This window comes from Tetrao urogallus, assembly GCF_951394365.1.
Source record: "Tetrao urogallus genome assembly, chromosome: 7".
Lineage (NCBI taxonomy): Eukaryota > Metazoa > Chordata > Aves > Galliformes > Phasianidae > Tetrao > Tetrao urogallus.
Window position 1 is genome coordinate 5,616,630 of NC_136820.1, and position 117,776 is coordinate 5,734,405.

The 117,776-nt window shown below is 42.6% G+C and overlaps 1 protein-coding gene across 1 annotated transcript; it reads left to right on the forward strand.

Annotated features, from left to right (window-relative positions):
- Positions 1 to 26,850: 26,850 nt before the first annotated feature.
- Positions 26,851 to 87,558, forward strand: SEPTIN7 (septin 7; the record flags this gene model as incomplete). The annotated part of the gene is made up of 14 exons (XM_079538472.1): positions 26,851 to 26,979; positions 30,724 to 30,826; positions 62,846 to 62,952; positions 68,706 to 68,806; positions 69,388 to 69,522; positions 72,212 to 72,329; positions 74,104 to 74,196; positions 75,397 to 75,493; positions 77,039 to 77,090; positions 77,980 to 78,105; positions 82,309 to 82,329; positions 84,845 to 84,980; positions 86,859 to 86,998; positions 87,519 to 87,558. The coding sequence occupies 14 exons, from the start codon at positions 26,851 to 26,853 to the stop codon at positions 87,556 to 87,558; spliced, it is 1,398 nt and encodes a 465-aa protein (XP_079394598.1).
- Between the last annotated feature and the right edge of the window lie 30,218 nt (positions 87,559 to 117,776).

Genomic DNA, 117,776 nt, shown 5'->3' on the forward strand with positions numbered 1-117,776 from the left:
AAAGTAGGCAGAGGTGAGCCAACGGGCAGGAACCCTAACTCAGAGCAGGGCTACAGGAGCGGTGGTTGGCCAGGGCAAACGGAGCAGTGGCAACGGGGGGAAAAAACAGGTAAAGAAAGAGACAAAGTCTCAGGCAGGACATCTGATACAACACAGTCAAAACAAACTCCTTTCTTCCTTTCAAGAATATTGCTGGCAGCGAGGGCACTGAACATTGTGGCATCAGACTTTACTGTCTGTTCTTTTATCTGTTCCCCAAGGTACTTTTCAATTGACAACATTACAATCTATGAGTACTTCACAGACATCAATAATTGTTTGTAAATCTCTGAGGTGTTTTTTTGCATACACTAAAAACGCAGCCCCCATTGCCTTCAGTTATAGCTCTGAGCACCTGCCTCTGTTTCAAGTCAGGAATCGTGTTGATGCCCAAGGATATGAGGAGCACCCAGGTACCATCACACAAATTCTGTCTTATGAGCAAGGAGTTCTGGAGCAGCAGGACTGAGTCCAAGGTAGCATTCACACTCCAGGAGCAGTTTATTTGCACCGCTGCTCCGCTGCTCCACCTTCTCCTCACCCTCAGTTGTAAGTCCAGTACTTCGTATTTAGCCAGCCCTCACCTCTGCTCCTTAAACTTCCCACACATTCCTAATCTCTCACAGCAAATCCTTGGCCCTAGAAAATCCAAGATAAGTGCGCTGCAGACATCAGATGCAAACACAGACACAGCTTGTTGCCTGAACCATTGCTGTTATCCTCTCCCTGGATCAGCATCACTGCCTGTGGCCTCTTTCCCTTCCTCCTGTGCCACCTCAGAGGGGTTCAGCCCCAGGCCCTGAAGAGTTGAGATCTAAGTGTGAAGCACAGCCTGCCACAGAGCAGCGTAACAACCATACCAAAGAATAAAAGAATCTTGCATTTGGACTAGATGCGCTCGAGGCAGCAAATCGCCAAGGAGGTTAACAGCTAACATTTTAAAGGTTTCTGCTGAACATGTGTGAGCTGCAAGCTTTGAAAGGCCTGTCTTAGCTAACCCTGGCTGGATTTGCTCAAGGATCATAAAAGATGATGCTCTTTCAGAAAGCTCACTTCCTCCTCCACACCTCCTGATACCGAATGTCAAATACTCATTCCAGAAACCTTTGACCTGAGTGAAATGCATTTCACTTTTTTCCTGTATCTGAAAAGCATCATCACCTATACATGCGTGTGTTTGTGATGTGGCAAGTGCAGCTGTCACCTCTGAACAGCCCAGTTCCAGAAGCTGAGCTGTGAAAAAGCTACAACTGGCTGGAAACGGGACTTTATGATGAGATGTGTAGACAACTTTAATAGCAGTTGGAGCTAACAACCTCACCTGCAATCACTGATCAGGTTTGGAGAAATCCATGCAATAATAATAATAATAATAATAATAATAATAATAATGCTGTGGTGAAGCCTACAGGCCTTTGTTTTATTCTCCCCATTGGAAGTGTGGCAGATACAGCCAGAGAGCACTGTAATCTGGGAACCAGGTATTTGGGAGAGAAATTACAGCCACACCAGCACCTAGCTTTCATCCGGATTTTTTCATTTTCTGTCTTTGATCTCTTTAGCTGGCTAATTACAAAGCCTGAATCAGCAGCTTGCCCAACTAGGGCAACGACTCCATCTGTAGCTGTGACCCTTGGAAAGACCTCCCAGTGTGCTCAGGTTGGTAAGAAGCGAGCCCCTCACAAGCCTTGTTCGTTTAGCTAACCATATAAATGTGTGCTGTGTTCTACTACACTGCTCTTTCTGCATTTCCTATTTAAAGATGAATTAAGGGGGGGGAGGGAAGTCTATAAACCTTGACATCACATTTTGCAAAGGAAGCAAATGCACTCCTCCCTAGACTCAAAATGAATGGCCTTTTAAGGTGACTGCTGAATTAAATTCCTGAATGATGAAATCAACGTGCACGAAAAAGTTCTTATTTCCGAAAAAGAAAAAAACTGCAGGGAAAAAAAGAAAGAAAAGGAAAAAAAGAGCTCAGTAGTGTGATTGCTGGCTTGAGAGCTGAATAGGAGCTGTTTACAGTGACTCAATAAAGATACTTTACTCAGCTTTGGTAGTAATGCAGCTTCACAAGCTGAAGGGAAATGGGGATATACATATTCTGAGCCCGCTAAGCTTCTCTAACGTAAGACATGTGCATTTAGCTGAAGTCCTGAAATACCTCACTGAGAGGAAGGATGATGGAAACCCCAAGCACATCTTTCTGTTTATCACGCGTTACATATTTCTGACATACCTTATGCAGTAGTGTATGCAGCTGACATCAGTCTTTAGATATATAACATGCCTGTAAGGTATGCAGCTAAACTCCAATTCTGTGAAGACCTAAAATACCCTTAAGACAGTAAAAATAATCTCATTAGAGGTATGGAGCATGTCTGGACATTCTCAGAACAGAGGCGCTGCTACAGCACAGCCTATTGCTCTCAGAGCAGGCAGTCACAGCGTATGAAGCCATCATGAAACACAGAAATGTAACAGTCTGCCAGCTATCTTGAAAAAAAGAACCAAAGGGAATTCCATGAAAGCTGTAAATTCCCTATAGCTCAGGAAGTCACTAATGATTAGGTTGATTAACAATGCCTAAGCATTTTTCTATCATTTTCCATAGGATATTGCAGACAGACAGGAGCACAATAGACATGAAATCTAGTTCCAATTTCTTCTTCTCCTCGTGATTCTTGCTCCAGTGTGACTCCAAAACCCGAATTTCCACCAGACTTTTCTCCATTGTATTTTTCTGTTATTCCAAATTATATCTGTTGGAATATCCCTTGTGGCTGGGTTGTTGATAACGATAGTATGAGCTTCAAGGCAAGAAAGGTACTGTTGGGTGTTGATATTTTTTCATTACTACATCAACCAGACTTGCTTTAAGTAAGGTTAGACCACACAGTGATAAAATACTGATGTCTTATCTGAATTGTTCTCAGTGCAGCTACAGGCATCCTGCTATACCAGAGATAACTGAATGTTAAAGGAGGGTGGCTATTTTTGACAGCTTGCATCTGCAGGAAGGAAGAGAATGTGATACCTCTGTAGGACTTCAGAATCCCATGGCTTTCCTTTTTTAAGCTCAATTCCTCCTCATATCAGATAATTACAGGTAGTAAATGAATTACTTGGACAGTTTGAATGGGTAATGAAGGGGGAGCTGAGTGATGGCTTGAAGACTTTCTGCACTTTAAGTCACTTCAGTGGGCTAGAAGGATTCTAAAGCCAGGTACCAGGACAGGCAGGGGAATGCTGCAGACAAAGCTGCTTTCCATGATATGGTCTGGGACTAACTCTGAACTGGTGGCTCTGCAAGGGATGTGACAGCATCACACTACTTTAACTTCTTCTACCTTCTTTGCTTTTTATCTACTAGAAGCGAAAATTCTGAGTTTTGGATCCTACGTACATTTTGTCCATAGCAACCGCAACACTTCCTTCAGATTTGCTAAAAAGCACATTTTTAATTTAGAACAAGAAAGATGGATCTTCCTGCAGATACTTGTGAGCTTAACTGAAATTTAGAAGTCAGCACTTTCATCACATAGGGTCTCTCTGATGGCCCTCCCCATCTTAGAGCCTCCAAACTCTGGCTTAGCAACCCACAGCTTTTGCAAGCAACCTCTGGGAAAGCACTGAGGGAAAATTGTTGAGTGATGACTCACTCTATTGCAGTTTGGTTGCTTTATCGTCTTCTAATGCTCCTGATGGGAAGATATTTTCTATTGTGAGAGGCTTGTTTTCCTGCTCCAGTGGAACAATGATCTGCAAGGATTTCCTGAGGAGTGACTTCTCCTCATAGGGTGTGAGATCTGTTGTCCTTTAGCTCCTGGAAGGCCAAGCTAATTAACCATCACCTACTTTACTTACTACCTTCCTGTTCCCTTTTGCCTTTTCAACACCCACTTGGGAGCAGAGGGTTTGTCACAGGACATGCACACTGGGAAATAGGGTGTGACAAACCATCATAAATCAGCAGTGGAGGAGGAAATGTGTAGGATCAAGCTAGAGCACCCAGGGGCCACGTACAGATGAGAGTGCTGGGCCTTGCCCACAGCCTGGAGTAATGCTAGGGGTTCAGTTGGGCATCCCTGGCCTCCAGCGTGAGCTCCAGCTGTGGGAATGGCCTCCGTTTGTGACAAAGATAACAATCGAGTTCTTTTGTCTCCAGCAAGAAATAACTCTTGGGGCTTCTTAAGAAAGCAAAGGCACAACACGAGTCAAGGTTTATCTGCTTGGGCAAAAGGCCCAAAACCGCTGCATTCTTCTCTTATTTACAGTCTTCGGCGAAGGCTTCTCTCCCCTGATGACTGCAGATTGTAGTATTTCCTTACAAGCACAGCTGGCTGTTTTGGGCTGCTTGTAGGCATAGCCACACCTGTTAGGCCAGATGCTCATCAAGATATAAAGGCACGTGCTGGGGAAAGCCATCAGATCGTCTGCTCAGTGACTGACTGCACGGCCAAAAGAGATCGCTAAGATCATCCAAGCTAAGCTCATGCAGGAGTTTCAGAAACGGCTTCTCACATGAAGCCACTGACTCCTGGCTGGTTGAGAGAAAGTCTTTGAAGACGGTGCTAAGCCTACAGGAACGCTTCAGGTCTGCTGGTACGGGTAATACATGCATGTGCCTTTAGGATGGGGGCCTAGCAGATCTGTCAGTCACATCACATAGCTCGCTATTGTCCCTTTCCAGCTCCCAGGAGGCCGGGAGAAGCAGCTGTACTGCAGGGATGCCAGCCCTCAGCAAAATACTGCAATTGTTTTATGAGTTTAATGCTCTTTATTTCCTCATTTATTTACCAGGGGCATGTGTGGAGCTCTGTGGAAGTCCGTTTGCTGAGGAAGAAAGCCTTAAAAACATTCCTCCATATTTTTTTTTTGATGTGTGGTTTTGTATTAAATAAAAGTGTATTAAATAAAAGTTGTAGAAAATTAAAATTTCATTTAAAAAATGAAAATGAGGTGGGGAGGAAGGACCTGGACAGGAAAACTCCAAAACAGTGAAATACCTCTTCAGCTTACACTAGGAAAAGATAAAACAGAAACCAGGTTGGCCCATTCCCATCTTCATTTCCTAATTGATTGCATCAGGCATCAAACACCGCCGTAAGGGTGGGCAGCTCACAGCCCCGGGGTCACACAGCCTCTGCCCCAGTGGCTGCCATGCTGAAGGGCAAAACGGCTCCTTTGGGGCACTGCATCTCAGGGACTCTCATCTGAGCTCCATGCAAAAGTGCCAGCTTGGTATTTGCTAGCTCAGGTGCTGCTATCACCTGCATGTTTACAGAACGATATCGGTAATGGCCGGGACTCTGCAGCGAGCACTGCCAGCCTCTGTACCAAGGGGAATTAATTGCAGGATTGGGGCCTGCTATGAAGCAGATAAAAGGGATCTAGAAAAGCCACGGAGCCCAAACAGCATTAGATAAATGGTGGTGAGAAAGCCTGCTTTCATAGCACTAATGTAGCTGTGTTTCCTGAAAAAAAAAAAAAGAAATTCCCCAGTGTAGGCATACTTATTGTTTGCCAAAAAGCATTCTGAATTCCTCAATAATCAGTCAGGAAGTGGTAAAATCTGTCAGACAAATGACCAATATGTTATTTTTTCCAATATCAAATACATATTTTAGGTCATTACTATTAGAGACAAACATTTTGTGGCCAAGGCAACTTCTTTTGTCAGCCATGCTAAATTTGTACGTCATACACAGCAAATGGAACTTCTGTACACACACACACATTTTAAGAACTCTTTCAGTCCAGTCCTCTGCCTTGTAGATGCATTAGCTACTTGCACTCACTGTTCCTTCAGAAAACCGCACAAGTAGAAATTACATGTTTTCCCATTCAAGTAATCAGAAAAGTGGAATTAATTCTAATAGCTATAACGTTTGTGCTGCCTGTAGACACCTGGATTTTCCATCACCCACTCACACAAAACATAAGATAATTCCTGCTTTTATTTAGTCGTTCTGTGTGATTACTTTGATTTAATTTCCTCTGTGACAGAAGGCAAAGTGCTGACTTTGTATCACAATAGGTCTACTAGCTTTGGATGGCTGTCCTGAGGGCCTCCTGTGAAGTTTTCCTGTTCTCTCCATTGGATGGATCTTTCTTTTCTCTGATGGGTGTAAATTACTAGTAGGACTCGCCTGGCATTGCTGTTGGACTTGAGTCAGCAGAACAACACTGATTCTTTCCAGCTTCTTTGCTAGTAGATAAAGGGAAAGGAGGATGCTAGCTTAACAACCTCTCCCCATTGTGCCCCAGAGGTTGGGCATCTTGCCATACATAGATGTTATCAAAAATTGAATCATTTTATAAATAAACTGTGAATTAACAGCTGTCTGGATAACTGTATGCTTTGGTCCAAGACTGATGTATTCCATTCTTTGAGAATGTTCTCTAAATAAATTGAATGTTTTCATTTTGTACTTTGTTATGATTTATCACACTGTGGTTTATTTTAAGTCTTTGAATGCTCTCTCTTCCATTTGCTGAACTCCAGATACGGAATTAAAACACCCTTGGCTGCACAGTCTCCCCTCCATGTTTTGAAGGAGAAGCCACGTAGCTATCACAATGGATTAAGACATCCTACATTAAAAACCTGTGTCACTTTTGCAACCGTGTGCATTTATGCAACAAGACATCAGTAGCTAATGGGTCCATCTAAGACATTAAGTTGAATGGACACTTTTTTCATAGCTGTGGTAATCATGAATACTCTGAAAAAGGCTTCTTTGCCAATTGTATCCCAGGAAAATCAAATAGTGTTCTCTTGCAAAAAATAAATAAACAAATAAAAGGGCTCAGCAGAACTGCAGCCATCTTATTCCATTACATACCATTAGGAAAAACAGTGGCTTGTTTATTCACTGGAAGTTAAATATATGTACAGGAGATCTTTTGAAAGTCCCTAAATGCTGCTTTAGCCTGCTGTCTGTCAAAGGCATGGCCTCAAGCAAAATGCTCATCTACAAGGTTACTTCTCCATGGATCTGCTGTGGACAGTCCATAGCTCTAATAGGCAAATAATCAAAGAAATGCAATGAACGTGAATTCTTTCAAACAGAATTTCCACAGCCACCTTTCCTTTCTGAGCTCAGACACAGCAGAGTTGTGGCAATATCCATCCATCTGAAAGGAAAGAGTTTGTTTTGGTCAGCACCCCCCCAAAAGTCAGGATAAAACTCTCAAACCTTTTGCAGAACTCTGGTTTTCCAGGAAAGAATATTAATGGTGTAGAAGTATATTCACAACAAACACCTTCTGCTGTTACCAAACACATCAGCTTGCATTTGGTCTTCAGTTATGCCTTAAACCATTTATTTACTGTCTAGTCATGATTCATGTAACTATATATTGCTGCCAAGCGAATTCCATTGCCATGGGGATATTTGCAGACATTTTAAATAGTTGAGATAAATAAAATAAACTCCAAAACCACCAAGAAATAAAGTGATATAAAATGGGAGATAACTCTCTTGCAAGCTAGAATTAAATACACTGAATTTTTGGTCCTCATTGCCAACACTGCACTAACTACCTGAGCTGCATACACTGCAAGTAGAACAATATTGCAATTCTTTCTGCAGTGAAAGTAGTCAAAGCACTCGTTAAAGAAGGGTAACGTGGGGAATATTTGCTGCCTACACAACTGAACCCACTTGCAGTAACATTCAATTTCTCAGCTAGGTATTTCAAGGAAATAAAGAAGACGCTGCCATGAGTCTGTAAGGAAGTGTGACATCCAAGAGATGATTGCTATTGCAGTGTCTTGGATGAAAACAAGTAATATCTGAACACGAGCATGGGCATCCTCAGTATACTAACGCTAATGCACACAAAGCATGGGTTAATGCAACTAGGAATTCCAGGTTTGTAAAGAAGAGCAGTTTTGTTTAGCATACTGTAGAACAGAGGTGTTGCCACGCACCCAGTAGAGCACAAAATTAACCATAAAAAAGGCTATCAGTTCATCACAGTGCGTGCTTCATATACACTCAGCCACAGCTTTGACAGATCACTGGGCACTGCATTAGACAGTTTGGGGAATAAAAAGGAAAGAAAAGAAGAACTGATAGCAAGGAGCTTAGGAGCATTTGGGGTAGAAAGAGACCATGCTGCCAGATAGTCTGAGAAAGGCATTTAATGACCCCGTGATCCAGAAGTGGAAGAAAATATCTGTTACTTAAAACAGATCTGTGATGTGATGCTAATAACCCCAACCCTACTTTTTCTACGCAAACCCAGATGATGCCTTTTACTTTATAAAATATACACCGAAGAAACCAAGTCTGAAGCCTGCCTGCATAAAGCACGGTATCACTTCAAAAGCTCTCTGACACTCTAACTTTGTTATTACAACAATACAATAACTTTTCTTGCCTGGAATACCAAGGATATGTCCTAGGTTATGCTAATGGATCTACTCTGAAATAAGCTCTTGAAATATTCTTGGCTTATATAGTGGATTCATCATCAAAAAGACCATTATCTTCCATTATGAATCCCAAACGTCCAAATAACTGATTCTTTAAGAACTATTTTCTGTTTCAAGTATTGCTTTGTCATCAGAGCAGAACCACTGAGCGCCATTCTCCTTATGTCAAAGAGAAGTTTGGCATGATGCAATTCAGTTCATAAATATGCAAAAGTAATCTGAATTAAGTTTTAGTGTTTTCTTTGATTTAAATTTCAGTTTTTAATTTTTCTGCATTATGTGCTCATAATTTAAGTGATTGACCTGTAATGTTTTGAATAATTGCACACTTTACATTCCTATTTTAGCTGTCGGCTGTTTTCTTAGAAAACAGTTTTGAAAGATGTTCTCTGATAACAGATTTGACTGCAGGATGTAAATATTCTGCAATCCTGAAAACCAACTACAAGGTTTCTACTGCCATCAGTCCCAGCAGACTGATGGGACACGTCAGTCCCATGTGTAAAAGCAGCAATTCTTAACATGGCTTTGAAAAATAGTTTTTACTTTTAACTTGTTGCTAAGTGTTTCACGCCACTCTTTACAGAAAGGGAGAAGTGAGCAGCTATACTGGATAAACTGAAGCTACATACATAGGTGTGTCCAGCTTAGAATGCTGGTAGATAAACTATCAGCAAAGCTCCAAAGACAGGCACAAATAAGCCATCCTCTGGCAATAGCAGGAGACAAAGCCAAGCAGTGAACTGTACAGACTGCATTCATTGATTCTAGCCCAAAGGCTTCAAGACCTGTTTTTAGGTTGGAACCTAAAGATCAAAAGTTCACAGAGTGGCTGAAATTGTAAAGTGCAACTGAACATCTGAAAAGTGACTTTCGAGGAGCGCAGGCTAGATGTTTGGATGTCAAGGCATCAACACTTTTGTTTGTACAAGGCAGGTGTTCAGCAAACACGAAGGATGGTCTGACTACGTGGAGCGAGTTCCTTGTGTAACTGTGGTAAATCACACAGGTGTGGAGGTTCAGGTCCTCCCCTCTGCGGAGTGCTGCACTCCCAATGGTTGTGATAAGCAATTCACGTTGCTTATTCGGTTCATTCGAGTGCCAGGTGCAGCCCCAGAGGGTGGAACTGGGAGTGAAGGCACGTGTAGGTAAGAAGAACAAGGGCAGATCTAGAGAGGACCCCATATTGGAGCTAGCCCAGTAATCACGAGAGAAGCCAGAGCCTCATTTTCCCAGGTACATGAGAAGGAACAAATCGGCGAAGTGATTAAAATGCCAGCCAATGGTACCACACTGCTTTGGTTCTTCGACTCGGATGTGAGCTGCACCTCAGTCCTTGAGTTGGCATACCATTACCTCGAGTCTAACTTGTTGCTCTGCTGTTCGCAAGGACAAATCCTGATTCAGTATTCCTAGAGGGAAGTAGATGTCCTTTAATCAAGAGTACAGCTGGCAAATACAAAGCTCAGCAGCAGCACAAAGTACATAGTACTACTTTCTTATCAGAACCAGTCTTTACTTTTTGCAGAAACAACATTCAGATGATAGTAAAGAGAATAATGTAAAAAGCTGACTACTGTATATAGAGAATTCATCTGCTTTTATTCTACACTGTTTTACTTCTAGAATGGAAAAAAATCCATCCTTGCAGAGGAAATCCATTCTATGCTCAAAAAATTATTTTAAGTTTAGAAAGCATAGTTCCTTCCCTTGAATCAGAAAAATATAATGAAATGCCACATTGCATTAAGTGTCCAAGTCCTTCCTCCCCAGTATGATACACAAGGAATGACAGCAGTGCCTCACACTACAGTAGGAAGTGCTTGCTAATGTAAATGGGCAGGAAGGTGATCCTTCTATAGGCCCTGCTCGTGTGGAGCTGTCAGTGTGCACAGACCCTTCACGCCCTCAAGACTCTTCTCAGGCACAACAGTTTATAGGTCTGGCCGTGGCACTATTAATGATTACACATCTGGGCATACAGAAAGTCTCTTAAGGATTTACCAAGACCTACCCAACCTCAGTGGGGCTTACTTATTAACAAATAAACAAACAGAGAGCTGGAACCACCAGAACGCACTGCAGATGTTGCTTCTGGTCCTCCTGAGCAGTCACTCCTGCCTGCTTGTGGAAGGGTGGATGGGGAGAGGGGCATTTGCTCCAGGCTCTGACTCTCTGAAGTAAGAAATACATCTCACAATCTGTCAGTTCACTGATTTTCTTTCTCCAAATGTCGTGCAAACAATGTATGGTGCATTTTTCACATAGTTTAACATTACTGGAAATCTGTATTTCCTGAGCCACAAGTCGTTCACCAGTCAAAATGCTGCAGAGCACTGGATAAGCTTCCACCAAGGTTGGATGTCAACTCACTTAAGAAAGTAATCATTATGAATACATGATTAGGCTCCCTTTCTGCTTCTACTGATCTATATTCCCAGCTACACAACCATAACTGCACAAAGCAACCATTTTCTACCTTCAACAATAAGTGCATGTGTGTGCCTCTCACAAGGATCACATCATTGCGTGGAAATCTATCAAAGCCTCTTTCTTTAGATAATTGAAGTAATGGATGTATACTAGGACAATACAGTAAACATACTACAAAACAAGAGATGCTGTTTGTTTGTTTGTTTGTCATAGCAACTGTTTAATAGAAACCTATGTTTGTAACTTCTACAGCATTGTATGAGCATTTGCTGATGAACACAACTTTTTCTTACTGCTGCAGAGCATTTTTTTAGTCAAAAAACGGTGACTCTTCAGAAAGGGATCAAAAGGGATACACTTTAATTTGCTTCATTTGCATGTTCCTAAATAATGTTATAGGCAGCGGTCAAAGAAAATAGTCATAACGGCAATGACAGCAATAGTAGGGATAGTTGATTATTGTGCTGCTTGAGAGTTTGCAAGGACTTTCTGTTTCATGAGAGCCTTCTCTGAATACAGAACAGCTACACAAATACAGGCCTGATTCTGGACAAGTGGTCCTACTGAGTTTGCATGTCTCAAAATAGGAAGAGGCTGATGGACAAAACATCGGGGCCCAATCAGACGTGACACCAGATGCCTCACGCTATTGTTAGTATTTGTACTGCCATTGTAGTGGGCTGTTTCTTGTGCTAGGGAACAAAGCAGAATGGCAGTATTTATACAAAAATCATCAAATGTAAAGGGCAACAGATGTCAAAGAGGGAACAAGAATACAAGGCCAGGAGACGTTACTGGTCAGTGTGACAAGCAGTGATCAAAGAGCATTCAAGATTTTGAAACGCATTACTGCAAAGCTGAGATTTAAGGATGGGTTTGGAGAAGACTGTGCTCATTATTTGCTGCTAAGCATCCCCAGCATTATCACTACTTGCACAACGTCGATTGCTTATGGGAACGGAGTTTAGGACCAGGACGCATAATGAAACAGGTTCATTTTGGCAAACGACTGCTTGGTATGCAAAGATCTGTTACATTAGCACAGGAGCTCAGAAGGCTGTGGCGCTGACTGAGAGGTGTGATTTAGTCTGGAAATGCACTGTGTACCCTACAAACCCAGGAGGCACTGGAGTTTCCATGCAGGAGAAAGTCAACAGGGCACATGCACCATAATTTTCAATGCGACCCGTGCTGGAGCTAATTCACCTAGCGAGTCACACCTGCTCACATTAATAAAACCAAACCAAACAGTCTTCATATGTCTTATTGGCAGGAAAGCATGAAAACTGGCTAGGCTGGCTGGGAACCAACCTGGCGGCAACACTAGTTAGTGCATTTTTTAAATGAGCTGAGTGGGTTTTGTATCTGTGTCTGAGGACAAGGACACAAACAGATTCTGCCCTATGGCAGATAGCACTCTGTGTTGAACTTTGCAAAGTGTTTTGGTGATTTCACAAAAAGAAGCCAAAAATTATATCTTACTTTCTTTCAGAAGTATCAATTCCTGTAGAATCTAAAGAGTCTTGAAGTTTGCCGATGATGTAGTGAAGTCTCTTCTTCTTGAAGAAGAATAGCAGATCACTATGGAGATGTGAAAGGTGCAATTTGCTGTATTTTACACAGAATGTGATATCATGTAAGCCTCGGGGATCCATTTGCATTTGCTTTATTCTCAAAATATACACAATTCTGTAGAATCTCCTGAACCCTGTAAATTACCTTATGAGAAGAGAACCCCCCAGCTATTCACAACACAGAAAAAAGGGACATTAACCTCACATAAAACCCACTGGCGTGCATCTTGCTTCCTCATTAAGTCTGTGCCAGTTTTGGAATAGATTCCAAAAGTGCAAGCTCACTGTTTTGTGTTGTTTTTTTTTTTTCTTCAGTGATCAATCCATGAAATAATACTTAAAAGAAAACTCCTTAAAAGCTATAGTTCCCTTTTCAAAGCTGCCCTTAACAGCTACATACTTTGGCCATTTTCTCATCATATCTGAAGACCAAGACAATTTTTTTTCAGGCAATCTGAAGCCTTTATTACAAGAAAGAAAGCAAGTCTTACTCATCTGATTGTTTTCCCACAATGTATTTTTACAGGAGAGCTGTGGGGACCATACTATACGTTCAATGAACAACCTCTGTGGTGTAAAGTGTCTCTTTTTTGGTATTCAAATTACCACGAAAGCAACGCAGCTGTATCTCATGGCCATGGACATTACCACCTAAACCAACCAGAATGAAAAAAAGGTTATTTCTTACCTCATGCATTGTGAAAGACACAGATTTATGAGATAACATTTGGCAGTCCTGTGACCAATGATAATAAAAATCTCTTTCCCTTGGGCATCTAAGTACCACAGAATATTGTAACACTTCCAGTTCTTAAAGAGCGCTGAACCGCATTGTGCTGGCCTGCATACCTTTATGAAAAAAAAAAAGAAAAAAAAAAAGAAAAGAAAGAAAAAGATCAGTTTTCAGTGTTGTTGTAAAAAGTATTTGTATATCACATGTAAGGCACAGATGAGAAAGGATTGGATGGGAATCAGAAAGAACCAAGGACTGTCTTAGCCCCTTCATAGCTGTTCTTTTCTGCCCTTCAGCTATTGAAATGGAACTTCCTACTTTCATCCTTCCAGTACCCCATCGTCCTCTTAAAATGTACCCTTAAAAATAGTAGAAATGAAATATATCACAGACACAACAAATTCAGCATGTTTCCCTTTTTGCTGAGTACTTTACTTGAGAAATGCAATGTCTTGTGAGAAAGAAAAGCCAAGGAACCTTGAGACCACGCTCAGAAATCCCAAACACAAAAGGGGTGTAAGGTTTCAGATCACACATCATAAATACAGGTATCCAGCATCTCAGTGTGGGCATAAAACAACCAGGAGTTCAAATGGCTCCAAAGAGATGTCCCAGGTATGAAAGTACAACACAACAGCGAGGTCTGCAGTTGAATGGGAAGGGCAAAAGTAATTCTTTTTTGCTTATTTTGCCGTGCCCCTTTTCCAGCACCACAGCTGAGCTCCTCAGGGGTGGAGGCAGGACTTAGAGGCGCCAATTTGGAGTGCCAGGGCTACACTAAGCCGAGCGCTGTCGTAGCAGTGTGATTTACAGGGTGTAGGAACACTCGTGGAAGGGCTTTATGTGGCATCTTCCAGCGGTACGTTTTAATAACTTTTCACTGCATCCCCCCGCTGTTGGCCAGAAGGACAGACTTTGGACCTATTGACGGGTCCCGGCGGCGGAAGAGATGATTTAGCAGCTCTTTCACTTCAGTTTCGGCGACCAGAGCTCACGCTTGCCTCACAAAAATCCCCCTTTTTACACCGGGAAGGCGGAACCCTCGGTGGCGACCAGGAGCCCCGGTCTGAAGTGCAGCGCGGCCGCCTCCCGAGGCCACCCGCCCTTCTTCCCGCGGCGGGAAGCGGCCGTGCCGCCCGTGCGAGGGGAGGGAGGCGGCAGCGCCGCGAGTTGCGAGCCGTGAACGGGACTGCGGGCTTTATTGCGAGGAGGGGAGAGCCCGCTTCCAGCCCTCTCCTCGGCCGGTGTCGGCAGGACTCCGCGCGACGGTGCGGCGGGGAGACGGACGTGCCCGACGAGCAGCTCCGGGTACCGCTCTTCCGCCCGCCTCTCCTCAGCGCCCGGCGGGCTCCGCAATCCGCGCTTGGGGTGACGGCGTTCCACAAAAAGGAGGGGAGCCGTAGCCGTCCCGCCCGACCCGTCGAAGCCGCCACCCATCTTTGTTGCGGGCAAATCCCGCGGCCCGCCGATGCGGCTTTGGCGTGCCGGCGCGTGCCCGGTTCCAAAATGGCCGCCGAGCGGACCTTTTTTCTCTGACACGGGACGCGGCGAAGAGGGGGCGGGCGGGGAGGAAATAGCAGCCGAGCCTCGCGCCGCGAGAGGCGGGGGCGAGGGAAGAGACGTGGGGAGCGGCAGCGAGCGCCCTGCGAAGTCCCGCGCCGAGCCGAGGGGCCGAGCCGGAAGCCGCCGGCGCTGCGCGTCGGGAGAGGCGGGCAGGAGCCGTGCGAGCGGGCGTGCGAGGCGGCGGCGAGGGACGGAGGAGGCGGCGCCGGGAGCGCGGAGCCGAGCCGTTAAGCGCGTCCGGCCGCCTGCGCGCGTAGGCGCCGTGTGGAAGAGCCGCGGCCCCTCGGCGGGATCGGCGCAGAGGGCGTTGGAGAGGCGGCGGGGCAGAGGCGCGCCGCGGCGGCGGTAGCGGCGGAGGAGTAGGAGGAGGAGGAGGAAGAGGAGGAGGAGGAGGGGGCAGCTCGGTCCGCGCCGCCGCGGCGGAGGGAGGGCAGCGAGCCGCAGCCCAGCGCCTGCAGCGCACCGCCGGCGCCATGGGTGAGTCTCCAGCCCGGGGCCGAGACGCGGGCCGTGACAGCGCGAGGCGGCGGGCGGCCGGCAGCGGAGCGGTGCGGAGCGGCCCCACCGCGGGGCCCCCGGCCCGGCGCCCCCCGCCCTCCGCCGCCGCCTCGGAACTGGCTTCGGCCCCGCGCCGCCGCCCGCGCTCCCCTCCTCCACGCGCTCACTTCCTGCCCGGCCGAAATTGTATAATGTATTAATGGGACTGCGCGAGAAAGCGAAAATGCCGGAGAGCTGCTGCTCGCTCTTTTCTATCTCGCTTTTTTCTTTTTCTTTTTTCCTCTCTCTCTCATTTTTTTTTTTTTTTTCTTCCCTCCTCTCTACCCACCCTCCCCGCGTCCCTCCTCCCCTTTTCTCCTTTTGCGCCCAAATTTGGGAGGGAGGAATTCGCTGCAGGAATTAAAGCGGCGCTGAAATATGCAGGAGAGGAGCGGGTGGGACCGATACCGCCTCGCCGCGAGGAGGAGGAAGGAGAAGAAGAGGAAGGGCCGCATGCGGACGGATGCGCGGGACGAGCCCGCTGCCCGCCGCTTCCCCTTGCGCTGCCCGGCTCCCGCTGCCTCTCGGCTCCGCGCGGCCGCCCTCCCGCTGGGGCTCGGGCTGAGCGAGGCCTCCGGAGCCCGCCGGGTCTCCCCCGTAACGCCGCCCCGCTCCGTGGCGGTGGGAGCGGGCGGCCTGGGGAAGGCGGCCCTGCTCGTTTCGACGCGGTGCTCTCGGCTTCCGAAGGACCGGTTGGGTACAGATGTGATTCTGTGGCACGGCGGCGTTCAAGAATCTTCTGCACGCAGTTGTTGTGCCACCTCCTGCTGACGAAACGCGGGTAGCAGGAGGTTGTCAGGAGAGTCTGCTTGGACGGTCAGAGGGATCCCTCTTTGCTCAGTGCTGGCTTGCACATGTTTCCACGTGCAGAAATACCATCGATATTAATATTGAGACCAAAAGAAAATCAGCTTGAGTGTGTGCAGCCTCAGCTTCCCGGAGAGTTAATGGGTCATAGCTTCAGATCTTACCTGTAAAGCAGACCATGCCTTCTCATGCAGGTTTGGTGTGTTTTTTTTTTTTGTTTGTTTGTTTTTGTTTTTTTTGTTTTTTTTTTTGGTAGCAGCACCTTTTCAGTGTTATCGTAGATTCATAGAATGGCTTTCTTTGGAGGGATCATTTGTATCCAACCCATCTGCAGTGGGCAGGATTAGTACCCACTAGATCAGGCTGCCCGGGGCCCCATCCAAGCTGGCCTTGAACACCTCCAGAGATGAGGCATCCACAGCTTCTCTGTGCCAGCGCCTCACCACCCTCCCAAGTGAAATGTTTTTCCTAACATCTAGCCTAAGTCTCTTATAATTTAAATCCATTCCCTCTTGTCCTATCCCTATCAGGCGGTGTAAAAAGTCACTCTGCTTCCTGCTGATCAGTTCCCTTCAAGTACTTAATTTCTGACTTTCAGTCAAAATAACACCACCTTACCGGCTGAAAGGTTGCCAAACTTGAGAAAAAGCAGTTCTGTGTAGCATCAGACATCTTCCATTTGATGGTGGCTTAGTTTGCAGTGCTTGCCGTGTCCTGTGAGATTACCAGCAGCTCTGTCTGGTGAACATAGAAATATAATTTCCTTCTGGTGTCAGATGGCAGATATTTTTTCTTGTAGCTGACATGTGAATAGCAGGGACCGATAACTAGAATATTTCCTTAAGAGGACAGTTTTCAAAGACATTGCTCTAAGGGTTGATAACTGCATGGTCTGTGTAGAAATTGGAATTGAAATGCAGGAACATCCCCTGCTCCTCACTGATTGCTGCTGTGGAGAAAGGCTCACTCTGTAGTCGTAGTGAAATTGAAGGAGGTGTACTGAAGCAGTAGCAGTGTGTGTGTTGATAATAACTCGGTCCATTTCCTTTGGTTGACCCACAAGGACAAGTGACTTGTGACAGCTCAAATGGAGCTGTAGATGTATACTCAATATGACAAACAATTGTCTGTATGTATGGGTAAGGGATCGTTGTTTGTCTTAAGCAGAGATAAAGGACCAGATTTAGAATTCATGGTAGCAAAAGCACAATAGATTTTGCTTTGTTTTGTTTTCCATGAGAAGTGTGTCTAAACACAGACAGCAGTTCTCTTTCCTTTTTTCCTTAACTGGTAGGTATCTTCGTTGCTCTCTGTTAGTGGACCACGTTGCTTGTACTCCTTAAACTATTTAGTTTTCAGAAAGTTCCTCAGTGCTTTGTTGTTCTTGTTTTCAGTGCCACCTTAATGTGTGCATTAAGACAACAAATAGTTATAAAACAAAACAGCTAAAGATCCAAACCACATTTTAAGCACAGTCAGCGATGAAAAATGTACCTTGGAGAGGGCGTAGGAGAGAGGCTTCTTTTCAGAGCTGTGTTGTGAGGTTCATCTTCAGCATTAACATGTTGCCAGACTGTTCACTTAACCTGTCTAGACCAGGAGTGGGTATGTATGAGTGATGTTCTGTTTGCTCTGGGTTGGTTTTCTTGCTCCTGAAATGAAGCAGTTAATTGCAAATGTGTTCACTGTAATTAGAATGGCATTTGGTCACCATTTAAGTAGTTTAGTTAAGTCTCATTTAAGTTAGTAATTCAAATTCAGGGTAGTGTTAATCTCTAGGCGGACACAAGCTGTCCTTACAGAGGGATGCAAGCCTTGAGCTGATGTTTACAAGATGTATTGCAGAGGTGGGGATGGTGACACAGGAGGAATGGGGAGGTTTCTCAACAGCAAGAGCTGGAAACTCAGCTCACAGAAACCAATACCTTCCTGCTCACCTTGTCAGGGGCAGTTCTGCATATGTCAGTGGTGAGTCAAATTAGACTTCTTTCTTGCCCCTGAGTTTAATCGTGGCATCGTGATAGTTCCCTAACGTCATCAAGCAGCTCTTCTGGCTTTCTTAGTAGTGAAGAATCCCGTCAGCTGCTCTGCAAAACCAGAGATTCGTTGCCTTGATTGAATGTGGCTGTTAAGATGCTATATGCTGTAACATTATGACATTCCTTGTGTTAACAATGGAATTGTAACCACCAGGCTCATAAGCGTCATAAAAGACAGTATGTGTGCACTGTCCGCTGGTGGAGTCTGTGCTAGAGGTAGATAAAACTTGTGCCTGGCTGGCCCTTGTTCTGATATGCATCCTGGATCTCCTTCCCACAGAAGCCACTCACTTGCTCTGCTTTCTGTGCATGAGCAGCGTGCCTTCCTGACATCCCAGGCTGTGTGCCCACCCGACCTCACACGGCAGGGCGTTGCATCACTGGCCTTCAGGAACTGTGCCTTAGTGGCTCTATCTCATTTACAGACTGCTTTCTGTACGGCCATTTTTAGGCCACATTTCCATAAATTAAAATGGTAAAAATGATTAAAAAAAAAAAAAAAAAAAAAAAAGCTGTTAAAAATGCAATTGCAAATTATTTTGGAAGCAAAGTTGCAGAACAATAACAGTGAGGGTGTTGCATAAGCTTATTAGCTTCTGTGTATAACTGAATGGTGATTTGGTTAGTTCTCAATAGCATAGGAGACATATAAAAATCAGTTCTTACCCAGTGGTGGCAATCACCCCTCAAGATGTAGGATCTTAGTTGCTTTCTGTCTGTTTCAAACTGATATGTTGTGTGCTCTTGTTTCTTCATCTGAGTAGCAAAGAAGCTGGGACTTAAAGGCAGGGGGGAGGAAAGTTTAAAACATAAGGAGATTTCTCTTTCCTTTGACCCCTATAGCTTTAGGAGGATCAATATTAAGATGGAGCATATTTTAGTGTCAACATTTTTGGAAGAGTTTTCTAAATAGAAAAGTTGCGTTGTAATCATGAAAGATGAGAGATCTGAAGAAACAAAAAAATAAATCTGACTTCTCTCATTTGACCACAAAAAAAGACCAAGGAATGACACTGTGTAGAATCACGTTCTATTGGATGAGACTGACTGAGCTTTTGACTGTTTTGGGGGTGCTCTGGGGCAAAGTGTGGTAGGAGCAATGACTAGAAAGAGAGAAGTGCAAGCTAGATACTTGTTCTCTTTACAGGCCTTGTTCTCTATAACATTGCTGGTGGTCTTTCCCTTTAGTTCCCTTTCTTAAATGCTTTTATCGTGAGATTCCACACCTTACACTTGTGTAACTGGACTGCAACTGAAAAAAACTTTCCTGATTGTGTATTTGTCTCTTGTACTTTGTGTTACCTCTGCTGCTCGTGTAATTGGTATGACTGGATGAGCTTGCAGTTGCAAGTGGCAGTTAACCTTACCGTAGTGTGGGCTAGTTTTTGGTTAGATATCTGAGCTGATCTGGCTTTGTTCCCTAGCTGAATAATTACCAGGCTCACAGGAGGGAAGCCTAAGCTCACCCTGGTGGTGCAGTTGCTAATCAAATCTCTTGGCAGTGGTTTGAAGGGAAGCAATTGGGCTGTTTTCCCTGCCCGTGCAGCAGTGCCTCGTAACCATTCATGGAGTCAGGCTTATAGGAATTGCCTGTTTGGTGTTTTTTTGTTTCCTATCAGTTGAGCTCCCTGAAACTTTGGTATTGTAGGGGTGCAGGAGTGACGGCAGTATCATGGTGTATCACTAGCATTAGGGCTGTCCTGAGCAATGTGCAAAGCAGAGGCCCTGACTGATGGTGAGTGCAGAGAATATTGCAGTGCAGTGGGCCTTGCAGTCCTGACCAGGTTCTACTGTGCTGATATCTGAACTAAATTAAGGAACTGGCGTTAATAGTTGTGTTGTCAAAAGCAGTGGTTGGAGGTATTAGCAGCTGCTGCTGGAGAAGTGTAATTTTTCTGGAAGCTTTCTGGCAGCAGAGATTTTTCTCATTGTACGATCTTGCCAATGTTCCCTGTAGTTTTTTTTTTTTTTCCAAACAAGAATGCAAAACTTGGAGTTTATGACTCAGAATTTGACTTCTGGATTGCTGGCTTAAGTGTAATTGAGTGGTTTCAAGTTTGGGGCAGTGAGAATTTCTGAAGTAGGGTGAGTCCAAGAAAACCATCTTTTTATTTCCTTATTTCTTTCCCTGCCTCTGGAAGAACAAAAAGCTTCCTAATTGCACTTAGTAAAGGTATACTAATAAACCAAGAGGTTCAAGATTAAATTAACTTCCTGTTGGAAGGCATTGCCAGATGGTGTGAAATTAAGGTCAGAGTAATCTCTTGATCACAGGCAAAGGGGAGACATTCTGTTGCCTTCTTTTTTAATTCTTTTAGCACGTATTTCAGTGAGAACTTTCAGGAAGGAGTAGCTTTCACGCTGCTGCAGCACTATTTACTGGAGCTCACGGTCGTCTCTACTGTTCAGCTCTGCCAAGTATTGACTTCGGTGCTCTGATTTGCAATTCTGTGGACGTCTGCAAACCTGCAAGAGCAGCAGAAGGACCCTGCAGTTTGTAAGTAACGGCAGGCAGCACTTGAAGAGACCAGGGCCAAAGCTAGAGGATGTGGTTGTCTGGTCCTTCTTTATATGTTGTGAGGATAAGGACTTTGAACATCATAGGGGATGCTGCTTTTAAATCAGTTGAAGGAAGAATGTCTTAAAATGCTACAAGTACAAAACAGTGCTCCAGAATAGATCCTTGAAGGGGGGAGAAGGTGGAGATGTTGAGCCTCCATCCTATAAACAGTTGTTCCTTACAAGCAGTTTTAAGTTTTTTTTATCAAGCTAGTTTTTCAGCTGGTTGGTGTTTGTTCCCTGTAGGTGTTTAACAGGGCATCCATAAAAGTTTCTCAAGAGTTGTTGTATTCTGGATCCTTGAGCAGTTGCAATTTTCAGTAAGTAAATTCAAGATTGTATTGGTACTTCATGTGTATCAAATTCAAGACTGTATCTGTACTTTATGTGTATCAAATTAATGCTGTGTGAGTGTTAAGGCTTGGTAATGCAGGGAAGGGAAACTGACGTTTGGTTTGTCCAGATGGATGCAGGAATTGATTTTTGGAGAAGACTTTGAAAGAGCCTTTGCTCAAGGTGACTCTTCCAATACGTACAATTCTCTTTCTCTGTGGGTGGTAAAAATGATCCTGGGTTTCTTGTTCTCTTGAATTGTGTTCCTAGTGGTGGATCTTGCCGTAGTGTGGAATTCCCACTCTAACACTGGGCATTGCTAATGGTGCAGCACAGCTGTCTGTTGGTATAGGTATTGGGCTGTGTAATGTGCAGTCTTCACAGCCAGCTTTGTTACTAATGCCACGAGTTCAGGCAGTTGGGAAGTTGAGAAACCAGCAGATTTGGTGGTGTTGATTCCCAGAACAGAGCTGTGACTTTAGTCTGTGCAGTCTTCAGCTATGTACCTGAAGGAAGCAGGCTGCTGGTGGCCCAGGAGCCATCAGATGGTTTGAGAAATGCACATGGTGAGAGCTGAGTTGAAAATACGTTCCTTGACATGGAATGAGTGAAAGCAAAACTTTGGGTTTCTAGCTGCTTACTTATAATTACCATTCACCTGTAATATACCAATTAATATATATTGTAATAATCTGAGAATAATGAGATGTAATGTTATCAGTGTGGGCCACTCTTTGTGTCAGATTGCTCCCCCAAGGGTTGCAGTAGTGTGAGATGTCGAGGACAATCTTTCTTACACAGTCATTAGCAACGGAGGCTATCTTCCTGTGGTATCTCTGCAGCTTAAAAAATAGATGGTTCAGAACAGTGCTGACAGCCTCCCGTGTCTCAAATCTTGTAACAGCTGAGCTTAGCACATGGACCCTATCTCTGAATTGCCATCTTTAAAATAGCACCCAGTTCTTGTTTTGATCTCTTAGGTCTCCATTATAAATACAGAACTTCTTAGGCAGTGTGGAAATGGTTTAAAAAATAAACCCCTCTAAATACTAGTGATTTAAGAGCTTCCTGAGTTAGCATCTTGTTAATGGTGAGATACACTCTTATGTTAATTTTTCCAAAGAAATCACTTGTCTGAGACAAAAGGGTCCATTGCTTTCAGAACCTCAGTGCTCACTGGTCTGGAGTGCTGTTTTGCTGCAGCACAAGAAAGGAAGAAAGCCTGAAAGATGAGTGACAAGGACATGTTTCAGAAAGCTTTAGCTCCAAGTGTCTGTCGTGGTGAAGTCCACAGGCCTTCTGCAAGTCAGAACTTGAGGCATTCGGTATAGAAATCAGCGCAGGGGAAAATAAAAGAATATTCAGAAGAACAGATGGCTTCCATATGGGAACAAGTTGCATGCACCATGTAGAAATGTATGGTAAAAGCCCTTCCTCTTAGTTACTTTATATGAGAATTCCCGATGTTAACAGAAACACCAGAGGTGACACGCTGTGATTTCTCTCGGGGTTTTGGGGGCACTGCGGTGTGCGAAGGTACTGGAGTATTGCTGCAACAGTGAGCTAACTCAGCAGCTCTCCTGCAGCTGCACGCTCAAGGAATTCAAGTAGACAGGCTGGTATTGTTGCACACGTAGTGCAGGGGGCTGCTATTCCTTGCCTTGTCAACCTTGCAGCTTCCCCGTGAGCCAAATGGTCTCGGCTGTGAATTGGATGCATAGAAAAGAGGTGGGTACAAAGTGTGTGTTTGCAAGTATCTTTTTCTAAGCACCTTTGTTGTAATGCTGTCAGTCCGGTTGCAGGAATTCCCTTTCTGTGTTGGGGCAGATGTAACGTGCTCTGGCTGTTGGCACTGCTTTGCCCTGAGATTTGGGGTAGGAGAATGAGGCAATCAGTGTTTGCTTTTATAGAGTAAAGTCTATGAACTGTGATCTAGCATCACCTGAGTCCTTGTGTCACTGACTGCTCTGTGTGCGGATCCTGGCAGAACATGTAATGTTCTCAGTTCCTTCAGGTTTGCTAGCATGTTCAACAGAGACTTCAGAGTGGGAGTATATAGCAAAGGAACAAACTTGATACATTGCAGCAGAACGATTCCATGTATTTCCTAACTGTTGCTGTGCTTTGTTGCTCCTTCTCCAAAGTTTCCATAGCGAAGTGAGACTCCTAAAGTGGTCTCCCAAGTGAGGCAGTAACTGCAGTGACTGGTTTCCTTGAAGAGGGCTCTTCTCAAACGCTGAGCGTAATTGGCTTCACAGGAGATGAGAGATAAGAGCAGCGTGAGGTAAAACTGCCAGGAGGTTCCCACCACCTTGTTAGTCTGTTTGATGCTTTTTTTTGTTTTACATCTCTTTGGGAAACTTAACAGACGAAGTGACATTTATGAAACCAAACGCAGATCATTCTCTTTGTTTAGTTTCTTTTTTTTTTTTTCAGGGAGGTTTTATATAGAAGAATCATTCATAGCACTTTACAATTCTACCTTTGCATCTTTGATCTTCAAGCCCTGGGAAAGAATAAACATTAAGTGACAGCAAAACTGAGGTCAGAGAAGGTCAGAAATGGTGGTAGATAACCCCCATACTGTATGGAGGGTGTTCAGTGTGCAGCTGTTCTGATGCCAGCTCCTCTGGCTCCTTGGCTCCTCTGTGCAAGTTTCCTTGCCTTCTGTGTTGCATCCTATAGTTGTCTGCCTGATGGCTGGCTTTATTTTTTTTTTTTGTTCAATTATAACTATGCACAGACACATATATTTAATTAGATGAATTAAGCTTTCTTAGTGTCCTTGTTAGATCCGTTTTGCTTTTCTTTGAGGTTTTCCACCTTTCCACATTGCCTGAAGCTCAATGGATGGGTTGTGCTGTCTACTCTTGTGATGTTTTGCATTGCAGAATCCTTTTACTCTTAGGACTCACATGTGTTTAATGCTGTTAATAAAGCAGGTATTGTAATGATAGCACAGGAAAAGAGAGAGCCTACAGCCAGCTAGCTTCACTGGTGCTGGCTCTGACTTCACCCCATGAGCTTTTGAGGAACAGTTTAAATTGCAACTGGAGTCACTGGTCAGTGGTTGAAGTTATTGATTATTGACTTAATCAGCTTGCTCCTAGAGACTGAAGAGATCCTGGCTTCTTAATGGCACTCACCCATTGAAAGGAGTTTCTCTTCTGCGTCCTTGAGGAGTTTTAATTCCTTCTAATTAGAGACCACAAGTTCACATTTGCAAGGTAGATACTCTTACTAAATAAGATTTTTTGGTAGGGGTCTTCTGTCTGCAGGTGATGCCTACTTGAGGGACTAGAGGACCCAATTGCTCCACTAGATTTCTGCTGTACAGATTATGGCAGGTGCTACTGATTCAGCAGGTGTTTATTTTCAGTAGTGAAAGGAAAAAGAAGTTTGTAGATAGTCAGCTTAAGTTTAGATTTACAATTGTAGCTGATGAGTTTCCTTCTTCCCCCTCCTTTTCCCTTTTTAGATTCAGCATTTGTTTTAAAAGTAGGGAGAGTATATCTTAAAGTTTGTAAAAGCAAAGTGAAGGTACTCTCTATTGTGTAAAAGAAACAAACAAACAAAAAAGAAACAAACACAGAAAAGAACAAGTGCTGTAGGCACCTAGCAGCATCACTGCCCTAAGTAGTGCTACACAGCTTTTGTTCCAAGAACAGCTCTTAGTGTTGGCCTCTGGGATGTGGCAAGGCAAGGTAGGGATATGTATTGGCTGTATGTTTTATGAAGGCTGGAAGAAATGTAGGCTTTATCAACCTGTGGCAAGCTTTTAGAGATCTTGATGTAAAGCAACTCCTAGGCCTTCCCATAGGCTTCAAGACTTTGAGGAACTGATGTGGAGACTTTGAGCAACTAGCAGTGTTGCAAAGGATGATTTTATTTACTTTTGTAAAGTTTCCATGTTGAGTATATTAAAGGAAATAGAGGAAGTGCCTAATGTGCTTTGTAGAATGGTCTTTCTGTATAAAACTAGAAATCTGTATAATTATTAAAATATTTGAAAAAATATAAAAAGTATCACGGTGATAAGAGACGAATAGAAATGTGTGTGGCTGGAGAGCATGCAGAATTTAAGTTGGAAGTTCTTGAGAGATTACTTTAACTTCATTGAAAGCAGCGTTCCACCAGAGCAGGTGAGAAGATATGGAAGCTTCCAAAGCAGAAGGGAAACTTGGCCCATGTCCAGGTACCTCTTAAGAGCAAACTGACTGCACAGCAAATACACGATTTAGAAAAGATGTTGGAAATGTGTCCCCCACTCCAAACGTGCGAATTGAGTTAAAAATATTGCTTTCTGTTTACATCATTGGTAAGTGCCATTGCTGGCCCATGCCTCGTGCAGTAAGTAACTGTGCTGATGTTCCTCTCAGTGTGGTTGGATTTCTCAGGTTTTCTGGGATGCTGCTAAGTTACTTTTAAATGGTAGGTCCTAGAAGGAGAGCAGGGAAGGACGAGTTGCATTTCTTATTTTTAGAATAACTTTGAGTGGGAAGCTCCAAAGCCCCATTTTGATGGAAAAAACTGATTGGAAAGATCAGGATTTCCGACACTGTCAAACTGCTTTCCTGTTTTATCCAATTGTCTTCATTAATACTTGCCATAGGACGGGTTAGGTCATAAATCCTTGAGATTTTTCATGACATCCTGTGCCAGGCTGCTGGTTACTGGCAGTGCCCAGCAGCTGTGCTTACCATGCAGGCAGGCTGAGCTACGCTCCCAGGCTGCACGCAGCAGAGGCAGAAATGGCTTTAGCTCACCTTGGGCTTGCATCTCTCCTTGATAAGAGGGTGCAGTGCTTCATCAAGTAGTGGACCTTATGCCAGCCATCTTTTGGCCTAGATTGTATTTCTGAAGATTGTCTTTTTTTTTTTTTTTAATTTTTTTTCTTGGATATTATCAGCACTAAATAGAGATGTAAATTGCAGAGAGTGGGCAACAACAGAGACAATAGACAGGCTTGGCAGATGACAGAAAGATTAGGATTTTTGTAATTGTTGTTTGTAAAAAGCTTCCTAAGGTACTGCTTCCTTCTCATCAGCTGCACAGTTAGAGCAGCTTGCTGTTGGCTGTTAATCCACTGCTTCAGATGATGGATCTGAAAGCTCCCGCTCAGCTGCTGGTTTATGTGGGCTTTGACATTTTGCTTGGGGCAAACCTCTATTAAAATAACATTGAGTGCACTAAGTGGATGCATCAAAAGTCAGCTAAGGCCAATAGTATAATTTCTCATATGACTTGCTTTCATTTGTGCTCCGTTAGGACAGGGATGATGAACAACAGTGAGGACTTGCATAAGAATACTAACGGTCACTTGATTAAAAAGTGGCCGTTAAATGCAGTGTAGGGGAATGGAAAGTGATAGATAGGTGGACTGCTGTTGTGCTGTGTGATCAGAAGTGAGCTGTGAACAGCTGCTGCAGCCCAGGAGCAAAGGCTTGGGGCTGTGGTTCAATTCCCCACAGGCATCAGCTCCGTCCTCAGAGGTCAAAAGAGCAAATGGCGTGTTGGGAGGAAGTAAAGGAGCTGAGAACGGGAGATGGCACGTGGTGAGGCTGTGTAGATGTGTGACTTTTCCTTGGATAGCACATTGATCTCACTTGGTCTTTCTAGGAGATTACAGGCTAAGGAATGTTGCAGAAGAGCTGCAGAGGTGATCAGAAGCATGAAACTGCTGCTTCTCCTTAAAGTATGTTGGGTTATTAAGGCTGTTTCCTGATGCACGAGTGCCAGCTAACTAATGGGAGGTAATTTCAAAATGGGAAAGTCCTCCATTTAACAATGTGGAGTCAACCAGAGGAAGCTCTTGTGGCTGTGGGCGCTGATAGGCTGAGGGGAATGCAGAAGCCAAAGGCACGCATCCTGCTAGATAGCAAAAGAGACAGGGAACCTCAGCGCTGCTCTGAGCTGGTATCCATGATGGTGTCAATCTTCTAGAAATAGGCTCAGAGCCTCTGAGAGTATGAAAATAGTTAAAAATTGAAAGTAAGGGCTTGGAAGCATCAGTGATTGCAATCTTAAAACATGATAACAAGATATTTTTTGTCCTTCTCTTTTGTATCATTATCATGGAACTGTCAAGCACCGGAAGATGCGTAGTGGAGGAAAAAAAAAACAACCCAAAACCCAGACATGTGAAGAGAATTTATGTTACGGTTTCTATGGTTGTTATAGTTACTCTAAGTGCTTTGTTGGAGAGCTAGTGTGGATCTCTTGTCACCCACAGATAAATGATGCTGAGCAAACACTTAACTTCTGCACCCTAATTTTGTTCTTTATTTTCTGTCTGTTCAACCAATGTCACAGTTTGCATTAATACTCAGAAGTGAATTGATGCTCTTCAGTAAATGTGGAAATTTTATAGAAATACAAAACCCTCAGAGATATTTACGGTGATGATGGCTTTGATCTTTGTACCTTTTCCACTCTTAAAAAATAATATGTGATAGCATGGTGAAGTGGGGTTATGTGTTGTGGTGTGCACCTATGAAGAAAACAAATGCCCTTGAGTCTGTTGTGGGTTCACACAGCATCTGATAACTGAAAGCACATTGCACAACTAGAATAAAGAGGACTATTGAATAACTGCTTGTATTGGAAAACGGTGTGAAGGTTGTTTAGCTCACTGCTGTGAGATGAAGCCATCTCTTTAAAACAGACCAAATCACTGTTTTATGAAGCACTGTGCACTGAGCATACAAGATTGAAAGAGTAGTGAGGAACTTTGTTGATCAAATGTAAGTAACTTTTTCTTTTTCTTTCTCTCTTCACACTACCTGCTCCTCTTCCTGGATTGCTGCTGTACCTGCATGGGCTCCTTGCTGCAATGGCTCAAATTCATTTTTCCACCGATCTACTGTTGGATGTGTTCTATCAATGTCTTCAACACTGGAAATGATGGAAATGTGTTGTTCACAAAGTAGCTGTAAGTATTACTTTGGTAAAGACATATTACAACTTTTGTGAAACACAGTAAATGGCTTTAGTAAGTGAATTGAACTGAGCTGGGTGAAAGTCAGGAAGGGGTGAAAGCTAAGGAAACCCTCTGGTAAGTGTTGGAGACATGAAGTGTTGCCCTGCACGATGATCCGTGCTGTGGAATGTAATGCTTCAACAACAACAGCAAAAGTAATAATTTATTTTAAAAGTTGTTGGAGGAGCTTAAGAAACTTGATTCCTCCTATTTTTTGCTGTTTTTAGAAGTAGAAGGTGTATGAACAAATCAGATCTTTTCCAAGTCAGTACAGTGAAAGTGCCAATTTTAGTTGATGTTGGCTTTCCAGAAACTGGAGTTTGACAACTGGTTTTGGTTTTTACAAAGGCTCTTTCCTGTTGATGGAATTCAAGTCCTTGAGTCAAACATGGCATTCAGATTTGACGCTTCATACATCCTTTTGTTTAGTGACATCTCTATTTTGTTTGAATTAAAACAGATTGTGAATGTAAACATTATACATCAGCTTAACAGAGCAAACAAGCTGAAAGTTGCTGTCTAGTCTTGTTTGGCATTTCATTTTCAGATTTCTTAAAGTTCTTAGCAGTAATACCATTCCAATTGTGCAACTCTTTGTAAAGGAGAAGGAAAGGAAAGAAGAATAATGTAATCAAAGTGAAAGCTATTTCTTTTGCTTAAGAATAGTTTCTGGTAAGAATGGCTTACATTAAAAGGTATGTGCAAATTGACAAGCAGAACTGTAAGGAGTGTCTGAATATGATTAGGCATTTTATGTCCTGTGGGATAAATAGCAATTACATATATTTAATAGTTGTTAAGGACCTGCCCTGTTGAGGAACTTTTTCATAACTTAACATCCAACTCAGTGAGAGTTACTGTCTCTGAAGCATTGGCTCATGTTTAGCTTGTTGGAGCGTAGCTGATTATATTTCTCACGTGTTGCAGTGATTAGGAAAGTAAAACAGTCTTTGAATTAATTAAAAAAAAAAAAAAGTGAAGAACTCAAATCTTCTAAAACTTTTCAGATGAGCCTTGAGACTGAAATGAAACAAAAAGCAGAATAGAATTTCTTAGCATTTCTTGATGACAAAAGGCGAAAATCACACATTTGGAGTACAAACATCTGTTTCTGTGTGTGTTTGAACTTGAAGCTACAATACCTAGCTTTAGCAGGCTGTCATTAAATATTCCTCTCCTATTCTGTATGAATTAATTAAAAGATGCCTTTTTAAAAATGGGAAGGCAATTAATGCATTGTATTATCACTAAATGAGAACTGATAAGCATTTAGTATTAGGATTAAATCTTTCTTTCCTAAGCAGTTCTGCTAAATTCAGCCTCTTCGGATTTACTTACACGGGTGCCATCACTGAGTTTGTGTTACAGTGATGTGGCATTCATGGGGAGTAGTGATTTCTCTGCCGAATGGAGGTAGCAGTTATGTCAGTTTAAACTGACAGTTTAAGTAAAATTAATTAATTGACTAGTGCCTTGGGATTGCAAATAAGCTAGTTCTTAGGGCATTGTGTGCATTGAAAAAGGATAGCATTTTTCTATACCTGCAAGGAATGCTTGCTTTAATTAAAAAACATTTCCTTTTGAAGTGTAGGACTTACTGCTGTGAACATGTTGGTTTTTTTCCTGTTTGTTTCAGTATTTAGAAAAAGCATCCAAACAAACACAAATTGTGTGTAGAATTTAATGTAGAATTTAAATCAACCAGACTCCGTCCCATACAGTCAAGGTCTAAGGCAGTAGTGCCTGTAGTAGAACAGATTTGTGTGTGGGTTTTCATAGAATCTCTGTCCTATTGAAGTTTGTCTTGGAGAGGGGAATTCAAATTGGCACACAGTGCTTCAACTCTGGATGCGTGTAACTCTTAAACTGTGAAACTGAGGCAACATCAAGTCACGTTCTGTCATCTTTGGTTGGACATAATCTACTGTTTTAAAGCCATTGTTCCATATAAAACAGTATCTGGTGTTGCTTTCAGTAGAAAACGTGCCAAAAGTGTTTTTGCCTTTTCTGTAAAAGAGAGCTAAACTGTTGTGTCTCATACGAAGATCCTCAGACCAGTTCATCATCAAACACATTTCTAGGATTCTGCTAGAAGAATGGTTTGAAAGTAAGATGGCTGAAGGGCAGCGAGGGAGCAGCATTTTAAATACCTCCAACATTTTCATTTTTGTGGTGAGAAAGAATAATGGCTAGCATCCAAAATTCTCATCTAGTAGGGCAATATTATGAATGAGTTTTTCACAGTAAAGGGCAACTGAAGTTTTACATTTGTGAAGGGTTGTTGTAACGTGTGCTGCATTTGCAAACACTGGGCATAGATTGACCACAAAGGGATGTGTGATGCAGAACGGGAGTGCATCAAATTAGTCCAGAAATATTAGGGCAGTACCACCAAGACTCACAAGAATACGCTCCTACAACTTGCCTGTGTTTTAAATGAGTTTTGGAACAAAGTTTTTAATGTTTGTACTTGCACGCTGTTGTGCTTGCACAGTCACAGTGTTAACACAGCTTGCTTTCTGTGCAAGACTGCTGGGTATTGGTGCAGTGCACTGCAGTGTCTTTGTATGCAGGTCAGGATGTTGAGAGGTAGATAGGCATTGCCTCTTTGGATTCTAAGAAAATACAGTCGCACTAAGAAGTTGGAAGCTTCTTAAACTTGTGAATGTCTCTTGTCTTAGCAACAGAAGAACCTTGAAGGATATGTGGGGTTTGCAAATCTTCCAAATCAAGTTTACCGGAAGTCCGTGAAGAGAGGATTTGAGTTCACGCTCATGGTAGTAGGTAAGTTTCTTATTCACTGAGTAGGAATCGCTGGATGTTGACATAGCTCTAACACATTATCATGTTGAGTTTTATTTTGCATGGTCTGTGAGAAAACAAGCATCTTTGTCTTCTTGACTGTTAGACCTAGAGTGTTTGAAAAGAACATGTCTTATGCAGGTAGATAAGGAAGAGAACAAAGAATAAGAACTCTGCAGTTTATGCAATTAAAAAAAAAAAAAAGGCTGATGTGGGTCTTGTCTAAAAGATGACTTGCATGTATCACAGAATAGAAGGGATTTGAGCTCACATTTTCATCTGAATAAAAATGGAACTGCTTTTACAACGGTGAATGCAGCATGAGAATCTGGAATCCCAGTGCAGTTAGGTCCTGCCGTCTGACCATATCCAATGCATTCTACATTTCTGTGGCCACAAAACTGTGGTACAAAATCAAAGCTTTAATTTAAACAAACCTTTCTAGTTTGTATGGTTGCAATGAAAACCAAATGTAAACAGTGGGTTCCCTATGGACTACAGGCAATTTGAAACTGTAGTTGGTATGGATGAAAAATGGACATAATAGTTCATTTAGGTGGCAGTGATCATCCCCGTTGTTATCTGCTTTGATAGGACATCTGATTTCCCTTTTATTCTCATTTGAGTATTAGTGTGGTAGTAGATCGTGATTACAGTTTGGTACTGAAGCATATGTACTGGTTATGTAATTCAATTTTGTCATGCTAATGGTCAAAACAACACAAAATAATTTTGTAATAGCCATCTGTCTCTTTCTTGATGCCTGCCTTTGTCTTTTGTAATTTGGATAGCTTTAATGCTTTGTTTTGTCATCAATACAATGGACATGCTGTGCAGTATTCATGTACATGTTACATAAAAGTACTGTTGACAAAGTTAGAAATCAAGGTCAAAGTGGTGAATACTTGTAGTTCAGTTATTTCCTATTGATTACAAAATGAACGTTTTAAAATTTGAGGTTTTTTTTTCTTTTCTTTTTTTTTTTTTTAAATTATTTTGGAACTAGAAGTCCCTTTGTAATCTAGCATCCAATTACAGAATTCATTTCTTACAGAAATCTACTGTTTTGAATAAAATATGGTTTTCTGCTCTTGGTGAATGGGAAGGAAAAACTCAATGACACAAGGACTTGAGGACTTAAACTGTCCTCAAGTTTAAGCCAACATGGGCTACAGTTTGCTCTTCATTGTTTCAATCTTGCAAGAATCAAGTCACTTAAAGCACAAATAATGACATATATTAGAACTACAGGAAGTGAGTGAGTTTAAATTTGTGGTCTTACTTTTGTCTATAGTTTAGTCTAATGCAGTTGCATTTAGGGAAACTGTAGAAAATGTCTTTTGAGAAGAAGAGTTGATGGAAAAGATAATCTTGACTAGAAAATTTTGTTACTACTTCTATGTTTAGCACTGTTTTTTGTGTATAGTGCTAAAACTTAATTTCATTTGTGAACAAATCTGTTTCATTTTCTGCAAGCTTACTCAGGGAATCGTCAGTAGTTTTCTGAATTTGAGTGTTGATTTTTACCATACCTCAAGTACAGAAGGTTTGTGTGTGGACGTGAGTGTTGGAACCATGATCCACACACGATCTCTTCATACTAGTAGCTTGTGTGTGTGTGAGGGAGTATTTTTGGGTGGCAAATTTCAGGGTAACTCATCTGGTGCTGAAAAGATGCATCCATTTTAACTACAAACATAGTTTGCATTTTACTGAATACTTGCTTATAAATGTTGAACTCCAACGTGCAATTTAATTCAAGTAATTAACTATTGCTGTGTTCATGCTTTGAGGTACTGTAAGCTAATGTGGGTTTGCAGTCTTTAGCTGCCAGTGGGATAAAATTTACTAATAGTTAATGGAATGTCCTGTAGTCTGCATATTTGGATTTGAAGGTTTTAGCACTATGTTCTGTTCTGTATGTGGTTGGTGCTGATTAGCTAAGAACTGCATCATCTCTTCTTGAAAGTCTGAAATACTCTCCTGCTCTTTTCTGCTGCCAGGAGTCATGTCTGCATTGCTGCCTCTTGCTGTAGATTGAACAAATTTGCTGCTTCTGCTTTATTTATAGGTACTTCAGTGTCAGTAAGTTAGCTGTTCTGAAGTGAAAAATCGGTTTGGTAAACAGATCCAAGGAGGAGCTCGTTTGGGATCTGCCATCTCTGTATCCAGCTGTTTTCAGGTGTTTGGGAGGCTTTAATGTGCATTTCCATAGATGCTGATAGTTGTTCATTTAGTCTGGGATTGTCAATACAGCTTACAGGATTTATACAGCATGACACATGGCTTCTTTGTCTTGAAATGTGCTCTATAAAATGTCACCGGTGTTCTGGAGGGACTTGTCAGTATAGTTAGTTGTACAGTTACACTGTTGTAGAAACACTTCAATTTTCAGTTTTCCTCTGAAAATGTATTAAATACAGTGTCCAACAAATCCAAACTTCTTGTTCCAATAAGAAATTTGTCAGGGAGGTCAGTTTTACAGCTTCTGTCCAGGGTGTCCAATGTGACTGTATCCCTAACGCGTGCAGTGAAGTCACCTTGCTTCCTGTATTCGTGCTGGGCAGTGATGTTGGAGAATTTGAAAACATTGAGCATGAGGCCCAGTGGTTGCTGAAGAGCCTGGCATATGTTTTCTGGAGTGGATTCAGGATGTGAATGCTCTTTGTTGAAGCTGTTGGAAGGTGCTTGTGGGCATAGCTTTGGGAAGGGCTCCATTTCAGCCACGTGGGACAGCATGCTGATGTGATTTGGTCCAAGCCTAGATTTGGTGCAGTGAGCTTATTTCTAGTGAAGTATTTTCTAGAAGTGTAGTTGCTAATTCTCAAGCGTTCCGGTGTTTGCGTTAAATGCAACTAAAAGATGATGTGTTTATGAAGTACTTATGAACAGCTGATGTAAAAAAGTGTTTTACGTTTGATGTTTTAAGTATCATTGAAAAGTTAACTTTGCAGAGTAATTCCAATTCCTGTTACAATTTGGCCATTCTAAGCATTTCAGTTTTTCAGCCTCATTAACTATAGTCATGTTTTCTCTAAATTCAGTTGTTTCTTTTGGTAGTGTTTCTAAAATTTTCTTAAGAAACGGAAGGCTGGAATATAGCCCTTCTTATTCCTGTGTGATCACAGAATGGCCAGGGTTGGAAGGGACCTCAAGGATCATGAATCTCCAACCCCCTGCCACATGCAGGGCCACCAACCTCCCCATTTAATACCAGCCCAGGCTGCCCAGGGCCCCATCCAACCTGGCCTTGAACACCTCCAGGGATGGACGGGGCATCCACAGCCTCTCTGGGCAGCTGTTCCAGCACCTCACCACTCTCATAGTGAAGAACTTCCCCCTGACATCCAACCTCGATCTTCCCTCCCTCAACTTAAAACCATTTCCCCTTGTCCTGTTCTTATCTATCCTTTCAAAGAGTTGATTCCCTCCTGTTTGTAGGCTCCAGAGCCTACAAACTGGGCTTACAAACAGGCTGGTGGGTTGTGATTTGGACATTGTTTTGTTTAGTGGTCCCACAAAGCTTTTAATCCCTAATAGATGTATTCTAAAAGGCTGATCAGCATTTCAAGTGAAATAATGCTATTTCTGACATTTGTATTTGTAGAATGGATACTAAGAACCTTTTCTGAGGATAGGATGTCAAGCAGGCAGAAATAGGCACTGAAGGTTTAAACCCTGATGCTTTCAAAAGAAGACATTCAAATGATTTTATAAAGCAGCTAATTCTACATCTTGCATATTGAAATCTCACCAGCGGAAGATTTGTCAACTTAGTCTCTGCAGGCTCTTTTCTATATGACCTTATGTCATCTCATCAAATATAGATAGTTGTTGAAATGTTTGAGGGTCCACAATAAATACATGGTCTGTATGGAATCAAGTCTGCAGTCTCTGTTTTTCTACTTTTTTTTTTCCTTATGAAGGAAATTACCTGCCAAAGTCAAACTCACAGAAAGACTTCCAGAAGTAACACAACAGTAGTTTGTAGCTCACAGTTGAAGAAAATCTCAACTATGAATTTGTGTTTTTTTGCTTACTGATATAATGACAGGTATTTAAGTATCAGGTGTGTTTTGTTTTTTTTTATTTGTTTGTTTGATTTTGTTTCAGTGTAGTGAGAGCTGTGGAACAAATAGTTCCTTTTTGCTCTCTTTCTTCAAAGGCCTGCATCAGGAAATCCCTCTTCAGTTGCTCTTGTGCAGAAATGATGCTGGTAACAAGTGATTTGAACTGAAGATACCAAGTCATAATTTATTCTAGAATTCTGTTTACCTATAGTCTCCAGGTACTTGAGCTTAATTTTTTGAGGTGGCTTTTCTTAGAGCAGCAAGCTTTGAGGTATTTGAGTTTAGTGATGCTTTTTAGCAGTTGGACTTCTAAATTTTGTTGGAAAAAACTTATCTGATCTGCAGTGTGTGCAGAACCCCCTACAGGCAAGTGACTTTGCAGAGGACCTTTCTACTCAGTTCCTATTTCTAGACCAGCTGTTTGGTAGTTTTGACTCTGAAGGCAGTTTTGAATCCTTTCCTGTAGCAAATTGACTGTTTTGTTTTCTAATTGTTGCTTTAGTCTTGTAGATCACCTGTGGATTACAACTTAAAGGAAAACATCATACAGTACTGTGATGGTGTTTTGTTTGTAATTACATGCAAGCTTTAAAATGTTTTGGTTTAAACATTGCTTTTTGGCTTAGACGCAAATGGAAAGGCTGTATTTTGCAGGACTTGAAGTTACTTTTGAGAAAAATGCCTTTACTGGTCCCTGGAGAAGACTTTGATTGGTATAATAGTAGTATTTTTCTGATGATGGATTGTGTTCTGATTAGAATCACCCTTCTGTTCACTGTCTGGTTTTATAAGACCAGCAAGTGTACCAGCTGCCTGAGATGCTCATGTGTACTTGTTCTTTGCCAGTGCGATGCCCTTCCTTCCCAGCTGTGCCTCATAGGTGGGATAGAAGCCATTCAGTAAAGGATAGGAAGAAGAATTAAGTGCAAAATAACACATGGATTGACACTGCCCCTCCGGAGAGTGTTCCCATTTGTCATTGATCTGCCATGTGTTTGGAAATATTCTTCAGTAAGATTTATATTGTTTTTCTTCTGCCATAGTATCCAAGTACATGTTTGGGCTTTGGTATCTCCTTTCTGTTTGACTTCCTAGGAGCAGCAAAGAAATAGAGTTCAGTTCAGGCATTCTGTTACCAGGATCTTGAGACTTGACTGAAGTACAGAAATAAGAGAAATGATTGCATTTAACATACAAGTTCTGTGGATCCAGTGTTGCAGTGATGATCCTCCAGAGTGTTGAAGTGCATAGCTGACTGCTTGCACTTAACGGGTGGGATCCCTGTCCCACCCTGAAGAAAAACATGCTGAACTCAGGAGAACTTGCAGACATAAAAATGGAGGGTGTGGAAAATCGATGGAGCGTGGTAGGGAGCCAGGGGATCCTAGAGGTGCCACATTCCTTGGAAGTAATTTCTGTGGATGGAGTAACGCCTCACTAGCGAGCACGTCACTGCTTTTTGTGGAAATAATTCGATCAGGGTTTCTTTGGGAAGGGAGAACAGATGAACTCTGAAGATGAAGATACTTTAGGGTTGTATTGCTTCAATGTGTGGAAGGTCACTCATCTGAGCTTACTAGCCTGCACTGCACACTCTTCCACTGAGTTACTTTTAGGTGGAAGCTTGGAAGTGTCTGTTCACGCAGCTGCTTAGCATCAAATAGTTCTTGTCTCATCCTCATTTTTTGTTTTTTCCTTTGTAGAGCAATGAATCTCAGACATTTGCAGTCTGTTTGCCCTTCTCACCTCTTCTGTAGTACTTTGCATCCTCCATTTTTAGTGCTGTGTGTGGTAAGACAAAACCTGGTGGAGGAAGAGAAACTTTCTACACTGTGTTATTGCTGAAATTTGGTGTTGCTGAAAGTCAGTCTAAATATTTAAGCTTATCTAGAAACCACGGCTCTTCAAGTGCTCACAAGTTGCTCATAGCATTGTTTTTCTTAATCAATCCATACTGGAAAAATAAGAAAACCCCACTTTTATAACCTATTTTTGTTAAGCTCCTTTTACGCCTGTCCCATACTCACTGTGCAACACGTATGATTTGCACGTAAGTGCTTATAGACTAGAAGAGCTAAGTAGTGAAACTGGTATTTAAAATAATTGCTCTTCAATTCTCAGTTTCTTTAACTTAGTAATTTCCAACGTTAGCTGGAATTGTAGTGCTCACTGTGCAGCTTTCAAATAGCCTTTTGGTTGTTATTTTCTTTCTTCACTGTTTGGATGCCATTTTCTGTGAGCAGGTTGTGTGAAAACCAACTAAAGCTTGGTGTCTCTTCCTGGATGCCCTAGCTAAGGCCACGTACATTTGGTACTTTTGCTTGCATTTGTGAAGTTTGCATCCATGTGACTGCAGAGGCCTGATGACCAACTTGAAATGCTACATATTATTGTATTAAAATATTGTTTTGAGAGGTAAGGTGGCACCCAAGGGAAGGTTTGATGAAATTGTGCTGGTTGTATTTAAATTGAACTGAATATTTTCTTGCTATGGCAGCATTTTTGTCAAAGCCTGATTTCTGTTGTGCTGTTTTGTTTGTTTGTGTCCTGGCACAGGTTTTGAGGGAAGGGACTTCTACCAATCTGTGTGGCTGTGATTTCAACATCTGGGGAAAACTGCCTGTAACCCGTTTGGCTTTTTTCTCTCCAAATAAATGATAATTCTTTGAAAAACACTTCTTTTTTCCTGGTCGACAGTTCATTTCCTTGTCAGTCTCTCATCTTATGAATTTTTTTGCTTCTATCCATACTTAAAATTGGATTTCTGATAGGTGGATCCAGGGAATTCCGTGAGAACCTACTGAGATGCTGTGCTGTGTAGCTGCCATCTTCATGGTCTTTTTAAACCGTGGAGTTCCTCAGTGCTTACGTATATGATTACCTTTTCCTAGTGCTAGCTGTTTTCAAGTCCTTTGTCACTTTTTCCATGTCTGTAGATAAATATTTTTCTTTAGGTATTTTCCTTATGTTAGCTCATCTCTTTTTTGTAGAAAAGTCTGTACTTGTGTGCACATACACAAACGTGCATGCTGGTATTTCATATTACCATACTTCTGTTTGTTATGGTGAGATGAGCATTTGAATCTGGTTCAAGTTGGTTACAGGTTTATAAATTGCAGTTTAACTGAAATGAATAAAGCTGGGCTTTTTAGATTTAACATCATTGCATGATGTTCCAGACAAGCTACTGTAGATAACTGGATGCAGAGGTGTTTAGAGTAACAAGTAGACTTAAACATGTCTTAAAGAAAATGCCTTACTGGTGGATATGTTCAGCTTCTGAAGTTGTTTATCAGGTGGCTGACATTTGATTCTACCCTCAAAATCCATCATACAGTCCTGAGCTCTTGTGGTGCACTGGTAGGGTATGATCTAAGTGTTGCCCATCTTTTAAGTAATGATGTGTTAGAATGCTGTCAGGTTAGTATTGTTTCCAGTAGCTTCGGATTATCAGGTGACTGTTATTGTTCTGCTTTTGGGACCATCATTGCCACAAGCCTGGAGAGAGGTTCAAAGCAGAAGTCTCATCACCTCCCCCCCCCCTGCTGTATGGGTTGAAAGCTGCATTGGCTGCGTTAGACTTGCTTGCTGCATCAAACTCAATGAATGAACAGGTTATCTTTGTGACCAAAGTGATATTCTTGGATGGAGAATTTGTGGTCTAAACTTCAATTGTAGTAAATCCAGAGTGCTCTGTTAAATGTGACTCTTCTGATTTGCTGTGGCTGTGTTTTCCCTTGGGCTGACTTTGCAAGGGCAAGTCACAGCTTCACTGTGACTCCATTCAGAGCTGTTAGGTTTTGTTTGTTTCTCCAGTGACTGTGTGTGGTGTGGCTATTGCACGCATGTTTTTGGTGCTTTTCTTTGAAGCTTCTGAGCACAATTATGACGAGTTGGAGTTTAGGCCCTACTCTTGTCTAGAATTATTTTCATTAATGAGAATCAGCATGTTCTAAGAAGAATTTCCCTTCGCTACTGGTCTGGTGCTATTGGAGCCTGTTTTCTCCAGCCATTTATTGTAGTATGATACCTAAGCCAGAGTATTCAGATTTATCAGTGCTCTAAGAAGAGAAAGGTTACTGGCTGTAACGTCAGATTAATTTTTATTTGAATTGTGCATCATTGACCTTTACTTTCCATCCCAGCTTTTCAATTTAGCTTATTTTATTACTTGTACTGAAAATGCAAATGGGAGATTCTTAAACTTTATCTTGAAATGACGATGGATTTCTGTCATTGTATTAATATAATGTCTATAAAGTGTGTCATGGTGTCCCATCCCTGGAGGTGTTCAAGGCCAGGTTGGATGGGGCCCTGGGCAGCCTGGTCTGGTATTAAATGGGGAGGTTGGTGGCCCTGCATGTGGCAGGGGGTTGGAGATTCATGATCCTTGAGGTCCTTCCAACCCTGGCCATTCTGTGATCACATACTTCAGGCTTAATAGAAAGAAGGAACTAAGATTATTTTTTTTTTGGCTGGGCCCAACTTTCTGATTTCACAAGCAGTCTTTGCTTAGTGCTTGTCATTGATGAGGCTTTGAGCCAGAAATTATGCTGACAACTTGTAGCAAAACTTGGAATGTGTCAAAGCTAATGCAACTTACATCATTCAGATATTTCCATGAACGAAAACCAAGTGTTATTCATGATGCAGATGGTTCTCTGGAAAGGCAGAAATAGGCTGTGGTTAATGGATGTTAGACTGTTGGCCTCTCTCAGAAAGGAAAGAAACACAAGTGAAGGACGCAGAGAAATGGAACAGGGTAAGGGTAGCAAGTCGGCTGTGCAGTATCTGGCCGTGGGATTGTACCTGGGGCACGTGGAGCTGTGCTGTTTTCTGTGTAAGGTAACTGCTCAGTTGCTTGTAAAGAATCTAAAGCATTCCCAGAGGACTTTCTAACTGTAAGCTGCTGTTCTCTTGTAAATAGCAATTTTGCAGTCTGAAGTCGTCATCTGTTAGGTTTTGAATTTATAGGCTGATCCTGAATCTCAGGTCTGTTTTCTGTAGGTAGACTGTAAGTAGGCAGGCAGCTGAATAGTAAATCAGTGTCTGATGGCAGTTGTTGGAATGTTTGTGGAGCACTTTCCAGAAGAGACTAGCAAGCATTGCGTGGAAATGAAGAACTGCAAAACAAACCACTGAAAAATGTTGTGATTATCAGACAGGCAGTTGGTCACACTTGATAAGCTGAACGGGCACAGGCTTAAGCATGAAATGCAAGAATGAGAATAGATTATGTACATGCATTGGTTATTATTGCTACCTTGATCCACATTGCCCTATTTTCACTGTAGTGTTTCATGTTGAAAAATGTGAAATCCGTTGTTTGTTCCAGTATTTTGCATCTTACTGTAACTGATCTGTTCTTACCTAAGATCTGGGAACTTCATTTTTTTTTTTTATCCTGAACATTAAACTTGCCTGTGATGCAACAAAACAGTCTGTTGTTTCACTGTGATGGAAAGGTTATCAAGGATCTGCTTTTTGCCAGTCAGAAGAACTGTTCACAAGGTCAAACAGTTTTGAACTATTGCCCCAAGTGTAGTGGGATGCATATTCTGATGTTTGTTACAAATGAGGGAATCTCAAGAGTATTCTGAAGTTCTTTTGACCAGTGCTACAGTATTCTGGTGAAGAGCTGGTTGAATTTTCATGTATAAAACACTACCTCAAACGCTATGGTGATAATCTTCATTGCATTCAGTTAATATCTTTATTAAACTCTAATCCATTAATTTCCTTTCATGTCTGCATCGCCTTCCCACGACAGACTTGAGTTTGTCCTGCAGAGTTGAAAGGGAGATACGGATTTTCTGAGTAAACTTTTCTGTTTGTCTTGAGAGTCAGCAATTCTTTTACCATCTGTTTGTGCTTGGTGAAGGTATGAGAAAGTTTACTGTCTGTTTCCTGTTATTTTTTTCTTCACTGCTTTCCTTACTAGCTATTTACATTTTCCATTGATAAAGCAGTTTTTTTTTTTTTATTTTAAAACCTCCAGAAAATGTTTTGTAACAAATAAGTCTGACAAAGAACCCTTTGAGCAATTGAGGCAATAAATACCCTGCAGTAAAAGTAGCATTGTCTCCATATAGGATGGCACATGTTAGTCTCAGAAGGGGCTCTTCTAAGGATCTGAGGATGAACTTGCACTGATGATCAGTTTGCTTAAATCTTGCATAATATGTGGGTGCTTTTTTTCATTAATGATCTGTAGAGAGGTTAGAAACACACAATCATAGAATTGCTCAGATTGGAAAAGACCCTCGAGATCATTGAGTCCAACCACTACCTAAGCATGCTACCCTGACTCTAACAACCCTCTGCTAAATCATGTCCCTGAGCACCGCATCCAGATGGTTTTAAACACATCCAGGGATGGTGACTCCACCACTTCCCTGGGGAGCCTATTCCAGTGATTAACAACCCTTTCTGTAAAGAAGTGTTTCCTGATATCCAACCTAAACTTACCCTGGCACAACTTGGGGCCATTTGCCCTCACCTGTCACCAGAGAGAAGAGACCAACCGTGCTCTTGCTGCCAGCACCTTTCAGGTATTTGAAGAGCAATAAGGCCTCCCCTCAGCCTCCTCTTCCCCAGACTGAACAGCCCCAGTTCCTTCAGTCTCTCCTCACAGGCCATATTCTCCAAGCCCTTCCCCAGCCTTGCTGCCCTTCTTTGGTCCTGCTCCAGCACCTCCATGTCCTTTCTGTGCTGAGGTGCCCAAAACTGAACACAGCACTTGAGATGAGGCCTCACCAGTGCCAAGAAATAAAACATTAGAGTTTAACTGTAATTAGGGATATTTCTCTTGTCAGCTTGTTACATTTTGGTTGCCAGGATTTTCTGTTTCTTAGGCTGCTGGCAAAAGACTGGAGAAACCTACAAACCTCTGAAATGGTAATTCAGGTTTGCGGTGAACCTTTCTTTCTTGCTTCCAGCAAGATTTCTTGCAGAGTTAGGAATTAAATGATGTCACCTTCTTGTAGACATTTAGTAAGTGGCACTTCTTGCTGAAGATAACTTCATTAGCGTGATTCTTCTGAGATGGTGAGAAATAGTACTGAACAAAATGCCAACCACCTTTTTTCCGTGTACTCTGAAGCCTGTGTGAAGGCAGCTAAGGAAGCCTGAGGAAGAAAAAGGAATCCTCCCACACCTCAAGTATGTTTCACAGCACTACATTTTGTGGCCAGTTGATGAGTTTAGGGAAACTGATGATAACAGACCTCGCAGCTCGTGATCTTTTTGCCTTCAGCCTCATTGCCTGCTACACCTCATGTCTTCCTGTATGAAGGTTTCTGAATTGATAAGGATAGCTTTTTGCATTCACTTACTCCATCATGGCCTTACAGAACTTTTCCATCTATAGCTTATTGTAGTCTGAGGTGCTCAGAGTGCATAAGACTTGCTTTGTACAGTTATTTCAAGGTTATGCTTTGTCTCTCAGTTCTTCCTGAGCAACTGAAGCTAATGAATGAAAGCAGTTATCATTGCAGGGAACGGTCTTCTGTTAGTGATTCTGCAAAATCTGTGTGCTTTGAATTTACTCTTGCTACTAAATAGGTTGCATTATTTCATCAAATTCTCATTACTTACGAATTCTGTTAGCAGGTTAAGTTGGTTTGTTACTTGGGAAAAGAAATAATAGTGTTTTGTCAAGTACACAGTTCTTGTTGTGTGCACTTGGATCCTTTTCCCTAACGTGTAATGTTGTTATACTGCTTAATGATGAGATTTCTGTACTGACTGCAAACAAATGAGTTGGGACTGGATAATCAGATTAGGTTTTAGTCCTCAGTATCCCTTAAATTGCAGCATATTGGCTTAAATTATCACAGTTCTTCCAGTTTGTGCAGCAAATAAAAGGACGTGGCTTTTATCTGTTATGTGTGCTGTTAGACTGTGGTTTGAATTGAAGACAGTGTGTTTTTCACATTTTTATTTGACTGAATTTGTCTGCTTTGGTTGATAGATGTCAAATAGATGGCCAGCATTCAAATAACTGGATGAAACAAAACTGACTCAGGAATTGCTTGATGAATTTTGCAGATGCTTGGACTACTTGAGGTTCTACTTAAAAAATAAGGAGCAATAACAGTATTTGTTCTTCAGCTTTATGTAATCTAATGGTAATTCTTATGTGAATGAGTGATTTCGATATGGAAAGCTGTGAGACTTTTGTCAATACAGATTATTTCAATAAATGTAGTGATTTTTATGTTCTGTTGTGTTCTTTCCTTGCTTGCATGTTTGTGAGTTAGTTTAGATCTGTCTTCCTAAGGTTAGGTCATCTTCAACTTGCTGAGTAGCAAAATAAGCACTCTAGGCCTAGCCTTTGGGTTACGAATAGATACAGTCTGCATTTTGCCCTGCTTTGGGAGGTGTCTCGTAGCTTGTTCACATTTTGTAGTTGCTGTTGTGCTGTTTATACTGGTGCTCTTTGGAATCGGCCCTTCTCTAGCTGAATGGGGAGGTTGGTGGCCCTGCATGTGACGGGGGGGATGGAGATTGATGATCCTTGAGGTCCCTTCCAACCCTGGCCATTCTGTGAAGAGAGCCCCTACTTTATTGTATACATGTCATCTTATAAGCTGCTTGTTTCCTTCAGGTGGGTGTATTGTTCCAACAGCAGTGCCTACCAGCATGCTTTAGAGCAAATCTGAGGCTGGTCATTACTGAATAACAGTTTGGGAGCCTCTAGTACTTTAAACTCTGCAGAGAATACAGAGAATTTGCTTTAACACAGTTAAAAATCATGTAGATTGTGGCGTCTTTTAGGGAAGTGGGCGTATGTGCCAAATTTAGGTTGTCAGTGCTTGCTATATATTTCCTCTCCTGTGAACTTTCCCATGAAGTATCCTTCTTCAAGGTTCCTGTTCTGTGATGTGGAGCTCGTACCAGTGCTTGAAGTATCATCTGAGTGATGGGACACGACTGCTTCAAGAAATGTTACTGACTGTTGCTGTTTCCTTATGATGAGAGGAATAAACAGCTGCTGCTTGTCAGGAGCCATGGTCTCAATTTGCTTCCTAAAATTCCCTTTTTGACTTTTTATGTGAAGCGTCCTGAGCTGAGTTCAGCATAGGCTTGGGTACATTGTTACATTTTGGAAATCTTTATTGCCCAACTTAAAAACAGTGCTGTAACAAAAAAAAAATCTTTCTGTAAAGGATCCTGTGTAGCTTTTCAGATGAAATGTCTGCAGCCAGAATAGAGGTTAAAGGACCTATCTTATGCCTTGCTCCTGCTCTGCTCTAGGAGTTGTTTCATAGCACCACTGCTGGGTACATGTAGCATCCTTTCATGGCTAGAGATCTTGCTTCTGAGATTTCTCAGAATGAGATGGAGCTCGTTGTTGATGTACTTTGGATCCTTTCCAGAAGGCTTTTTATTACTGGATATTCAAAAACATCTTCAGCTCTTTCCACGTTTTGTAACACAGACCTAAAGGGTTTCTGTCCTTCACATCTTCCTGAATGGCACCGCTTTGAGATCTTCCTTGGAAGAGACTGCAGCCATCATAGAGTCATGGGATTATGGAATCACAAGGTTGGAAACAACCTGTAAGATCATCTAGTCCAACCGTCCTCCCGTCACCATTGCTACCACAAGCACTAAGCCACATCTGACAGCTCCTCATGCAGATCCTCTTGAACACTGCCAGGGATGGCGACTCCACCACCTCCCTGGGCAGCCGTTCCAGTGCCTGACCACCCTCTGAGAGAAGAAGTTTCTCCTCATGTCCAACCTAAACCTCCTCTGGTACAACTTCTGGCCGTTTCCTTGGGTCCTACTATTTGCCTGGGAGAAGAGGCCAGACCCTTTTGCACCACAACCTCCCTTCAGGCAGTTGCAGAGTGCAATGAGGTCTCCCCTGAGCCTCCTCTTCTCCAGACTGAACAATCCCAGCTCCCTCAGCCGCTCCTCATAAGACTTGTGCTCCAGACCCCTCACCAGTTTTGTTGCCCTTCTCTGGACGCACTCCAGGACCTCAACATCTTTCCTGTAGTGAGGGGCCCAAAACTGAACACAGTACTTGAGGTGTGGCCTCACCAGTGCTGAGTACAGGGGCTGATCACCTCCCTGCTCCTGCTGGCCTCACCATTTCTAATGCAGGCCAGGATGCCATTGGCCCTCTTGGCCACCTGGGCACACTGTCAGCTCGTGTTTAGCAGAGCATCAACCAACACCCCCAGGTCCCTTTCCTCTTCACAGTCATCCAGCCACTCGTCCCCAAGCCCGTAGTGCTGCATGGGGTTGTTGTGCCCAAAGTGCAGGACCCGGCGGCACTTGGCCTTGTTGAACCTCATCCCATTCACCTCAGCCCAGCGATCCAGCTTGGTGTTACCTGCAAACTTACTCAGGGTGCACTCAATCCCCTCATCTAGGTCATCAATAAAGATATTAAACAAGATGGGCCCCGGTACCAACCCTTGGGGGACACCACTTGAAACAGGACGCCAGCTAGACTTGACTCCATTCACCACGACCTGCTGGGCACAGCCCTATAGCCAGTTCTTTACCCAAAGAAGGGTAGACCTGTCCAGGCTATGGGCAGCCGGCTTCCCCAGAAGAATACAGTGAGAGACTGTGTCAAAGGCTTTGCTGAAGTCTAGGTAGCCATCTACCAGACAGGTCACCCAGTCGTAGAAGGAGATTAGGTTGGTCAAGCACAACCTGCCTTTCATGAACCCATGCTGGCTGGCCTGATCCCCTGGATGCCACGCACGTGCTGGGCAATCTCACCCAAGATGATTTGCTCTGTAACTTTCCCTGGCACTGATGTCAGGCTGACAGGCCTGTAGTTCCCCGGATCCTCCTTATGGCCCTTCTTGAAGATGGGAGTCACATCAGCGAGCCTCCAATCTTCTGGGAGCTCACCAGTTAATCAGGAGCGCTGATAGATGGCCAAATGTGGCTCAGCAATCACCACCACCAGCTCCCTCAGCACCCAGGGGTGCAGCCCATCCAGTCCCATGGACTTGTGACAGTCCAGGCAGAGAGGAGCTCTCTAACTGTCTCCACCTGAATTGCTGGGGGTGTATTCTGAGTAGCATCCCAGACTTCCAGATCAGGGCGTAAAATGCCCAGAGGGTAACTGGTCTGGCTATTAAAGGCAGATGTAAAGAAGGCATTGAGGACCTCAGCCTTCTCCTTGTCCTCTGTGGCCGCATTCCCTGCTGCATCAAGTATAGGATGAGAATTATCCTTGGTTCTTCTTTTACCACTGATACATTTATAAAAGGATTTTTTATTCTCTTTTATTGCAGTGGCCAATCCGAGTTCAAGTTGGGCTTTTGCCTTCCTAACTTCCTTCCTGCATACCTTAGCACCTTCCTTGTAATCTCCCCAAGTAGCCTGCCCCTTCTTCTAGAGGATGTAGACTCTCTTTTTCTCCCTGAATCTCAGCAGTAATTCCCGGCTCATCTACACCAGTTGTCTTCCCCTACGGCTTGTCTTACGGCACTCAGGGACAGCCTGTTCTTGTGCCTTTAAGATTTCCATCTTGAGGAGCGTCCAGGCTTTCTGGACCCCTTTACCCTTAAGAAGCAACTCCTAAGGGACCCGTGCTTCAAGCATCCTGAACAGATCAAAGTCTGCCCTCTGGAAGTTCAAGAAAGTGTTTTGCTGGTCACTTTTGTGACATGTCCAAGAATAGAGAACTCTACAATTCCGTGGTTGCTCTGCCCAGGCCGGCCCCCAACCTTCACTTCTCCCACCAGTCTTTCTCTGTTAGCAAAGACCAGGTCCAGCAGGGCATCATCCCTGGTAGGCTCTTCTACCAGTTGCATAAGGAAGCTATCTTCCACACAGTCTAGTAACCTCCTGGACTGCTTTCTCTGTGCTGTAGTATATTTGCAACATGTATCAGGGAAGTTGCAGTCTCCCATTAGAACAAGTGCTGGAGATGGCATGACTTCTGCAAGTGCTCATAGAATGCCTCGTCCAACTCTTCATCCTGACTAGGTGGTCCATAACAGACCCCCACCAAGATGCTGCCCCTACAGGCCTTCCCCCTGGTCCTTACCCATACACACTCTGTCATTCCCAGCCCCAAGCTCTTCATCATCAAAATGGTCTTTAATGTAAAGGGCCACACCACCACCCTTCTTTCCTGGTCTATCCCTTCTGAAGAGCTTGTAGCCGTCTATCTCAGCACCCCAGTCATGGGAGTGGTCCCACCACCCTCCAGTCCTTGCAAGTGAGGGAAATGTTACACTCTGTGAGCGAATTAATTGTTTCCTTTTGAAGGACTAAACTGGTTTTGGGCCTGCCCTTTCTGTAGTGAGCACCACAGATGTGTCAGTGTGTTGTGTAACTGTTGGATAATGAGAACTTAGATTTCCAAGTTTTGGGAGTTATTGCAGTGGTCTATTTTACTATAGTCTGCATCATGCTGTGGATATACTGACCATTTCTTTCTGAAGGGCTGCTTTTGGTTCTTTTTTTTTTTTTTCCCCCTTGTGAGTTTTTGAGTAACTGGATTGGTTTTCTGGCTCAAAAGAAAGGTGTTTGGCATAACATTTTGATCTGAAGTCTCCATTTAAAGCCATAGGTTATTTAAAAAAAAAAAAACAACTGCATCCAGAACACCAGAGCCTTTTATTAAGTGCAGTATTGCTGAAAAAAAATACAAAAGATGCATTGAAGCTATTAAGAAGTGCTTTGCATTCTCCTTCTCTTCTGAGGCGTTTAATTTCACTGTAGAATAGTGTCAGAGGCCTTTAGTTTAGAAATACAAAATCTGCATTTTTTCATCAACAAAACCTGGATGTAGAAATTGTGCGTAAATCAGCAAAGAATGCACAGAATACTCAGGAGGAAAAATGTTCCTAGCAAAGTTCAAGTCATGCTAAAATGCAGTAAAATGTTACCTTTCTCATCGGCATTGATCTTGTTGTGTAATGCCATTTTCAAAAGGCGTTTTTCCTCCTGACTGTGTATCTTGCTGGCTGCGTTTGGGTGACTGTGACTGTGTTGATAACTGCTCAAGTGTTGTTGAAACTATTCCAACTTCTCTTGAAAGCAGATTTCTTAATATCTCAGTTCTAAGCCTGCTAATCAGTAGCCAGTCACTGGTCAGAAATCAGAACTAAGCACTGTTTGTGTATGTTCTGAATAGTGTGGATTAATAGAGCCTTCCATCGTGTAACGTGCATGTTTTTCTTGGCGTTCTGTTTGAGGGTATGTGAAACATAGTAGTTGTTTAGCATTGGTCCTTCTTGGTTAAATGCACCAAAGCTCTAAAATAGTATGCCTTCTGTTCTTAGGGTTGAGTAGGGCTTCTGGAAAGAAGCAAGTAAATGAATAAGACGAGGGCAGCTTTGAAACTGCACTTGTTTGTAGTTTGAGGGTTGTTTTTGGTTGTTTTTAGACCTATGTTAAAATCGTATGCAAATAGATTCTTGAATGCATTGGTTTCTTTTGAAGTCTTTTGAGATGGGGTGCATAACAACACAGGTGAGATGATATGTTTGCTACACCTGTACTGAGCCACTTTTTCTTTTCAAAAAGGTGAGGCCAGAAACTGTTAAGTCTCCTTCCCTACAATCCAAAGGTGCTAAATTCCTGTTCTTCTTGAGCATGTGTCTTACAAAACATTACTCAAAGTAGCCTAGCAGTATTCTGTGGCTCGTTGCTGTCTGGGCAAATGTGAGAAGTGTAAATAAAACGCGTTCAGGAGGTTGTGAGATGTGAGATGGAGAGTAGGAGTGTGGTTGCAAAAATCGGAGAGGCTTACATTGGCTATTTCAGTTTTGCTTTCTCAGGCAGAACTCTTGTGTAGAGTTAAAAGGACTGATTTCCAGTCAATTTGGGAGCAGATGGGATTGGTTGTTCTAAATAATTACATCCCACCTCCAAAGGCCCAATACTAATAGATATTTCTCAGCTTTGACTCTAAATCTGGCTTCCTTGGTTGGCAAACCTCCGCTGTGTTTTGGGAGAAAGTCACTTCTCACTTTGATGTAAGTTGCTTTAGTCTGGGGGCACTGGAAAGCACTGCTCTGCTGTAGGTGAAACTGTGCTGCAGTGCTCCAAAAGAGAGAGCAAACTGACAGACCCCTGTGAGAAAACTGGTGTCCAAAGGAATTAATACAGAGCTACATGAAGTGTCAGGAAAAGGCCACTAAGGGTGTGTTCCTCTCTTGATCGGATGGAAGTTCTTGCTTTTTTTTTCACTCCTTCCTGCCCCTGTGTGTGGAAAGAAAAACCCTAAAGTTTTGAGGAAAAGAGAAGAAAAGAAGACTGTTTCCTTCTGGAGTTGAAGCATAAAAGCCTGCCTGTGTTGTTGGGTCGTTTATCTAGGAAAAGTCATCTAAGGCTGGCAGTGACCATGCAAAAGAGCCCCTTGAGACTGGGGGAATATTCTGCATACAAGTTTTAAAGTTAGTGCTTTTTGCAGTTCAACTTGAGATTGCAGATGTCTGTGTAAAATACCAGCCCTGTCTTCCCCATACCTTTTTTTTTGACACCAGGGAGTTTGTTGCCCTTCCTTGTGGGTAGAAGGCTGTGTGCTCACACCGCCAGTTTTCAGATCCTTTTCTTTTGCCTCTCTCCCTGCATAACACTGGGACCTCGTGAAGAATTTCAAGGGGCAGGGAGATGAAAAATGTCATGTCAGTATACAGACACTCCTTATAAAACTTAGATAGGACTGGTTGGTGTTCTGTCCCTGCTGTACAGTATAAATGGGCTTTTTTTCCTTCTGCAATTGGTGTTAGCAGGCAGACTAGCTAGCAAGGGCCTGCTGTGCCTGCTCTGAGGTGTTTGCTGAGGACAGTCCTCTGGCAGAGAGCAAGAGGTGGGAAGAGGAAGGTGCAGTAATGCCCTGGTAGGAAGTGGGGGTAACTGGTTTCTAGGGCTGCCAGTTAAGGAACAACTGGTACAGTAAGAAAGATGAAACTTCTAGCTGGTTTTGTGAGTGTATAGTTGGAATAAAGCCTGTATGGACTTTGAAAATAAGGCAATTTTCCTGATTGTAGCTGTTGTGTGAGTAGCCATATGAAGAAGCCATCCAAGTCACTATTTGGTCTCCTTCACTTGCAGTGACTCTTATAGTTATTCCAGTGTAGTATTCAAAATGAAATAAGATAATCCCTGATTTAAAGAAATATTTCAATTTAAATCTTTAATTGGATTTTCTTAAACGGTTCCTTTCAGAATCATAGTTAAGTGTGTTTTAATGAATTTATGACTAAGATAGGTTACCTATATGTTTTAAGCAGTGGAAATGACCCAGCTTGTGTTTATGATGTCAAGAGGGGAGTAGCCTTGGATGTAAGAAGAGGCAGGAGGCTGCATCTCTTTTTTGGAGGGAGCTGGAGTTGGGAAGAGACTCCTCTTGCAGTAACTAGGAAGCTAGCTAGTAAAGAATTTTTTTATTTTTAATTTCTAGAATTGCCTATCTGGTCAAAAAAGCAGTATGGAGCCATGGTAGGAGTTGCAGTACCGTGTTGCTGCCTGAGGGGGTGATGGGAGGTACTGTGAAACATAACTTGGGTACTAAAAGTAGCAAGTTATGTTCAGTTAGCAGCAAGTCCAGTTGGTTGCTTAAAGACCTCAGTTATCTCTGAAGCACATTACCTCTATAATGTTAGAATTCATTGGTTGGGTTTTTTTATTTAGTGCAAGGAAGGAAACATCATGCTTTGGAGGGTGATAGTGACTTGATCTCTCTCCTTTACAGTACAGATGAATTTAGAGCAAACTGTAAAAGCACTAAAATGCATAATGTAATGAAGTTTGTTGTGGTTGTCTATGGTGAGCTTATTTTTGTAAGCAATGTTCTTGGGAGAGCAAAGGGCTCATTTATCTATTTTATATTAGAGATTGTACAGACATTTATGCCGAAGCCTGAATCTCGCCTGAAACCATTTTCCACAGCTTTCTGATTGATTTCTTTTTTGTCTGTGGCACTATTTGACTTCAACCCAGTTATGGGTGCTGGGGTGGCTCGTGCTGCTTTCCCTGTGTGACAGCCAGTCTGAGCTCTGTCCTTGATTGCAAAGTGATTCCTCTGCGTGGCTTCAGCACTGGGAAGGCTCTGTTCAGAGAGCTTTTGAGAATGGAGATGCTGATAGCTCTACGTATAATCAAGTACAAAAAGTGCCTTGTTTGTTGTAGTAGTAGTAATTTCCAACACTAATTGTCTCTACTGAATGTGTAAAGGGATTATTTTCTTCTATTTTACAAGGACAGTGTTCTAACCAATGAGCACTTCTAGCCTTAGTATTTAGAAACAGGTAGGAAGAATCTAGAACTGCATCTTTTCACGTACAGTAGGATTGATGCAAATTCCTCGGCAGCCATTGCCATAGAATCATAGAATTGCTCAGCTTGGAAAAGACCTTAAAGATCATCGAGTCCAACCCCAGCCTAACCATGCTACCCTAACTCTAACAACCCTCTGCTAAATCATGTCCCTGTGCACCACATCCAAATGGTTTTAAGCACATCCAGGGATGGGGACTCCACCACCTCCCTGGGGAACCTATTCCAGTGCATAACTCTGCTTTTGAAATTCTTTAACTCATCTAGCTGCCTTTTTATTTCTAAAACTTATTATAGATGCCAAAGGATTTCTTTGACGCGATTCTTTTTCCACCAACCAATTGGATGTAGCAAACTGGTTTTTTCTCCTTCCATGGTTTTAAAGTTGGTAGTAATGCAACTAGCATAAAGTTACCACTGGAAAATAAGATGATCTGCCGTTTCCGAAGTCCGCGGTTCCTTTGTGAGATCTCCCATCAAAACATGGCAAGGATGATGAGCTTCACAGAAGTTAATGGATAAAACACTGTGCAGAAACCCACTTTTTAATGCAGTACTAGAGTCAACACTGGACTTCTGTATTTCTGTTTTTTTGTTTGTTTGTTTTGATAGCCTTTCAGTAATTGCACATCTTCAAAAACTGTAAAATTTGCAATATTTTCATTTCAGTACTGTGCATTTGACAGGTTTTCTGCTTTCCAAACCAGGTTACTCTGACTTTTATGAAAACAAGTACCTTCCATTGCAAAGCCTTGAAGAGATTTCTTGTGTAATGAAAAACAGAACAAGGTGAAGGGGGAAAAATTAAACTATTCATTCCGTGTATGTTCAGCCTCTTCTAGTTTCTGTCTGGAGCTTTTTAGAATTGATTCTGTTTTTGCACAGATGCTGGAATTCCTTTTTCACGCTGTTTCTTCATATAACAGGCAGTCTTTTAAAGTTGCTTGGGTGGGAATGTTCAGTTGGCATGGGGGGATGTCTCTTGTGTAAGTAAGACTACAGAAGTGATTATCCATCATTCTGAGTATTTGAAGAGGCACACTGGCCTCAGTGGCATTTATAAAGTGCCAGGCTGGTTTAATTAGGAAAAACTGTCACCCAACAAAAGCAACTGTTTCTTCAGGCTTTAGTTCACATTTTGGCCAGCCTGAGGCCTGTTCTGAAACAGCTAATGGTGCTTTGTCCAGGTGGGATCAACATGTGAATCCAGCTGGACAGTTCTCTGGGAGCAGCAAGGAGGGATGGTCTGTGTGACAAAAGCAAATCTCATGTCAACACAAGGAACAGCTGATGCAGAGTTTGGGATTTCATTTTGTTGGTAGCAGTGCTGCTTGATACCACGTTGGGAATTAGTCATTTGTTTCAGAAACTTGTCAAAAGGAGCCTAGCTTTTCTTGGAATTGTTCTGGATTTTTGACTGAAGGTCTAAAAACATTGGAATCACTGACTGTATCGTGATGGCTGTAATGAAGGATTTATGTTTATCTGAAATATTTTCCTTGAAGAGTGTTCAACCCTTTGTAGCTGGAAGAGATGCTCATCCTATGGAGATCCTCAGTTTTTTTAGGGGTCTCTGAAAAATAATCCAAGGTAAATATTTAGAAATGGTGTTTTGTGAAATCTGTAGCAGTCTGAAACTTTTGACAGCTCGGGAGAGGAGCACAACCTCTAGCGATGCTCAGCTGCAGTCATGCATCAGATTAGCTCTTGTTAATATGAGTACATCTGTGCTTTGGCACTGTGCCTTGTTGGTGCCACTGATCCGTCCAGTCAGTGTAGGACGAAGGCAAGTCTTCACTGTAAGTCAAACAAAACTTATCCTGCTTTATAAATGGCACATTATTTAGCATAAGTACAGGTGTAGCACATAAGTAGCACAAGTGTAATCTTGTATTTGTATAAGTGTGTTTTTTTTAGGCTTCAAACAAAACATTTGTTAGTTATGGAAATGTTACTTGTATGTATTTGTGGGTGACTCTGAATTTTTATTGAGTGGGAAACTTTTTAATGTGTTAAACTGTAAATAAATGGCTATGTATTAATCAGATGTATCTTATGTGGACTTCCATGCATCACTGGAGGTTTTCTTAATTTTTTTGTAGGCTGTTAGTAAATGACCATTTCATTGATTTAGTATGAACTAGAAGATGATGAGCCACGTACCTACTACACCTAACTGAACAGGAATCTGGGAATTACTAAGACAAGCTCCTCAAGGTGGCACAAGGGGACTGGGAAGCATTTCACTGTGGACAAGCTACTTCAGGCTCAGCTTTTCCATTTTATGTGATCATCAAATCTGTTTGGATGATCTGTAGGTCATATTTTGGGTTATGGAGTATGAAAGTTACCAGAATATTTGATTTACTTTTGTGAGGCTAGGAGTACATAACTCAAATCCCCACTGAAACCCAGAGCCTTAGACTAGTGAACATATTCAAACAGGAGACAAGGTGAGATTTTGTTACATTTTGTATGAAAAAGACTGACTTAAAAGGATGCCGTCACACTGTGGTAGAAGAGAAATAGCAAGATGTTTTTATTTCTTAGGTGTTGGAGGGATACACTGTTGGCCAGAATGCGGAGTGCATTCAGAGCTGATAATTTAGAGGAAATTGCTGTATGAGTGCCAGGCACAGCACAAACCAGCAGCTAACTGCTCCGCAGACATTGAGAAGGAAGGCAATGTCAGATTTTCATGCTGGTGTGAAGTCAGTGACTTTTGTTGTTGTTGTTGTTTATTTTTAATGTTGCATTTGACTGATTGAAGAATTGATATGGGAAAACATTTGCCTAATCTCATTATTTATCACCATAATTTGCTGCAGAGACCAAGCCGTGACTGCCTCATTCTGCATTCCTGGCTCTGGGCTGCATCCTCCCCAGTTCTAAGGAGCTCAGACATCCCCCTTCACATTCAGCCACCAGGAGACGCAGGAAGCTCACTAAGAATGAACACACTAGGCAGGTCTTAGGGTATCCTCTTATCAGCAGACATTTCCCTTTCTGCTTTCTAAATGTACGATCCTGTTGTTGGCTACAAAAGCAGCTCAGATTTCCTCTGAGTAACTACTAGAAAACCAAATAGCTGTGGAAGCAGTTTGGAAGCAATAGATTGTAGAGTTTAAGCAACACAAATTCTTCTTGACATTAAAAAAGGTGTAGTTTGGACAGTGCAAGCTGATTCTAACCTACCTCAGCTTACATATTTCTTCCTAAAAGGAAAGGTACCCATGCTAGATGTTGTGTTGAGGGACATGGTTTAGTGGGAGCTATTGGTAATAGGCGAACGGTTGGACTGGATGATCTTTTAGGTCTTTTCCAACCTTGGTGATTCTGTGATTCTATGATTTTTATGGAGTACAGGGGGACCCATCTCATGGAAACAGGACATAGAACCACGTCAAGTAAGTGAGGTATCAAATACGTATGTTCTGCCAAGACTGTTCAAAAGGGATAGCAGCATACCCCACAGATAATCTCTGCATCTATTCTACTCATTGTTTTATTAACACTAAGCCAGTACTGAAAAGCAGATGTAGAATTCCCTCCCTTGCAGAAGCTGTTGCCCTGTTTTTCATTATTTGTCACCCCAGAACAGTGTTACAGGGGGAATTTTGTGGACCTGTGTAAGCAAGCTGTCCATCTTTCTCCTGCCACTCGTGCCAGTTGTTAAGTGCCTTGTCTTGACATAGTTTCCTTTGTGCTGCCTGCAATAGCAAGTGCTTACACAGACATCAAGAATAGAAGGTATGAAAGATGAGGTGTAAGGTGGTAAGGGGAATTTTGACTGGCACTAGAAATTTGTTTAGTCCTCTGACGTATTTTACAGATTGCTTTATTGGTAGAATTTTTCACTTCGGATGTTTTGAAAGTGCTCAGCTCTTACTTCCAGTAGCTTTTATTATGCACTTACATAATTTGAAAGAGAACAGCAGTGTTGAGTAAGTCAGTCTGGGTGCTCTTTCTAGAATTAAGAAGAAGACTCATTAATTTCTATTTAAATAAAAAATCTATTTTTTGTCCGTCTCAAATCTTCTGTAATACTGTTGCTCTTGCCTTAGTTCTATCAAAATTGTTCTGCTTGTTTATTTTTGAATAAGGTCCTGCTTAATGGGCTTTACCTTTCTTTCCTTTTGCCTGAGCTGACATGTAGAACTTGCTGGTTTTAAGCAGAAAGCAAGTGATGTGGGCTGCTGAGATGTTGATCCCCTGTCTGTACTGTGATCTCTTTTTATCCTTAAGGGTTAAGAAATCCAAATCCCTTTTTTTGTTAAAATCTCCTCATGGTCACATAGAGAGCTGTGTGAGGTTTTTTCTATTCAAGTAACGAAGGACCTTTCTGTGACTAACTGATCTGTGATATTGATTAACATCTGCTGACTCAAGAGCTAAAGCTATTTTAGGAGTTACAGTATGTGCTGAAAATGCTATACAGTTAGTTGTCAATAGGAATGCATAGTAATGTATTAATAATGTATAGATAAAAATTGTGTTCCTGTTGTCTTTCCCCTCTCTCTTCTATTTTTAATGAAAATTCATATAATTGGGAAATTCAATGAATTATATTCATCACTTTGTCTCTCTTCAGAGAGTGTGTCCAGCTCTGCACTTTTCTCTAGCTGTGTAGTCCTTCTAAACATAGCATTGGGATTCTAAGGTGTATGCTTACAGTCTTACAGAGCATCTTCCTCTAGCATCTTTCACTACTGTCTTTGTTCCTTTCCTTTTCTCATTTTGGACCCAGATATTTTTTTCCTTCTTTTCATTTCGCTTTCATTAAGATAGGTGAAAATTCAAGGTGCATGCTGATTATAGGATTTAACCACAAAAGATTGTTGTCTTGGAGCTCTGAGGTTTGTCATTTTCAGTTGAATCCCTCAACCCAGTTATTTCACAGAGAGCTTGTGAATTTACATTTTCCATGTAGGTCAGTTTTGACAACTCCTTATTGCTTGTAATGTCTTCTAAACTGCATTGCAGTGTGAGTACATCTTTATCAGCTGTAGGGTTTTCTTCTAACTAGCACAGAAAACAAACCAAAGTGAGCTTTGGCAAGCCTGGGCTGCTGCACTAGCTGAGTACCTGGAGCTGCATGCAGCCTAGATGCTGAATCCTAGGTGGTCACGCTTCAGCTGTTACTGGTGCTAAATTTGGATGGACCAAAGCTGTGGGCTGTTTGTACCATCTGCAGTCACGTGCAAGAGCTTTAACTGAACAGAAATCAGTAATTTCAGTTCTTTGGTTTTAGTAGACTAGGTACTGTTTAATACTGACAAGTACCTTTCTTTGCCTCATGATTGACGAAGTAACACATTGAACTTAAGAAGCTACCTTGCAAGTCATGTTTGCTTTCCCTCCTTTTCCTTCCCACAAACTCTTCATGCCCTGGTTAGCTGGATCATAGAATCATAAAATGGTTTGGATTGGAAGGGATGATTAACATCTCCTGGTTCCAACCTCCCCACTGTAGGCAGGGTCACCTCCCACTAGACCAGGTTGCTTGAAGCCCCATCCAGCCTGGCCTTGAATGCTTCCAGGGAGAGGGCATCCACAGCCTTTCTGGACAACCTGTTCCAGTGTCTCTCCACCCTCACAGTAAAGAAAATTTTCTCCCAATATTTAATCTAAATCTACTCTCTTCCAGTTTAAAACCACTTTCCCTGGTTGTGTTGTACATGCCCTTATAAAAAGTCCCTCTCCAACTTTCCTGTAGATCCCCTTCAGGTACTGGACATCATGTCTTGCTTCGCCAGGCTGCAGGATGAATCCCAGCACAAGCACTGATTGGGACTAGGGGGGCATTTCTTTGGACAGCAGCCAAAATCTGATCAGATAAATCCAGTGTTTCACAGCCATTTTAATCTGTGAAGTTGCAGAAAGCTAAAAGAATTAATATTACTTGAGAAAAGCTGTCTTAAATCTGTTGCAGTATTCTTCTGAAGTACTTCAGTTCTCTGCTTTTATTGGCTTTTCTGAATTATTTAGATAGGATCTGTGGCCAGAACAATATGCCAAGATACTGTCCTCAGTTACTGCACTTAAATTTTAAATTATGCTCGAAGAAAGTTGATGAAATCATCTCCTTGTATACTGAATGTCAGATTCTTGCTGTTGTTGACGCAGTTGCTGATAGGCAAAAGCAAATTTATCACCAGCAAACTTCCCAGCAATGTTTTGCTAGGATCAGCTCTGCGGCTCTAACAGATGTTGCTTCCATAACTTGAATTTGGAGCATAAATAACGAAATGGCGGAGCCTTGGCTTTATTCCCATTGTGAACGCCTACAGAACACCAAGTTGAACTGTCTGCAAGATTTCACATGACAACATCCTACAGGGTACTGTAGATAGATGGAGAGGCTGCAGAGTGCGGCCGTGTGCCCACCCCTGCTTCCATTGGGCTCGTTTGGGTGTTCATACGTGCATTGAAGGGTTGTTTTGCATCTTGCAGAGTGCTTTGAAGGCAGGAACCAGCCTTTATGAAAATTTCTAAAATTAGACTTAAAATTAAAAGCATCTTGTAGCCTCCGTTTTGTGGTCATCTGTAATGACATGTGGCAGAGCATCGTTCCCCCTTTGTGAGAAGCCTGTTCCATCATAACAAGCTCTGTGTGCTTCCTCGCTTGCTCTCAGCGCTGCTTGTTAGTCTGCTCGTTGGTTATTCATGAACTTGGATTATTCATCTAGCTGCATTTTTGTATAAAAACTGCAAACTGTGGTACAGCAGCATCAAAGATGTGGGCCATTTGCATAAAGCTGCAGGTGCTGTCGTGCGCATGTCCTATGAGCTGTACAGGGATGAAAGGAAACGCATTATTTTTGTCTTCTGACAAGCTTTTTCCTCCTTTGAATCAGCAACATCAAACTGCTGGGACTATATTTTAAGCAGAAGCTGAATTAGAAATTATATAATGGGAGAGATTCCATCGGAAGCCTAACATACCTGCTAAAAATAAAATGGGCTTTGATGTAAATATTCTGTGTAGTTATTTTGTTGGGAAGTACAGCACTTATTCTGTTGAACTTGATCCCTTTTAAATATCTGTCTGGGGCTAAAAATCTCTACCCCTATGTCTGAGAAGAAATGCATTGGATTAAAGCCTCTGCAGCATAATATTTGACTGGCTTGCACTGATGAGTCTTAAATACAGTCTTCTTAAAATGCAGAAGAAGCTTTGGAAACAATGTGCATAGAGAACTTGTTTTGTCTGGAACGTGGGGTGCTTTTGGCTTGTCTCTGCTAAGGTCTGAAGCAGGTGAGTGTGCCTTCTCTCACCCACCACAGTCTGTGATTTTCAATCTGCAGGTATTGCTGCTCTACATAGATACAGTGACTGAAGCTGGGTCATCTTGGTGACAGTACGTGAAGCTTCTCAGGGCAGCTTCACTGTGGATTTATGGGTTCTACTTGGAGCCTGGGAAAGCAACTTGAAATTCCTGGGCACAGATAGTGTATGTAGTCACATTCCCAGTGGTGTAATTGAATGTCATAGGGCACGAACATGAAATGCTGCTGCAGTGATGGTAGCTGCTGATTGTTAGTGAAGAGAAGCAAACTTCTGGTCAAATCTGCAAGAGTAATTTTCCTTGTTTGACGAGGAAGTAGAATAAGCAAATGAAACCTGCAGAGAGCCCACTGAGAATCTTCAGCATTACTTAGTTATCTGGATCGTGCTTAATGCACACTCATAAATCTAAGCATGTGAGTCGTGCTTGTGAGTTGAAGGGTTGGATTTTAGAAAAAGATTTCCAAAAGTACAAGGGGATGCAGTGAAAAATTGATCCTGGATTTTCAGGGTGATACGATGACCTGAAGATGATACATGGCGCATTACGAGGACATGTAGTGTGTAATGGGAAGATAGTACTCTCCAGCTGGAGTTAGGAATATAACAGCAATCACATGTAAAGCTGGAAGCTGGATTGGACTGCTTGCCCGTTTCCCTTGTACTTGATTGAATAAGGATGGAGGAGGTTGAAAAGTTGGAGGAGGTTGGAAATAGGCCACATTCTCAACGTGCCACAACAATGAATGGTGGAAAAAAAGCAGTGTCATTAAGATGTAAGGATAAGAATTCATATCTATTATCGTAGGGAGGAGAGGCTTGCAGCTTAAGTTCCTTTGAAGTAACAAAGTTGGAACAAGAACTGATGGATAGAATTTGAACTAGAGAAAAAATAGGCACTGAATGTATACAACTTAACAAAGTGTGAGGAGAAGCTGCAGTGTTTGTACAGACACTTAGGCATTCATACACATGTGAAGAGTCAGAACTTTTGCCAGTTCTTCCAATCTAGCAAAAGATTGTCTTTTGTAAGACCGGTGGGTCTGTCTAACAGAAGTACCTGTTAATTCTCCCAATGGGAGTGGCTGACTCAATGTATAAGGATATGAATTCAAAGGAAAAGCAGCTTGGGAAAATGTTGGAATTCTAAAGCACTAACTTGCTGATAGCATAGGCACAAAGTATTGAAGGGAGAATTGAAAGTTGAGAAGAAACCTGAAGTATATATGAAATATTTAGTGGGAGAGTGAGGGCACGGGAAGGGAAGTCAGCACCATGTGAACATCATAAACAACAATTGGACTTCAGGGTTCAGAATTACCTTGCAAAGTCTAAGGATTTCATTATTTGCCTTTCTGAAGTGAATTATTTTATGCTGAAAACAGAAAAATCTCTTAAAAATCACTCTTAGTTAGGCTGCTGGATCTAGTTATGCATCATGATGCACAGAGCGATTGGAAGGTAGGACCACTGAAATGGTTCTGTCATCTTTTATCCTTCTGCCTCCTTATGGTGTGTTAACAGTGCAAAATCTCATCAGAAATGCTTACATAAAGTGGAGAGGATATGTCTTTTGTGGATGTGCTTTTTATGTTAAAGCAAACTACCACTTGTTTTTCCTTTTGCTTGTGTTTTGTTTGTAGTATTTGTAGCCAGTTGAATCCTCTGTAGCTGCATTTCAAGCTTTTCCAGTAGGGAGTCCTTTCAGCTGAATTTGCATTGAACAAGTCTGTCTTTGGGGAAAAGCAAAGGTTTTTGTTTAACATATTTCTAGCTAAGATCAGAATAATTAGATGTGTCAGGCTGGCTAGAATTGCTTGAACATTTTAGCTTTTCTAATTCTGCATCCTTTGCAGTCAGCAGAGAATGTCCAACTGGACAGCACTGGGGGCAGTGCGACTCCCCATAGTACAGAATGGAACGTTCCAGTTGGGTTTTTCCTATGGTTTCAGTGTAATGTATTTGTTATTAGAGCCTTAACTGCCATCATAAGTGTTAACTGGAAGGTGGTGTAGTAGTTGAGCAGTCTGAACTTGCAGTCTGCACTGGTTGATTAAAGTTAGCATCAGTACGTGCTTTCAGGTGGCTGGGCACCCATTGAGCACAGCGTGGTGCATGAATGTCATGAGTGTGCTGTCTTTTGGCTGACTTCAGCTGGAAACTACCTTCCTATCCTTGGAAGGAAACCCCAAATCTGTCAGCTCCTGGTGCTGCTGTAGGTCAGAAAGCAGACTGTGCAGTACTGCAGCTGCAGCAGCCATCTTGGGTGAGCTGCTTGGCTCTTCGTCAAATCTTTTCAAAGCTAAAGATCTCATTTCCATATGTTGAATTTCAGTGGTATTACAATAAGCAGTGTAATATTTGAGAGAAGTGTTTGTGCTGTGTTTTCCACTTTTACTTGCAGTAAGCCTGAGAGGAAAGAAGGGACAGTTTATATATATATTAGTTAAACTGGCTACGCAGATGTTTTTCTGCAGCTTCTTCAACAGTGCACAGAGAGTCTTTGGGGAGATTATGGTCCACTAAGAAGGAGGAGTGATCAGCAAAAGAAGATGAATTATAAATTGCAAAATGGGGTTCAGTAGGATGGATAAATAATTCTGCAGCTTACCTGGAGCGATGCGTGTGTCCTGAGCAGAGCAGTGGGAGGAATCCAGAGCTTCAAACTGGCTGCAGCATTGGGTGCTTGGGCAAGCTGAGCTTTGTGGGAGCTTCTGTCCACTGCAGGCTTAGTAGGGAGCCTTGGAAATGCAGCTGGGCATGCCCTGAGCAAGTGAACAGCATCAGTGTGTGTGTGCCTCTTGCAAGCAGACACTCCTCAGCAATTTGCTGTGCGGTGAAACATCTAAGAGATCTGGCTGCCGAAAAATCTGCAATGATAGTTACGGAATGCTTGTCAGCAAACTCATCCCCCCTAGCTTTTGGGTTGCTGTCGTTCTGGGGTCTGTGCTCCCAGCAGTTCTGCTTTGAGGTTATAACGTGGGGTGTCTCCTTGCTCCTTGGCCATCGCAGCCCATGCTCCCCACACGATGGGTCCCTGCAGGCGAGCTCGGTCTGAGGCAGGGTGGGCTGGGCAGGAGGAGCGCTGCTCGTAGCAGAGCCAGACTGCAGGAGCTCCACTTGCAGCATTTCAGCAGCCGCTAATCCATTTACAGTACAGCTAATCAGATTGCTCTGTTCAGTACCACGGAGACTTGGAGCTCCGTGCTTGTAATGGAGCTGGCTGATGCGTATAAACTAGCTGGTGGATGAAATCCAGCCAGCGATTACAGCGGAAACACAGGCTTGTCTGCTGGAGCTCATAGCTGCTCTCTGTTTTGTAGCTCTTGATTACTTACGTTAACCCAGGACGCTTACTGAGACAAGTTTTGAAGCCTGAAATTTAGTCTCTAAAACTGTTGTTGTTTTGGACGGTGGACAGGGTATAGCAGGCTAGTTTTAGTTTGTATCTGAATGCATTGCCTCAAGAGCAAATTTCTGTGCAACTGTATCTGTTTCAGTTAACATTAACACCACCACGTAGGGAAAATTGTGAAGAGGAGCAGAGAGATTGAATCTGTTTTTGCTTACTTTCATGGGGGTGTGCATTATCACATTGAAGTAATTCCTTTAGGGTACAAACCTAAGTAAAAGACTTGTATTTCTAAGTACTGTAATGCAAGTAGTTGATCTGGAATTCTTGCTCCTGTCTCTTTGGAGCTATAAATGGGGGTAATTTTTATGGTGGGATTTGTAAATGTATTCATTTGGATTGTCATGACAGTGCTGCCTCCCAGATTCTTTAGGAAGGCTGGTTTACTGTTATTCATGAACAATTTAGCAAATAAACCTACCACAAATAAAATCCATTCCCCTTCCATATGCAAACCACATAGTTTTGAAACCTCATTTTAGTTCTCATGACTTTAGTAATGAAAACAAAATAATCCCAAGTTCGTATTTTCCTTCCACCAACCCCCTCCCTGTAGCAAGATCTTCAAATTGACATAAAGGAAATATATCAATTCACTTTGATATCATGATACAAACTAGTACCAGGAGGGTGACTTGTTAATAAGCTTTAATTGGGGCAGTACAACCTTTGTGTATTTTAACAGGAGCTATGAAGAAGTGCTAAATGCATTTAGCAATACCAAAAATGCGATCTGAAAAATGAATGTTCATAGAACCTAACAGTGACAGTTGTGCTGTTAAAAAATATATATATATATATTTTATATATATATCTGGAAGATGATAGCTTCTTAAGCCCTCAGAAAGAAGTGAATATTTTCAGATATTATATGTTAAGAGTATTTGAAGTATCCATCTATCTATGAATTATATCATCTCTGATACTGTGTTTTACTAAACTGTTCTGTTTTCTTCTAGGTGAATCTGGACTGGGAAAATCAACATTAATCAACTCATTATTCTTAACAGAATTATATTCCCCAGAGTATCCAGGCCCTTCACACAGAATTAAAAAGACTGTACAGGTATGTCTGGGGAGAAAGACTGCAGCTTGAGTAAATTAACTTGCAATTTAGTGACATAAGGTGATGCAGTTGTCAGATAAGTACGTATGTTTTAAGTAAGTGCAGCCACAGTGTTGAACCACTACTAAATACTCAGGGTATAGCCCAGCATACAGTAACTACACAGAGCTTTCAGGCTATGAAACTTGTAGCCTTTTGAAGTGTGGGAGCCCTGAAGTACTTCGTGTGCTGCCTGTGCTTTAGAAGTATCATATGGCTTCGGTCCTGCTGGGAAGTGGAATGTTTTACTGTCAGTTAAGATACTGAGTATATATGTAGAAATACTTAAATGTGCAGTAAAAAACTCCTTAAAGCAGGCTTTCAGAAACTGTATTATTAGGTCCTTCCGCTTACTGCAAATCTTTTGTGTCAAACTACAGCAGTATTCTGCAACCTGTCTTCTTTGTGGTACATTTTCTACCAGTTAGAAGTTGTTATTCTGGACTAGGGTGAACCTGGCTGACTTTAAGCACTAGACTCTGTAGGCAAAGGATATATTCCTGCAAGTGCGTGTTACAACTAAAATGCTCAGTCACATTGAAAAAGCAGAACTTGATCTATTTGTTTTCTGTAATATTTTACTGCTATTAAGTATATTTTCTTCTCGAGAAGAGCAGCATGTTGTTCATATTATAAAAAATAGTATTCAAAAGCAAAACAACCTGATACTAAGAAATAACTGAATGCCTTCTTGGTGTCGTGAGTAGGTTAGGAAATAATTGCTCTTCAGTCAGCTATTTCCTGCCTCCACAGTTGCACAAAGGAATAAGAGCAGACCAGCTCCACTCATTTCTCTTGTTGTCTGTCAGGCACTTAAGATTTTGGTGAAGACAGCTTATGATAAATCCAACTTAATACACACCTCTGCCAAGTACCAGGTTATGGCTCACGACTGCTGCTGTTGGCCCTCGCAGCTCCTCCAGCTGCAGTGTGACACTCGGATCACCTCAGCTGTGTCCAAAGTGGTTTTGTACTGACACAGCTGTCAAGAGGGGATTAGGAGGCCTTGTGTTGAGCTAGTAGGTACTTGGAACACTGAACAGAAATTCTAACATTGAATGCTCAGTGGAATTGGATAGCACTATTCCAGTGCTGTGATCCACTGACCTTAGTATTTTGTGGGGATGTTTGTTTTTCCTTCTGGAGCTTTGGGCGTTTTTAAATTATTTTTTTTCCCTTTTTATCCTGTTTCAGGACACTAGATGATAACCAGGAAAAACTTGCTTGTGCTCATACTACAGAACATACTACAGAAGGTTAAATGAAATTGCTTGCCAGTTAGCTCAACTTCCAAGTCTCAAAAGCTAACATAAAACGTGTTTGTTACAGAATGTTGTTTATTTATTTTTGTTTGGAGGGTAGCTTTTGAACATCTGGAGGTGAACAGTATGTTTCTCTAAGCTTTGGCCATGCCTGTTGAAGTATTTGACAAAATCACAGTACCAAAATGGGCAGTGGGCCTGCTTGTTATTAGGAGCATTAGAGCACTAAGAAAAGCTGAGCTGATTCAACCTGGTTTAAAGAACTGTTAAGTCGTATGGAAAAGGTGTGCCAATAGTTTAGCTCTAATAAAACAAACTTATTAATGAGCTATAATGAGGCTCAGTAAATTCTGGAAGACTGCATAGGATGATTTTTATTATTGGAGGAAAAGCTTGGTGTGACTATTATTGTTGATTTGGCATTGGCAGCTGAAGCTAAACCCATTCAGATTATGTTCACAGACATGCGTTATTTTAAATAACTTAAGGCTGAGTTGGCATCCTGTCACTGGAAGATTTTTTTAACTGGGAAAAACAAGAAAAATTTACATTCAAACTTAAAAACAAGCAAGTGAATAACAAAACAGCTTTCACAGGTAACTCACTCCATCCCTGACTAATGATGGATCAGCGTAAGAACAACTAAAAACTGTTCACGTGGAGTTTCTGCACTCTCAGTTAGGTGTTTTCATGTGCTAAATAGCAAAATTAGATGATCTAATCATCCTGAACTGTTGTGTTCTTCAAAGACAGAAATCTCTTATTTCAGTTTTTAAGTGAGAATAAAAATTTGCCACTACAATTTTGGAAACTGTGTGTTTGTATTCGATTTCAAGCAAATAACAAATCAAAGAGGGAGTAACAAAACCTGGTGCTTGGATCTATGGGATTTGTACTCTTGGCTATGTAAGCATTTTTAGGCTGAATATCAGAATGCTAAGGTTTTGGAGGGTGGAGATAAGACATAACGTGAGAGCAGCCTAAACCCTCAGTGGTAATAATTCCCTGCTCTGATACAATGGGAGTCACTGATCAGAAAACAAGTAGTGGTCTCACTCAAATAATTGCTTACTGTAGTTTTCCAGCATTCCCCAAACAACAGTGGCTTTACGTTGTTTCGTGAGGCACATCCTCTGTGTTCCTTTCAAGGAAAACACAGAAAAACCAGCAGATAACAGTGAATGGCTTGATGTCAGATGGATGCAAAGTCCTGTTTAATCCATTAAAACAGCCAAGCTGTAACGTGCTCGGTGTCACAGAATTCTGTGTAGCACTGCAGGATTGACCAGCGTGACCCAGTTAACCAGAGTGCATGGGAAAATGGCCGTTTGGAGTAGGGTTTTTATTAAAAGCTTCAAATTCCAGGGCTTGAACTAATGTTTTCCATGAATCCCTTGGGAATACTTGTAAAACCAGATGATAGGATGCAGTTGGATGCTTAACTATGAATGACACTGGTTTACAGGGATTTTTTGGATCTTTTCCAGATGTTGCTGCTTTTCTTTGCCTTTGACCATCTATGGCCACATCCATTTAAATTACAAAAGAAATGCAACTTTCCAGAGGCTGTAGGGCAGGGTTTTTTTTGCCTACTGTCCCTTACCAGCTGTCTCTACCACTTACAGTGTGTGGTGGGCATGGGCTGACTGTCCACAGCGTGCTCACAAACAATTAGATTGACCAAGCTTCTTATTCAGCAGGTATTTGAAAATGCCTTGCTATTGCAGCAGGGTTTACAGGAATTGATGAAAAGTAAGAATTTCAATCCTTACCACCAAGTAAGATGTTAGCACTGTCAGCAGAGGTTCAGTTACAAAGGCAGGCATTTGTCAGAAGGTGACTTCAGAAATTGAGCTGCACTCAGAGAGAAATGTTTGGTGTGGCATTTCTAAGGAACTCCTGACCTTCCTTTTTCTTGGTTATAAACACACATTCAAGATTATTCGTTATTAATTGCTTTTCCTGTAAAAGCATTCCACTATGAGAGCTTAAGAATTTAATGACTCTTACTGGGAATTTTTTTGCTGAAGAATAAAGTTGATACCTTGTAGTGTTTGGCAAGAGTACAGTTCTTAATGTTATCATCTGCAGTATTTAGAAAATATAATGGCTTTCTTATACTTGCAGAGAGCTTGGTTGTAGGAACGTTGTGTGTTTACTGTAGGCGAGATAGCAAAAAGAATTCAAGGAATCAGAAGTTAATCTTCTGCATGCTAAAGCTTGTGAGTAGTAAACTCTTGGCTGAGTTGACTGTGTGCCTGGGGATTACTGCCTTGAGTTCTGGCATAGTTGCGTACAAGAAAATTTCTCTATGGAGTTCTTGAGGGGGAAAAAAAAAATCTACTCACCACAATTAAAACTTCACATTTTAGAATGTTGCACGAATTTGCAGATTCTCTGTGCTTTATATTGAACACTTTTGGAACGGCGGAAGTTGTGCAGTTAGTGGAAGGATGGCTGGGTGGTGTCCAGGTTGGATGTGGGTGGGTTTTAGTGTGTTTGGTTTGTTGGCTTTTTTTTTTGTTTTTTTTTTTAAACTTTGTTTTTAACTTCCTTAACTTTGCAGTTAGGCATGCTCAAGAAGGAGAACATGGGTGGCCTTGAAGTCCACTCCAACTCAGATTCTCATATAACTCATCATCCAGATAATTCCAGCGCTGAGAAGATGCCTTACTGATTTTGTTTATTGTTTTGCCTTTTTGTTGGGGGAGGAATCTGCTCATGGTGACTGCATGCTGCAGACAGCCAGGGCATTGCTGAATTTCTTTCTTCAGACCTAGGGGCAAAATGGATTGATCTGGCTTGGATAGGATAACTACTGATAAGTAAGGGGGGAGAAATGGCTTGCTACATACTTAGAGGTTAAATATGGAGCTGCAACTTCTTTGAAGTTGTTGTTGTTTTCTGTGCTTCTGTATATTCTTAATTATGAGTGTTTTACTTATGCAAGACGTATTTAGTTTGACTTTCTGTGGAGTGATCATTTGTCTTACAGCTTTAGGTTAAATCATACAGGCAATGATTGCAAAGTGCTTGCAACAGTTTTCAGGGGGGTGTGTGTGTGTGTGTATGTGTGTGTGTGTGTGAACCAGCCTGTTTCACCTGCACAAATAGCTATGTGCAAGCTCTTCAGTATCATTGGGAGGATCTATCGAGTCTTGAGCAGGTCAAGGGGCTCTCCAAAAAGGACTTTCCATCCAAGTTTCTACTCTGACAGCTCATTGCTGTTCTTGCAGGTAGTTACACAGAGCTGAATTTTCTTTCTGAAGTTGGTGATCAAGAGGCTTAAGCAGCATGTTAAGCAATGCTGTGGCATAAATGTCTTGTGTGCAGTCACTTGCTATTAAGAGCAATAAATGGAGTGGTTGATTTATTAAATCTATACCTGGAAAACAGCTTCGGGACAATTTCTATTGAATTACTAATAGTATCAGGGAAAGCATGATTAAATATGCGAGCAGTTCAAAAGACCAAGATACTATTGTGAGTTTGTCATTTCTTACTGTTGTGGATCAGACTGACAGGTGGGACAGTGATTATAGCACAGTTTTTTCACCAAATGCTGTTTTATTGCTGGATACACCTGATGTTGGCATTGTCAGTAATTACTGAGATATTACTACATCATGTGAGGGGGAAAAAAAAGAGGAAAAAATGGACTTGGCAGTCAATGTGCTGTTCAGTCTGAACTTTTCTGACCAGCTTCCTGCAAGCTCACAGAGCTGTGCTGCATATGGATGGTCACAGCTTTAGCAGGCATTCCCACACCCAGGTCTTGCATCAGATCTTGTGCTGTGGCGGTTGTCTTGTTGAGTCAGATTTCCATCAGTGACCTGAGCTACCAGAAAACTAATCCAGGGTGATCACGTGAGTCGTGGTGCAGCAGACTGCAGCTGGGTTGTGTTCTCTTCCAGTCTTGCTGCCTTTATAACAGGAAACAGTCACTTTCTTGCATGCTTTTCCCAGCATTATGCTGGGTGAACACAAATGAGTGCGCTCGTAAGAGATGAACTGAACTAGACATGTAACATTTCAGATGGTTGGGGCACCTGGTGGGACTAAGCTCCAAAAAGCTGTTTTCTTTAAATTATCTGAAGTTAGCAGTTTCATTGAGGTTGATGCGTGGTTTGTGAGAATGTCTGGATATCTCAGAATATCTTTATGCTGACATCAGCTTAGTGTTTTTCCTGTTTTTAAAGGAGATAAAACATAAGGCTATCTAATATTCTAAACGGGTTCTTTTATTATGGACTTCTAAAATTTAAATCATGATCCATTTTGATGTACAAATCATTGCTTACCAAAGAAATTGGGGTTTTATAAGCAAAGCAAGTTGCCCAGAGGCAGAAAGATTGGCAGCTTTTTGTTGGGTTTCTTACTCACTGAGTGCTTTTCCCTTTTGTTTAAACTGGTGACTATATTGTGAAGCATTTGACCTGATTCTTTTTACAGGTGGAGCAGTCAAAAGTTTTAATCAAAGAAGGTGGTGTTCAGTTACTACTTACAATAGTTGACACACCAGGATTTGGAGATGCTGTGGATAATAGTAATTGGTAAGAAGGCATTCTTTGTTCTCCCACAGTAATATGGGATTATCTTTTTTTTCCTACGTGTGTGATACAATACCTTGTGAGTTTAAGTGTGTGCCTAGATCTTCAGTTAAAAAACTAATGTATTTGAACTTGTCTGTGCTTTGTCATTAACTGGAAACTTTGACTGCTGTAGTTTTCATTACCATTATAACTTGATGGAAATGCTACCAGCTTGTCTCTTAATGCCTTTAAGTGGACAGAACATTTAGCTTTTTATCAGCACTTCCAGTATGCTGAACCTATTTATATGCTCTTACAAGATTGGACCATCAAAGCACTTCCTTTGGTTACTCTTCTAAGCATTCTATTTAATGCTATTATGATGAAGGTAATTGTGTTTGTAAGGGTTTTCCAGTGAACTGATATATTCAGTCTTCAGGCCCTTGTGTAACTCAATTGTATGCTTAGAAGCTGTTGGCATAAAACATGCTGTGTTGATTTCATTCATTAAAAAAAAAAAAAAGCCAACTAATTCTTAGCAAAGTCAGAGTTTTTACCTAAATGATGTAACTTACACGTTTTTATTCATGTCACCTCTGCAGTTGGCAGCCTGTTATTGACTACATTGACAGTAAATTTGAGGACTACCTGAATGCAGAATCTCGTGTGAACAGACGTCAGATGCCAGATAATAGAGTTCAGTGCTGTTTATACTTCATTGCTCCTTCAGGACATGGGTTAGTATTGTATATATTAAGTTTCCTATATCTGTCTGTATCTCAGATAAACACTCAAATTTGACATTTTTACTTAGGAACTTTTCCTAAATGGCCTGCAGACCGTGCCTAACTGCAAGGATGAGCTTACTTTGGCTTGCTGAACATCAGCAAGCTTTGCAGGTGGTAAGATCTATCTTACACACCAGAAAACGTGGCTGCACCTCAGTTCCATAACAAGAAAAAGTAGTATTGGAACAATTAAAAATACAGAAGTGCTCAAAAGTACTAAAGCTACTTTTTAGCTTGTGTCATGGTTCATGCACTTGCTACATACAATAATACATTTCAGCTGTAAAAGCTGGCTCACACTTTAAGCAACAGAGTTTTTTCTTCCCGCTTTTCTTCCCTCCTTCTATCTGATGTTATTGATAAATTGAAGATGGAGAGTTTCTGGCATCCTTTTAAGCATGCACCTTGGGAGTCATCCTTTGTCTAGTGACAATTCTAATATTGGCATTTTAGGTATTTTTCAGTTATTGTGCAGTGTTCCACCTCTTCTTGCTTTTTAACTTGATCAGACTTCTATCTAGTGGTAGAAAGAGAGAACTGCATTTTCAAAGTGTATTAGATGCAGGCTTTGAGTTTGGCTGCTTAGCATTTTATCATATATTACAACTGATTAATGTTGTCAGAGGCTCTTAAAGTAGCACCTTCAAAACCAGGAGGAGCAGAAAAGTAGGGTATTTTGTTGCATGGATCAAAAGTAGTAAAGTTTTGTGAAGGAAGTGACAGAAGAAATTCTGAGGAATATTTCTCTGGCAGTGAAAAAAGGCTGTTTTTCTTGTGTAGGCTTACCTTAAACATTTTTTCACCAACATGCATGTTTGTTATGTCAATTTTACTCCGTGTATGTTTCAGTTATAAATGCAAATATTTGAGTGTGAGGCAGATAATGCTTCATTAGTTGGGCCGAACTAAAATTTCATGTTAATAAAAGGGAGAACAAGCCTTCTTTTGTGTTAATCAATTTTTTGAATATAGATTTGAGATTCTTAAAAACAAAAGTATTTTTTTTCTCCCAGCTTTTATCTGTTGAAGGCTTTTAAATCCATCATTGGTACAAATTGTTTGCACGGGAAAATTCAGATAAATCAAGTTTTAGTTTTGGCTGTTAGTGTAGAAGCTGGTAAAATGTTCCTTATAGAGATACTGTATGTTGTTCTTGCAAAAAGTTCAACGTTGAGTTAGGTTTACCTTGTGTCTTTCAATTTTAGAGGTGAGTGATTGGAGGTGTTCTGTAATTAAGGAAATTAATAGAGCACGGAGAGAATCGGTGCTTCCGTTAGCATTAATTTCCTCTTTCATACTGCTGTCTTCTCTGAAAGGACATTACTCACTTCCTACCTGGCTTTTGTGGTGGTGCAGTCTTCCATTGTGCTTCCTGTGAAGACAGCAGCCCATACAACTCGTCAAACAAATACTTGTCACCTTTGTGCACGTGTCTGTTCACAGTGAAATAAAGCATTTGTAGGTGAACTTGCTTTTGTTTGTCCTAATGACTTAATACCTTTGTAAAAAGCAGGCTTGCTACAGCTTCTGTATGCAACTTCTGGTCCTTCCATTTAATGTGTTTCACTGTTGGTAGCTGATCTCCACACAAACATCTGAGCTAACAAGTTAGGTGGTATGGGAAGGAGGAGAGAAAGAAGAGGCTGGTAGATGGGGGGTGAATTGCAGCCTCTTCCTGCACTTCTAGGATCTTCACATGAAGTCTCCATGTCTGAATCTCAAGTGCTGAAGTTGGAACTACTCTGCTTGGATGGCTGCCCGTTGGCATGGTGTTGGCTTTGGTAGCTGTTTGAGATGAGGGGAGGGAAAGCATATTTGGCTGAATAGGTAGTCACACCAGTGCTTTCAAACTCAACATCCATTATTGCTAGCGCTTGAAAAGAAGCATGCTGAGAAGCTGAGAGATTCAGTGGCAAGTAGAAGATGTAAAAGTGAAATGAAATACGCTTCCTTTGGCTTTTTCTTTATTCATTTATATATGTGTGTATGTGATTTGGAGGAGAAGCTAAACTTGAATACCAATTGAATCTGTTGCTAATCCTAATTTCTTTAATATGAGAAATAATCTTGTTAAATCCTTTAAGTGAATCCTTTAAGCCTGACTAAACTTGCTATAATTCTAAGGCATTAATACATTGAAACCTGTGGCTTTACTTTAGCAAGCAGGAAATGTTGACCATTTTGACCTGCACTGGTGTTACTTTTGTAACCATATGGTGGATGTTTAGTTTAAGGTGCTATCACCAGCTTTGATAACACTGTTGTTAAACACAGTACTTTGGAGATGAGATGCTTCTACTTTGATTGCACATAGGCAATTCTAACTGTCTTCAACAACACAATATTAAAAAACAACTCGTGAGCTTTGCAACCTTAGTAGGAGAGTTTTTCTCACATGCTGAAGTTAGTGTAATTTCCTCTAGCAGAAGTCTCTGTAACTATTAGCTGGTGACTAGCTTCTCTAACACCGTACAATAGTGGGGGATTTCCTATTGCAATTACAGGTAGTCTTTTGAAATTCAAGCATCTGTCACTTATAAATCAGTGCTTTAAGAACAGCTGTCAAGACAAATCTCAAATAATTAGTATGTTCTAGTTTAAAGCCTTGCAATTTATATTCATTAATGCTGTCTTACAGACTTAAGCCTTTGGATATAGAGTTTATGAAGCGCCTGCATGAAAAAGTGAATATCATTCCACTTATTGCCAAAGCAGACACACTTACACCTGAGGAATGCCAACAGTTTAAAAAACAGGTGAGCTGAAAGATTAATATTTACAATGTGGGATAAGTTAGTAACCTGGTCCTTATGGAAATGGCGAGATTTAACTTCTTACATGCAAGGTTCAAACCCTGGAGCAGTGACTTGAGACAGCAAAGCTGAGTAATTTATATATCTAGATTTAATTGTATTTCTTGGTGAAATAACCTTGTTTCTGTCCTCGGGGGAAGATTCTATGATTTAAGTGTAACGTGATTCTTGACAGGTGAAGTATATCACTGCTGAGATAAAAATCAGTAAGGGAGGTAGGGCCAGGGAGGAAGGGCTTTTGAAGCTTTAAGTGCCCAATAGAAGTTTGAAAAAAAAGAAAAGGAAAAAAAAAAAAAAGGGAAAAAAATGCAAAAAAATAATAATCCCCCCAAACTTGTACACAAACAACCCAATATTTAAAATATTACATTATTACTATTAACATGTCAACGTGAAAGTGAATGCTATAGATTTATTAAAGTTGCATCAGGCAGTAGATGAGAAAAAGTATACCTGCCAGTCAGTCTTGTCTGTAGCAATACTTTTTAAAGATGATAACTGTTGACATTGTTGCGTTGCATTTTCACTAATTTGGTGGTAGTGCTTCCAATTGGCTTACTTCAACTATGGGATCAGAACACTTAATCTTCTCTATATTGTACAAGGAGGACAAGGAGGACACAGAACATGGTAGAACAAGACCTGAGGTTGGTTTCATCAAACTGTGTCCAGTTGTAGTTTTAAAAGTAACAGATTCTTCAAAACGTTGATAGTAAGAGAGATGCCGCATGTAGAATTCTTGATACAAGACTGAATATGAGAAGACATTTCCTGCCTTGGAGAAGCTTAGTCAAGGTGCTGTAGACAGTTTTGGTTTCTTCTCACGTGTTTTCCTTTGGATGTAACTCCATATAATGTAGAATGCAGCATATTTCTTACTACATGCACAGTTTTATCAATGAGCTGATGTTAATTAGGGCAGACTTTCCAAAATGAAATGGAAAATAAGTCCTTGACTGAACTAGAAACTGATATTCTCTGAGATTGCTAACCTGTGAATCAGAAACATTCTCCAAAACCATGCAGCTGAAAGCTGAATGGTCGAATATTTTTCCATCTAAAATTCTGTAGAACTAATCAGCTTGTTTCTAAAATTATGCTTCAGATAAATCGGGCACCAAAACAGTGCAGCCTCATTTTTGATGGTGCCGTCGGTTATTCTTACATTTTCATTAGTGCTTGCAAATGTTTTCAGTACATCTTGCTGCTAGAATCAAACTATCAACTAAACTGGGTCATCTTACTTCTAGCAAGCGATGCTTGAGTGAGCTAGGAACAGAAAACCATAGGTGTGGGAATTCAAAGGGCTAAAGTATGCCTACAGATTTATTGTTATTGTTTTGGGTTTGGTTTTTTTTTGGTAGGTTGCCCAATTCCTACACCAACCTGAAAATTTCAGCTATATTAGTTTTTGCATTTGCATATATATCAATATAAATCTCCTAGTTTGTTTCTGCAACCTTGCTCTGATGGACAGTATTCCATTAGCTGTGCAATCTCCAGTGCTAAGCTGTGTTCTCCTGCCAAAGAAGTGATGGTCATGCTAATAATCCCTTGGAGTAGCCTCGTGGTGTTAAACCTGTGCAAGTGTCATGATGTTAACTTAAGTAAAAAAGGTCTTGCAGTCAAACAGAAAGAGGGAGAATCAGCTGGCAGCAAGAAATAAATTATTTTAAAAGTGTGACTTCCTCAAACAAATAATGTTTTTGGTTTTCAGATAATGAAAGAAATCCAAGAACACAAAATTAAAATATATGAATTTCCAGAAACAGATGATGAAGAAGAAAACAAGATTGTTAAAAAGATAAAGGTAAGAAATTATTTTTTCAAAGACTGCTGTCCTTTTCTCTCCGGAGTGAGGATGGAGAATGAAAAGCTCTGTCCTTAGCAAGGAGCCCACCAAATTTTTTAGAGGATGGAAAAGAAAGATGTGTGGCTGTTCTGAGAATTGCTGCTTTCCACCTGAGGGAATGAAATTCTTCTCAGAGATTGCTTAAGCCCTTTCACGAGTGAAATTCCTAATGAGAACACTAGATCACATTCTCATTAATTAACTTTTAAAGATCACTTGCTTTTTGTTTATTCCATCCCTCTTTGACTTTTATCCACCTGCCACATTCTGACTGGGAGCTTAGTAAGAAGCAAGGATCCTCTTTCAGAAAGGTGTGCAGTGGCGTGAAGTGTGGGCATTACACTTACTAGAAGTGTTGTCTGACTAATTGATCTTCTGAAACTTTAATGGAGATGAATGACTAAAGACAATCCATAGTGCCCTCAGGCTGTTGAAAGACTTCTTGTTTACTTGTGTTTTTTGGTTTGTTCTTGTTTGTTGGAGTCCATCTTGCAGCTGTTCCTTCTTTTTGCTCTTTAGCAGCCTGTAAAAGCTTTCACATCCTTTGTTATTGTGGGAGTTGCCTAAGACAAATAAAACACAAGTAGCACAAATTAAAGCTATTCTGGGACTAAGATATGCTGGCCTGAAGGAGAAGAGGAAGAATAAAAGCAAGACTGAAAGCCCGGAGTACTTGATCTGTGTATGCTGTTCCTTTCAGCTGTTTGAAGCTGCTCTTGGCTACTTCGCTTGTTACACTTGAGAGATCTTTTGATTCAGCTGAAAACAAGAACTTGAAGTAGTTCTTTGGCAAATCTTAGAAAACTGAGTAGAACAATCCAGTCTGAGTAGTAATCATTGTAGCCAGTGGCAGTAGGAGTTGATAAATAATTACTGTGCAAGAAGATTAAATAGTCTGTTTAGCTTACCAAATAACAGTAGTATTTCTTAGCCAGATTTACAGAATGTGTCAGTCTGCAGATTTCAAAGGAGTGTGCATGTGTATGAAAAGTGTAACAAACTACTTGGAGGTTAGGGATGTTCATGTGGTCTGGGCAAACTGCATTGCTGTGTCACAACACTGAACTGCCTTATGTCTAGTTTATACACGATCATGCTTTTGCTATCTGCATTGGAAATGTTGAATTACTTCTCTTAAAGCAGTGCTTTCTGTTGTAGGACCGTTTACCTCTGGCTGTGGTAGGTAGTAATACAATCATTGAAGTCAACGGCAAGAGAGTTAGAGGAAGACAGTACCCGTGGGGTGTTGCAGAAGGTAAGGCTTTCTTGCAGTTTGTAGCCATCTGAAGCATATTAGGGCATTAGCTTTTATTTGGAATGCTTAACTTAATGTGTTTTTGAATATACTATTTTTTGTTGTTCTGACAGGAACGAGATAGAGGTTCAGCAACACATAATTTTGCAAGCAGAATCTTGTTCAAGTTTCACTGAGGAACTGTAAACCTTTAACTTACTGCAGTTCCTACGTAAGATGAGGCTTAAAATAAGTCTTCTCTAGTATCCTTATTTTAACTTCTTTTATATGAAATATATTCATTTCTTGAATTCTACTTTCCAGGATGTTCATATTAGAAAAGTTAATGTGATGTGCTTGACTAGCATAAATTCAACTTAAAGTTTCTGGACAAATGTTTTTTCTTAAAATGTTTGCCTCTTAATTGCTGAGGCATAATGGCAGGAAGGTACTTAGTATTGAATTGAGTAGTTTTTATAGTTCCCTTTTTTTGTGTTCATTTTAAATTCTGCTACTCTAGAAAATAAGTTTTTAAGATGATGGCTTGTTCTTTTGCCAACCATTACTTGTATTTTAACTCTGTTCACCTGTTTGAAATGACACGTGGAAAATAAAGCTTGCACCAAGCCATATAGTGAAATAAAGGTTATAAACTTGTGTTGTTCTCCTTGATGGTATGATGTCTGCATTTTTTTTTCTTTGTAGTGTGCATGTACTGAATAAAGAGAAGGTTTTTCTCACATTTTTTACCTTCAAAGGACTATAAATTCAATGCAGTGTAAAACAGCAAAGAAACCAAGCACAGTATGGACCAGTACTTTAAAGAGCAATGCTGTAGCTCTTTGAAGTGCATGTCTGGCAGGAAATGAGGTTTGGCACAAAGTAAAAACCAGCTGCACCAGAATGGATCAAGCTTTATTTTAAGGCTCTTGCGTTAGTGTTTTGAAATGTACAAAATGGTGCAGCTCTTCTTTATTTTAAAACAAACGTCAGAAATGTTTCAAACTCAAGTGATTGTATGATTTTTTTGAAAGGGAACAACTGCAGCTTAACTAAGAGGACTTAAATTCCTTTGCAAAATTGAGCATGCAGCCTTCCTTTGCTTATTTGGTGAACAACAAAACTACATGAAAATTCAGATGAAGACTTTGCATCTCCTTTGTGGTGTTGGAGGGAAAAAATGCCTTCATAAAGTCTGCCTTATTCAAGATTTTGAACATAGCTGGATCTAGGCTGAGGTCTTCAGTTAATTTCTGATCCTTAATCACTGCTGTACTGACAGGGCCTTCAAAGGATCATAAAGATGGTGAAAGTGACAAAACTGTGTTTCTGCTGTGGTCGTATGGCTTCAGGGAACACAAGAACTCGGCTGGCAGGATGCACTGATACAAGTTATGCTGCTAATGCTCTCCTGCTGGTATCACACATACTGTGCAAGTGAAAAAAGGCTGGAGGAAATCTGTTGTTGGAATGAATTTAGAAGGTGGATGATATCTAAAAAGCCTTACTCTGAGAAAGGCACCTTTTTTGGTTGGAGTCTTAACAAAAATTCATCTCTTTCTGCAGTTGAAAATGGGGAACACTGTGACTTCACAATTCTGAGGAACATGTTGATAAGGTAAGCAACTTCTGGGTAACATTACATTTTCTAAGATGTGTAACAAGTTGGAAATTCGTGTGTCAGAGGAAAAAAGGATTTGAAGTAGTGAATTCATTTTTAAGTGTAAGCTTTTATTCAGTTTTGGTAAGAGCTCGTTTAATTGCATGGGTAGTAAGTGATGTTAGTGGGTTTTGTTTTTAAGTAATCCTCTCTCCTTGATTATTTGTTCTTCAGTTGTGATACACCATATAAATCCAAGTTGTCTGTTAGTATTGATGTGTACTTATTTGCAGGCATCTTTTAATTTCCAAAGCAAGATTCCTGTGCTTCTTGGTGTTAGGTGCTGAGAGGCTTTTCTTCCTATATTCACAGTGGTTCAGTAAGTTCATCTGCTGTAACAATGGCTGATTTGACTTTTAAGCTTCACTGTTCTCTGGAGTGATGATGGGAAAATACTAGAGGAAGCTCATGCTTGTGTTGATGTTGAACTTTACATTTATCTTTTGCATTTATCTTGAACTTTACATTTATCTTGAAAGATAGAAGCGAGGAAATTTTGGCTGGTTTCTTGCCTGCCATAGTCATGAGTACCTACACACAAGTAATGTCCAGCTTTCTTATTTATTCTTCATATACTTGCAAGTTTATTCTCAGAACTCTCATTTTCCTCACTTAACGTTTGGAATAACTGCAAAATTGAGATAGCTCAGTGGAAAATAACCTGATATTTCTGTGACTTTGCTGTCTGGGCAGCTCTAATTTAAATGGATGAATGATGACATTGTGGGATATGGAACATTAATGGAGGAATATTAGCTTGAGTCCATCTGTAAAGTGAACATGTACTATTGTTTCAGGTAGTATTTTGTGTTTATACACTAAGCTGATGAATTTCACTTATTGACAGAACTCATATGCAGGACCTGAAGGATGTCACTAACAATGTACATTACGAGAACTACAGAAGCAGAAAGCTGGCAGCTGTTACATACAACGGTGTTGACAACAATAAAAATAAAGGGCAGCTAACGAAGTAAGTTCTTGTTACAGTTGTATTGCTCTTTCATCTGTTTGCTCTTTTTTTTGTTGTTGGCTTTATTGTGGGAGTTTTTATTTTGCTTTTTTGTTCTTCAGCCAGTTACCTTTTAGTTGCGCCCTGGTCTGAACACTGCACTTCTGGCTTACCTCATTATTTGGTTTTGTTCTGTTCACTAAGATCTGTGCTAGTCTAACTGAATAGGTTAAAACAACCATGAATTTTAGTTGGAATTAGCTCTGAAGAGGAAACATTTTTAGTGCTTCTGGTTGTAAGTTACATGTCACTGGTGCGAAATGGAAAGTTTGACTGCCTTATTGTTTCTGGTTTTGGTTATATACTACCTTGGGCATTATTGGCTCTTAGGAATGCTGCATCATCAATAGGGGGAATGCTTCTGAGACACGAGTGGGTTTGCTTTGAGTTGGCTATGCTTTGCTTAGAAACTTCAGTTTAAAAACTGTGGTTGTTGACATTAGGTGACACTGTTGCTGTTTTGTTTCTTTTTGAATGGCAGCCCTGGCTGCTTCCAGGGGTGCTTATCATGATGGTGAAATTATTGCAACATCTTTTATCTTTGGTGGGAGTAAAGTTGCAGTGCAGGGGGTGATGGTCGTTGCTTTCAAACCCTCATTTTGATTGCCCCTGACAGCAAGTTGTTTGCCAACCTGATGAAATCACTGGAAGATACAAAAGCAAGCTTTCTTGTATTCCTCACATACAAGGCTTTTTGAAAATAGCCACATTTTTAAGGATAAGCATTTTCTCAGTTCTACATGTATCAACAGTAATTAATGATTAAATTATTACTAATTAGTGATGCTCTTCTTTCCTGTGACTTATTTAGACACAAATTTCTCAACCAAATTACAGGATGCTCTCCTGTTCAGCCCGTGATATGCTAAGTTACAGCTGCTTTTCCTGAAAGGAAAAAAGAAAAGCTACCAACCATTAACATGAAAAATGCTGTTATTTTTATCTATGTGAATGCTTCGAAGCCATTCTTTCAGTGAAGCACTTTCTACTTGACAGTATGTTCATCCTTTGAAAGTACTGTGAGAGAATGATTTAAGTGGGCACAGTGTAGTTGCATGTAGAATGAGAGAAAATGAGGCTTCCTTGCTTAGCATTAACAAAAATAGGATGGAATATGTCACTTAAACCAACTGTTCAATAAAATGTATTGAAATTCAGGTAAAGTTTGTTGTGAAGTCAAATGTTAGAGTAGTCCATAGCACAGTGGTAACTGCCATCCATAACACACTTCTCACTGCCATCTTAGTACTGATTTGCAGCTCAAAGCTTCTGGAGATGTGTAGCAAGCATGTTAGAATTTTCTCAAGCTATTCATAGCATTGCAGTGTTAGGGCTGAGAGGGGAGCAGCTCTCAGAACTGAAATTACTACATGAGGTAGTTGTGGAAAGCACTGGGGCGGATGTAAGGCAGCTTGCACATTTCAGAACAGAGTAGTGCAGCAGGGAAGGAAACACACTTGAGTGCAAGAACTGGAGCCTACTTTCTCTCCATGAGCTGTGTGTGTTAATGACAGCACAGAATAAAAAGTTCTTCACTTCCTCAGGATCTATCTAACTTGCTATTATTACACTTTTTTTTTTTTCTGTTTGCTATCACTGTACTGAAAAGGGGAACATCTTCAATTGCAGTTTTGGATATCAGAGAAAATTGTTTTGATTTTCTTTTTTATATGGTGTTTAGTAGCATTTTGTCTCCTTTTCCCAATCTCAGTAGCTTGTTTAGATTTAGAAAAGTCTTGACTTTGGTAAGAATGCTTGCCATTTCTTGTGTTTTGTGCCTGCTTGTATTTTTGTTAGCCTGTACCTATGAGCTTTGGCTGTTGCTCATATCTGAGGTATCATATGTTAAAAAAAAAAGAAGCTTTTTATTCCCCTACTGTGAATATGAGATACATTTCTGCATGAATACCTATTCCAAACAGTTTCAAAACTATTTGCATTGTCCATCTTTGCCAATCAGTTACTGAGGTCATTGCTGTACCTTTTTATTTCACTGGAGTTCATACTCCAAATATCTGGAACTACTCTGCTTTAGAAGCATGCTTAGTTGCAGTCTCAATCACTGTGCTGTCCCACCAAAATCTTCACAGTTATAAGTGCCTTTTGAAGCCAGTTTTCTCACTGGGAATGTGGCACTGAATCTCTGAGGTGAACAGATACAACTGGCACATTTAGCCGTTGGCTTTGGGGTTTGTTTTTCTTTTCCTTCAATGAATAATTTATCAGGTAGATTAATCCATCTGGTAGACAGCAAAGTCTTGCAAACTGTAACGGGTATTTTGAACCTTTCATTAGAGATTTTCTTCTAACTCGGGGTGACTTTTTAAAAGTACCATGAATGCACATAGTGGTTATGAAGTAGCTGATGCTATTCTTCTCTTGCTGCCTTATCCACATGTTTAATTACCATCCTTTTTTTCTTTTAAGCTTTAATGTGCTTCTTTTGGCATTGATGTGCTTGCGTACATTTGAATCTATGATATTGATACAGCACAAAGAAAACTTTCCTGGTAACCATGTGTGTCTTTCTGGAAATTAATTACAAGGAGGAGGAGCAAATATTAATGCCTCATCTATGTGTCCCTGAGGAATGCTGTGTGTTTGCTTGCTTTTTGAAAGAACTGCCTGCCTTTAAATGGAGTAATATTTAACTTGCTCTCTGGAAATCTGATTCTTTAATGAGAGACAGATCCTGTGTCTCTATCTGAGGATGGAGACTGGCTCTGCTGCTGTCTGGCTGTATTACAAGCATCCTGTTAAACACAGATACAAACTCTGGCTCTGGAAACTCCTGTGCTGCTGTCCCTTTTGTAAACTGTGGGAGTGTGTGTAAGAGATTGTATGAGCTGTGCTGCTGGGACTTCTCCAAAAGCTTCTCCTCCTGGCAGCTGGTGAAGACTGACTTGACCTCTTCACCTTAGAAATAAATTAAGAGCTTAAGAGATCTTTATTCTTCATGCAACCGTTAACTTTTCTTTTTAAACAGAAGTGCAAATGTGAAAATGAGTATAAGTACCCCTTACGAGCTGTAGCAGCGTTGTGTGGATGACTCGAAGCAATGTGTTTCATGCCGTTTTCTTTTACTTCTCTCCTTTGCTCTGATGAAACTGTAATCGACTGTTCTACAGGCGGCACGTTGGCCGAAGAGCAGTCTGCAGCATGCACCACGAGATGTTCCCTTCTTGTATTTAGTGTCTGATTTCTTCCAATTGTTGAGATAAATCTCCGTCTTAATTAAAAAAAAAAAAAAATCAAGGGTAATCTTCAGGTATATAAATAACACTCTGCAGTGGTTGTACACGAGCACTGTGTGCCATATGCTGAAATCTGCCTTTGCTCTGAAATTTGCAGTTCTCAATTCGATAAATCTTTCCGTTTGCTATTTGAGGTTGATATTTTCAGTGGGTTTCAAGTCATGTTGTACACTGTGAAGATGATCCTTATCTGGTTACTGCTCTGTTCAATCAACTGGCACAGTGGGTCACAAAATACACAATGCACAGATTCTTCCAACTGTCTAGCTTAGACGACTACTAACTCCTTCTGACCATATTCTCAATATTTTGATAGCCTTATTGAAACACCAAGATTCTCTGCTTCCCTTTCACCAGAGAGAAGGAAAGGTAGGGTGGAGCATCATGCTGGGAGGAAGTCACAGCAACAGTGAAGCAGAGCTGAGCACAACCTCCTGTGAGACCTCTGCTGGCCATTGACTGAAGTGCTCTTTTTGCAGCACAGGGACATTAAAGCTCGATTTTAACGTAATTACCTTTACGAGGTGACAATCTTTTAACGAGTATATAAGCTTCAACATGGCTTTGGGTCTATAGAACTTGTTTAGAGCAAGTGGTTGTTCGTGTCACTAAAATATTTAAAATTGCTTTAAGAGCATTACGTATTGTAGGTAAACTATTCCTGAAAATATCATGCACATCAAATCTGCATTAATATTGACATGGTGTAGTGACTTACTAACTGAATTTTAAATATAATAAGCTTGAACTAACACTTTCCTTTCAGTGTGGAAAAATTTGCTTTTGTGGGAGCACATAATTAGCTTGAGGAATCTATTAATAACGAATTTACTTTTTAAATTACTGCTTTTTGGTTTTGTGGTTTTATTTAAGCATGCTAAGCTAAGCCTCTGTATTTTTTGTTTTTTAGATTTGACACAGTTGAAGGCATGTAAGTGGTCATTTAAATTTTTCCAAAAAAATTTAGACAAAAATTCTTTAAACACAAAAAGGATTTTACTGTTTAATGGTTCAAATTTAAAACAGTTTTCTGTTTTCCAACTCTTGGCACTGTTTTGTTTTTTTTCCCTAGCTGTTTTTTGTTATATGCTAATATAAACGTTAAGAAATAATAAATATTTTCAGTGACAAATATCTCTGTAAAGTTCTTTCTCCTTAGAAACTTCCTGGCTAAGCCTCAAAACAAATATGGTCAAATTTTAATAATGAGTAGAGAGCTGTTTCAGCTCGTAAATTACGAAATTCTTCCAGTTTCCATCTAAAGATCCATCTTATTAATATAGATGCTAATAAAGAATGAGTGGAATTTTCATGCTTACCTGTAAATTTACCCATCTTCATTGGATTGAGAAGTCAGTCACTTTAATCTTCTCTGACCATGGTTTGATTTTATTACTGGCTTGCAGAGGTTCCACTTTTAACAGAGGGCTGTGTTACCATGCACTTAACTGATCTAACAGAACATTTGACATCCTTGCTGTGTGGATTAGCTCTTTTTTGTTCAACATATTAGCATAATTTTAACCTGAAATAGAAGGTAAACCTGTGGCAGCTACTTAAGCCCTAACAAAAAACAAGTTGTGACCTCTGAAAAGATCTCAACTCTAAATGTTTGCTGGTGAGTTCAGCAGAGTTTCTATGCAGACTGCTTGTTGCCACTCTACCAAGCACAGCTTGCATGACATCTCTTTTAGACTGCCAGGCTGCCAGCAGAAGGACAGTACTGCTCCCAAGTCTGTCCCAGCTTAATCTAAGAGCAGACACGTTGGAGAACTTGATAGTCCTAAAAAATAACAACAGTTGAATAGTTTGATTTTGACAGCTGGTAACCTTACAGAAATACTGCTACTTGCTTTCTCTTTCATCATCTTCTTAAGTGAAACAATTTTTGTGTATTTTTATGTGTGACCCATGCTTAATCAAAATTTCTCCTTGACAAAAGTTGCTCTCAGTTGGCTGTTTATATGGCTAAAGTAAGCATTAGACTGAGGATCACTTTCAGATCTGTGTGTTTGTTCCAAATTTTGCAAATAATAGTTCAGGTTTAAATTCTTTTTTTAACAGAAGAGCCATTTTCTTCCTCCTCACCACCCCCAATTATCAACTTTGAAGCATATTTAGAAATGCCAGTAGTTGAAAAACCATTCATGTGAGCCTTGACGTGACATACTTCACTTTCACTTTGTGGTTAGCTGTTGAATATAAGTAATAATGATAAACTGAGCCATTAGCAGTCCCAGCAGGTCTTGACAGTTTGATATGTATACTCATTCCCTTAAGAATGACAAACTAAATCAAAATAGATGTTGCTGACTTTATTTCAGTCATCATTGACATCAATTAGATGTCCTCTTAGAATATTGGTTTTTTGTTCTTATGTTTTTAAGCACTGACACCAAAAGCATTTTTGGTAGAGGGCAGATTTGCCACTGCTAAGTTATAATTTACCAGTCTGAGCGAATGTTGTATGCTTTCCAGCAGATCCCCCTGCTTGTTGATTGTAACAGTTCCCTATATATTCAACAGTTCTCCCATTTTTACCACCAAAATGGCTAAAATTGATGTTTTCCCAAGCCACAGTTACTCAGGTCTGGAATAAGGCCAGTAGTTGTTGTTTGATGAAGTGCAGGAAAGTTGCTGATAGTACGAATTATCACTGGGTCATAAATTACCCTGTTTTATTGGGTATTTAATGTCACACTTGTCATTTAAAACTTGTATCACTTTAATGTGAGATGCAAGCTTTACGTACATCTTAAAAAATTCAGTACAATTCAGGAAAGTAGTAACCATGTAAAACGCAAGGGAAAGAACTGCATTATTTTTATTCTTTAATAGTATTTTTCTAGAGTCAAGTCATCCAACTAACACCTTCACGAATAACTGACACTCAGTTGCCCCAAACTTTTTTTTTTGCTAAGTTAACTCCTTAGAAGTAGAAACCAGAACCTTCAACACAGTTGTAATGCTAACTTTACACTTACAATCACTTTGAACAGTGAAAATTTAGAGAGAAATTGAGACTTTTGTCTGCAACACCATTAAAATTTTTATTAATCCGTTCTACATAAAGTTTCTGTCCATTAATTTTTGCATACATTTGAACTGGAAAGAACAAGATGCCTGAAGATCACTTGGAAGATGTCTAATTTTTTTTATTACTTTGATTTCTTCCCTGTGCATGACCAGGTTTTACTTAAGAAAGAAAAAAGAGCTTCTTTAATTTTAATGCAAGATATATCAGCTGGGGGAGAGATACTGTATGTAATGTATTTTGTAGAAAGCATAATAGTTAATAAAAGAATAGAAAATAATTTAAGCTAGCTGTGCATACAGCCGTGCTGTTTATTTTAGTGCTTCAGCATTTTTATCTTGTTTTTCTTGCAGATGCCCTAACGGAACAGGAAAAAAAAGTGATTAGCTAACTTCTTCTGTATTTATGGCAGGAGCCCATTGGCACAGATGGAGGAGGAAAGGAGAGAGCATGTAGCCAAGATGAAAAAAATGGAGATGGAAATGGAACAGGTGTTTGAGATGAAAGTCAAAGAAAAAGTACAGAAACTGAAGGACTCTGAAGCTGAGGTAATCAAATGCCTTAAGTGTCCTTGAAGCTGAACAAATGCAGAGATGGCTCTTTTCTCCAAGGTCTTCCAGCTTTTATTTCATGGTTGAAGAAAACTTGGTTATTCTTTGTTCCCGTCTTGTTGTCTTGGCTGAAATGGTGTAAGCACAAACTTAAAATGTAATTTTAACATTCCTATACACGCTCTTTTCATTTTCACTGTCACAGTACACTGAAGTACTTCATAATTTTCTTATCCACTTTTTTCCTCCTCCTGTGGAATATTTTGTACCAGTTTTCTCCAGTGTACTTAAAGGTCTTGAGACTTTGATGGTTTTACACGAGCTGATTTAGTAACAGCAGTTGGCCTCATATACTGAAGAGGCATTTCAGGAATTCCTGGTACAACATCTAAGAGCATCTAGATGAGAGCAATGAGGTGAAAAGACAAGTGTGTGCTGTTGGCAGTATTTTTGTGTCATATGAACGTATGTGAATTTTGCACGTATTTAACTCTTAGTTTCTGTCTCATCCAGTTGAACTCCTGACAGTGCAATAATTTTTATGGGTTTCAGGCACCCCTTGAAGTGCTCCTAGGAGATTTGTATCAAATTGCATTTAGGTAGAAAAGAAATGTTGAGTTTTGAAGAGGCAGCTGCTCTCGAGGAGTTCAATGGAGGAGTTCAGAACTGTCAAAGTTCCAGAAGACAATTTGGCTTCAGATTTGAGGGAAAGAGGAAACTTGGCAGAGTAGTTGCAATGCTCCCAGGTCTGGGTATTGTAAAGAGCCAAGATTGACTGCATCAGAGAGGGGGGGGGGGGAAACAAAGCATAAAACCCAGAAGAACAAAACCATCAACCGAGGGGTCTTTTTGTTTAAGTACTGATGGAGTTACATTGCCTTGATTTTTTATTTATCTCATTCATACTTCTGGCTTCCACAATGTACTGTGGCAATAAGCCTGCAATGAAATGGTGATCTTAAAAACAAGGGGAACAAAGCTCTTTATTTTCGTTTTTCATTTACTGCTTCCTGACACCAGCCATGTCCCTCCATTATCAGTTTTTAACTGTTCGTGTAATTCATTCTTTTTACCTCCTCCATTCTTCACTTCCTAAATTTTCATTATATTTCTGTATGCTCAAAAGTAGGCAGCAGATAGTTCTGAGTTTGAAGCTTTTTATTAAAGTGTTTTGAAGGGTTTGTGTAAGACTCAGAAGGAGAAGGGCTGTTTCTATTCATCTCATGTAGAAACACTTGTTAGACTACTCAAATGGGATTTTGCTTTTCCTCACAGTGCTTCCATTCTTGCATCTAGGGCATTTGATTGCAGTTCCTACCAACAGAAGTGTCCAGGAGAGACTTGTTATGCTGTACTGACAGTGCAGATAACTCACCTTCATAATACTACTAATCCATTTCATTACTAAGATTATTAATAATTCGTATTAATTGGGGAACAAACTAATAAATTAATAACGTTTTTCCAAACAGGTCCTTAACATAGTTAACATTGTAGGATAAAAACTATGTGAGATACTATTATTTGAGGCATTACTGATATTCACATGTTTTGTAATTTAACATGTGCATTAGATATCAAATATTCTGGATTACTTTTGTTTGCAGCATCTAACTGCCCACAGCTCCTGTCTGTAACTCAGGAAGCATTTGCAGTGTTTTCCATGGGCTCTGAGATGTGATGGCTTTTGGTGTTTGTTTTGCTTTATTTTACTCTGTTACTGCTACTTCTAACCTTAGTGCTTTTGGTCGAAGAATTACTTTCTCTGAAGATAAACTACAGCACTAGCACTTCAGTTGCTGATGTTTGTTGCTGTAAATGCACAGTTGTTGTGTTTTGTGTCCTTACTGAATCCATTCATGACCTTTTCTATAGCTGCAGCGACGCCACGAGCAAATGAAAAAGAATTTGGAGGCTCAACACAAAGAATTAGAGGAAAAGCGTCGCCAGTTTGAGGATGAGAAAGCAAACTGGGAAGCTCAGCAACGTATTTTGGAACAACAGAATTCCTCCAGGTAAATTGATTCATGCTCTTCAGTTCACAGCATATGTTTTGTAGCTTTCTGTTCAAGAGAAACTTCCGTACTAATAATGGTCAGTGGTGTTTGACCATTGTGGAAATACCACCTAAAATCCAAGAGAAATCTTAAACTGCACTTAATTACCGAGTATTGGACACGGTGGGAGTATTGTTAGCTTCTAAAGCATGTTTTTAATCTGGAAAAACAGTCTTCAAACATAACTAGACCTATCTTAAAAGAAACTATTTGTATTTGAAAGTCAGATTATATTGGACTTTGGAAGGATAGAGAGCTGAGGCTTCAAGAATTAATCATTTAAATCTTGTAGTCCATAGCTGGGGGAATACTGTGATGGATGCTTAAGTTTTCTTTACTATATTTGCTGTAGTTTTATATAAATTTTCACACCGTGCATCACAACCTGCAAGATGTGGCAGAATGCATAACCTGTATATAAAAAAGGCACACAACTCGTATTCAGTTTTTAACATTTTTTGTTTTAATATTGTTGTAGAACCTTGGAAAAGAATAAGAAGAAAGGGAAGATATTTTAAATGCATCACTTTGACCACCAGTTATGTATTAGTTGCCAATATGCCAGCCTGGACATCAGTGTTTGTCGGATCCGTTTGACTAATTTTGCACCAGTTGTATCCATAGTAATGGATTTAACAGCATGACAAATTTTTGTTCATTTTGATGGAGAATGAGATGCCTTGAATTGTCTAGGGTGTTGTGTACTTGGAAAAGTAACAGCTCTGAGTACCTTTTGTCTTTTTTCTTTCCTTTTCGTTTTTTAAACAGACGTCATTTTAATGCAAAAGGAAACATTTTACTGTTGTACAATCATGTCCTGGTGGTTTGAGGTTTACAGGAGACAGATGCAAGGACTCCAGACGGTTTTTAGCGAGGATAAATTGCCATAATGATGATGCAAATGATGCTTCCCTATCATTGTAACTCAAGAATTCCATTCAGTGCAGCATATACAATAATGTAATTTAGTCTAACACAGTTGACCCTATTTTTGACACTTCCATTGTTTAAAAGTACACATGGAAAAACAGAAGTTGTAGGCTTACAGTGCACCTAAGCTTTTTATAACAACCCTTTTATGTTTTGGATTCTTTAAATATATGCTATTCTCATTTAGTAACTTCTTTAGCCAGAAGGATCTCATTACTGCTTCATTTTTGTAATAACATTTAATTTAGATATTTTTCCATATATTGGCCCTCCTAAATAGAGTATAGCTTCTTTCATATGGTAGGAACCAGTGAGTAAATCTTTCCTTTAACTCCCTTTTTACATTTTATGGTAAGTAGCAGGAAAACGCATTTATAGGTCATTTCTAGGCAAAATTGTGGAGTTAACTACCAACCTGTTTCTACCTGTGTGCAGTCTTTCTTTATTTTACTAGAGATGGGAATATGGCCTCAAGAAAAAGAAATCACCGTTTCGCATTTAGCTGTATTCATATACTGCATTTCTGTATTTTTGTTTGTATTGTAAAAAGTCACATAATAAACAATGTTGTGATGTTACACAGTGCGGTGTCAGCAGTTTTAAAGGACTCGTGTAGCCAAGTGCTTAACCTGGGAGGCGCTTTGACTTCTCTTCCATCCGGAGATGATTGCCACCTGTCTTTGATTTGCCCGAGGAATCACTGTAAGGCACAGAAAATGCTCCTAAGCTGTCTGTGCATCTCTTTTAAGCCAGCAGCAGGCTGCCAGCTGTGTTGTGTTGGCCAAAGAAGATTCCTCTTGCCAGGAGAGGGCAGCAGCTGTCTGTGCGCTCCTGCTGCGTCCGACCTGCCTGGGATCCAGGGGGTCTCAGCTCTGCAGCATCTCTGCTGTGCCTCCCAGCAGCATTTGGCAAGGCTGCTGTACCACGTGTGCAGCCTCTTCAGGGACTTCTGGTAGGTTCATTGGCAAGCAGTTGGGTTTTTTTCTTCTCTTTCCTTTTGCTTAAGTGAATCGAGTCCATTTTAGTAAAAGCGGTAGCTGGGAACTTGGTGTTTAAAGAGCAGCTAACTTCTTAAACTGCTGGGGACTTCTGTCTTTGATTTGCCTGCAGAACACTGAAGAAAAGCTCATTTTTGCAGATGCCTCTTGTATTACTCCTGCTACCATACTTTCTTATACACGAGTTACTCCTATCAGAAATGTCATTTATTCACTTTGCTTCCCACTGAAGAGAGCTTTTCAGTGGTCTGTGTAAGAGACTCCTTGTAACTTATTTCAAATACATCGCCCCTCTCTTTTCAGAGAAAAGACTGTCACTGAATGGACATAGTTTTTGCTTTCCAATAAACAGAATTGCAAAATTCCCTCATCTTCTACTATATCACAGAGGATGCTCCTGCCCCGCTGGGCTCCAGTGGGATCCAAGAAATTGGGTAATGTAGAGAACAGGAAAAAGCCACAGCCTGGAAAAGAAGTTGCTGTTCTGAATGGCTTTGAGAACTGGTCAAATCTCTGGGCATACTTTCTGTGGAAATGGTTCTGCTTTAGCATTCTCAGCTGCTCTGAAGCAGAGGTTTAATTTACCAGCAAACCGTTTTAATCACACTTGTTCTCTTTGTCCCCACCTTACTGCCCCCCATACGCATTTGGGGTAATCACAAATGAGGCATTGCTCTGCTTAGGCTCGCTGTATGAGGGCACATGAATATTCCGTGGCATTTTGATCACAGTTGGTCAGCAGCCCACTGCACCCAGGTTGTCACTGGCTCATGCTGTGTCTCTTGCATCCCTTACCAGGTGCTGTTAAATGCCACCCACACAGGTGAGGCACAGCGTGAGAGATTTAGGAGCAGTTCTGTACTTCAGCTGGCTGTTTCGTCCACACTGATTGTTTTAGAGTAATGTAGTCTTCAGGCAGTCCTAAGGCTAGCAGTGACACTGCTTCTGTTTTAAGAAGATCTCAATTCAGTTTTGTACATGTAAAGCAAGTTGGGAGGATGGGAAAGTTATGGTCAGTTCTGTTGTGCATGGCACTGCAAGCAGGCTGCCATGTCAGCTGCTGCATTAGCCCACACATTTATGTTTATACATTCACTTTGTATAGAGGGAGATAGGAAGAAGCATGTGTGTATATACGTATAGAGCATGAAAAGGAAAGACCACAAGTGTAGGGCTTTTTTTTTTTCCTGCTATGGCATGAATCTCATTGGGTTGCTTATCTTGCCTACCCGGGGTTCTGCTTCAGCATCCTGAAGATCTGGTTGCTGACATTCCTGCTTCCAGCGCAAAGCACAGCTGTTGAGTTCAGATGTAGCAGTGTTACAGGTTTCATTTTCACAGCAGTTTTCCATTAGGTGGTCACTGACCAGGTGGTGCCCTTTTGTAGTCACTCAGAGGCTGTGTGTTGTGCCTCTGGAGTTCAGGTTATGAGCTCACATCACCTGAGCAGTGACACATGTGCTCATGCTGCTGAGGCAATGCTAACACCACCCCTCTATTTGGCATCGTAGGGAGTGAGGCAATCTTAATATCCAGAATAAGCATGAAGGAGCCCTTAGTTGTTTGACAAGAAGGTTGTTTTTGTCCTGTTGATTCAGTGTGCACCTCGATCTGGTTTAACCACAAACCAGTGCAAATAAATCAACATGGAAACCAAGAATGGGGTGGGAGATTATCAGTTTGTGCTTGGGAAATAAGCAGAAGGTACAGCTGAGCCCGCAGAACCAGCTGGTGTATGAATGGCTCATCTTCCTAGCTTGCACAGTGCTGTTGGGCTTTGCTCGTCCCTGGGTGGTGAGGGCAGGCTGTTAGTGCCCAAGCTAAGGGCAGCCTTTCCCTCAAGGGCCGGATTTGCATGCGAATCTCAGATTTCCTGCCAGAGTATCCTTAACGCATCCAAGCTTCTCTTGATACAGCTTACATTTCCAGCATCTCAGTTTTCCTAACCTGATGCTGTTTAAGGTTCGCTAAAGGCAACTGCTCCCTCCTCCACAATGCGACCATGCTTCATCCCGTACTCCTTCCTGCCAAGTGGCTGCTGGGTTTGGTGGCCACCCATCACGAAGACCTGCTGTGTTGCCACTCCTGAAAGGAGCTGCTCATGCACCTTGAGGAATAAGCATTTGTGAAATGCTGTGTTGTACTGTGGTTTTTCCCAGCCATCCTTCCTGTCAGCACACGGTTGTTTCTCCAAGGCAATATGCAGCCTTGGCAGGTTGTGTGGCTTCCAGCTAGGTCCAAATGTCCCCTCTTCTGAAATGTGAGCTATATTCTAATAGAAATGGTAGAAATGTTCTTCAGAGGATGGCGATGGGATTCCTCGCCCACTGGCTGTAACCACCTTGTGATTTCGGAGCGACGTCTGTTCCCATCATGTCTTGTTTCAAGCAGTACTGTAAGAAATTGTTGGCAGACATTGGCAGATAGAATAGAAATCTTATCCCTTCTCATGGCAGGGTGTGCAACTCGAGCTCTCTTATCTCTGTGTAATGTGTCACCTCAGTGCTGTCATGCAGAGAGTTCTGAGGCAGCCACAACGTGTTATGTGCTGCCAGGGCAATTTCCTAATGCAGGTGATCATCTTTCTGTGTGCACTAAGATAGCCAGGCTGTGTAAATCAAGATAAAACTTGTGGTTTTGCATTATTAAGAACATGTTATTCCCCTGGCTTCTCCAGTTCCCTCCTCAGTCAGCTAGCAGTAGCCTCCATGGAAGCCAATGGGATGGAAAGAGCAGCTGTGCGACAACGTAAGGGTGGGGTTGGAGGGCTTTTCAAGATCACCGATGGGTAGAAGAGATGTGTTGTCTGCTGCCCAAAGCTTCCATGTAGATATTAAAATATTCTGTTCCTTTTGAAAGCTGCTGCATTGCTTCTCCCCAAGCTGCCTCTTCTGTATGCTTCTTGTGAGTACGTGTGAGCAGTGGCAAACACTTTGTGTGGGAGAGGTGGCCCAGAATCTCTTGCCCAGTGCCACGGCTGCAGCTTTTACAGAGCCCATCCTGCGCTTGCAGCAGCTGATGCTCTGCTTAGTGGGTTGTGTTCTTGTCTTGCAAAGGCAGCACTGTTTGAGGCTGGCTGTGCACTGCCAGGTGAGAACTGCCCTGCTCCGGGTGCAGCTTGCTCCCCGCTTTGTTTCAACCCCACTGAGTGCAGCGGGCCCTGCTTCACGCTGTCCCTGGTTTCCACCACGCTGATAAAGTGGTGAGGTCTCTGCTGATCTGAACTTCACTTGTGCTGGAGGAGATGCTGTTCAAAAGTGGGAACAATTCAGTGTAGCCATCCTCATTGCAGCCCAGCTCTCCCCAGCCCTGCTGTCCCCTCCCCAGCATCCCTCTCCCTTCCACACAGCTGCTGTGGGGTGGATGGTTCCCAGCAGCATTGCACCACGGGGAACAGCACTCCCACCTGGCTGCACCTGCAGTGGCACCAGCTGCTTCTCCCTCGGGCCGAGCCACCTACCAGCAAAACATGGGCCTTGTTTGTTTGTTTATTTGTTTGAAATCCTGCCCTATGTGCATAGTTGTGTACGCTCTTATCCTCAATGCCATGACCTAATTCTTTGAATTGCAAATCAGGGCAGCAGTTCACCACCTGTTCCTGCTGTATTTAAATGCTTTTTATAGCTCTTCAAAAACAAAACCCAATAATAACAAATACTTCTGTATCAGATGTGCTGTTGGACCCCCAGGCCTGGCCCAGCCTAGCTCCCCATCATCCCAAGACCCTCACCCTGTCCCGGGAGCAGCAGAGCAGAGGTGGCCCTGACCAGCCATAGGGGTTCTCAGGGGGCTTCTCTGGTGCTGCTGCAGCTCTGATCGCAGGGAGAAAACTGCAGGGAGGAAGGGAGGGTCCCACGGGTGGCGTTTGCCAGCTGCAGTGGAGGAGAAGCTGCGGTAAGAGCTGGGATACGGTACAGAAAGTCAGCGTGAGATGCGCGGCGCTTCCCTCCTGCACCCGCCAGGCTGCTCCAGCTGCTCGAACCCAGCAATTACCGCAAACTATTTAAGCCCATCCTCCATTTAAACAGCAGGTGGCAACATCCTCCAGTGTATGAGAGTCTGCCTGTGTTCGCCGAGGGGTTCTTCTGGTTCTCCTCGTTCTCCTGGTTCTCCTCGGCTGAGGAAATACCAGGCTCTGCCTGCAGCCTTTGCGTTTCGTAGGATCAGTTTGCCCTTGCTCTAAAGCAAATTTGGAAATGCAGTGTGCAAGTATGTCGAATTAGAGCCATAATCCCTGGCTGGAGAAGGTAGGTCGTTTTTCCCTGTTTCGCTGATGCATATGTTTGTATTTTAGCAGCTTCTCAGGCAGGCAATTTGAGAAATTGCAGATAGTTTCCCATAGCTGGCACATCCTGCAGGGAAGCTGGGGAGCACTTCTTTCTCTCTCTCTCCTCTGGGACCGCAGGAGCTAACAAAACAAGTGAGCCTGTGGTGGAGAATGAAGCATCCAGATAACTGAGTTGGATTGTGAGGTTTTGTATGATGAAAGATCGTCTCCGTAGCTGTGCAGGCAGCAAACGTTGGCCCATCGTGGCATACTTACATAAAAGCATCAGGGTGGTGTTTGTGCCTAATTCCAGCAGGATGCTGCCAGATGTTACAGCTCCACTGACCTAATTCAGGGGCTGGGGCAGGCCATCCCTGCAGCTCAGCAAAGTGTAGGGGATTAGTCCTGCAATCCTAACCATGCCCCTAAGGATTGTTTCCTTTTTTTCTCTAGAAGGCCACAAGGAAGGGTGATGGTGTTGGATGGGAAGGCTTGGTTTGTGGTGCTGGGAGCTGCTTGGAGGCCTTGTTCCTCACTGGGTTTTGACCAACTCTGTTTCTGGCTGAGGCCTTGAGAGCCTGACTCTAGGTGTAGCTGTATGGGCACCAGCCTTCAGATCATGTTCATCTGCAGAATAACTGATAATTGCATTTTATCCTCAACCCACGCTCGCTGCCCTTCCTCTCCTTATCAGTGTTTGTTTACCAGGCTGACGCTGAGCTCTCACCCTAGAGAACAGCCATGCAGAGCAGTGCCATGGCTGGGTTGGCACTGTGCAGAAGCTCTGGATGGGACATCCTGGCTGCAAGACCAACATCATTCCTGACCCAGGGCCCATGCTGGAGCCCAGCATCTGCCCAAGGCAGCACATTGGCTTCGGACCTCTGGAACGTGCCTACAGGTGGGGAAACTTTGCAGCTGTGTTGCATCTTCCTTTCTTCATGAATCCCATTACCTATGGAGATAGTAGGATATTTGCTGGGTGTTGCATGTTAACCAGAGCCACCATCCTTTGGGTGGAGATGGTGCCTCACACATTGTCTCCTGTGCTGCTCCTATTGGGTTAATATAGATGAAGATTGCTCCCTCAGGCCCAGCACAAAGCAAGCAGTTGCAGAAAGTGCTGTTAAGATGAGTCATTAGTGCTGAATTAACCTCCCAGAGAGCCTGGCCCCTGTTTGAGCTGGAAATGGAGCAGAGCTGGAGCCAAGGATGCAGCAGGATGGACTCTGTGTTCTTGGCAGCTCTAGTTCATGAGTGACTGTCTTGGTGAGGCACCAACTTGTAAAAACCCACCTGTAATACATGCAGTAGGTATCCTTTGAGTGAAGCAGGCTGTGTGTGGGGGTCCCTGCCTTTCACCTTTTACAGGTCTGCTTTTCACTGCTGACTCCCACATGGGAGACACAAAGCCCACCATCTGCAGGGTGGCTCAGGAGAAGGAGACTCATGAAAATGTCACTTTTAGTGCCTGTTTCTCTGGCTGATGCTTCATTGCACAGGGAAAAAGCTCTCTTATCCCAGCCAGGGTGGCCAAGGTGTCAGCAATAGGGAGACAACACCCCCATTCACTTCACTGCATTTTACACCCTGCCCCCAGAGAAATGCCCACGTCCAGATTGGGGTATTTCTCCATATTTCATCAGACTGTAATAGGATGGGGAGTGGTAACAGTGAGGAGAACCCTAGCAATGATGCCATGTGTGCACCTGAATCTTGAGCTGCACCAGGTTTTGGGTAGAAGCATTACAAACTTTCCCAAAGCCAAGAACTGTCCAGGCTGCTGCTGCAATCCAGCAGGATATGGGTGTCTTGGAAACCTCAGCATGGCTCCAGAGGGGGTTCCCAGTTAGGGTGTTGGTGATCCTAACTCAAACTGGACAAGAGGAGTAACTCTTGCTCAGAGGAAGTGGGTTAGGAGGGAGACTTTGATGAAGGGTGCTTCAGCAGTGCTGACCTGCAATGTCTTAGCTTACAAAGGTGGGAGAAGACAAATAACCTTACAAGTGCTCATTCACGCAACACACATCATCAGCTTTTATCCTCAGGGAGCAGCTGCTGTGGGAAGCTCTGTCCCAGCGAGCCGGGCAGGCAGAAAATCACAGGAACTGTAAATTAGGAAGCAGCACCCTTCCTGCTTAATTATAGCAGCTGCCAGTGGTGTTTATGGGAACTTCTTTGTCCCATCCGTTCCTGGTGATTGCCGTCAGTCAACATGACCATCATGCATGTGCTTGGTGCCGTGAGGTACTTCAGTCCCCCAGCTACCCATGCTTGTAGGGCTTAGCACGGCCAACAATGGCTGTCCTTGAATCAGACCTAAAGGAGAGCTCAGATTCTCCAGCCAGCCATAAATAACCCCAAACTGTCAGCCCCACCTGCCCGTGAGGGGCAGCAGGCCAGTGCATGGGCTGGCTCTCAGTCTCCAGCAGCAGGGATGCTCCCCAAAGATTTCCTCTGGGCAACCATGGAGAAGAAATCACCGTTTTCTAATGCCTGGGGCCCTGCTAGGAGGCTGTCATGCTTCTCCAGTCCATGCATCTTCGTTAGTATTTAATGGCCTGTTTAATTAGCCCACTTGCTCAGTTCCAGGAGATGGCTGGTTGGCATTCCCAAGCTTTGTGCACCACTTCTCTTGTACGGAGCAAAGCAAGGGCTCTGTGCATTCTGGAAATGGCTGCTCTGGGCTGAGCAAAAAGAGCTCGGTCTCACTGCCATGCATGGAGCTCCCAGCACTGTTCTGGGTGTTAGCTGCGAGTGCTTGCTGACCCCCTTCAGCAGGGACACAATCCCCAGCAGCTGCTGGTTGTGGGCTGTGCTTGTATAGGGACCTAGAGGTGGTCGTGTTGTGGCTGATGCTGTTATGCCCAGCGTGCTGTTCCACTGGAAATCTCTCTTCTGAGGTCACCAGCACCTTAGAGCAGGGATGGCAGATAATTGCTTTCAAATGTGGGCAAGGAGGGGAAAGTAAAGGTTTTGGTCTAAAAACATTCCTTTTCATCTTCATTCTATATAGCCCCAAAAGCGAAGTTTTCCATGAAGGAGCTATGTGGTGAGATGCTTTATGGCTCTCCAGGAAATCCTTGCAGCCAGCTGTAGGAATAAGGTTTCTGGTGGGAGAGGAACTTAAAATAATTGTTCAGAAAGCAGCCTTGGGAATGGTTGTTTAATGGACCAAACCGTGCAGAGGAATGTAGATTGGCCGAGGAGCTGCTTGAGTTGGGTTTGGCAGTGCTCCTGACCCAGGGTGTGCGTGGAACTGCGTGCTTGTATGCATGCTGCTGTGCACCTCAACTCAGGAAGGCATGAGATTATCTGCCTGCTTGTCAGGGGCTGGAACTGTAGGACTTTAAGGTCCCTCCCAGCTGAGATCATCTATGATTCTACGTGGATGTGGCACTGAAGGACATGGTTTAGTGATGAGCCTCGGTATGTCTGGTTGATGGTTGTACTTGCTGATCTTGAAGTTCTTCTCCAAACTCGATGACTCCAGGTGGCTGTGTAACTCCTGCTGACCCACAGCACTGCTGGCTTTCCATCTCCTGCACATTTATTTAATTCCACCACACGTGCACTGCTATAAGAACTTCCAGTACTGCAATTTGAATGTCAAAGGGTAGGTGATTCTCAGGGCATAGAATCAGAGCTGCTGACCTGCTCTGCTTCTTCTGGGCCAGTGTGAATGGCTCCTCAGAGGCTGGCCTCTCCTTTCAACACTGCAGCCCTAGCTAGCCCTCCCTTTTGTCCTTGTGAAAAGAAAATGAACAAAAATGATGCACACACCCAAGGGAGCTGGGAATGGCTACCTCTCAGCTGCTCCAGCATCCTGGTGATGCTCAGGAGCAGGCAGACATTACTAATGCAAACCCTGCCATCTCCATCACACCTCATCTGAGACTCTTTCCATGGTTAGAAGACAGACTTTTAATTTCCAGCTCTGCCCCCAAACCATTGGGGCTGAGTTCCTGAACTTCAATGGGGGGATTTTGGGGTAAAATTCATCTGCACCAGCACTGTTGCCTGTGTTCCTCTTCTCTCTTCTCTGGGCAGATTGCACGGGGAAAACACTGTCATGTCTTCATACATGAGAAATTTATGCTCAGAAAGAGTGGTGAGGCATTGAAAGTGCCATTGGAATACATTGGAGTGGTGAGGCTGCCCAGGGGAGTTGTTGAGTCCCTGTCCCTGGAGATGTGCAAGAACTGTGTGGATGCGCACTGAGGGCTGTGCTTAGTGGGCATGGTGGGGATGGGCTGATGGTTGACCTTCGTGTTCTTTCCTACCTTAATGACTCTGTGATTCTCCCTACCCTGAGTTGTTTGGGATCATTGTGTGAGAAGCTTCCACCCACATGAGGATGTGAGACTTCAAAGCCCCACGCGGAGGTCGATGACCCCCCAGCCAAGCAGCCAACGCAGCCAAACATTGCCTCACCAGGCCAAGAGCCGTGGGGCCGCTGACCGCAGCCTCTGCCTTCCCAGCCCCACCAGCGTGTGCAGGCTCTGGGTGACCTGCATCTTCCTTGCTGAGCAGTGATAACAAAGCTAGCCAAAAAATAGTCCTGCCTAGGCAAGGACCAGAATCCTTCCTCATCTGTGCTACCCCTCAGTTTCCAGTCATGTCCTTTGGAGGAGTTGCTTGTCTGAGTCTGCTGGGACTTAGTGAGAAGAGCTGCAGGGTGAGCATTAGCCTTTCTGCTCAACCTCTCCATCTGGGCATCGGCTGACTGCAGGTGATGTGAGGTGGGCTTAGCTGAGCCTCATTTGCTCACTGAGTCAATGAACCTGATATCCCCCCTGAACTCCTGGGGCAACAACAAGGCCAGCCTTTCTTAGAGAGGAGTGCCTAATCTACACCATTTTGAGAAAAGTGTTGATCCTGTTCAGATCATCATACCTACCCATCTCCCTGACCAGCCTCAAGCTGTTGTTTCTGCCATCAAAGCTTTAACTGACTACTGGTGAGTTTTTCTTGTGCTGCTTGAACTGAACTCCTTTTATGGGAGCACAGCAGTTGTTCATTGGCAGATAGAAGTACCTCTGGCTATGGAGGGAAGAAAACGATGCCCCCAGGGAAAGCACTGCACAGAAATTTGAGGATGCTGCAAGTGCCTTCTCATTGAAAGCCTCTTCCAAGTGCTGAAATACTGTAGAGAGAGCCAAACAGCACGTAATTGAAAGGTGGAACAGAATCACAGAATGGCCAGGGTTGGAAGGGACCTCAAGGATCGTGAATCTCCAACCCCCCTGCCACATGCAGGGCCACCAACCTCCACATTTAATACCAGACCAGGCTGCCCAGGGCCCCATCCAACCTGGCCTTGAACACCTCCTGGGATGGACGGGGCATCCACAGCCTGTCTGGGCAGCTGTTCCAGCACCTCACCACTCTCATAGTAAAGAATTTCCCCCTGGCATCAACCTAAATCTTTCCTTCTTCAACTTAGAACCATTCCCCCTTGTCTTTGAACACGACAGCTGTTCTAGAGTTTTTGTGCCTTTGTTGAAACTGAGTAGGGGCTATTGGAGCAGTGTGTGTCTCTTGATACAGTGAAGCCATACGCAGTGCTCACCAATGTGTTCTGGGGGTTTGGTCACATACATTGCCCATTTTGTGTGCTTTGGGGGCAGTGTGTGAACCAGAGGCACTGCTATCCTATGAGCAGAGGTGTGACTTGCAGCTCACTGACATCTTTATCCATGGGATGGAAATTGCTGCTAGCATGGGAGTGATCACTACTTGTAGATGTGTAAATAATTGCTAATGCTGACTACCAGTTCTATCTCCCCGTTCATGTAGGCCTGGCGGTAGTCAGGCAGAGCTGGGACCACTGGTGTGCTCTTCTATTTCAAACCTCAAAGAGCTGCCTACAGCTGCAGCAGGCTAGCTGTCCTTCTCACTTATCCTTTGTATAACATCTACCATTTTGTTGTCCAATCTGAAGCTTTATTGCCTTCTCTTTTCCCCATCCTGAATCCCACAAGGCCATTTGCCCGTGTCTTCCTGCTTTGGTTTAGCCTTCACTTTGCCTGTTAATCACTCTCATTTACAGACTTTTTCACAGAACCACTGTGTGCTGAACCAGACACCACAGTCACAAAGCATAGTTTGGATGCTTCTGTAAACCCTTCCATGAAAAGAGAGGGGAATCACAGAATCATAGGATGGCCTGGATTGAAAAGGACCACAAAGATTATCTAGTTTCAACCCCCTGCTATGTGCAGGGTCACCAACCACCAGACCAGGCTGCCCAGAGCCACATCCAGCCTGGCCATTGGGGTGTGCCTGCTCACCTCCATCCCCAAGCAGGAGCATGTCTGCACATCCCAACCCATGGACAGCCCTTCTGAGGGAGAGTGTCCTGTGTGTAATCCTATGGCAAAGCAAGCCAGTAAGTGGTGTGAGAAGAGAATTCAGCTGTTTCTCCAGAAGGTATTACAGTCACCTTTGATGAGCAGAGTCACTGGCACCTCCCTGTGCTATTTGCTACTTCAGGAGAGCAGGAAAGCAGGGGGATTCCTGAGGTGCTGCTTCAATGCCTCTGGCCTCCTAGAGAGGAAATAACCACATGATTAAAAAAAAAAAAAAAAAGAACAAGTGTCACGATGCACCTTGGATCGTGGTGGCAGCAGTGGCAGCAGCAAGAGTCCATGTTGTGCTTTCAGCCCACGTTAGCCAGGACTCAAGTCTGTAACTGCTCGTGCATTCCCCATCATGGGCTGAGACTGGGGGCACGGAGGAGATTACCCAGGCCACCAGCAGTGCCCCAGGACTCACAGCAGCTGTGCTTCCCTCCCCATCCATGCCTGATGGCCCCATGGTGAACAGAGACCTGATATTCTGTCAATAACCCTGTCAGCTTGGTGCCCTTGGTCAGAAGCAGAGTCAGCAGGTCAGCTGCGGATGACAAACGAGCTGTTCAGGTGACAGAAGTGCTGCCTGGTGGCTGGCCAGAGCATTGTTTAGCATTTATTTGTGGAAAGTTCAGCCCTGCAGGAGGTTTTGGAGAAGTGCTGCCACTGGTCCTGGACTAGAACCAGAGGCTGGTGGAAGGCAGAGAGGGCAAATGGCACAGGGAAGGCCAGACCCAAAGAGCCTGGCTGCTGGCTCTGTCTGCAAAGGTTTTGTCTGAGCTCAGGTGATTCTGAAGAACTAGATGGCAAACATCACGTGGGGGAGCAAAGACCCTTCTAAACCCAAAGTTATGAGATGGAAGCCTGTTCTACTGCAAGCCTGTGTTTCAAGAGCCCTTATTTCAAAAATTGTGCACTACCTGCCTGAGCAGCGTTAGGAGTGCATCAGCCACTTGCAAGGAAGATCCACCTATGTCTCCACCATTACTGCTCTTATCCGCTGTATTTGCTGATCTTGTGTATCTCTGCAGCAGCAGAGCTCAGAGATGCCGCAGGACAGGAGAGGCACATTTCATAGATGGAGAAGCACGCAGGAGGGCTGGTGATGAAAGGTTAGTAGTTCTTGTCTCCTGGCTCTCTGTACTGTGTTCTGCATGATGGGGCCCACTGCTGGCTGCTGTTCTGAAGCAAGAACAGCTGTTGCCTGTCATATGAGCAGGATAGTGGGTCAGTGCACCGATGCTTTTAATTAACGGAATTGCCCGAGTTTCTTTGCTGACGTTGAAATGTATTCTTCACGTAGCTGTGCTCTCTGCTTTGAAAAGTGGTCACTGCTGCTGTTTTTGTATGTCTTTTCCCAACCAGTTTCCAATTTTCTGAGTGTCCGCTCCTCACCCGATCTTGTGATCTTCATCACTGATGAAGTAAGAGAGTGTTGAGGTTTGCTCATTTGGGCAAGGAACTGGAGGTACCTTGCCAGGATCATGCTTTTTCAAAACATTAAGCACTCTGCAACCTGGGCACCCCCAAAAAAGCATCCTCTTAAGCCACTGATCTCTTTTGAAAATGAGGACCAAGATGTTGCTGGCAGCAGGCATGGTGACCAGCACAAGCTCCCCTCCAGATCCCCTGCAGTCTTTCTCCTTCTGCTTTCTCCTTGCTGCTTTCCATCAGCAATTGCATGCAGGAGTGGAGGTGAAGGGGACTGTGTTTAACCCAACCTACCTCCTCTCATTGCTCAGAGCAACTCTCCATGACCACGATCTGCTCTTGCTGTGCAATGTAGGGCCTTTTTGCCTGCATGTGGTTTCCCTGCAAGGTGGGAGCTGAGGTTATGTAGGGCAGGAGGTCACCCCTTGCAAAGCCCTTGAGCTCATAGGAAAAACTCTAAGAGTGAAGTATTACCTCTTCCAGCCCATCCATAACTGATGGAGAGATGCTCCTCTTGAACGTGACTCCTGCTCAGTGTCATGCTTGGTGAGCTCAGACGGATGTTTTCCTCCTTTCCTTGGCTTCATGTGATCTAATTGTTCTTTAATGTCTCGTGCTGCAGTTGGTATGTGGATACAGCAAGGGTAATTCTCTGATCCCCTCCTGTGTGCAGAACACCCCAGAGGCAGGTGTGAAACTCCAGTCGACTTTCCTGGAAGCAGCCTGGAGGAATGCTGCCTCTTTAAAACCACCTTAGTTGTTAGGGTTGCAGAGAGCTCCCTGTACAGCCCAGACCTTTCTGATAATCATAAGTCTTACAGCTTAATGCTGCTGGTTACTTTTCTGTGTTTCACATGGAGATGCTCTGAAGGAACCTTCTCTGTTGGGAGCAGACCAACCCAGCAGATTTAAGTCTAGTGCAAGGAAGAGAAAGAAGGAAACTGTTTGAAGCTGACAGGATGGCATGTTTTACTTAATCAGAAATGATAAATATTTCCCTGTTGGTATGGTTCCTCTGGAGCTGTTTCTCCCTGCTTTGATTTTTCATTGAGCCTTTCTTAATGCATTCCCTGTCTGTCTGCTCTGCATGGCACCCCTGTAGCACAAAACAAGCAGGCAAGTGGAAAAGGGGAGAGGAGGAGGACGGAGGGCTGGGAGAACAGATGTCTCCTCAGCACGGATGGCTCAGCTGGGGGGGAGCTGGCAAGGGCCTTCCTGCAGGGCGTTTGGAGGATGGCAGCACTGCAGTGTGTCCCAGCTGACATCTGGTGCAGGGAAAGAGTGGGAGGGGGAAAGGGAAAAGGCACTCATTTTGCAGGTTTGGATGCCAACTTCTTTGCCTTTGCTGCCTTGCCAATTCCTGGTGTTGAAAGTCGTGAGACAGTCCATCCTTCACCAGAAATCATGTGGCTGGTTTAAAACCATCCTAATCTGAGTGAAAAAGCTACAAGAAAGGCCTGGCTCTTACTTTCTCCTTCAGGGGATTAGGGCACATCTTTGAGCGCTCCTTCGTCAGCAGGAGGGCTGGAAACCCTGGGGTGACAATGGGCTTCCATCAGTGCCCAGACCCTGCACTCCTCCTCTGCATTGGTTGGATTGGGATGACCTCAACCCAAAAGTCTGATGTGGCATTGCTTAGCCTTCACCAGGACTTAAGGGAGCAGATACTCCTCTTTTCTTTGATGCTGGCATATCTGTAGCTAGGCAAGCTTTGAAGTGATGAGGAAGCTCTATGGCTTTTCTCCCTGTTCACCTTTCAGCATCTGCTGCGTTTTAGCAAATGTATGTTTACTTTACAGACCGTCTTTGCACACTGACTTGAGCAGAAAACAAAAGAACTGTTATGCAAATATTTATGCAGCCGTAGCACCGCATGCTGGAGTATAGAGCAGCTTTTCAGAGAGGAGGCACCAGGAATATCTTAATGATAAACATATTTTATATAAGATTTCCAGCTATTTGCAAGAAAATGAGCAGTAGCTTTACATTCCCCACCGATTTTTGTGTTGAAAAACTGAGATTTGCTTCCAGGGACTGTAGTGCTTATAGTTGTTAGCCACATATTGAAAAACAAGCATATTTGGTCATTCATTAACCAGGAAGAAGTACACAAAATAGAAGATGATAGTTCATTCAAGAGACAGTTTATGCTCACTGAGTTGAAACAAGTATCTTTATTACATTTTGTGAATGGATTTTCTAAGCAATTACTTTCATCCTTAGCCTTCGTAGTTGTAACATGCTAATAAATATTTTCCCACAGCCCAGGTACTTATCATTGGCAAATGGCTTTTCCATAAAACCCCACCTTGCTCTCTGGGAATTTTATTTACTGAAGAGACGGCAGTAGAGTGAAGCAAGCTTCCTTGAACCCTTTTTTTACACAGTTTCAGCTTCACTGGGTGCCATCATTGGAGACAATAAACTTGTTCATCAATTGTAAGAATCCCAGCAGGAACACAGGCTTGTGGGATAAAGACTAATTCAGTTTGCTGTGGCTGTGCCCACTAGGGCACCTTTTGCTATCCATGTCATCCCTTTGGGATGCAGGAACAAACTCAGGTTCTGTTGATCTATGTGTAACTCACGCCTGAATAAGATCTTGGAGTGGAGAAGCTCCTGAACATGTTTGTTGACCCAAGTCACAGGCATAACATATAAGGTTGTGTTTGATGTCAAGGAGGGTCCAAGAAACTTTTTTTTTTCCTAAGGAATCTTCTTTGGGAACTTTGTAAGCCAAGAACTCCCATCTATAGGGAGGCCACCATATTGGACTTGTGGCCCTGACAGGACAAGCCTTAAAAAAGCTGGCATCCCTTTGGTTTCAGTGTGACTACAGGCATCCTGAAGTCAAGCATGTCTTCACCTGCTGTGTTAGGCCAAGGCTCAGGAAACAGAGGAGAAAAATCTGTTTTTATTACCGTGGACTTTTGGCAGCAGCATTTGCAGGGAAGATGCTTGCAATGCACAGGGCATGTTGTAAGGAAACCGCTAGCTGTTCCTGACAGACACTGAGGCAGTGTCACTTACAGGAGGTGCCCTGTCACCAGCAGCTTGTGGAAATTTGGTAATACAATAGCAGAGGCTTCTCGTACACTGCACACAGGTCTTCTGAGAAGATTAAATGGGGGCAACTTCTGAGAGACAAATGTAGCAGAGCAGTAGCAGCAGATTGGGTCCAGAACCAGCAGCATTTTGCTTAAATTTCATATTGCTTCATTCTGGGAAGCCACCAGTGTCTCAGCTGCTGCCTGTTGCTGGCAAAGATGGTGCCTGTGCCCAAGGGGTTTGCAAGATCGCTGTCACGTATCTTTTAATGGAGAAAAATTAAGCAAATGAGACATTCTCTTGCAATCCTGGAAGTTCATACCAAACAGCGGCCAAAGATGAACACTTTGGTCTCTTCTTGACATTTTTGGGATGAGTCAGCTGAGGATCAGACAGGCTCCATGCCCAGCAGGGATGGCCAGAGGGATTTAACCCAGCGGCACGAGGAGGCACCTGTGTGTGAGCTCTGGCTGGGAGCCCTCATGTCCCCAGCTCTGGTCTGGCTGCTGCCTTCAGCCTCACCAGCTGCAGCCATCGAGCTCCTGTCCCCACAGTTCCTCTCGAGCAGACAACACCAGCTCCATATGGCCAGTGGGATCTATTCTGGAGAGGAGGGTCGGATTTACAATCATGAGCGCGTGCCTGCCCTGGCCAACGGCTCAGCAGGGCCAAAATGTCAGCGCATCCTGTTTACACTGCAGCCCAGACAGTGGGGAAAGTATTTTTAAACAAAAGCACAGATCTCGCTGTAATCTCTCTGTGTTTAGAAAACAAATGGGTTTTTTTTGCCACAATGCAAAACAAACATTTGCTCAAGGTTTAAGATTCCTTTCCCTTAAGCTGCCTGCCCAGCAAGCTCTGACTTTTTCCCTCCTGTTTAGGTTTCCTCACTTCAGTCCTGTGATAGACTCAATGAAGAAATGTTTGTCATAGGTAACAGCTTCACATTTTTGCATCTCGCAGAGTGCCAAGAATGTGATTGCTGAGCATTTATAGTTTTGAAATGCCAGGGATGTCTGTAAGAATTGACCAACTGCTCCCTGCACTGCGAGCAGCGTCCGTGTTTTGACAACCTCTTTCTATCAGGATAGAAAAAAACACAATGTCTAAAAATGGGCCCATCCACTAAAAATACTGTGAACAGGAATAGAGAACTCACGGTGCTGTTTTGTAGACTCACGTGTGCTTTGGGTTTTATTATAGGACCAGAGCTGCTAAGCTATGCCGAAGGCTGTGGCTGAACTTCCATTATAAGCCTGCTTTTGGCTTCTCCCCAAACCCACAAAAGGCTTCACAGATGCTGCAGCAGCAGCAGTCAGGCAGCCCTTTGCACGGTGTGGTTGCTCTGCTTTTCCCTGTGGCTGGATTTTGGAGCAGGGTGCATGGAGCAGCATCGCCCTGTGCCTGGGATGGGGCTGGAAATGGTGGCTGTCATCCCAACGAGGGCTGGGTTCTGCCCTTTGCACATTACACCCGATGCAGAACCATGGTGGGGGGAAAACGGGGCTGACAATTAGTCTTTGTCCTATTGTTTCTGATAGCTCCTAAAGCTGGTGAGGGCTAAGAGGCCAAAAGACCATTTCTGAGAATGCATTTCTTTGAGAATAGAAGTCAATGATAACACTGGCATATAAACAATAACCCCACTGTTGCTCTGTTATGTGAAGGAGCAAAAGTTTCACAGTGGCTGCGAAACAGGGATCCCTCTCAGGGTGCTCTATGGGTCTGGTGCTGTTCCCTGCTTTCCCTTTTTATTTTTTATTGTGGCTTTATTCAGCAAACAAAATGCATCACTTTGCCAGAGCTCAACCTATAAAAAGCAACAAGTAGGCTGAAGCCCAGCTCAGCTGGGACCGACTCTGCCACTCAGAGCTATCAAACTCCATTTGCAGCATGCACGAAGAAGAAAAGCAGCAATGCCTGAGGGGGCTAACCTGGATAATTGAACAGCATTAACTCTTACCATGAGCAATGAAAAATTAATTGCTGCTGCAGGTTGTTCTGGTATGGAGCCAAGCAGGCAGACAGGTGCCTTAAGATTTTTCCCAGTGGTAAGACTGTGCAGAGGGGCAACTCATAAACCTGCCTTGCCCCATTGCCTCTCTTGGTCAGAACACATCTGCACCACAGCACAATGCAAGAGGGATTTGAAACACCTTGCAGCTGGCAATTAACGATGATAATGCTAATAAATAGCATTGTTTGCTTGCAAAATGATCATTTGTTCCGAAACAGTCCTTATTAATAGCTCAGGGGTGGTGGCGGCCATCTGGGGCCTCAGCTATGCAAACCACTAAAAGAATTTGCTCAGCCATCGCTTTGCTCTGCGGCCAACACTGCTGCTGCTGATGTCCTGGGTCATACTGGTGCTAAAACTGGTGAACGTTTCCCTGGTGAAATCTATTTCCAGTCAAAACAGCTATTTGTTGCTCTATCTATTTCACAACCCGACTAAGAAAAGCACAAAGGGTAGTATTGACACTTTGAGTAATGCTGCTGACTCCAGGAAAATGAGTCATGTGATGAATTTGCCCCTCTTTATGTCTTTATGGTGTTTCAGATCTAACTGAAATCCTCCCGTGTAGATAAGCAAAGGGAGAAGCTGCCTCTGCACACACCCCGAAGCCATCCAGCCCATGGGATACCTGGTCTGGGGAATGGACCCTGGCTGAAATAAAACCTCTCTCTTGCTTACAGCAGGAGACACCAGCTGCTTTGGTCCATCGGCCCAGGGCATTGAGTGACCCACTAATTATAGCCCCTGGGCATGCCTCAACGCCCTGCTGAGCTATGCCAGCCCTCCCTGTGCATGGCTGAGGATGTTTACCCAGATCTGCTCTATCAAGTGCTCCAGCTCCGTCCCAGCACACAGCTGGCTCTGGTTACACAACACCTAGGAGGGCATTTCCAGCTCACCAAGTTCTAGCTGCAGGAGCTGGGCTGCCCTCTGCCCTCCTCCTCTTGGCCATGTAGTGCCTGGGGAACTGTGCTGGCCACTCTGGGGGGAGTGATGGGGAGGGCAGGCAGAACCTGAGCCATTTTGCTGCCTGCCCTTCCCACACCATCAGCAAGAGGGGAGGTTCTAAGAGACACAGGCTCTGCTTCAACTCAATGCTATCTGCAGCATTTTTTTCTTTTTCTTTAGTTCAGCCATTTTTAATAAGCTGCGAGGTTTATTAAAAATCAGGGAGGCATTCGAATGTTATAAGGATTGAAAAGCATCTAAAACTATTCCTTATGTCGTTGTAGGGTTTGCTTAGTGCTATCTTTGTTTTCTCATTCATCTGTGGCTACTGTCTCTGCCACAGGATGAGAAAGCTGCCTTTGTGCAGACAGCCCAGCTGAGGGTCTGTATTGAGGGGACTGGTGGCTGGGAGGGGTGGAGGGGTGAGACACTGGGAAATGAGGATGGAGAGGTGGAGGGAGAAGGAAGGAGACGTGGGTGGGAGGTCAGAGGCGTGGGGGCTTTGGAGCAACTTGTAAGAGGAGGCTGATGGAGCTGCCAAGCAGGCAGATAAATGCAGAGAACTGTATATAGATACACCTACAGACCCGGAGATAAACAGATATTTTAAGAGATAATAAATGATACTAACAAAATGTATCCATATACGTGTATGTCATCCAGTAACAAATGACTTCTGCAATGCAAGCCTGTCAGTGCCCATATCGTCAGTGAGTTAGAAGCCCAGCACAACAGAGCCAGTATTCTCTAAATAGCTGCCCTGGCACTGTGTGAAAATCAGGGGGCAAACTGAAACGTGGGTAAGGGAAGCAAAATGCATAGGAGCAGAGATAATTGATGCCCTATGGAACACACAATGGAAGAAACTCAGCTCTTGTGACTGTTTATGGCTAACTGCTGAAGATTAGGTCTCTAATAGCATTATGTACTTTGTGAGGAAAATACCTGTTTGGGACATTATTTCGACTTTGCTCACTTCATCCTCCCCCATTTAAGACCAGGGAAGTCCCAAGCCAGTACTAAATAACTGCTCCAAAATTCAATAGTTTATTATTTATTGCCTGCATGGAATGTAGGGGCTTAGCCATGGCCCCAGCCAAGCAGAAGAAAACAATAGCTTCAACCTCCAGGAGTTTCCCTGGGGGCAAAAGCAGATAACCCAGCTAAAGCCCCTTGTTGTTGCTGTCCTGCCTTTGTAAATGAGGTCCGCAGAAAGCAGACCAGGAAGGAAGAGAACTGACTAAAACCAATACGATCCTGTATAGGTACTGCTTTTCTGGGTGGGAGAGAAGTTTGGGCTTTGAAGAAGAATGAAAAAACAAGAAAAATTCTGCTATGGACTTGTATTTTTTAATACGGTGTATTTATATTCTGTATATGCCCTTCCACAACAGTCTGCCTCTCTTGTTTTACTTTTTGGCCGTGGCTCAGCATTTCCCTTCTGGCTGGAGAGAGGCTGAGAAGGTGTCAAGAGCAGGGCTACAGGCAGGTGATAAAGGCCATCAAGGAAAAATTCAACCCAGTGTCTCTTTGGTCAGTGTCCCATTGACCAGAGCAACCTCCAGAGCCACAGCTGCCTGGTAGCTCGATCATCTCAAGGCTGATGTACATCCATTAAAGAAGTAGCAAAGGGGCTGCATTCCAAAGTGATGTTTTCCTCTGCTGTCGGTAACAGGTTTGCTCTCCTGTCAGGAAAATCAGCTTCTCCTGCCCGCATCTAATCCAGAGCCAAAGCTGAAAAATGAGACAGTTTGATATTCGTTTGGGTATGTCTTCATATTTCATGGCATTACTGCACAAGCCAGAGCCCTCCTGTGCTACAACATGGCCTAACAAGGATGCACATCTCAGAAATAAATGGACTTTCTGAGTTTACATCTCACAAGTCCTGTTTATCAAATGCACCCGTGGCAATTGCCCGCTTTCCATTTCTGAACTGTGCTAGCAACAAACCAAAAATCTAATAGCACGCACGTATTTGGCAAGCTCTTTCCATGGTTTTCATCAATCCTGCAGCTGGATTCAATAAGTACAGAAGATTCAATTTTTTCACACAACATCTCATTTCTTAAGAGTGTCTCAAATGAAAAGAAGTCCCCAAATAATTTGTGAAAATACCTAAGGTGTTTTAAGGTGGGTTTTTTTTTTTTCCCCCCATTTTTTTCCAAGCAGTATAAAACTGGATTTGTTTTGTAAGTGGAGAATGTTACTCATGTTGGATTAAAACACCTCCAGCATTTCTGACTAAGTGGCTATGGTCCAATGCAGAGCAAAACAGAATTAATCTTTCAGTGCCTTTTCCTGGTGGCATCCAGCTGTCCCTCTGTCCACTGCAACCTGAGCACTGTCCAGAATGACACTTACCCAATTTAATTCCTGCAGCACTTGACTGTGAGAAGAGGAAAGCATTCTGTAAGACTTGAGGAGCTTTCTCTTGCCAAATAGTCACTGCTGGGATTCTCAAAAGCATTGTAACTCCTACCAAAATAGGTAAGATCACTAGGAACACAGCAGTGCTTTAGCTCTCAGTGGCTGCCTATAAGTTTCTTCAGCCAGCCCAGCTGCCTTGCAAACACAGTACAAGCAGCAGTGGTTGGCATGAAGGCATGGGGCAAGGAGAAGGGTGGGCTCCCTGTCTCCCCATGCCAGCTTAACACATGGATCGTGTTGCCTGCCATCCAGCTCTCAACACAGGGTTCCATACAGACAGCCAAGTCCCTGCAGCTATCACCAGGTGTTGCACAGGGCTATTCCACTGCTGGCTGAAATCCCATGCAGGTGGCTTGGAGGGCAGCAGAAGCATTATGGTCCACTTATCCTTTTAGTTTTCATTCTTAATCAGGCTTAAAGTTTCCTTCCTCAGAGATGTTGTTTTGAATGAATTAAGCAGTCGTTACTCATCCTAATTGACTGATGGCAGCAAAAGCTAGCAGAGCTAATTATGTCTCTCACACCTTCCTATTTTTATCTTCTGCTGCAGCATGCAGCAGAGAAGCCATCAGATGAAAGCCCTACGACAAGGTAGATTTCTCTGCTTAAACTTCTTCTGCACAGCAAGCAGGTTAATAGGAGGTGATATTATTAGCTGTAAACCCAGGCCTCCAGGGTTCCCTTTAGGCACAAGGTAATTTCTGGCAAATGTCACTCCACCCATTGCTGATCCTCTCTGATGGGAAAGGCAGTGAGAACAGTGAGAACAGTGCCTGCTGTACCCCTGGGTCGGGGTGTAGGGCTGTTTCTCCAGCCTAGGGAGTGCAGGGTGGTTCTTCTGAGAGCTTGTGTGTTTGGCTATGTGTCACCATCATGTATGCCCCAACAGTGTTTGCACAAGTGAGCTCCCTGCAGCCTCCCAGAAGACTGCTTTGCCTCATGCTGTGTGCTTTGAGTTGGACATCTCTCTCCATTAGCTGTTTCCCATCACTGTCAGGTTACATTTTTAAAGGTCTCACACACAGAGAATGAAATATGAGCATCTCGAGCGTTTCAGTTCCATGCTGTTACTATAGAACTAAAATTCATCTCTCAGAAATGTGGGGGCTGCAAACTTTCCTGCTAGAAACACAAACACTTCAGAGAGAAAATGCTGGATGACAAGAGAAATAGCACTGCAGAAAGCAACAGTTCTTCAGAGATGTTCATTTACTGTCCAGCCTTCATGTGCTGATTAACACCAGCAGCATCTTCAGTGCTGCAATGCTGCAGCTCCCTATGGTGCTCTGCATTCACGTGCCACGTTTCTTTGTCATTTATCTTTGCAGATGTGGACATAGCAGCAGTAGAAGGGGAAATGCCTTTGCTAAAGTCACTGAGCAGATGTGGGAATTGGGAACAGAAGGTGGTTTATCTGACACTATAAAGCAGGCCAAGGCAAGGGATTTCAACCAAGGTCCTTTAGATGGCTTTGGGGGAGATGGCACAGCAACTGGACTTAACAAGTCCAGATCTCTCCATCTGTCTCTGTAGGAAAGGTGTTTCAGCCCTGTGATCCCTTCACAGTTCTCCTCAGGACACACTCCAACATTCTTTCCTGTGCTGGGGACTCCAAACCTGGATCAGTAATCCACATGAGTCTTCACTAGGGCAGAATAGACAGGGACTATGGCCTCCCTCACCATGCTGGCCACCTTTCTGTTGATGCAGTCCAGCATACTGTAGGCTTTTAGGCTGCAAGAGCACACTGCTTGCTCATGCCCACCTTTTCATTCACCAGAACCCCATCTTTATAGGGCTGCTTTCAATGAGTTCTTCTAGCCTGTACTCATACCTGGGACTGCCTTGACTCAAGTGCAAAACCCTGTACTTGACCTTGCTGTACCTCCTTAGGTTCTTGTGAGCCCACTTTTTCAAATCTTGCCAGGTCTTTCTGGATTAGCATCCCATCCTTCTGTTGTATCAACTGCACCACTCAGATCGATGCCATCTCCACACTTGCTGAGGGTGCACTCAATCCCAACATCCATGTAACTGATCAAGATACTGAAGAGTACCGGTCCCAAGAAGGACTCCTGGAGGACAGCACTTGTCACCAGCCTCCACCTGGACACAGAGCCACTGACCACAACCCTACGGCTGTGCCCATCCAATCAATTCTTTATCCACTGAATAGTTCACCCTTCGAATCCATTTCTGTTCAATTTAGAGATAAGGACGTGGTGTGGGACCATGTTAAAGGTCTGTGTCATCCAAAGTCCAAATCTTTTCGACTACTGGAATATCATAAGCTTTGCAGTTTCTTCCCGGCCATTACTTAGTACAAGTCTTTGGAAGGAAGCTTTGTGCAAAATTTACATACGTATCTACAGAGGTTTACTTTGATATACAATTGAGGCTGTCTAAAACACACAGAACATTTATTCTGCCAGAGGCAGTTTTACTAGTATAAATTTTATCCAACTTGCATGAATGGAAAAGGTTCTCAGATGGATGGATCTTTGAGGTGTTTTTGTATCACCTCCAAGGTGCTGCTGTTCAGTTTCGTGTGTGTGTTTTTAATTACATATATTTTTTTTTAATTCAAAGCTGACACATGAATGTTTTGGACCATCAGTGAAACTATGATGAAGTAAAGAAGGTGGAGAAGCTCTATTATCTATTACCTTCCCTGCTAGAGACTCTGTGGGATGGAGTCTGGAAGGACTGATCCTGTGCTGCTGAACAGCTAACTTTAGGAGCTCAAAACTAGATTTTTGGCACAAATTATGGGAAGAAACTTGAGCACAGAGAAGCTAGCAGATACTTCTCAGCTTCTCAGCAGGAAAGCAGTATTCAGATGTCTCATCAAGCACAGGGATATTTTTGCGTAGGTTTGTTTTCTGATGTAAGGGAATTTGTAAAATCTGGCTCATGCATGCGTGAGGCAGTACTTGGGAGATAAATAACATAGAAAAAGAGAGTTGCTTTCTCACCCTGTGGTTCTTTTCATGGATTGACATGAAGTTTGAGGTTGCAGGGAGGGACCTCTGGGACCACCTGCTCCAATCCCTGCCCAAGCAAGGAAGCCCACAGCAGAGCTCCCAGGCCCACATCCAGGCAGCTTTTGGAAATCTCCAAGGAAGAGTCTCCATAGCCTGGTGGCAGCTTGCACTGGTGCTCTGACACCTGTGCAGTAAGGAATTGTTCTCATCTACAAAAATGTGCAAAGGAGAGCAGGAAAAGAGTAGACAAAGCTACCCATGGCTATGGGGAGGATCTCACAGCATTTATCCCATCACATTGCCAGCAAAAGATTGGAGTTACTTTTCCAGCTTCTTGTCTGGCTGCAGTGTTGTACTCTAAGATCTGCCATGGGAACTCACTCAAAGTGACTCCATAGAAAAGTCATTTCTGGCGTTGTGTTTTCCTCATAGCAGCACACCTCTGAGAATGGTCCCTGGATGTGCAGCACGGACAGATGCATGGCTGGAAATGGTGATCTGCCCGTATCTCTGTGCTGTCTGTGTTACCTGTAGTTGCATCAGGAGGTTAAGGTCTGAAGGATGATCGTGACTCTTAACTGAAACTGTAATTGTGTGGTTTGTGGGTGAGATTCCCTTTAAAACCGTGTAAGCTGTAAAGGGTTTTTAAAAAGAGAAGGTCCAGCCAGATTGGGCAGAACCAGTAGAGATTTATAATGCAATGATTTTTTCTCATTTCCCTTTGTCCCTGCGTTCAAATTTTTCCTTCGACCATGAATGTCAAACAAGAGGAATGAGAGCACTTCAGAGGTATAACCAGCATTGCTTGAAGAATTCCTTCACCTTATATTTGCTGAGCTGAAAAACTGCTGACTTTCCATCACAGGCCTCCCAGGTCTTCCAGTCTGTTTTAGAAATTAATACAAAGCTCAGGGAAGAATGAGGGTCTGGAGGATATAAAGCAAGCTGTGGAAAAATGGGAGTGTGGTGGGAGCTATACAGTGAATGCATATTGCCTATATTTGGAAACCGGAGCGTGTGCACTTCCAACAGCTGTGAGCAATAACATTACAGGGGAAAAAACGACCTAATGGGTTCCTGCATGCAACTGCTCTGCGTTTTTGAGCAGCCGGGGTATGAAATCTAAGAGCTCCCAAATTTCACTCACGATCTATGGGCCAGCTGGATGGATGTGGAACTCTGGAGCACCAACGGCACACAGCTACATGCTGTCAAAAGCAGCCAGAACCTCCATGAGTCACTATCTGAAACTGTCCTCTTGCCTCCTGAACAGGAGTCTCACCAGCAGTTTTTGTGCTGAGCCCATTCTCAAATCTGCACTTAGTGAATTTTGGGAAAACTTTGGTCACTTTTTCCTCCTCCTTCTTAGAAATCAGGTTTTCTGCTCTCACCGCGACCTGCCACACTCTAAATACTCAGGAAACGAAACAGTGGTGAGAAAAGTAGCAGTGTATGAGAATGTCAATCTGTCAATAAGAGGTGCAGCTAATGAGGCCAGGTCCGTGCTGATCTCATGACACCTACTGTGCTTGAGATGACTTTGAGCACAGGGATGACACACAACATTAGCAACCCCAAACCTCTGAGCAGCCAAATGCTAGTTACAGAAGAATATCTTTGGGGAAAAAAAAAGAAAAAGAAATAACATCCCATTTAGCAGATTACCAGCTGAAAAAATGTCAGCAACATGCTTTCCAACTCCCTCATAAATTATTTTAAAATGTGAGTAATACTTTTTGAATAGGACCTGCATGATGCTAAAGATCTGTCTGGTTTGCCCAAAAGCTGGGAGCAAACATGAGAATCTTCTGCCTGCGAACTCACACAGTGAGTTTATTTTATCTGATAAAATGTAGAGGAATCTTCTGTTGCTGAGGGTATTGCAGTGAGCTGTGTGCTCAAAGTGAGAAATAAGTCAGCCTTATTTCTTAGTTCTGCTTGAACTTTTCAGAGCACCTTATTCACCACAACTGTCCCAAACACCGATGGCAATGGGTCATCCTTGTGATCAGAGCTAAGCTCCATCTCCAGGCCTGGAGCAGAAGGAGCAGCCCAGCATCAGGCTATGGGGTTGTATTTGGCCACTGGAATACCATGGGCTACCCATAAAGCAGACAGGAGGTGGCTCACAGTCTGTATTCAGCTCAAGGAGTGCCTGCTGCACCATGTGCCCTGTCCTCTCCTCCTGCCCTTTTCATTCCTGTTGCTCTCTGTCAGGAATAGAAACATCCTCCTTGTTGTCCTTGTGCTGCAACATGCCCAAGGCAGTGAAAATGTATGGTACAGGGATACATGTGCATTAGAAAAAATAGGGTTTTATACATAATTGTGTGCAAATGTATGACTTTAAATTGGAAGGTGTGTTTTTATGAAGGAAAAGAATAAGCCCTAGGGGAACAAAATGAGTGAAAAGGGGGACATTTAGGGCAGTCAGCACTGAGAGGAGATCTAGAGAAGAGAATTTTCTGTTTTCCTAATGAAACTGTATATATTCAGGTACACACCTGTATTTTGGCAAAGCACTAGAGACAGGCAGATCTCTGTTTCATCTTCACTCCAGTTCCTTTCATTAGATGTACAAGACTTTAATGAAATGTAACCTAGAGAAAAAGATCTCTTTTGTGGCAGAACTGAAGCAAAATGACTTAAATCTTTTATGGCCTCTGTTTCTAAAAATGTAAATGACTAATAGAAATTGTAAAATATTCACAAAGTCAGTATTCCACGTTTACAGATAATGCTGAATTACCTCAGAAGAAGTTCTTAAATGGGAATTTAATGGCTATCTTTGAACAGAATGAGCACGTTTCTCTGCAGCTCTCATCCTATAAGGAGAGGATCCAGGGAACCACCGAAAGCTAATGGGCTCATTAGCCTGTGCTTGGCTCTGTCACTACATGGTCCCAGATGCCACTGCATGCTGCAGGGTTGGTCCTCCCCAAAGACCACACTGGCTGCTCTCTCCTAAGCTGCGGTAGACCCAGAAGTAATGACATTATCATTTTTTTGCTAGTTGTATTTTTACACACCCAACTTTTACATACACCACAGTGTCGAGACTAAGCCCTCCCCAGGGCACCGTGGGCTCTTCTTTAAAAATATTAACTTCTCCCTAGAAAGAACTCAGCTATGTGAGGCAGATTTCAGGGGCTGGTCCAGGAAACGGTGCAAGTCAAACGAGCTGTAGAAAGCCATCCAGTGTAAGATTTTGGTGGGATTTCACATTCGTCCTGCCTCCAATTCTGAGCCTGACCTCAAAGCCCAGATGGCCTTTGCTGTCCCCCAGTTAAGTAAGAAAAGGTGATAGAATTTGCCCAATCCGTCATGAATCAGGAAGCTGATATGCTCTCTTAGCAGTTCAGAAGATAAAATCAGAAATGTCAAGTGAGGCAGCACCAGCTTGACCTGGTGCTGAGACACCCATGGGGAATAAGTGCTCATAATATGAATTGGTTCCTTCCCGAGGTCTTTGAGGAAGATGAGAGCAGACAGTGAAATCCAATACCGAGAAAAAGGCCACTTCATAAACACATCTTGGACTCAGAGTGTCCCAAAAAGATGAAAATTCCAGAAGTAAAAATGTTCAGAAATGTATTTCTTCAAATGCAGGCCTCTTTGCCAGCCATAGGCAGGAGCTGGTGAACAGCGAAGGCCCCGAAACTGCTCTGCTCCTACCTGGGCCCTGGAAGAATCATAGAACCATAGAATCTTAGAATGATTTGGGTTGGAAGGGACCTTTCAGACCACATGGTTCCAACCTCCCCACTGTAGGCAGGGTCATCTCCCACTAGACCAGGTTGCTTGAAGCCCCATCCAGCCTGGCCTTGAATGCTTCCAGGGAGAGGGCATCCACAGCCTCTCTGGGCAACCTGTCCCAGTGTCTGACCATCCTCACAATAAAGAAAATTTCTTTCCAATATGTAGTCTAAATCTACTCTCTTCCAGTTCAAAACCATTTCCCCTTATCCTGTCACTACATGCCCTTATCAAAAGTCCCTCTCCATCTTTCCTGTACCCCTTCAGGTACTGGAAGAAGACAGCCAGGACTTGACTTTACTCTTGAATATCGTATGAGTTCCATCTGTCAAAGCTAGCACTTCCATTTTGGCCAGTTCCTTCTGCTCAGCAATATCTCCCTATCTCTCAGTTTCACTGATCCAAACTGTTTCTGCTGAATTCAAATGTAAAAGAAAATTTTACATTGCGACTCTAGCCTGTAGGAAATCCTGACTTTGTTTTTGCCTCTTCAGACACCTGCATTTAGGATCAAAAAGCATTTATCCGGACCTCAAAAGCCTTGGATTTGATATCCAGATCTATCCCTGACCAGCTGTGTAGCTTTAGCAAGTCGTTTGACCTTGTTCAGCTTTCCACCTGCAAAACCCGGTACGGATGGAAAGCTGTGCACATGTTAGCTGTGACCTGAGAGCAGGTGTGCAGCCAGGGCTGCTCTATGCCAGCACCCAATAGGAAAGCAGCCAGGAATGCTGCTGGGGAATAGTGTCAGGAATATTGACTAAAATATAAAAGAAAGGAGAAAGCCTTCCGCAGCAATAGCCTGGCTTCATCTGCTGCAGCCTTCCCAAATCCTGGTAGGAACACAGGGCTTTACGAACTGCTCAAAATACTTTTTGAAGAGGTTTACAAATCTGCTTATCTTTCACATTGTTTTATTTTATGGTTTCTATGGTGGCCCATTAATCTGCAATGAGAACACACTCTAATTTGAAGACAGATGATGATACAGGGATAAAATGACCTTTCCTTTACCTTCTGGGAGCCCATATATGCTCTTCACAAAGAACAGATTATTATGGCTTTGTTAGAAAGTTTCTTTTACCGCTCTTGGCTTCTACTTTCAGGATCACTTTCATCTGGTTTCCTTCATGGGCTGAGTAACACTTTCCCCTGGATTTTGTGCCTTCTCTTTACTTTGTTTTCTCACCGCACAAAGAAATGCATGAAGCTGAGGTGAACTTTCAGTTTATAGTATCTGAAGGGATTTGAATTTAGGTCAGACAAGTTCAGCTATTCCCATAGGATAATCCTGTTGCTGTACAGCACTGCTGGACATGCTGCAAATGCTACAGGCTCCTGTTGGAGATGATTCGTGTTTGCAGGTCCAGAAAGAGAACTGGGGACGTGTCAAATGGATTCAGTCCAAGCATAGGGAAACCAGCAGCCATCCCACTGCTGGGGGTTTCACTGTAGTCACAAACCCTTTAGGAAGGATGCCATGCTGGATTTCTCCACTTTCGTTGCAATAAATCTGGAAAAGACATTGCTGTAACAAAGCAGGCAGCTGGGTCTGAATGGCTGTCACCCCCCCC